Source organism: Trifolium pratense, linkage group LG5, assembly GCF_020283565.1.
Source record: "Trifolium pratense cultivar HEN17-A07 linkage group LG5, ARS_RC_1.1, whole genome shotgun sequence".
NCBI classification, from domain to species: Eukaryota; Viridiplantae; Streptophyta; class Magnoliopsida; order Fabales; family Fabaceae; genus Trifolium; species Trifolium pratense.
This window is the reverse complement of record NC_060063.1, coordinates 55,180,329-55,303,223: the sequence shown is the minus strand read 5'-3', so window position 1 is coordinate 55,303,223 and position 122,895 is coordinate 55,180,329. Positions and strand designations below refer to the sequence as shown.

At 31.3% G+C, this 122,895-nt stretch overlaps 11 protein-coding genes and 1 pseudogene across 12 annotated transcripts; 5 read left to right on the top strand and 7 right to left on the bottom strand.

Annotated features, from left to right (window-relative positions):
• Positions 1–3,408: 3,408 nt before the first annotated feature.
• Positions 3,409–6,188, bottom strand: LOC123883321. Its single transcript, XM_045932078.1, has 2 exons — positions 5,982–6,188; positions 3,409–4,177 (listed from the first exon to the last, which is right to left on the bottom strand). Exons 1-2 carry the CDS (start codon positions 6,064–6,066, stop codon positions 3,591–3,593), a joined length of 672 nt encoding a protein of 223 aa, XP_045788034.1. The 5' UTR covers positions 6,067–6,188; the 3' UTR covers positions 3,409–3,590.
• A 1,786-nt stretch (positions 6,189–7,974) lies between these two features.
• LOC123883320 (10 kDa chaperonin 1, chloroplastic-like) lies at positions 7,975–11,221 on the top strand. The gene is made up of 7 exons (XM_045932077.1): positions 7,975–8,170; positions 8,271–8,329; positions 8,427–8,477; positions 9,334–9,399; positions 9,519–9,566; positions 10,630–10,659; positions 10,963–11,221. Exons 1-7 carry the CDS (start codon positions 8,089–8,091, stop codon positions 11,029–11,031), a joined length of 405 nt encoding a protein of 134 aa, XP_045788033.1. The 5' UTR covers positions 7,975–8,088; the 3' UTR covers positions 11,032–11,221.
• A 1,720-nt stretch (positions 11,222–12,941) lies between these two features.
• LOC123883319 (protein TRIGALACTOSYLDIACYLGLYCEROL 4, chloroplastic-like) lies at positions 12,942–16,845 on the bottom strand. The gene is made up of 5 exons (XM_045932076.1): positions 16,474–16,845; positions 14,552–14,801; positions 14,048–14,405; positions 13,503–13,816; positions 12,942–13,360 (listed from the first exon to the last, which is right to left on the bottom strand). Exons 1-5 carry the CDS (start codon positions 16,740–16,742, stop codon positions 13,163–13,165), a joined length of 1,389 nt encoding a protein of 462 aa, XP_045788032.1. The 5' UTR covers positions 16,743–16,845; the 3' UTR covers positions 12,942–13,162.
• Positions 16,846–18,919: 2,074 nt separating this feature from the next.
• LOC123883317 (putative invertase inhibitor) lies at positions 18,920–19,567 on the top strand. Its single transcript, XM_045932075.1, has one exon. The coding sequence runs from the start codon at positions 18,970–18,972 to the stop codon at positions 19,558–19,560; it is 591 nt and encodes a 196-aa protein (XP_045788031.1). The 5' UTR covers positions 18,920–18,969; the 3' UTR covers positions 19,561–19,567.
• Positions 19,568–38,074: 18,507 nt separating this feature from the next.
• On the bottom strand, positions 38,075–39,336 carry LOC123883316. The gene has a single exon (XM_045932074.1). It carries the CDS (start codon positions 39,093–39,095, stop codon positions 38,280–38,282), a length of 816 nt encoding a protein of 271 aa, XP_045788030.1. The 5' UTR covers positions 39,096–39,336; the 3' UTR covers positions 38,075–38,279.
• Positions 39,337–47,409: 8,073 nt separating this feature from the next.
• Positions 47,410–58,864, bottom strand: LOC123883315 (NAD-dependent malic enzyme 62 kDa isoform, mitochondrial-like). Its single transcript, XM_045932073.1, has 19 exons — positions 58,393–58,864; positions 56,618–56,714; positions 56,065–56,183; positions 55,784–55,951; positions 55,097–55,225; positions 54,739–54,799; positions 54,275–54,378; positions 54,083–54,166; positions 53,383–53,489; positions 51,744–51,855; positions 51,170–51,283; positions 50,365–50,430; positions 49,752–49,824; positions 49,566–49,652; positions 49,289–49,343; positions 49,118–49,189; positions 48,436–48,498; positions 48,228–48,342; positions 47,410–47,724 (listed from the first exon to the last, which is right to left on the bottom strand). Exons 1-19 carry the CDS (start codon positions 58,570–58,572, stop codon positions 47,650–47,652), a joined length of 1,881 nt encoding a protein of 626 aa, XP_045788029.1. The 5' UTR covers positions 58,573–58,864; the 3' UTR covers positions 47,410–47,649.
• A 1,668-nt stretch (positions 58,865–60,532) lies between these two features.
• On the top strand, positions 60,533–66,892 carry LOC123883314 (phragmoplastin DRP1E-like). The gene is made up of 15 exons (XM_045932072.1): positions 60,533–60,887; positions 60,986–61,049; positions 61,287–61,394; positions 62,254–62,355; positions 63,196–63,246; positions 63,367–63,428; positions 64,082–64,172; positions 64,257–64,321; positions 64,409–64,603; positions 64,674–64,793; positions 64,887–64,957; positions 65,432–65,657; positions 65,747–65,797; positions 65,884–66,342; positions 66,547–66,892. Exons 1-15 carry the CDS (start codon positions 60,741–60,743, stop codon positions 66,673–66,675), a joined length of 1,941 nt encoding a protein of 646 aa, XP_045788028.1. The 5' UTR covers positions 60,533–60,740; the 3' UTR covers positions 66,676–66,892.
• An 804-nt stretch (positions 66,893–67,696) lies between these two features.
• On the top strand, positions 67,697–67,876 carry LOC123887741 (annotated as a pseudogene).
• A 686-nt stretch (positions 67,877–68,562) lies between these two features.
• On the bottom strand, positions 68,563–76,039 carry LOC123883313 (UMP-CMP kinase 3-like). 2 transcript variants are annotated; one of them, XM_045932071.1, is made up of 10 exons: positions 75,745–76,039; positions 73,711–73,764; positions 73,235–73,286; positions 72,318–72,435; positions 71,910–72,066; positions 71,701–71,781; positions 71,506–71,613; positions 71,347–71,418; positions 70,024–70,069; positions 68,563–68,870 (listed from the first exon to the last, which is right to left on the bottom strand). In XM_045932071.1, exons 2-9 carry the CDS (start codon positions 73,735–73,737, stop codon positions 70,061–70,063), a joined length of 624 nt encoding a protein of 207 aa, XP_045788027.1. In that variant the 5' UTR covers positions 73,738–73,764; positions 75,745–76,039; the 3' UTR covers positions 68,563–68,870; positions 70,024–70,060. The 2 variants fall into 2 exon arrangements, 1 of the variants encoding a protein (XP_045788027.1); XR_006800158.1 differs by having other exon boundaries at positions 70,024–71,418; positions 75,745–75,990.
• A 2,745-nt stretch (positions 76,040–78,784) lies between these two features.
• Positions 78,785–85,629, top strand: LOC123883312. The gene is made up of 14 exons (XM_045932070.1): positions 78,785–79,045; positions 79,148–79,475; positions 80,329–80,406; positions 80,539–80,696; positions 81,101–81,164; positions 82,517–82,584; positions 83,012–83,255; positions 83,468–83,596; positions 83,721–83,827; positions 83,903–83,956; positions 84,060–84,143; positions 84,248–84,411; positions 84,714–84,863; positions 85,321–85,629. Exons 2-13 carry the CDS (start codon positions 79,193–79,195, stop codon positions 84,859–84,861), a joined length of 1,581 nt encoding a protein of 526 aa, XP_045788026.1. The 5' UTR covers positions 78,785–79,045; positions 79,148–79,192; the 3' UTR covers positions 84,862–84,863; positions 85,321–85,629.
• Positions 85,630–86,997: 1,368 nt separating this feature from the next.
• Positions 86,998–93,449, bottom strand: LOC123883311 (very-long-chain aldehyde decarbonylase CER1-like). The gene is made up of 10 exons (XM_045932069.1): positions 93,143–93,449; positions 92,753–92,976; positions 92,259–92,491; positions 91,231–91,450; positions 89,259–89,634; positions 88,908–89,015; positions 88,630–88,830; positions 88,277–88,375; positions 87,994–88,167; positions 86,998–87,557 (listed from the first exon to the last, which is right to left on the bottom strand). Exons 1-10 carry the CDS (start codon positions 93,200–93,202, stop codon positions 87,384–87,386), a joined length of 1,869 nt encoding a protein of 622 aa, XP_045788025.1. The 5' UTR covers positions 93,203–93,449; the 3' UTR covers positions 86,998–87,383.
• Positions 93,450–106,038: 12,589 nt separating this feature from the next.
• LOC123883310 (very-long-chain aldehyde decarbonylase CER1-like) lies at positions 106,039–116,156 on the bottom strand. Its single transcript, XM_045932067.1, has 9 exons — positions 115,869–116,156; positions 114,327–114,550; positions 112,515–112,747; positions 110,301–110,520; positions 108,792–109,170; positions 107,967–108,275; positions 107,290–107,388; positions 106,611–106,784; positions 106,039–106,401 (listed from the first exon to the last, which is right to left on the bottom strand). The coding sequence occupies exons 1-9, from the start codon at positions 115,968–115,970 to the stop codon at positions 106,225–106,227; spliced, it is 1,917 nt and encodes a 638-aa protein (XP_045788023.1). The 5' UTR covers positions 115,971–116,156; the 3' UTR covers positions 106,039–106,224.
• Positions 116,157–122,895: the final 6,739 nt, after the last annotated feature.

Sequence of the window (122,895 nt, the reverse complement as noted above, 5' to 3'; positions counted from 1 at the left end):
GTCTAGTATGTATAAAACCACGGTCGAGTAGTGAGTATATCTGGTAGTATACTAGAGATCTTGAGCTCGATCATCGGTTTCACTGTAAATAAGAAAAAATCAACTTTTATATATGGGAAAAGCTAAACAACTAGTATATATAAAATAGGTTGGTAATCCTTTGCAGCTACCTATCATTTGCAACACTTTCGAAATATTTATTAAAAAAAGAGAGATAATAGTACAAAGCATTTTGTGAGACTAGACCAAAACTAAAATAAAAAAAACCACGGGAACTCAGTTTCTGCTTCATTAAAAATATTGCCAAGAAAATTCAGAGAAATAAACCTTAACCAAGAAAAAAGAATGCATAGCAGCCAACAACAATAACATGTAGAGACTAGGAAGGAAGATTAGGTAAATTCATGTAGAAGTAGAAGTGTGTGCCTGGAAAAAAAAAACTCTTCTTTCTTACGTTGATGATTAAAGATAATAGTACTTCATTTGGTCTTGTGCCTAAGAAGGAAAAAAATAAAAAAATTTAAAAAAGAGGGCTACATCGACTATTAAATAAATTTTAAAAGTAAAAAATTACTTACATATAAAATCGAAGGAAATTTATGTAAAAGTTGATGCTTAAACTTGGAAAAGGATTGCCTGCAGTTGAATTTTACTGCAGGGTCCTGCTGTAAGGCTTTTAAGCCATTCTCATCCACATTCTTTTTTTAGTTTATAATTTGTTTATATTATTTAAATAATAATTGGGCAAAATTACTCAACTGTGTCATCCTGCAGTTGCACACAACTGCAGGTAATCCAGATCCCTTAAACTTAATTGTTTAAATTTATATCTTAAATAAATATAAGTGATAGTAGAAAGTTCGAACCATTTGAATTAGCTTATTTTTGAGCTTATGCAAACAATTTATTCAATATAAATTAAGTTTTATGTTATTTTATAAGTTTACACTAGTGAAAATTATATTTTTTATAAGGTATTTTATCATAAACTATCTTGACAAACTTATAATAATACATAAAAATTGCATAAGCTATATACATAAAATAAAAAATAAGCTAATTCAAATGGTATCTATGTTGCACATTTTTAAGGTGTACAGTACATGGACCCACGGTGATGGGTGTAGCACCACCCTTGATGTGAATGCTCTAATAAAATAGAAAGGAAGCAAAATCCAAAACAGATATCAATAGTATCTTTTTTTAAGTCGGTATCCTCTCTATTTTCCAAAACAAATCTACTTTTTTTTTTTCGTGCTTCTAATCTTTTTTTTAAGATTATTAGTCTTATTTTACATTCTTTGACATTCTTTAGCCATGGTCACCTGAAAAACAGAGGAAGGAAAAATAAATTTGACATTCTATGAAAAACATCAAATTCACCCTTTCACCACCAATCAAGTCAAAGGGCGTGGAAATGCGACTGATGATCCCAACAGTTGCTCGCACAATAAGGACCAAAAGTTCTACATCTAAGAATATCTCATCATCATTCTCGACAAATCACCGTCGTTCACGCAACGGTTGTTAGAAGTCCCACATTGGCTAGAGATATGACATAGATAGCCTTTATAACTATAAGTATAGTGCAAACCTCAACTCTCAAGCTAGCTTTTGTGGTTGAGTATAAGCCTCTCAAATTCTAATAACAGTAAGATTAGCTCGAAGTAAAGGACGAGGGGAATGTCTAATGCAATCTTCACCATTGCTCACACACACAATGGTATGAGTCCTCGACATATCCTTACAAAGTAGTAACCCAGAAAAACCCAGAAGATGATGAATATGGAGGATTGAAGATGACGAACGGAGCAAAGCCTTAAAATTTGAGAAGATTTTAGAGACTTGAGAGGTTTCACAAACAGGAAATGTTTGAAAAAGTCCCTCCATTTCCCTATTTATAATCATATCACCAACAGGCGCAACCATCATAGAGGAAACAACGCGCCCCAAATCTGATCCGTTATTTTGATTTAAGAGCCAGCCTCAATCAGCTCATACAAACTTAAAAAACTTCAGAAGCTAACTAATAAATATTTTGTTATATGATTCTAATTTTATATTCCAAATAAACACAACCTATAGTTAACTATATAAAAGTCAACTACTCCCTCCATTCATTGCTCTTTCTATTATCATTTTATATTCCATTACTTGATTACTTTAGAGTTCATTATACTTGGAGGTCACGTTTAGCTTGCTTATATCAATCAGACATGAGAGCATCTTTAATTGTCCCAATATCCCAATTCATATTTCAACTAATGGCCAACAAGTCAAATAAAAATGGACAATTGTCTTGGCGGAAGGAGGCCAGAGGCAAGAAGCCATGGCCTAATCTTCCACCACAATTACTCAGTCACATTGGTAGGCATCCAGATGTAATGGATAAAATTAGTTATCCAGGCAGTATCAAGGCGCTCAGGTTGGCATCTAGACGCTGCCAGAGCAATATGAAGAACCCTCAATTGGCAGAGCTGGTAGATGTCGAGATCTCATTCATAATCGTGAGGAGTACTATTGGCCTCATTGTGGTAGTCATCCAGAATTCTGGGAACCTGGATTTATGCCATTGTACTTTGTTGGATGTGGCCACGGTGCAGTTGTTTCCCGACGCAATAGCCCATCGGAGTATATTCTTCACAACATTGCCTCAAGAGATTGTAGGCATGTCCCGAATTGGGATGTTAACGTTCCCCTTAAATTTGTGCTGATCAATGAGTCCCCTATGTCTTCTAAGTTTTGTCTCCCAGTGATATTTACAGGTATCAGCAATCCAGCTTTTGCATTTTGTTGGCTGAACGGCCCTGTGCATGTATGTGAGAATCGGGGCTGCACTATTATCGATCCAAATGATCCGAAGCAACAGTTCATGAAATTCGGAACAGCTATAGCATCTCAAGGGAAAATTTACACGTTGAGTATGCAGGGAACCGTTGCTGTTATTGAAGTCATTGTTGGCACTGATGTTGCAATAACAGCAATCAGCAAATGCAGGGCTGTACCATCCGTTAACGCGAGATATTTCAGGGAATGCCTAATTGAATCAAATGGGGAAATCTTGCTGGTTTTCCTCATTTTCCAGAAAACAATGACTATTGTGGATCATGTGGAGGTCTTTAAGCTTCAAGTTCCTAAGCTTAGATGGGTGAAAATGGAAGAACTTCAAGATAGAACTTTGTTTGTGGAGCCTGAGTCTTGCATTTGGGTTAAAGCAAGTCAATTTGGTTGCAAAAGTAATTGTGTTTCCTTCTCTACAACCATTGATGAATGGTGGACATATGATTTGAAATCTTACACCATATCATCCAGGTGGAGTAAAAATGAGTTGCATGAAGAGCAAGTAATATCAAACAATGAAGGAGCATATAGAAACATGAATTGATAATTAAAAATTGTAAAAATTTGTATAATTCAGCGACTTATCCTCTAAATGTTTAGCAACTTTGAATCAATAGTCACCTGCAATAGGGAGGGAATACATATATCCTAATAGCAGTAAGTGTAAAAGTAAACAAATAACATAAAATATGAACAAAAAAACATCGCAAGAGTTGTCACGTGAAGATCATGAAATCAGTATAAATCGATCACAAAAGTTTAAAAAGCAGAATGAATACATAACACATGAAAAATAAGTTAAAAAATGGAACACCATTTTTCTGCCCTCCACTGCATGGAGTATTGCTCCCACTATAACATCCTTTTTTCTGCTTGATTCCGGCACCGCGATTTTCAAGCACAAATGTAGAGTTAGCTTTTCCATCACTAAACAAAACGCACCAAAAGAAAGGCCCTTTTTTATGATCTCCAACAAGGCCTACTCCAACTTCAGTATGTGATTTATTTCTCAAAAGAGACAAAGATTTCTTATCTTTAATAAGAATTTGAGAAAATGCTAATGATGGTTCGAGATACTTTCTTTGACAGCCAACAATGTGTCCGGTTATGGTGCCGAAAGTTGGTAACTCTACACCGCAATTCGGAGCAAAGACTTCAACGAAATCATCTTCGGGAGGTTTGCAGTTAACAACATTGTTATCGGTGCAGTTTCCTTTGCATAATTCAACATATTGCAAGGCCATGCACCCTAGACCAGGAGTGTCATTCAAATTGTGGAGCTTTTGATCTGTTCTATTCTTGTTTATAATATCGACAATTTCGCTTGCAGGGTTTCCTGTAGGACAAAGAGAACACAAACCAGCTCACATCATATAAGAGATATATTATTGTAAATATGCATCCATATACACATAACTGAAGATTACGTTTATAGTTTATATTTGTCCTGTTCAAGTAAAAATAGATTAATGTGTGCCTTGAAACTGAAGGATTGTCTGCAGTCACAGTATCACACATTCACACAATCAGCACATCGGTGGTCATTAAATTGAGATCGGACAATTCAAATTTTGTTTTTGTTTTTTTTTTAAAAAAAAAAACTAAAATGCAAGGCTTTAAATTTGATGACATTATCATCATGAACACTTGCACTATACTTACATTTTCTGCCAATTTTAATGCACAAAACAAGTTATGCTAAGAACCAAATCATCTAAATTTCAATTCATAAAAGATAATCAATCAGATGATCAGTCAGTAACTAAGTAATAAAACCCAAATACTTTGATCTCTTGTGACTGATTCCTATCAAGACAAACAATGAATTGCTATGAGCCAAAATTTACTTATTGGTCTTAAGTCTTAACTGAAACAAAAGAAAGACCTTTAACTTCTAGGGAATATAACTTTTGAAAATACACAATGTAGTACATATAGACAGTATAATACTATTTCTAGAGACATCTATGTTGGGACAAATCGATTTCTTGAGGTTGAAGAAATATAAAATTGAAGGATATGAATTGAAGAGAGAAAAGTGAGATTGTACTGGAAATAAGATGTGTTGTTATTTCCTTAATAGATCAAGCTTGTATAGCCTATAATCCAAAATTTGTAACAAAAACTCATGAGCTCAAGCTGAGCCTAAGGCCAGCTTTGGCACAGCTCGCGCCTATGAGCTGCCAACCTCTAACTAACTAACACTTCTAACTAACATAGTAGCTCACAGTTGTTAAAGAAGACGAACTTAACTAACATACATGGTCATCCAAGAAGTTCAATTATCTTGAAATGCCAGATGAATGATAGATTGATAGTTACTCAAGACGTTCAATTGGATTTAGTTTTTTAAACACAATAATTATTTCAAAGATAGGGTTGAGGGACAGACAATTTTTAGGCGCAATTTCAGCCAAAATTTATAAATGATTTTGAATGAACTAGGAAGTGCTTCATCATACAAAATCTGTTGTAGGTTAAAAGTATCTTAAGATGGAAATTGTACATAAAAGTGTTGCCTCTTTTGACTATCAAAATATGCTCCTAATTGTGGTCCTTGATCAAGCAATTAAAAAGAGTTAATAGTTTATATTTCTTAAACAAGACTTTGGTATTGGTCCATGCTTCCCATAAATTAAAATAAATAGCTGAAACCACGCCAGAACCGACCCCCAAACGGCCGAACCAGATCATGCGGTTCAGTGGGCTGGATACTCGTGGTGAAAACCAAAAAATAAAAAAAATAAATAGCTGACACATGGGAGAAAAGGACAATGCAGAGTAGTGTTCTAAAAGTTCAATAGGACAAACATAAAAACTTTCAATTTCCAAATACAACCTATTGAGATTTAACAAATTAGGAATTTCATTTTCACTCTTAAAGCTCTTTTCTTTCTGCATACCAACAATTAATTAAAGAAACTAAATGTAACACTGAAAAAGTTTAGAGATCCAGAAAAAGATGCAAACTTTCAAAGCCTTTTCAAGAATAATATAACTCAAGACAATCAAAATTCAGAAAAACTCAAAGAATAATTAACATTAACATAAGCATACATTTCCACCTTATAACAGCAAAATAGTGAGTAAAACACAGAAATGGTAAAAATAAAAAAAAATAAAAAAAAGGGTAAGCTTACCATGTGTGTGGGAGAAAACAAGAGCTGGCAAGAAGAGACAAAGGAAAAAGTACAAGAAACAGCAACTGAGGTTGTTCTTCAACATGTTAACAATAATGAGTTTTGATTTAGTAGGAATGTGATGGAAAGTGAGTGGAGAAAAGGGTTATGGTGTTTTGAAAGAAAGACAAAAACTTTGCTCAAATGGAAAGAAAAAGGGTTGATGGGTGTGAGGTCATGGATATGGGTTTACAGTATAAGAGTGTGGGACTAATGTGGTCCCTATGTAGCCGTTATCATCTCTGTCATTCATTCTAATGCTTTGTTTCTTAACATAAAAGGTTGATTAAGTTAACTAAAACAAACAAATGGGACCAATTTTCCGGGAATATTGTGGGAACACGGATAGAACTTAAAGATTTTCAGCTGGCTTAGACTAAAAAGTCAAGCTTTTTTCAAACCTCGGTATCTTAAAACACAAATTAATGGAAAGCCATTATATATGGTTTAATAGTGAGAAATTCAAATAGTATACTAGAAATGGTAGATTTGATTTTCAACTTCATCATAAATTAAAAAAAAAACTAATAAAAAATTAATAGTTAGTTTACACTCCATCACTTTTTTTTTTGCTTAAATATATAAAAATGTTGGGGATAGAACTCCTTTAAACATCAGTAATCACTAAATAATATATAAGAGTCGTGCTAACATGTACTCATGTGTCCTTATGGCACATGTTTAAGAATGTAAAAGTAGTAAAATTCTCTCAAAATTTGTGCATTTAAAATTCAAATCAAATGCACGAATTTCAATAAAACATTGCTGTATTTCGAATCTTAAGATGTCCTTAGGGCACATGTTAGCTTTTTCCATAACATAAATATCCTCTCTAATTTTTGAAAAACACTCACCTCTCCATAAAAAAATTAACACAATTAACATCTCAATATAAAATTAGAAGTACCTGTGAGCTTAACTCAGTTGGTAGGGACATCGCACTATAAATACAAGTTTCTGTTAGCTTAGCTCGGTTGGTAGGAACATCGCACTATATGCGTAGGAGTCGAGGTTCGAACTCCGGACACTCTACTTATTCACTTTTAAGGTGAAATTTTTAGCACTAGACTAAATAACCTAGTGATAGAAACTAGAATAAATAACCTAGCGATAGAAATTTCACCCTTAAAATAAATAAGTAGGTTATTCGAAATCCGAACTTCAACTTCTTCATATAAAATGTAATATCCTTAACAACTAAGTTAAGTTTACAAAACGATTTAAAAACTTTAGTAATAAAAAAAATTAGAAATAATAATAAAAAACAACCAAGTTAAGTTTACAAGTACATTTAAAAACTTTAATAATAAAAAAATAGAAATAATAAAAATAAAGAGATCCCAACTCTAGTACTAGAGTCTCGAGATGCATGGTTATTAAGTAAGGAAAGAAATACTATTATGGTAGGTTATTTCTTTGTACTACGTAAAGAAAGAATACTCTATCTATCATAGATTCAAAATTTATTTTATCACTACGTCCCAAAATAAGTGACACAGTTGATTGTGTTTTAAGCATGTCGATCCATAAGTTTGACTATTTATATTTGTAATTGTATAATACAGTAATAAAAATTATAAAAAATTAGACATTTTAAGAATACACATTGAAAATGAAACGGATCTAACAACATCTTATATGTTAATATTTACTTTTTAGATTCATTGTAGAATTAATGTATTTAGACTATATTATTGTCTAGATACATCTATTTTACAATGAATCTAAAAAGTCAACTCTTTCTTATATACAGAATTGGAGGGAGTATATGTGAACAATGTACAACAGTCAACTGTGACATTCAATTCGGGACGGATTCAGTATCAAACAAAAACAAAATAGGAGTATATTTTTCTTATTTTTTTTTGCGATTAAATTAACTAATTTAACAATTTCAAAAATCAAATATTGAAATTACCTTCTAGTACCTTCTCCTCACATCGACTCACCCTCTTGTTTGTCTTCATTCTTGACATTTTGTGACATTGTGGATAATAAAACCTAAAATAGGGTTTAACTCATACAATTGTTCTTGTTTCCTTCACTCTCTCATCTCTTATCCATTACCATGGCTTCCACATTTCTCACCATACCAACATCCTTCCTTCACAAAACCACCACAGCTTCTTTCTCCAACCGGAAACTCCCACGTATAATTCTTCTTCTACTCATCAAAAAAATTAATTTTTTGATAACCCATTTCTTCATTTTAACAAATTCTTAATCTTTTTTCATTTGGGTATTTTTCAGTTTTGAAGAGTAACTCTTTGAAGGTTAATGCAATTGCCAATAAATGGGAACCTACTAAGGTTGTTTATAATTCTCCTTTTATTTAATAGTTTTTATGTTTTTTAAAGTTTAATTTTTGTTTTTGTATCTGAATTTTGTTGATTTTTTGGATTTCAGGTTGTGCCTCAGGCTGATAGGGTTCTTATTCGTTTGGAGGAGCTATCACAAGTATGCTACAAACTTATCCAAAAATCAAATTTTTATTTTTTTTAATTTCAATTTGGGATATTGTTTATTCTTAGTCTGTAGGAATTATGAGAAGTAGATTAAAGGACTTAAGAAATTTTTTTCTATAAATTGAGAAAAGTGGAAATTTTTATTAATTCAAGTGACATTGTCCTGACGGGATTCAAACTCAGCAACTTACTTAGTAGATTAAAGAACTTAATTATTGTTTCATTTCATTTGATTAAAGAACTTAATTATATAGTTGTTGTTGTTGTTTCAATGTTTGGTGCCTGCAATCTTGAAATAATTACTATGATAAGTTCAAACTATAGGTCGAGTGTTGGATTAGTTTGCGAGGCTTCTTTGTTTAGATAACTTTCCGTTTAATGTTGTTCCGTAGCATGATTTTGATACGATTAGTGTGCCAATTAAATAATTTGTTGCAACAAAAAACCAAGCTGTATGACATTGGTTGCGTGCCAAATTGATATATCCTCATCGAATGTCATCAACTTGGTTTTCTGTTTTGTCAGAGAAAACAGAATCACCTATGTTCTCTTGTTAGCGAGATAAGTGATAACAGCAATTTAAGTGCATCATTATATATTTCTTGAATTACACATGCATAAGTAATAGCTAGCAGAGTAGAAAAGTTATGTAATGCTGTGTTGCTATATAGATGAGTTATTGTTATCTATGCTTTATGTGTGATTGAACTAGTTGGTGGCTTCATCTGTTTTATTATGCTTAGTTTGATTTTGTTTTACTGTCAGAATCAAGTATTCTGCAATTGTTAATTATAAATTGGATGGTGCATGATTGCGTAGCTGATTTGTGAATATATTTTTTGTTGCAGCAAACAGCTGGTGGAATTTTGCTGCCCAAGTCAGCTGTTAAATTTGAGCGATACCTTGTTGGAGAAGTAAGTATACATATTACATAGTGCTTCATGATGTTTTATATCTGAAGGTTTGTTCTTTATAAAAAAAAAACTTGAGTTTTACGATAATTTGGTCTAATTTTATTTTGTATTTGTTTCAGGTCCTAAATGTTGGTGCTGAGGCTGAAAATGTGAAGGCCGGAGCAAAGGTATGTTGTTAGTTACTGTAATGGAGGTGAAGTTAACAATAAGCCAACAATCTCGAGATTAATAGTATGCTTTGTATAGGTGACACAAAATCTCAAAGGACCCTAAATCTACCATGGCAAACAACCTAAACATGTGACTTAAATCCTAATCCTAAGATCCAAATAACTACTGTAACTATGAACCCTGGAGTTATTTTCGATGAATGCTAAAACCTTCCGATTACAAACTCTAATTCCCAATTTACAATTGCAACAAAAGTTAACGATATTAAGAACCACTGAGCCAATCATCTCAGAACATGAAGCTTGTAAAGCACAGACACAAACATGACACTGACATGTAGACACTGGTAGTAATTATAAAAATGATTTAATCGAATGTAATCACATGTGTCAGTGTCGTGTCGGACACTATACAAACTTCCAATAAGAAGTAATTATAAAAATGAATTAATTGAATGTAATCATATGTGTCAGTGTCGTGCCGGACACTATACAAACTTCCGATTAGAAGTGTCTTTGCTTGCTTCAGAGATTGAAGCACAGGGATAGTTTATTTAACATGGCCTCTCAAATAGAAGCCCCTCGGACTTGAACCTTGGATAGTGGCCACTGTCCCATCTTTTAGGCCGACAAGGGTCAATTTTTGACTACGTTGTTCATATAGCTTTGATACCACACTTTACTATGACTAGAATAGAATGTTACAAATTGCTTGAGAGGTGTAAACCTAAGCATTGTGTTATGAATCCTCAACCAAATCAAACTTTCTGTTTCTTGTAATCAGAAAATGTAGCATGCATAATATATATAGTATTTGCTCATTAGTCAAATGACTGGAGTCTATTCTGGTTTTGTTTGATGTATCTTATTTCGATAAAATGGAGGAAGTTAGAGGTTCACTTCTTTGCCTGCCACGATAGTAGTAGTGTGCAGGGTTAACTTGGGATTACTTTTGGTTCAAATAATGAAATAATAGAATAAAGTTAGCAGTTTTTGAATCATTTGAACTTCCTGGTTTTCATTTCATAGTTTAACTATAATTATCATTATTTTTTTACAGGTTCTATTCAATGATGTAAATGCTTATGAGGTAAAGTGACATTAAAATATTTGCACTTATGTACATATTTACATCCAGGTGTATTTTAAGTCGTAACATTAACATTGAACGCTAATTTTTAAAATGAATTAATCAATGACTAAAGAAATATTTATATCAAAAGAACAACTAGTATTCGAGTAAATTGTTGTGCCGATTGCCAACCATTTTTTGTTATATCTCACACATACTGCTTTATTGAGAAAAGAAATTTGATAGCATTCTAATGACATTATGAATCAGCCGTGCTTTTCATTTCATCATTAATAAATATGTTGGTCTATTGTTTTTCAGGTGGATTTGGGGACTGATGCAAAGCACGTCTTCATTAAATCAAGCGACTTATTGGCCGTGGTTGAGTAGGGTTCGGGGTACTATATGAGACAACGAGGAACGACCTTTTTGATAATAATATATTTATGGCAAATGTATTAGGAGTAGAATGAAAAAATTTCAATGATTGGTGTTAAAATATTCTCTATGTTATTATTATTATATTATTATTATTATAATAACAACATTCCTTCAGAAGTTTTGGATATTGCAGATGCTATGATCACTGCTGTTTTTCAATATTGCAATGCATAATCTCAGTTTGAAATTCATTGGTTGATGACTTGATGTCCAAGGAATCAATTTTGTGGATTCCACATCATAAGGGTTAACAAGGGTCTTCATGGTTTGAGAGACCTTTGTCATGTTGATTACTTTTGCCTGTGGTGAAGATTTTTACAATTGCATGAGAGGATAAATACCTATAAGCATAGAAAGAAAGATAGACATCTTATGCAATTCTGTTAAATTTGAGTTTTAAGAAAATATTATTGAGTAGTTCTTTCTAGAAACTCATTCTCTCTTGTCAGCCTCTAGCTCTTTGTTGATTTTCTTGGATATGGATTTTCTCAAATATATTCGGGGCCTGTTTGTTTCAGCTTTAAAAAAATGGATTTTTTCTTTGTATTTTTGAAAATAGATTTTCTAAAATCGATTTTCAAAATATTACAAGTTTTTTTATATTCGTTTTCTCTAAATTGAAACACTAATTTTGACATCATATAACATAAACACACATTATTGAAGATCAAAACATAGTCAAAATCACAATTTTTTCAAAAGTTGTATTTCAAAAATGATTTTTATGAAAATTTATTTGAAATAGCTTCAAAATTAAATGATTTTTCGAAATTTTGATATCCAAAAAAATCTGTGACCATCCGATCATACTTGCTCATGCTGCACTAATATCTGTGACCATCCGATCTTAATCAAACAACTCAGAATAATAGATTTTAATTTGTAATTTAAAAAACAGTTGCACTAATATCTGTGACCATCCGATCTTAATCAAACAACTCAGAATAATAGATTTTAGTTTGTAATTTAAAAAACAGTCTTTAATTTAAAGTGTCTAATTTTGATTGAATAACTATCAATTTTCCAGTAAGTTACAACAATTCAAACTACAGAACAATAATCTATCGAAACTACAGAAAAACAATTTTATAGTAAACACATACACACAAATACAAATAGTTACAGCAACAAGAGTATGGTACAAAAGAGAAGAATGTTTGATTGACTCCAAAACTTGGTATTATCATAGCGACTAGGGAGCATCAGTTTCCATCATCACCACCCTGTTCTCCAAATCAACCATTCCATTGCAATCTCTGTCAAAACATGTCATACAAGGTAGTGTTTTGCGGCAAGATATAGTGTTTTGCGAATAGCGTTTCTCCTATGGCAGTGAAGTTCAGTGCTACCAAGGATGCCAAAAGAGCGAACAATTTGTAAACTATGTCGCCCAAGTCTTTAATTTTATTCACGTCTCCATTGCCGTGCACACAACATTTTCCACATTTCTTCTTGGGTTACCTTGTGTGCTCGCTCGCTTCTTTTTAAAGGCAACATTGAACTATTTCCCTGCAAATATGCTACCTTCGCCGTTGGACTGAAGGTAGCATTTCTTCTTTCTTTTAAGTCTTCTTTCCCTCAACGCCTTGCGGTCACAATTACTTTGTTCTTGCATTTGGAATATTAATAGTTGTTTGATTAAGATCAGACATCTAGATTGAAACTCACTGACTCACTATTTTTTATTACAAAATAATAAATAAATTTTGAATTTTTTTAAGGATATCCAATTAAGATCAAATGACCACCATGATTTTGGAGATCTCATTTCCCTTTGGAGAGAGAATCCAGTCTTTTGGAAAATGAACAAAATTTTGATTCTTTTTGAACTTGTATGGCAGTTATAAAGAACAATAGTGTAGTTTGGTTTTGAACCTTTGATAACCACCCAACTAAACATAACTCTTAATTGATACAAAAAGAAGCCAACTAACTCTAAAATGAATTATGCATGCAACAACATACATGCAAAGAACAAAGGATAATAAACAAACGCGACTTTAACAACAACCGTGTCGCATTCTTACATTAAAAGGTGTTATTATGCATGACTTACAAAAATGATGAAGACCGACTTCAATTAAAACTCGAATAAGCGCAATTCAACCATCCCTTCTTTCCGTTTTGGTGAATACCAAGCAACGATTTTTCCGGATTCCAGAAACTCCAAAGAGTAATTCAAGCTGCAAATGAAATCTTCTATGTAGATACCATGTTTCCTTGTCAATGACTCAATTGCAATTCGAGAATCTGCTCGAAATACAACCGGTCCTGCAACCTACATATATGTTTGTGTAGCGGTCAATATCAATATTTAGAATCCTCTTACTACTCGATTAAAATTCTTAACAGTTACTTAAAACGTATTCTTGATTAAAGGACATTCAAAGATAGTTGCTCTTATAAAGGAAAATCTGTACCTGCTGTTGAAAGATTAAATTAAGCCGGGGTGAGGCTGATGATTGTTCGTTAAGATCAGCACTAGAACGCTTGAAACCATTCAGAATCTTCTTTGCAAGTCCGGAAGCTGAAGATATATCTAGACGGGCATCTACCCTGGTTAAGTCCCCGAAACGCTTCATGAATCTTCCTTGCTGAAAAGTATAGCAAACTGAACCAAACAAATCGGCATTAAATCGAGATCTCTTTCTTCTCTTTGATACGGCTTGATCTTCTCCTGAATCGATACCAGAAAAGTTCTTCCCGTTCCAAATCCAGGAAGCAAAGGAGCTACCTACATTTATAAGATAATTGCCGTAATGTCTAGTCAGCTAACAACAATCTATTCACCAATGATGAAAAAAATGTTCGTATGAAAATCAAGGGAAATTTATAAAATACACCGAAAGAAATTATTCAACTCATTCATATTGATTCCGTAAGGGAGGGACTTTGTAACTTATAAGAATTCACCTATTGATTCTCAACTCAAACAATGATGACAACATTCATCAAAAGAATTTACCTATAATTCCAGATACTGCTGCATGAGGTTCCTTAAGTCGCACATCATATGGAGTCAATTTTTTGTATTCCTTCTCAATCTCCTTGTTTTTCCAAAAGTACTTGATCTTGTCATAAGTAAAAGCAGCCTTGGCGCATAACCCTGGCAGTAGAGACAGTGGTGTATCGCTATCAGTTGAATTAATTGCCTGAGGATTACCATTGTTCTTATGTATCCCAAAACGGTATCGCAATCCAGAATCAGACACAAAGGATGACAAATCAACTGATATAGACTCGGGAACATCCCAATATCTTCCTTTGTGGTCAACAAACAATTGAGGCCATGCTGCCTCCACCGTAAGATCATGTTCAGGAAGCTGCACAAAACATTGTCTTTTACGGTTATTCATTATGCTATCAGGCATCGTAGTACAAATCTTACTTAACATTTTGAGATTATGAAGAAAGTTTCAACTGACTGCATGAGATTATGAAAAATTAAGAAAAGCAGTTAAGTTCGTGCCTCGTGAAAAACCATCACTTTTTTGCGGCGTCTTTCTTTCTCACCATGGCCCTCTAAAGCAAACAACGCAGACGTTGAAGGAGAAAAAGAAAACTGCGAGGTTAAGCCATATGAATAATGCGACTTGTCAATGAAATGCTTTGCAACACCCTTAACTGTGGAGAGATTGAATTCAGTAGCATTAGAAATCTCATTTTTTAAATCAACTATCATTTTCCTGGGACGGAATTGCCCTGTTGCTGCAAGCCACCTATATCAACCATAATAAAGCTATATATGAGTACATTAAAGAGTTGAGATTCATCATTGATATTTGAATTGAGAAGAACAAAAAAAGGGGCATACAACCATTTTGGTCCCTGAAAGTGTAATTCGTTGTCACATTAATCTCTGAAAGCATCGAAATTGCAAATACATCCTTAGCGTCTCTTTGGTTAGTAATTTTGTGGACTAAATTGACCAACAAAAAACACATTCCACGACTAAATTGACTACCTAAAAACATATTTGATGATCAAAATGGCTAATATAAAAGACATTTGTGGATGAACAAAACCAATATATGAAGCAAGTTATTGAAGCATAAAAAACATAAACTTGTGTTTGAGATAAATTAGTAGAACTAAAACTAATGAGCAAAACTTAGATGTTCTGTAATACAACAATTTAAGAACTCGCTAAATGCATAAAATTAGTTACTCACTTACTGCAACATTTTAATGCCTTCGACTCACTAACAGAAGAGAGAACTAAAAGCTGAAGTATAAAACTACCCAAAAAAAGTATCCAACTGAACTGTTTACACTTAATGGCACTACAACCATATAGTTACTAGTAGGAACAATGAACAATTTGGTTTAAATCCAAATAATGAACATCCTTTTCTTTTATCGGCTACTCTATCCCTACACTCCATGAAAACAACCAATAACTCTTGATTTTTCTTCAAGAATTGGAATTATACAAACAGTGATACACTACCAGCTAGTCAATTTCGGACTAGAAACATGTACAAATTTTGTTTTCTTCTTCTTTTTGGGTTCTCATTCAATAATAAGCATACACCATCAACAACTAAAACAAACCTCATTTTCATTATTTCTTCAAAATAAAAAGAAGCTAAAACAAATAGCTTTCTCAAGTGCTTCAAAATAACCTGTGAAGCACCAACACTTCAAATGATAGGCATGTCCCACACATGTCAGTCTCCGTGTGTGAATCTACACAACACGGACCCGTATGATTATATTCAATTATTTCATTTTCTCAAATTATTATCAAGTCGACATGTCAGTGTCATATATGGAGTCCGTGTTTGTGCATGTGTTTCATAGAAAATAGTTGAACTTCAAAAATAATAAATTTCTTTCTTGAGTGCTTCAAAATAACCTATGAAGCACCGACACTTCAAATTGAAGACACGTCTAACACATGTCAGTCTCAGTGTGTGTATCTACACAACAACGACACATTTGGTTATATTCAATTTTATTAATTTTTGGAAACAACCAATGTTAGTAGTAATTAGTTGTTATATTCAATTATTTCATTTTCTCAAACTATGTCAAACCGTAGTGTCATGTCTGATGTCTATGTTGTGTCATGTCTGCGTTTGTGTCTATGTTTCATAAGAAATAACAACACCCTCACTAGTCACTATGTTTCATAGGAAATCACAAGACCCTCAAAAACAGGCTTGAAACCCCTATTGCCCCCATTTAAGACATTCAACAACCCCAAAATAAAAAATCCAATTTTTAAAGAAGCATAAACAAAAACAGACAATTTAAAGACATACACATTAAAAACACAAACAACCCATTAAAATTCAAGTCTTTGAAATTCAAATTACCATCATATTCAAGTAAATTAAACTAAAATACAACAAAAAAACCAACAAAGAAAGTATAGTGAAACATTACCAACGATTAGTAGTAAGATTAAGGAGAAGTGATTGAAGTGAAAAGGAACCAACTTCCTTAACAGAAGAAGGAGCAAAGGAAGGGATAATGCCAAAACGAGGAGAGAGTTGTTCAGAGAGTTGTTGATGACGAAAGAGTCTACTACCAACTGAAGCATCAAGAGGAAAAGGGTCACCAGGAACAGCTTTGGCCCAACCATCAATGTTTTGAGGAGATGAAATGTTTAAGTCCCAGAATGATGAATCAATGGCTGTTCTTAGCTTAGCCATTGACGATGATGATGTTTTGTGTGAGAGACCAAGAACTATGAATGAAGTGAAGGGGTTTTGTTTTTGTTGAGGTTTTACTTTCTCTGTTGCTTATCCACAAACAAAAACGTGAATTTTTGTTTTCTTGTACTGTATTGTAATTTAACTTTCACTGAATAGATTTTTCAGTAAATGAAGTGAAGAATCATTTTTTTGACAAAAATAAAAATTGCTAGACATTCTTCAAGAAAATAAAAGCATTTCATATTTCTCTAAAAAAAAAAAAATTAAAATTAGATGGTTGAACTTTTTTTTTTTAAAAGTTTTTTTTTTTTTTTACAATGAGCTAAGGATCAAACCTAGGACCTATAACATACTACTTAAACCTCTTACCACTAGACCAAACCTAGTGGCTTTGGTTGAACTTGAATTATAAAGAAAAATAAATAAAATTGGGATAAAATAATTCATGAATTGAACAGCAACAAGTACAAGTGATACTCGATTTTTGTCTCTTGAACAAGTGATTATTGGTCATACATTCGATTTTCGACGCTTGTTTGTGTATGTTATAAAAGTAGTAGAATTTATCTTGTGTGCCCAAAAGGTTGAACTTAGGACCTCACATTGTGTGAGTTTTAATAATATTAAGAAGTTTAAAATAGTGAAGTAAATTTGTATTGAACAAAAAAAATACAATTATTTTATCAAAATATATTTGAAGATTTTGGCTCATTCTTTAAAAAAAATCATATATTTTTTCCAGTAAAGTTGACCATATTAAAGACATATCATACACTAAATATAAATACATCGCTTAATTGAAATTCGAACATTGATTCACCATATTGTGGAAGGATTTTGATTATCTTAGATGAAATTTCCTATCTGATGTTAGATAAAAGACTTCATCTAAGAGTTTGTTTTATGTCTCAAAAAATGTTGGACCAACTCTAATCTCCCCCAATGATAACAACAATATCTCATAAAAGTAACTAGAGAATACTGGCCATTTATAATATAGTTTGAATTCCTCCTCAAGTACCTTAACTATGAATTGTAAGGATGGCAACAAAAATTCATTTTTCTTTTTCACATGACAGGAAATTCCAAAACACAAACATAATCAATAATTAAAATACTAAAAAGGAAAGAAATACTAGATTAGTTACAACAATAATAAATGACCATAACTTTGATGACCATAACCCTAATTAGGGGCATTATCAAGCACATGCAAGGAATGGCATATTTTAGCCAACTTAACCAAAACCTTATTTTCCTCACTGAACACATGAATTTTCTGCACCTCCCACTCCTCTCCTAGCCAAGAATTAATAGTGCTCACAATTGTAGCTATCAATTTATTCAACCCATAAGATTTGGTCTCAAACTACATATTTGAGAGGGCAAAAAACTCTTAAGGCTAAAGAGCCTCACTCAAATAAATCTCCTAAGATCTATGATTAAAGTTGACCCACATGCTCCAACTTTTACCTTTTTCTATAGTAAATCAAATTATTTTTTGAAAACATATATTTTTTTTAAACTTTTTTCATATTTTTTATATACAAATACACTAACCTTCAAACATCATGATTTTTATCAAAAAAAAAAAGTTCACAAAGTCCCTGGCCTTCAACCATTTTAAAGAGTTTTATTAATATTTTCATAAAAAATACTAAAGAGTTTACAAGAGACGAGACATAGAAGTTAGAGATTTTTTTGACAGCTCTACTAAAAAATAATATTTTATTATGCGAACTTGTTAAAAGACAACATTTTCTCAATAAATTGCCTTTCGTTGTACTCAATATTCTTGTGTCTCTTTAAGCTTGATGGAGAAATTTTATTTTACTTGTTATCAAAACACTTAATGGACAATTTTATCAACTTTGTCACGAGGAATTCACTAACCAAAGGGCTTATATCTTTATTTTAATTGGTAGAATTAATTCTTCCAATTTATCCACATAAACAAATTAATATCCTACTCAATTGTTTCTAATAGTTTGCCATATTTCTTCCACCTTTAAATTTAATGATTGCCAAATTAACTTAGCTTCTAATTCCTTCTTGTTTAATTAGACGGCAACTTACATTTATTCTCACAAAAGCATTGCTTCTCAACCCCATAAAAATTGAGAAAAAGTACAATCTTTCCCATCACTACACACTCATTTCTTGCATCTATAAAGTGTTACCTTCACAATTTTCCAAACAAAGAAAACTAAGTCCTAGACACAAAATGTCTAAACAAAGAAAAATGAGTCCTTCTTCATTCCTATTGTTCTTCCTCACAATCATCTTATGTTCTTTCAATCAATTTGTTGATGCCAACCATCTCATCCAACAAACATGCAAGAATTGCTCAAAAAATGATCCCAACATAAGCTACAAATTTTGTACAACATCTTTTCAATCGGACCGTAGGAGCCAATGTGCCCAAAATCTTGAAGAATTAGGTCTCATATCTATAAAGATAACAAGGCACAATGTGACAAATACTTGTGATTACATCAAAGATCTTTTAAAGAAGAAAGATAAAGATCCATTTATCAAAGAATGTTTGAATGATTGTCTTGATGTATATTCTGATGCTATCACAACTTTTAGAGAAGCAATTAGAGATTACAAGGCAAAACGTTATGAAGATTGTAATTTTAAGCTAAGTTCTATTATTGATGCCTCAACAACTTGTGAAGATGGATTCAAGCAAAAGAATGATGTGACTTCACCATTGACAAAGAGAAACAAAAATGTTTTTCAACTTTCTGCCATAGCACTTTCAATTGTTAACATGCTCAATGTGGATAAATTAAACGATGGTACATTATGATTATTAATTTTCATGTTTGCATGGTTTAGGATATAATTATCATTATATAATATTATAATCTCTTGTAAAAAGTATTATAATTAGAGGAGTATATATTTTATTTTTTATATGTATGTGCTTGTATTAAGCACTCGGATAGATTGTATTTGTGTCATGTGTGTCTATATAATGTTAGGTAAGTTTTATTTTTTAGATGTTTTGAATACAAAATCATTTGTTAAATTACTAAAATAATTTCGTTTAATATTATATTTTCAATTAATATCAAATTTCATTTATTTAATTTTTGTTGAGACAATATTAACTCTAGATATAATTTTATTAAATTTGTTTTATCATATGACAACTAGTTAGAAATAATTTTATTAATTTTGAACACTAATATCAACTAATTATCATAGACAACTAATTAGAAATAATTTTATAAATTGATTATCTTTGTGGTCTTACTCTTAGGCCCGTCATGCTGACATGCATGTAGTATAATATGTGACGACACTATAGTGTAAAAAACATTTAAGTTAATTACGATGAAAGAAAAACATTACCATTCATTTTTAAATAAAAGATTGAACCTAAAACGGTGTTAAAATTGAATATAAAATAGTACACGTGTTTAGATGTAATTGGAAAACAGTAAAAACAGTACTGTATTTAAGTTTTGTCCTTCTCTATTTCCTCCTTCTTTTTCTATTTTTTTAAACTTTGTTTATTGCTCTATTTATTTTTATTTTTTTTAACTTTGTTTTTTACCTATTCTCCCTCACTGTTTTCTGGTGTAAGTTTCAAGCCCCCTATTTCCTCGTTCAATTCCTCTATTTATAGTGTGAGAATTAAGCAGCAAGAGATTTTTTCTTGTTGAAGCAAGGTGCAACTTGGGAGATACATTTAATTATGTCTTTTGCAGAGGCATGGGCTAATTGTTAATGTTAGTTTCTTAATAATTAAAAATGAATTGGGTCCAAAACCCATAATAAAAGTGGACTCGCTAGAAGAAACATAATGTTTTGGAATTTTTTTTAAAGGATTAAATATGTGTTTGATTACTATAAATATTTTAAATTTCGTTTTTATAATTGTTTGATTTACTTTTACTAAAATACATGGAACAAGTATGGATATGAGTAACTAGGTATCCGTAGAGCAGGACAGGACATATGTATAAAGATTGTTACTCGCATAAGTATAAGTCTGATTATGAGTATTTTTTTAAACTGTAGATATAAGAATGAGTACTATATAGTACCTTATCTATATTAATACATTGTTTTTTTGGGTACAAGAATACATTGTTTTATCACTACAAGAAAATCAACTTTTATTAGCGGTCAAGAGTAGCCAAGAAGTGCTGAAAACTGCCACCAAATTTAAAGTTATTAGCAGCCAGCTCACAGAAAAAATCCGCCAACAAAACACTCGTCGGTAAGTTTCTTGGCGGCCTTAAGCCCTAAATAAATCCGCCAAAAAAGTGTGAAAGAGAAACTGACAGCAACTTCTTGGCGGCCTTGCCCTCAATAAATTTGTGACACAAGTTTTAACTTCTTGGTGGCCTTAAGCTGCCAATAAAAAAATTTCCCATAAAAAAAAAAAGTTGTCCATGCACGTGAGAGAAGATGTATTAACAATGAAGAAGAAGATGATCATGATGGAGGAAGAAGAAACAACAACAACAATGGCAACCTATGGTTCAACAAAGAGGTCGCATGAATGTTGAGTTTCAAGCAGCTCCACCATCATCTTCAAATGCTTCAATTAGAGAGAAAAAAAGTGAGTTATATTATTTTTATTGTTTTTTCTTCACTTTATATCAAAGTGACATAAAAAAAGATTGATTAAATAAAAACATAAAATAAAATGGGTCGGGTTGGCTCATTAGTCCACGTGGATTGGGTCGGTTTATTAATGTGTAGTCCAATAATAATTGGGTTTGGACCATCAGACTGAACCATGCCAACTCGTTTGATAGCTCTAAATTTGATAACACGAGTAAAGATTTTTAAAAATATTTTTTGAAATGTAACAACTATTTTTTAAAAATGAGTAAAATATAATAACAAAAATTATATATTTAACTGGGTCCACCATATGCCACAACAGTTTTCCATCTAAAAAAACATAAAGACTAAATTTAGTAAGAGTAAATTATAGAGTTTTTAAAAACATATTTAACGATCGTTAGTTGGTTCAGCCCCATAAGTTCCTCATTTTTTTGGTTTAATTAATAAAATGGTCCCTTAAAGACATTTTTGGTTTCAGATTGGTCCCTTAAAGAAAAAAAGGTCCAAATAGGTCCTTTAAAGAAAAAAAAGTCTGAATAGGTCCCTTAAAGACATCTCCGTTAATCAGTTTGGTCCCTAAAAAGATGTCTAAATAGGACTAAACTGATTAACGGATATGTCTTTAAGGGACCTATTCGGACCTTTTTTTCTTTAAAGGACCAATATGAAACCAAAAATGTCTTTAAGGGACCATTTTACTAATTAAGCCCATTTTTTTCTATAGTCCTATTCTCTCTCTCACTTATTTCTTGCGTAAGTTTCCAGCCCCATAAGTTCCTCATTTTTTTCTTGTGGAAACAAATGTGCAACTTGGGAGACAATTTTAATTATGTCTTTTGCAGAGACATTATACAATGGTTAAGGAAAACAAAAAAAGAAAGTTTTGAAAGAAAAAAAAGAACACTTTTTAAACTTTTGAGCAGTTGACTGCACAAACTCCAATGTCAAATTACTATTTTTTCATCCTTTAACCAGACACTGTTTAACATTTTCCATTTTTAAATGTTAGTTTCTTAATAATTATAATTGAATTGGGTCCAAAACCCATGATAATAATGGACCCGTGAGAAGAAGTGTTTGTACTTTTTTTATTATTAATCTTTGAAAATTTCTCTTCGCACCCACCCATTTTCTTTGAAAATTTCCATTTGAAAGTCGTAGTCCCCGAAGTCAACATTGCAGGGGCAATTTTGGAAGTTTGGGGGGTGCGCGAGAAAATGGGTGGGTGCGAAGAGAAATTTTCTTAATCTTTTGGTGCTCATAGGAAGGGATCTCGATAATCCAGAGTTCGGCCGTGAGGTTATGATAGTTTGACCAATAATTATTTCTAAAAAGTCGAATTCAAGTTCTACCAAATAATTCATTTTATAATGGGAGTTAATTAACCACTTGAGCTTAATATCTTGCTAATATTTGGACTCTTTTTAAATAGTGTTTTTATTTACCGATCACGTTTTTTAAGTGTAGTCTTTTTATTAAATTTTAATTCTCCATATAGTTTGGAAAATAGTCTCTATTTTGACAACTTTTTAGAAAATATGGAAATTTCTAGTTCACAAAATAGTTTCATAAAATGTAAATAAGTACAAGACGGATTCTAACATGCACAGGTGACTCAAATGGTTAAATCATGCACCACTTTCAAATATTATTATTAAAAAACCCGAAAAAAGAACCAAAAAAAATCACGAAAAAAAATATGAGTAAGGGAGACATAAATTAAACTCGTTCAACATTATTAAAATTTATGCTTAAATATAACTTCATCACCTTGATCCGTCAATTAAGTTAGTCATTTCCGTTAAATTTGGTAAAAAAAAATTTAATATTCATCATCGCTGTCATCACCTTTATCACTTACTGCCAGAAAAATTCATCATCTTCATCCACAAACTCAGAAAAAATAAATTAAAACTCAAGAAACCTAATAATTCAATTTAAACTTGTTCAAATTTTCCTCACATTCAAAACTGCAACTCTAAAATTCAATGGTTGTTAATGTTGTTGTTGCTGTTTATAAAGTCATGGCTTCCCAGTATTAAATTGACGTTTAAATTTGGGGAAAAATATTGTTGCATAATTTATGGCTGCCCAATAATTCAACATTGTTAATGTTGTTGCCGATTAAATTCAATGAATGGTTGTTAATATTGTATGGCCGTAAATGTTGTTGCATAATCACATAAAGATTACAATCCACGTTGAATGAACAACATGAACATTATGGCAATCAATTAAGCTTATGAATTTGTGCTTCTTTTCGTAGAGTCATAAATTTTACCATGAATTTTGGGGTTAGGATTTTGAATTTGGGGGAAAATTTAATATTGAAGTTTAAAATGGATTATTGATTTTTTTTTCTATTTAATTTTTTTTGGATTGATGAATGATGATGATGGTGATGAAGTTTTTTTTTTGGTTAAAAACAACGATCTTCATTTATTCGAATTTGTAAAGTATATTAATCAAATCATTATTACATATTTAAATTCACTAAAAACTAAAAATATGAATCTGCGAACAAGCTCACAACACTCGAGTTAATAACATTAAACAACCTAATGACAAAACCTACAATTAATATGAAAAATTTTAATTGTCTGGAATAGTCATGCCTACAAATTTGCAATGTTAAATACATTAAAGTTATCGAATCTGCACTGAATTTGAATTGAAACAACTTTGCTAATCTGAACAAAACAAACACCGTATTAAGATGGGAAATCAAAATACACAATACCAAGATGGGAAATCATGAAGGCGAAAACTTAAACGAAACCTAAAAATATGTAAATTTCACTTATTTAAATAAAAATAAATAAAAAACAATCAAGAGACTGGTGATTATAAATCAAAATCGACCATAAATCACCCTCTCTAATGGATGAACAAGAAAGTACTAAAGAAAAATTAGTTATGATGAGAGTGATAGCTAAAAATATTTTTGTATGTGCGTATAAACCACACCTATCATTGATGGTGATGAAGTTATAAATGAAGATTGATGTTTTTCATAAAATTTATCGGAAATAACTTATTTGTCGGACGAAAGTATAATTAGAAAATCAAATGTTAGTTGGTTCAGTGGTGATTGACGCTGAACTTAGTAGGGAGGACCACAATTCGATCCCCCACAACTGCATTTGGAGGAACTAGAATCACTTGATGTCAGAACTTGCCTCGAATTTTGGACTACTAGGACCTCCTTCCCCTAGGAATCAGAGGGTGAAAAAAAGAAGTATAATTAGAGGATTGAAATAAAATAATTATTAAGTATGAGATCAAAATAAAAACCAACAAATAAGTTGGTTTGTCGGGAAAAAAAATTATGAATGTAAAATTTTTCAATCTTTCATTTCATACGTTTCTGGATTTTATAATTGACTTTGCAAGAAACTCATTGTACATTTATTTTTGAGTTTTATTCAAACAATTTTTGTAGTTAACAAAACTCTTTCTTTTAAACTAACCGTTAGTTAATTTAGTGATGATTGAAGCTAAACATGGTAGAAAAGATCATAGTTTGATCCCCATAATTATAATTAAGAGGGACTAAAATCATTTGATGTCAGAACCAGATTAAACTGGTGGTGAAAAAAATAAAAAACCCTGACTTTTAATAATTAATAATAGAGATCCAAACTGTCAAATTTTTTGGGTAGCTAAATATACAATATACCTACCTACACATTAAAGCAAAATAAACAAAAATTTGAGGTAGCCAAAGCTACCCCATCACTGATGGGCATCACCCTTCAAGCCTCTGCACCTACTTCTACCGATGTGACTCTCCATGACATGTTACTCTCCCAATCTTTCTGTTTTGCCTTTTTCGTTAAAATATCAACCTTTTTTTTTTAATATTATTTTATAATGGTAAAATGTCACTTTCCATCTAAAAGCAAGTTATAAATATTTTAGAGAAAATAAGTATAAATAAATTATTCTTAAGCACATTCATATAAGCAAAACAATTTTATTTTTTAAAAAATATTAAAGTTATATTAATTAATGTGATTATTTTATTTTATTTTTTTTATTGACATGTACATTCCTAAATCTTAAGTTTATATTTTTGTGTCTATGTAAGAATATCTCAAGATTTTATCGTAAGTTATAAAGATTTTATTTATTTATTTTTAGTATTAACTCTCTGATTTTTTAAAAAAGTAGATGATTATGTTAATTTATAGTAAGTAAAATTTAATATTTATATGAAGCATCAATTTCAATGTTTTTCACTGAAAGTATTTTAAAATTTGCAACAATTGAACTAAGTATATTATTCTTGCACGTCATGTCTAAGAAGTAAGAAATGACGAAAAATGAACTTCAAGTAAGAAAAACAAAAAATGAAATTTCCATTAAAAAAAAAAAAATCACTATTATAAGTTTGAGCATGGGAAACCCGCAGCTATGGATTCTAGCGATTATCAATTAAAAAAAATTGCCAACATTTTAGTACACATATTATGCAGATATGTATCGTCAAGTGGATGATTATAATTGATCCACAAATAGTATTTAATTAATATAAAAAGATTAATAAATACTATTTGTAAACCAATCAGAATCATCCACCTCAACAAATATACCGGTACATATCAACGTAATCTTTTATATTATAAGCTTGTATACATAAGCAAATTCTAAACCCTAATTTGTTTTTCTCATTTTCCCTCCATTTTATAATGCAATTTTTATTAAAAAATAATACAATTTTGTCTTGACTAGGATTCGAACCCGCAATCCTTCAATGCAAGGCAATATCTCTAGCCACTATGGCAAGTATACCAATTGTGATTAAAATTATGTGCAATAATTGTTAAGCACCATCAATTATAAAAGTATATCATATCAAAATTATTGTTGACTATATTATTCATCACGAAATATTTTTATGTCTTTCCTGATCAATGATTTTTTTTCTACTGGATCATAAATTTAGAGAATAATTATCATGTGAGATTTGGAAAGTTATTATCACGTGTGATTTGAAAAGTTATATATATATTCTCATACTATAACACTTTCAACAATATTTAAATCTATTAAAAAAAAAACCATCTTTCACATTTCAATGTCTCATGTAACCTTACTTATATCACTTTTTAAATTATTTATTATGCAGTTTATTAAATTGGAAAAAGAATTTTGTCAAAAAAGATTAATGGAAAAATAATTGATATTTTTTATAAATACCCTTTATTTTTACGTTAATGTATCCAAACATAAATCAATTCTGTTTAACTCACTTTTAACCAAAATCAAATCTATCAAACTCAATTCTGCTAAATCAATTTTTTTGCAATACAACCAAACACAATCATAGTCATGTCACTAATCACATTCATTATTTTGATTTTAACATTGCAGATTTAATATTAACCGATGATCAATTGATACAATATGCACTAAGAGATATTGAGATGATGTTACGTAGTTGTGGGAAGAGTTTAAAAGATTATCCTCCAATGCCTAGAGCAGACACATCATTAGTTCCTGATATACAAAATAGTTTAATACACGACGAATTGAATTATAACAAACAATCATTAGCTGAGGAACATGTTAGATTGATGTCAACTATGACTTCAAAGCAACATAAAGTATATGACACAATCATGACAAGATTTAACGAAAACAAACATGGTGTGTTTTTTCAAAAGGTGAGATAGTTTTAACAGTTGCCTCAAGTGGGATCTCTACATTGCTTATACCTGGCGGTAGAACAACACATTCAAGATTTTGTATTCCTCTAAATGTTGACGAGTTTTCAACATGTATCATAGTTCCTAAAAGCCCTTTGGCGCTATTAATACCAAAAGCAAACCTCATTATATGGGATGAAGCACCAATGATGCACAAACACTGTTTCGAAGCTGTTGATCGAACTTTAAAAGATATTCTCAAGTTTGTTGATAAAAAACAATAAACACATTCCCTTCGGTTGAAAAGTTGTTTTTGGCAGAGATTTTAGACAAATTCTACCAGTAATACCCAAAGGTGCAAGGCCAGAAGTTGTTCATGCTACTATTAATTCTTCGGTTCTTAAAATTTTTTTGTGAAGTTTTAACATTAAGTAAAAACATGAGGCTTCTCGGTGGTATTTCGAGTGCAGACGTTGAACAAAGAAAATTGTTTTCTGAATGGGTTTTGGGTGTTGGCGATGGGGAAATTGGAGATTAAAACGACGATGATTTAGAACTTGACATTCCATCAGATTTATTGATTCCAAATTCATGTGATCCTCTTGCTTCTATCGTTGAAAGCACATATCCCAAATTTTTACAAAACATGAACGATATAACGTATTTCCAAAATAGAGCTATACTAGCTCCTAAAAATTCAATAGTCGACATAATAAATGATTATATGTTGGATTTAATTTCTGGTGAAGAAAAAACATACTTGAGTTATGATACTACACTCACACAAAATGTAGACGGTCAAACAGTGGATGATGTTCATACTCCCGATTTTTTTAACACGATTTCTACGTCGGGACTTCTAAATCACAAGTTGAGACTTAAAGTTGGAGTTCCAGTTATGTTATTAAGGAATTTGAATTAAAAATTAGGATTATTCAATGGAACAATATTTATTATTACGATATTGGGAAAACGTGCTCTTGAAGGAAAATTTATTTCAAGAAGTAATATTGGTAATCAGGTTTTCATACCTAGATTTTCTCTAACACCATCTGACGTGATAATTCCTTTTAAATTTCAACGGAGACAATTTCCTATAATGATTTCTTTTGCGATGACTATTAATAAGAGTCAGAGGCAATCTTTAAAGCATGTTGGGATATATCTTTCATCGCCAGTGTTTTCACATGGTCAGTTGTATGTTGCAATTTCAAGAGTTACTTCTAGAAAATGATTAAAAATATTGATCATCGATGATGACGGTGAAGATACGACTAAGACTTCGAATGTGGTCTATAAGGAAGTCTTTCGTAATATAACATAATTTTCTTTGTATGAATATTTATCCAAAATTATTATTGAACTATCGTTTAATGTTACTCAACTTTTTTCATATACCTTACATTATTGGAATTATCATATATTATTTAATCATTATATATCTTACAGCTAATTAGACCCGTGCACCGCACGGGTCGATGTTCTAGTAATGTGTACCAAAGAATTCACCTAAAAAAATTCAGTATCCCATCATCTAACCGTACACGTGTTGTGTACCACTTGCAATCCAACGGCTGATGTTCAATTTGCATGTTTAACGAGCACGAATTAAAGAACTCAGCATGAATGAATTTATAAAGTTTTAATATTGTCATTTTTGTCGGTGTGACCCATGCTTCCGTATCAAATATTTTTATTATATTAAGCCTTCAAATTCACTCATACTCTCACACCATTCTTCTTCTCTTCATGGACAATATCGCTTCTTCCTTTTGCAACTTCTTCTCTTTGGTTCATGTGATGTGCAATTGTGATCCGTCCTAGTGTATCATGCAATTCACAGCTCAATATATTTTCATTAATTCTAGTTTAATGATTAATGTTTTTGGGGCTATGTCATTATATATTGTCTACGTTACTTCTTTTGAAATATTTTTACTTATGTTCTTGTTTTTTTTTTCTTCTACAAGTTTTTAATTATGAACAAAAGGTAGACGAGCAATAAGATATGCCACTAAACCTTATTTGAATGTATAAGAAAATATCATGAGCTATCTTCACCATCGGCAATATTCTTTCTATATATCATGTACTTCCTCCGTCCCAAAATATAAGTAAAAGTTGGTCAACAAAAGTAAATGTATTTGGTCCAAATTTTTAACCAAATACATCAAGTTTTTTTGACTCATTTTTGCTTATATTTAATCTTTCGTTGAATAAACAACTTATTTTGTAGTTGATATGACATAGGTTTTTCATATAAACGGTTATGTGTGTAAGATATATATAATAAGTTAAAAACAGTTCATATAAAAATGTTTAGTAATTGTTTTCATAAGTTCGATTTCTTTAAAATATAGTCTTATAAGTTAATAGATATAAACTCAAATAAGTTAATTTAAATAAGCTTTTTAAAGCATGTTTGTATCGACTTTTTTGAGTTTATTTTTTTTAAACAGACAATATTAGTAATTAATATTATTAGTTTTTGTTAGTTCTGATGTTATGAGAACTCATTCACTCTAATTATCAAGTCATTCTTATATATTTTTTGACTTGTTGAGCTTATTATAATTGACATATGTATTTCTAATACTATTGAAGAGAACTTATGAAATCAGTTTATAATATCTGTTTTTAACTTATTTTCATAAGTTCTCGAAAATAACTCATTTTTAGCTTATATATTATACAAAAACAAGGAGAGCAAATCCCCTTCATTGTTTTTCTCACAACCGTTAAAATTTCATTTTTAAATTTTTAATCTAGGGTTAGAATATCACTCTCTTATCATGTGACCGGAGATAATAATTTACTTCCAAAAACAATATCTTACTTCCAAAAACAATACCTTTAATAACAATATTGTTTTTGGAAGTAGATTATTATCTCCGATAGAGTGATATTCTAAAGATATTGTGTTATACAAATATCTTAGCGCTTGCTTATATTACAAGAGTTTGTGCTTAAGTTGCAAAATAAATTGTTTATTTCAACAAAGTCATAGATCTATACATAAAATTAAATATCATGATATAAAATCTCAAATCCATACTCTTTCGTGTTTTTGTCACTAATTTTTATTTTATATACTTCATCCGACCCTAAATATAAGAGATGTATAAATAGAAAACATGTAGTTTAATGGCCAGATTTGTGGCCTATATATGAAACTTCGTATGTCCCTTAAACAAGAAATATTTGAGCTCATACCCAGCAATGCATGATACACTAGCACGGATCACTGTTGTAGGTCATGTCAGAAATAAGTGCGGTTGTGTTGTCATTTTCTTAGAAGGTGGACAAATCAGTTTAGACCATAAAATTTCAGCTTCACAAAAAGGTACAATCGAATTATGGTTAGACAATGGTGACAGGCAAGTGGTGACGATCTTGTAAGAATTCTGAAATATTCCCTACAATAATATAAGTTAAATTTTATTTTTTTAGATTTATTGAAAATCTAAAGTATTCGATTTATATTAAATATATAAATTTTTTTTATAGGTGATTGAAGACGACGAGAGTTATTTTAGTTCACAACTATTATAGTTGGTGGTCTAATCCCTTATTTTATTTGGGCCTTGTATTATTTGTTTATGATTCTCTTTATTTGACTCTTTGTAGTCTATCCCGATAGATCTTGTGCTGAAGAGACTGTTTTTTATTAATATATCTCATTTTGACTTGTTAACTAGCGTTATCCATTTTACCTTAATTGCCCTTTTGATTTTATTCTCCTCATTCAGTCAACAAGCGTTATCCATGTTTTGTGCTCATACAACTTGTTATTGCACACTAAAGACTGAGATTTATAATTGATATATGCAGTGGCAAAATTTGGTGCTTCTTGAGTTGATTGTGTTTGGTAAGTTATGGTTTCACGAAGAAGATGGAAGCCCCTCTTTTATGCAATTTATCTTTCTTTTTCATGGTTGAAATGTTTCTTTTTCATGGTTATTTATTTTTATTAATAAAACATTAATATTAAATCAAATTGGCAAAAAAGTAAAAATAAAAATGAGACTTTGACCGTGGCATGTGGCTTATATTGGTTGGGCCACATGACACTTCGTTAATTTCAACAATTTTTGTAAGGTTTGAGTAACAGCAGGGACTAAAAATAAACCGTTTAGAAACTACAAGGACTTAGACCCAACCAAAAAAAATGCAGGGACTAATACCAAAAGACAATGAAACTGCAGGGATTAGTTACATATTTAAGTCAATCTAAAAAAAATGAAAGAGTACAAAATTTTATGTCATATTCTTCTGTAAACTTTGAGGTTAAGTTTGTTAGAAGACAAACGAATTTGATTGCTCATACTCTTGCTAGGGCGGCCAATGTTTGGGCTAGTTTCCATAGATTTGAGATTATTCCCTTATGTATTGAACATTTATTAGTTAATGATATGAATTAAGTTTGTTTGGTTAAAAAAAATAAAAATGAAAGAGTATATTCTACTCTCTTTGTCTTAAAAAGTATGTTGTTTAAGATTTTTAATAACGTAAATTAACTTTAGATTAATAATATTTTTGTTAATTTAAATTGAAAATGTTAAAAAATTACTACCTAATAAATTACTTGAAAATTAAATTAATTTTGATTGAAGTTTCTCCTATTAGGGGCATTTTGCTACTTTTAAATATAATCAACTTTTTTCTCTTCTCTCTTTCTCTTCTACCAATCAATACATCACATCATCTGTATTTATTACATATTTGTCTCTTCTTATACTCCATCTCACATATTTCTCTCCATTTATTTTCTTTTCACAACCAAACACACCCTTATAGTGCAGTAGTATTATTTGATTTTTTTTCTTTCTCTTGTTGCACAGTGTGCATTTGATTTTGATTATCAACAGCTTCAATCCATTACATGTTCAATGCAATAACCTTGCAAGTTGGAGTTAACGTATACGGATCTAAAATCATAATTAGTGTATTTCAGACCCTTTAATATCTCACATTTGTAGGTGTTTTTGTCATTTTATACTATACAAAATTTAGAAGAAAGTGTTTCTCTTTTTGATAAATACTCCCTCCGATCTTTATTACAAGAAGAAGTTTATTTTTTAAATTTATAGAATGTTGAATGTATCTGGCCTATATTATTGACTAGATACACTCAACATTCTATGAATATAAAAGTAAATTTTTTCTTATAATAAGAATCGGAGGGAGTAATGAGATACTATACTTTATTCTCTCATGTGTAAATTACAAATGAGCCGACCTCTTTCCATAGTTGAGCCCATGTAATGTACTGATTGTATGGCCTAATTAGGCGATGGTCTTGATCGCTTAGCCGCCTTCAAGTTTGTAGGATTTATTCAAGATATGGTAAATTTAAAATTATACGACGAAATCAAATTTTATTCAAAATTTATTGGATGTTTGCTATAAGTAACCGTTAACAAATGAGATATGAGATGAGCAACTTTTCTACTATCTCTTTCTCTTGGTTTATTAATTAGAGTGGGGTTGTTTATGATCAATTTTGATTCGGAATCACCCTTCTTGATAGTTTTTTTATTTCTTTTTATTTAAATAAGTGATATTCACAATTTTTTTAAGGTTTTATTTGAGTTTTCTCTCTTATCATTTCTTCATCTTGTGTTGTTTTAATCCCGCCTTAGTGCGGAGTATTTGTTTTTTATTTCCCGTCTTAGTACGGAGTTTGTCCCGTCTTGGTACGATATTTGTTTTTTTGGTTCAAATTTGCAGGTTTTTTTTTTTTTTAAGGTTTGTTTCAATCCAAATTCAGTGCAGATTCAATGATTTTAGCATCATCAGTGTTGCATGTCCGAATATATGATTATTCCAGACATTTGAAGTTTGTCATACTAATTGTAGGCTTTCTCATAGACATTAGGCCATTTTATGCTATTAACTCGGATGTTGTGAGCCTGTTTACAGATTCATCCTTATTAGTTTTTAGCGAATTAAAAATGTAATGATTTCGATTGATGTATTCCTTATGAGTTTGAATGAATAAATATTATTGTTTTTGGGTAAAATAAAGGATGAGCATATGTTTCTATAATAATGAATTAAGGATAAGGTAAAGTTCATAGAGTGTTGATAATTCAGGCCAGTAACTAGAGTTGAACTCACATTTTAGGGAGTATGAGAAGTTATAAAGTTTGTGGGCCAATTGTGGCAACAAAAGTTTATAGAGAGATTGAGGAGAATATAAAATAAAGATTTATGTTATTTGGAGGTGTATTTGAGTGAAAATTGATTTTGAATTAAAGAAAAATATGATGAGGAAGATGAAGATATGAAGGTTCTATTGAATATCTTCATACATTTTGCCGGATTTTTTTAAAAATTTCAATAAAACAATATTTTAGAAAAAGATTATCTATGTGGAATGTCATCTCAGCATTTTTTTAATAAAAAATGAAAAAAAGATGTATATGTGCGCCGTATAAAAGATAAAGGACCAAAATGTTACAAAAAAAAGATAAAAGACTAAAGTGTTACAAATAAATAAGATAAAGGATGTCCGGTGTAATTTGACCTATTTTTTCTTATTTTTCTTAATCTAAGAGTTGGTAGATTACAAAGAATAAAAAGGAAAGAAAATCAATTCTTAAATTAAGAAAAAGGAGGGAGTATAAGCTAAAGTTACCAAAATTAACAAAAAAAATTGAAATTATAGAGTTACGAAACTCAACTAACTAACTAACAACTTTTATGTCAAAATTAATTATCAAATCAATTGCATCAACATGCACTTTCCCAAGCTAGCATTTCACTACTTATTCTGAGTCCACTTCAACTACAACTCACAAGTTCACAACATTGCTCATATTCTATTATTTTAACCATTAGATGCACTTACGAAATCCTAATGCCTCTGCCATAATACTCCCTCCGGTCTTTTTTATAAGGAACACTTAGGGCAAATAATTTGGTCCTTTTTATAAGAAACTTTGACCAATTTTCAAATGTTTTAAATGTTCAATTTCACTTATGCCCTTATTTATTATGTGAGAGAATTTAAAAATAAGTAAATTAGTTGAATAAAGAGTAATTAAATAAGGGTATATATGGAATAAATTTAAATTTATAAAAGTATTAAATGAAAATAATTATGTTAAATATGATTCCTTGGTCTGTGTGGTTTTTTCAAATTGTTCCTTATAAAAAGGACCGGAGGGAGTAACTGACAATCTAGTTTATAACCTCCGATCTTCACCTTGTTATGTTGTATCGTTGTCAGCTGTCCGTTGTCGGCGCCACGATGTTTCCTTTTCAATCGCGTTTTGTGGCTCACGCTTCGTGATGGTTGCTCTACATCAGATGGTGTTGTTGTTGTTGTTGTTTGCGTTTTGGTTTCAGTTTGGATTTGGTGCTCTGCCGTGGCTGCTTTTGCGCTGCAGGCGGATGGTGGTTCTCTTTTGAGCAGGTTTGAGTTTGATACCCGATTGAGTTTGGCTTGTGGTTCTCATCGGTCTCCACTGTGCCTATTGTTTTGGTTGTGTTTTCTGGTTAGCATTGGTGTGCTAGGATTGGTGTGTTTTTGTCTTGCTTTTGATGGTTTTATTACGAAGACAATTGTTCGATTTAGGTCCTTCAGAGATGCAAGTTGTGGCGTATGGTGCAGTGGCTTTTGTTTGGCTTAGGGGCTGCTGTTTTGGTTGTGGCTGATGCAACGTGGTTTAATGTCTGAGCAAGATTGATTGTTATTGACGTGATGATGTTTGAGTTGGATGGACGGGGTTGATGGTATTTGGGGTGAGTGCCCGCTATGGGTGTCGGTGGATTTAGGTGTTGTACATGTTTTAGTTTATTTTCTTTCTTGTGATGTGATCGTATATGTTTGTTTTGCGCATTGTACTCGTCTTGCGCTCAGTTACATTATTAATAAAATTTAGCCATTTAAAAAAAGGCAAAGCTAGTTTATTTCCTTTTTGCTAAGCACCACAAAGAATAGAGAAATGTGAAAACAAGATGTAATTAATTATAGTAAAGAAAAATGGTTAATAAATGAAAAGTCCAGTCCTATATTCTTGTTTTATAGTTTGATGCTCTAATTTCTGAACTTTTTGATAGACAAGACTAAATTATATATCTTGATTTCTGCAGCAGAGAGGAAGTGTTGTTGATGGTGAAGATTTCAGGTTTTGGGAGGGACTCATTTGATAAAAGTCAAGCAAATTTAAGGACAATTTGACTATTTCAAAAACTTCAAAGACAAAATTGACCAAAGGTCACAAATTTAGGACAATACCATCTATTCATTCGATAAAAATGTAATCAAATTTCGGGCAGTAGCCTCTTTATCTTTATCTACAAAGAAAAAGGAGAATTATCATCATTATATACCTTTAGATCAAATAAATTCAGTGAATTTTTTCAACCTCTTTCTACACTAAATATCAATCTTCTAACAACATGGTATTAAGAGAGTTTCTAACATGGCTCTCTTCCTGAGAAACAAACATGAGTTTGATTCTTGAAGTCTAACTAGTAATAGACCCGTGTTACAACGATATTTTTTTAAGTTATAGTTTTGTAATCAAAGTTTTAGTTGTAATTCTAAATATTTAAATTGAAAGAAATAATTACATAGAATATATTTATATATTAGTTAGAATTTATCCCGTGTAATATAGTTTTTTTAAATTTTTATTTTAGTAAGAACTTATCTCACATATGATAATTATTTTGAATTTTTTATCAGTGATAATTTATCCCGTATATGATAGTTAAAACTTATATATCAGTTTGTACCAAAAAATAATAATTATATATCAGTTAGAATTTACCCCGTGTAAAATAGTTTTTTTTTGAAATTTTTATTAGTAAGAACTTGTATCACATATGATAATTATTTTAAATTTTTTATCAGTGATAATTTGTCCTGTATATGATAGTTAAAATTTATATCAGTTAGAATTTATCCGGTGTAAAATATAGATTTTATTTTTTACTTTTGAAATTTGAATATCATAGTTTGCCTCCAAAAGATAACTCATGACAACTTGCAAAACAAAGGACATTGTCACATGCATTTGTTTTCAAATGTAACTAAGTGACTTGTGGCTTGTTAAAATGCAACTATGTCTTTCAATAAAGTAACATTTGCAATCACAAGATGAAATATGGCTTAGATGACTTGGTTACTTGACAAATGGTGTGTACTTTTAGTTCGGTTATCAAATTTTTGGACATCAATTATCCTCATTTGGGACACATGACAGCAAATTAAGTAAAAGTGTTTTGGACTTAACAAGAACAATCAACTTTCTTATATAGATTAGATATTTGAGAAGAAGTCGAACTCTGTCCCCGGGAAGTCATTGCTATTGCTATGACAAACTCTTGACGAGTCCACAACCTCACTCATTGAAGCCGTCTTAGGGGCGAATATTGAATCAATCATAGCTTTCTAAATTGACCAAAATAAGAATTCAACTTGGACCTACATAACTATTTTGATAATGATGATTGATGATCGATCATCACTATTTTGATGATGATTGATTGATGATTTATCATAACTATTTTGCCCAAACATGAATGAAATGGCAATGGTTTAATGTTCTCTATAAAATTCAAAATGCAACAATTTTGGTTGCAGTACTCAACTCCATAGAATTTTTTAAGAGGAAATACTCATTGTATTTCATCACGAATCAAAGGTTTCCAGAATCTCAGGAACATCATAAACAAAATGGAAAATAGCATCAGATAAGAGCACTACAACAAAACAATGAACAACCTTATTATTGGCTTGCCTACTAATAAAAACTAGCTTATTGGCTCCACACCTAGATAAAATGTTTTCTAACTCAGTTATATTCTGAGCAAAATTTGAACCAATTATAAAGATTCAAGTAGTCCAATAGCTTCTCCTTCCTGAACTTTGAGTGAACATAAAGACCAACTTGATTTTTTCTATGACAAATTCACCATTTGAGTACCTGACTGAAACATATGCCAAATCCCATAATGATTTTATCATGGGAAAAAAGCACAATCTACATCGCATTTGATTGTTCCTGTTTGAGGCTTTTCCCAACAGATTTGAGGAACAGCAATATTATCAGTCAAAATTTTATTTTCACAATTATTTTGCATCCTCAACATCATGGCAATTTGTTCCAATCTAGTATTATCTGTTACAATTTCACAATGTGAATAAAAACAGAGCTGCAAAATCATGCAGGTGAAGCATCAAGCTTTCAATAACATTCCACAGTGCTGATTCTTTATTCCAACAATTAACAGAATGATGACAAGAAAAAGAATAGATGGAAAGCTGATTCAAGAACAACATTGCACAGTGGACACAATGTAGGTCATGACTCATGACACTCCTCGCCGAGCAAGATTTACTCTTGTTGGGAGATAATCCCTTGCTGCCTTCCATATAAAGTATCTAATAGGTAAATAAACTCAATGCTATCAATTGGAATCCAACTTTAATAGTTAGAAAAGTTCCACCTCTGGATTTTAATGAAATCATTGCACAACGCGCGGCTACATAAAAACTTCAATTTGTAGCTTCGTGAAATTTGCGACCAACTTAGATCGGAAGGCAAGATTTTCTACCCAACCTGGCTTAGAGCTTAGTCACTTGCCCCTAGTGATTACTATTAGTCAATATGTCTATTAATTGAACTTTAAATTATGAAGTTATGTTTGTGACTAAGCTATCAACTCATCCAAGGTTAGTAATTAACCGTTAGATTAATATTTTTTTCCTCCTTCATCGGAGTTTGAATCCAGACCTTTCATTTTTTATAACCCTTAATTCAAACTAGCTATCAGTTGAACTATCCAACCCGCTCAACCCATCTTTGTTTATTTTATTAGTTTTTAAATTACTTAATTTTTTATATTGATATTTTTTTTGGGTTATAATCATGAGTAATTATGTTTGATGTTAAAAGTATTGTTCTTTGTATTATATAAATTAGTCTAGTCTATTAGTCAAATTTGCATATGTTCCATGAATTATGACCAGCAAAATATAGGAGTTTAAATAGCAACAATTTAGATTAAAGAGAAGACACTTCTAACACTAAAAAAGAAAAAAAAATTACAAAATCTAAAAAATGAGTATAAAAATATATAAGAATTGATTATTATCATAATACAATTAATTGACCTCAATATCAACAATATTTATACAAATTCAATTTCTTTATAAAAATAAAATTTACCACCGTGGTAAAGAGTATACACTAATGTACAATACAAGGTAAAAATTCAGACAAACAAATAAAAAAGAATTACCACCGTTCATCGAATTCAATGGTCTGTAAAATCAACGGTTAGCAACTCTTCCAAGATCAACAAGCTTCCTTGATCTATTGGCACAATATGAAGCCGCACTGGAAATATGGTGTACTCCACCCACACCCAATTCCGGCGCCATTCCCTTATGACTATTCCATTGCCGAGTCGGACTCGCCCGAACCAACGGACTCAAACACAGCGCCATACTCGTTAAGCTTTTTCCCGCGTAACCTAATTTCGACCGCCGCGCCGTAACCGCCGCCGCCGTCGTCTTATTCCTCTGCCGCGGCGAAGATTCCGATCCTGAATCAAATCCATCGTTTTCTTCAAAATTATCCACCGGTGTAGCTCCACGATCCAATTGGCGAGATCTTTTTTGATCGCTAACGCGGTTGTTGTTTTTCCGACGAGCAGGAACGACGTTCGTTGATATCCACGACGGAGGAGAAACCGAAGAAGACGGTTCGTAAGATTCTGCTGATGAATTCTCCGTTTTGTTAGATCTCGGACGGAAAAAATTCGATAAGATCCAGAATCTTCTTATCCTCCGCTTCGACGGTGCTATTACCGGTGCCGTTTCCGTTCCGCCGGAAAATCCAAATCCCCGATCAATCTGTGGAGTAGTTTGAAACAAAACCTCCCGTCGCCGGTCATCGGATTTCCGGTGAGCTACGAACGGAGAAACTGACCGCTGCGATGGAGAAAGATCGTTCTCAGAGACAGAGATACGCGACGGTTGGGCTTGGGCTTGGGCCTCGAGGATGGGCTGGAGGCGCTCACGGAGGCAAGAAGCGCAAACACCGACGGTGCTTGTAACGTCCGGTAAATGTTTCTTACACCTCATTTCTCTGTTATGCTTTCTCTATACGACACCGTTTTGGTTTTATATTGTGGTTCTTGATTGGGTTGTGTTACCAAACTGAGAGGATCTTAATTTGATGGAGAATTCTAAGGGAAGGTTTTGTCTTATTATGGGATTAGTGTTAATTTCAATAATTAGGAATGAATAAAAAAGATGGGATTTAAGGAGAGAAAAAGATTAACAAAAGGTCAATATTAGTTAATTGGGTTTTAGGGGATAAAGATGGAGAATTAGTTTTGGTAACAAGTTGGATATACAGAATTTAGAAGATTTGTTGGATTACAACATCCTTTGTTTATTGTGAACCAGTCATTTTGTAAAATCAGTTAATTAATTTACCTAAAATACACATAGTACTATATTAGTCATTTTTTTTAAAAGAAAAACAATAATTAGTTTTTTGAGACAAAACAATAATTAGTTCTTGACCAAGAAAACAATAATCAGTTAATTAATGTGAAAAAAGCAGTACCAAAAAAATGAAATAAAAACTAAAATAATAAAATCAGTTCATTATTATATGCAGGGATCAAGACATCGTATTATAAGTGTTCAGACTCGAACTCTGAACGCTCCTAACAATATACAAACAAACAAGTTTAAGTATTATGAGCATAAAATTGGACTTATTATATGTATTATTTTTTCAAGAACATTGCCAATTTTTATATATTTTCTTATGGATGGAGGAGTAATCTAAGAAGAAAAAAAAAAATACCAGCTATTACCATGGAGTATGTTATTTTTCTTTTGCTTTTTTGACAAGATCACCGGTTAATTAATGAAAACAGAAAAAGTACAAAAAATAAACCTTTTAATAAGATTTAAAATAACTAGTGGAAGAAGTAATGATTTGTGGGGGTGTTGACTTTTAATTATATACTAGTGGTCTAGTGGATAGTATGAGATAAGATGATTATAATGATTAATTGATGTTAATGTTTTTTCTTGCCGTGTGTCTTGCTTTATCAGAAGTTGTTCTTAACTTATAATAACTGTAGTGATTTTTTAAATAATTTTTTATAAAGAAGATTTTCCGTCACAATTTTTTAAATTTTTTGATTTTCTGCCATTGAATGAATCCACACATTTATGCAGTCAGGAGAATTTGTGGGAACTGAATTTGCCACAAATATAGTAGGACACTCTAATTAATTTAGGCCGTCTGATTTCAAATCGACGGTTGATGAAACTGTTTTACTCCTAAAATTGAATTTGAAATCAATGACTGATATTAACGATAACGTGATTATTTTGTTGCAGCAAATCTCAATCTAAATCTAAATTTATTATGATCAGAAGATGCATAGAATAAGCAAATTTTAATCTTCTTCAAGATATAAATTTCCGAGCTTGAGACGAGGATTGTCCCGATCATGATTGATCTGTCAAAGGACGCAGTCAAGGACTACATGATTCTTATAAATATGCAAGAGCAAGTAAAAACATGTATCTAGCTAAAGTGGAGACAAAAAAATGCTTATTAAGTATCAAACATTAATTATCAATAAATAAGACATATGAAAAGAAGAGGGGGTTCTGAAAACAGCACAAGACATGAAAAAACCAGATACCTGAAAACATGCACAAAATAGGAAGCATTTCATTCTTTATAATGCCATTCAAAAAAATAAATTTCATTCTTTATAATACTGTAATATCAATAAATAAATGCTGTCTCTACTGAGATTAAACAAAATTCCAAACTGGTCTATATAGAAGAAAACAAAATTATGTCTTCTTATTGTACACTAACACCATGCATTTAATAGTGCTAAATACTTGTGCTTCAACACTAACCATAATATGTGTTTGAGAGATTAGATGCTTACATAAAAATATTAAGGGTTTTAACCATAAAGTTTAATAGCTGGAAGGAAGGTAAACGAAACGGATTGAGTACCTTAGGTTTATTTAGATCAAAGAACTTAGGCGATTCTTCGTTCGCAATCACTTTATCTTCCATTCTTTCTTCACTAACACTATAATATAATGTATATGTTCATGAGATACATACATTTGTATATAGCTCTCTTGAGTTATGATAAATAAAAAGCTAAAAAGAATAGCACGATGAGGTAAATTAAAGAGATAATTAAAGTACCTTTGATCAGTTGAATCGGAGGACTTAAATTCTTTCATTTGTATCGCTACTTCTTCTTCTTCTTGTCATGCTTCAGTTGAGTAGAAAGAGCTTCAAGTCACTACACCAAATATAGTGACTTACGAAGATATTATCTTAGTGCTCGATTGTAATGAATGATTACTTACATAGCACACAGGATTAAAAGCACCACACTAATATCATTAGAATAAAACGCTAACTAATGAAAAAAAGTTCTAAAACGAATTTTAAATTATTTATTTAATATAATTGCATCCTCTAACATACACCATTTGGGAGTTGTAATATTATGATGCATAGAAAGAAATTCATAAATTTTGGGCTTTAGTGTTCTACTTAATCAAAGAAATAAATAAAGAAATTCATAAATCTTAAATATTCATTAAAAAGATGTCAAACTCTTAAATAGATCATAGCTAAGAATCTCGAGTAGAGATTCTAGCATGCTAAAATACCTTTGAATTAAAAAGGCAACTCTAAAGTAACTAGACTCATAAATCCAAAAGACTACATTGAGTGTATGTTTCAAAGCTATCATCACTAAATTCTCGTTGAGTTTAGTACCTGACATCTTTAGTACAGGCAATATATATATAATCAATGGCACAAATAATATTATTGATAATTTCACTACTTTCGCAAGCCTCTGTTCGTTGATGTACACACATATATTTATGATCACGAGATTAGATACATATCAATTTTTTTTTTTGCTATAAATTGCAGTTTTTCTTCTTTAACTTTTACAAATTTGCGATGTTGGTCACTTATTTTCATAATAATAGCACTTTTAACCGCCAATCCCTTTTGCAAAAGGTTTATTATCCACTTATTTTGACTAAGTCAATGTACACGTGGACAATCACATGTCACATCAGCATGTCATGTGAATCAATGTTGACGTGTGTGTTGGCTTGCTAACGTGGCATACGAGTCACTGTCCACGTGGACGTTGACTTTGTCAATATCAATGAGGTGTCTTTGCAAAAGAGGCTAACATTAGGGGGTCAAAAATATTATTATGAAAGATACCAAGCTTAATATGATTGAGGTCTCGATTGCTCGTTCTTCTTCAGTCGTCACTGGTCAAAGTTTTGCATTGACATATGTAAAGTAGTCGGATGTTATGGATCATGAGGAGAAAAACCTTTTCATCAACTGTATCACTTATTTTGAGACGGGGGAAATATAAAGAAAGGATTGAGTATCTTGTTTGGTCGTTGCCATCAATGTAAAAAAGTGGTTCTTCTGTCGCAATAACTTGATCTTTCATGTTTTTTTCACTAACACTATAATAATATGTAGATATGTTAATGAGATACATACATTATTTAAATTTGTATATATAGCTTGCTTGATTTATGACAAATAAAAAGTGAAAAACATAGCATGATTTGCTAAATTAAAGAGATAATATGTACCTTTGATTAATTAGATCAGAAGACTTAGATTCATCCATTACAATCACTTGTTCTTCTTTCATTATTTTCATTGTAACACTAGATTGAGTATAGAAAGAGCTTTAAGTAAATATTGCTTGGTTAATACTAATATAGTAAAAATATAAAGTCATTACTGCGCCAAAAAAAAAAACATATAAATTCATTACAAAGGCTAATTGTTAGTTAATTACACATAAAAGATAGTGGAGAAAATGAAAGGTAGAAAACAAAATGCTGCCATAAACTAACATTACCTAGAAAACTTAACACGAAGAATTTGCGTATAATTAAGATAATTGAGGTAGTTAATATGATTACACACCATCTCATAACAAAAATCACTAAACTAACCGGTAATACATAGGTTAGGTCAAGTTTATGACATGTTGCATTATTTAGTACATCAATATGTTTTATCAATAAACTTAAAATTTTGTTTATATTTAAAAACCGGAGAGAGCATCACGTTTACCATACTCTTCAGATTTGGCAACACCATCCATGAAAACATCAATATTTTACATCTTTCAGACACATTGGTTCTCTAGTTCCGAGTATGGAATTGGGACAGGATCGAAAACTTGAACTTGGACTCAAAATCGAGTTTTAGGTCCAAATTATCGAACCTTCTCCCACTCCTTACTAGTGAGCATTCTCTCAATATTGCCTTGACCGTTTCGAGCATTCTTTGTCATGGACTTCAAGAATGCATCAAGCTCCATCATGAGGTCAAAAATGAAAATCAATACCGTTAAGAAGCCCCAAAAGATCAAAGTGATGGTAGCGGCGATCCACGAAACAAGACTCACTTCTATAAATGATATTACACTTGTTATCAAAATGATGAAATATATGATCCCAGGAATACAATTGTTATTGTTAAAAAGAGGATATGCAGCAAGAACAAATATAATTATTTGAAAAAGTAAAACAAATAGTAGGATCAAGATGGTGACAACAATCTCATGAAGTTCACCACCACTTAGTGACATCTTTAGTGTGGGGAAGATAATCAATACCAAGCATAATAATGTTGAGGTGGAAATTAATAAAATGTGCCTCTCTTCTTCATCAAACTTGTACCTATATATTTAAATGTATTTATGAAATTAATACTCTCTTCATCTCAAAATATAAATAAAAATTTATTAACAAAAGTAAATATATTTGATCTAAATTTTAAATTTTAGGTCAAGTTATTCACATGGAATATCAAAGACTTTAGGAAGAGTTGGTTGATGACCTATATTTCTTAGATTGAGTGACTGGTGCCCCAACAATATATCAAATTTTTAATTTTTACTTATATTTTAAGACGGATAGAATGCATACATATATTAATTATATCAAATCTTATGAACATTTACACATTCAATTGTATATAGTTTTCTTGAATTATGAGAAATAAAAAATGAAAATCAAAACATGATGGGACAAATTAAAGAAATAAAGTACCTTTGATTAATTGGATCAGAGGACTTAGATTCAACCATTAGAATCATTTGTTCTTCTTTCTTCATTCTTTTCATTGTAACACTAGATTGATTATATAGAGCTTTAAGTAAAATATTACTACCTGATTAATACTAATTGATTGAGTATATAGACCTAAAAAGTTATAACTAACATCACAATTTGTTTGATCCTTGCACTAAATCCGCCTAAGACTTTTTCTTAGCTTGAATATCTTCATGTTTGACTAACTTACACTCTTCTAGAGATACCACAAACCTTTAATTTAAGATGCTCATATACTATCTAACCCATATATGTTTCAACCTTGAACTCAAAAAAAAAACAGTTTTCTGTTATTTTTTTCCTCTACCAAATATTTAATTTTGGTGTAATTTTTTTAATTCTAATTATAGTACCTTTTTTTTATAACTTCTATTTTTTTTTATAAGCTAAGAGGATCTAGGCATCATGGAGTGAGTAGATACTCAACTCAACTAAGTTGGTACATTTAAACACTTTCATCTTATACATATAGCTCATACTAATATAAATAAAAATAGAAAGAAAAAATGAATATGAAAGGGCTAAATCTTACACCAAAATAAACGTAGTACAAAATAATCATCCCTACAAAAAAAAATTTTTCCTCCCATTTTATAGGGACATGTGAGATGTCACACCCTGTAACGAGTGTTATATGGCTACCTTCGCTCCTAGCCAATTTTTATAATTTCTAATTATATTTTTCATGTAAACTTTTGGGGCAGCCCTAATATGGTCCCCCAATTTTTGAGTCCACCGGTGGACCTCTTAATTTGACCTGCTATAGCAGGTTTCACTATTTTATTGGTTGTGGGTCCCATAAAAGCAGAAGAATAATTCAAAAAAAACATATTTTTAAGTGAGAGTGGATGTTACAATTTTGTCCTTATAACTAAATTTTAGATCTAAAATCAAATTCATCTCCATCATTTGAAGAAAGGACCGTATGATTCTGAAACGGTGAAGTGGCAGTGATTTCGAGTTTCTTCTTCTTCTTCTTGTTCCGATTCTGCCTCTTACAGTTTTTATTTTGGTTGTTTTGGGTAGTGATGGTGAAGGATTGTGGTGTTGTTTTTGCAAGAACATGTATATTTTGATTTATTTTTTTCATTTAATCTCTTCTCCTTCATCCAGCCACTGGATCTAAGAACAATTTTTTTCTTCTTCTTCAACAACTTAAGAAAGCTTTTGTTTCAAATATTTGCTGATCTTATTGAGAAAACATTTGATTTGGCTTATTTTACTAATCTGAGTTCAAATTAAAAACCTAAACCCCCAAATTTCTATGTCTATCAAAGAATAAAAAAGCCGGCGATTTGGAAATTGGCGAGAAGAAGCGGAGCGTTGATTGAGCACGATAAAGACTATGACCGGTGGTTTCAAGATGAAGATGAAGCATTTTTTGTTATTTTTTTTTTCTTTTGTACAAATTTTTAATTTGTTTTCCCTTTAAATATGCGACAGGAAGCTTGTCATGATAGTTGGGGTTAATTAAATATTTGTGATATATTGATATGTAATTCTCAATGATAAAAAGGGTGCATATTAAAGGGAAAAAACAAATGAAATCAAAATATACATGTTCTTGCCTTGTTTGATTTAAATATGCTAGATTGCAAAAAGAATTAAATTAATAAGTACAATTGATTATTCAATAGCAAAATTGAAAAAAAAAAGAAGAAATAAAAATTTCCAGTTGAGAAGCATACGGTGGTGGTTCTTCAAAGGATGGAGATGAATTGGATTTAAGACTCAGTTACAAGGACATAATTGTAACATCCACTCTCACTTAAAAACTATGTTTTTTTTAAAAAAAATTCAGCTTTTGTAGGACCCACAAACCAATAAAATAGTAAAACCTGTTATAGCAGGTCAAGTTAAGAGGTCCACCGGTGGACCTAAAAATTTGAGGACCATAATAGGGCTGCCCAAACTTTTGTATTTATACTTTTATTCTTTTTATAATATTATTTATTTTTTAATTAAAAAACAATTAAATGTCACTGTAGGAACAATATATCGATTGAGTTTGTGTTTGTCAAAACTATTTGACTATTTGATTGTGGTATATGTTAAAATAAATGTTTTATTCTTTGAATGAAAATATTTATTTTTTATTTTAAATCCTTGAACACAAATCACTTATTTTTTTTTTTTTTTTTTTTTTTTTGGTCAGGTAGCCTAGTGGCTTGAAATTCCACCTTTAAAGATGGATAAGTGGAGTGTCCAGGGTTCGAACCCTGGCTCCTGCATATAAAATGCTGATGTCCCAACCAATTGAGCTAAGCTCATGGGGACAAACACAAATCACTTATTACTTTGTTTTTAACCCATCAAATATTTGTTTATGTTTTTTTTTTTGAAGGAAAATATTTGTTTATGTTGAAATACGATCATTGTAATATCTACCACAATTGATTTTAGTCTGAAATATGCATAAAATTAAAATAGTGATTAGATAAGATAACGTAAGTTTCTTTTAATTTATCAAGGTTTGGGATTCAGTCCTTTTTTGGACATGCAACAACGCTAGAACTCTTAAAGAAAAACTTGCCAACTACTTAGATTCCACAAAACTCAAAAAATTAATCTCTACGGTTGCATGCCGAAAATATTCAATTTACACCAAAAATAATTAAAATGAGATTACCAACTAAAACAAATAAGTGGGATCAAGAGGCGTCTCCCATAGATCAACATGTTTCAATACAATTTTGGTTGGTCTTAAAAAATTGCGATTTTGGTTGAACTATGTCCCACAACGAAAATTGTAAAACTAAAATCGTGAATTATTGTATCAATGTGAGTTGAAATTCTCTCCATTTTAAGAATCTTGACACTTGCAGTTCATTAAAAATGAAGGGGTACGTGTTTTTGTACCCAGAAAAATGAAGTGGTATTTTACCTTTTTTAGCATTTTCTCTTTATTTATTTGTTGCAATTTTGTTTTTTTTTTAAATAAAAAATTGAATAAAAACAAAAACAGTAGTAAATTCATATATCCTCAAAAAGTGGATTCCCAAAAAAAAATTAAGTTAATGTGTCCAAGGGTGTCTTTGACTTTATTTTTTGGTAAGATAGGGTGTCTTTGATTTTACAAGTAACATGAGTCAAAAAATACGATTTTGGTTGGACTATGGTCCACGAAGAAATTCACATGCCTTCAATCCTCTGTAAAACAAAAATTGTGAATTATTGGTCATCAGATTCATTGTAGTGTTGACACTTACAGTGGGTTAAAAATGAATTTACCAGTACACCATTTAAAAATTGGTGCAAGTGTAACGATGCACCATACATGTCCTTCAATATGATGCTACAACCAACCTCATGTTACTATCAACTTCATTTACATGGAACTATGCCTCATAAGATTTGCTTTTCTTTGTTAAACTCAAAATAAGCTATGAGATGAGATTTTAGAATTTCATATAATTTAAGTATGTAAGGTTTATTCCATCCTGCAGGTTGTTCACTCTTTCCTGTATACTAATGTTGGGTACTCTGGATTCCACATGTTATTCACCACATATTCCTTAATTTCATCCTGCAAGTCCACAAAGCATGGATAATGTTAAAGAAAAATGTAAGCGATAGAAATAGACAGTTAAAAAACCAGTTAAGCCTATGGAAAGTTCACAAACTTTCCAGTTAATGTGTGTATTTACTTGGTAAAAAAGATCTGCAACTTTTTTCTTTCAGCAATAAAGGGACAAAAATGTATATCTTTTTGCAAAAAGGAGTTTATAATTTAAAAAGATGAACTTTATATCATTCATAAAAATTTGTAAGTAAATTATGATCAGAGACATTTTATACATAAGACTTGTTAAAACTTCACGTTGGTTTGGTATGTGGATAATTAGTTGTCATTTCTCATAAATCTAAAAAGAAAAGGCTGTGGAGTAAACCACAATCCAGCCAAATCAATCTTACACGTGTATTTTCAAGCAAAATTGTTACCAACCACATTATAGTAGAGATTACAGTGATATATAGTCCAAAAGTTACAAAAATAATCTCTAATATTTCAAAGCAAACAAAACTTACCGGGCTAAGTTTGCGGAGTTCTCGAGCATCCATTTCGTGATATCCTTCTGCTAGATCCTCTTCCACAGCTTCTTGTATAACAGCTGCAGCAACCTCCTTTGTAATATCTCGAATCCTGAAAATATGGTTTTGTTTTGAGAAAGATGAAATTTCATTTGAGCTGCCTCTTATAAACTATACAGAGTGACGACGAAAAGCTCATTTTTACCTGGATATTGAAGGGAAAATAATCCCTTTGAGGACCTCCTCTTCACTCATATACGCAGCCAAACTTCAGTTTCCGATGATCAGGGAGACAAGAAAAATAAAAATGGATATTAAGGTACATTTCAAAGTTAGACAGCAATTCAGCAAGAAGAATCCAATGTATAAATCAAGTGTTATGTACGAAACGAAAATAGTTCTGTTATTGTAATAATTAATACAAAAAGTATTCCGTGCTACTTTGATTATATCTTATTCTTAGAGTAATTTAGAGTATCCAAGATTATCTTTTATGATGTCTTTAAAGGGATTATTTTCGGAATTGTGTACTTTAGATTATCTTTTAGAGTATCTAAGATTATCCGATTCCTCCAGAAGAAGGAAGGGATGCACTTTAGAGAATAGACTACAATGATAATGATAACCACTACTTGAAAATCAATAGTTAACGTTGCGATAAAATACATGCACAAGTCCAGTAAATCATGAAGTTATTAAATATCAACACTTGACATTTTAATCTACAGTAATAGCAGTATTAATTAGTTCACAATAGTGGTATTTTTCACAATGCTTGTGGACTGAAAAATAGATGCATAAGTCCAGCAAATCATGAACTTATGCAAATAATTCACTAATTCACAATAGCAGTATTTTCATAAATTACTGAATCTTCAAAAACATACCGCTCAGCAGCAGCCTGTAACATGCCGTCGGATACAATCCTAGAGCCAGACAAAAGAGTTCCAAGACCAATGCTGAAATAAAAAGACACGGTGAAAAGCAAATGAACTATATGATATACAATAGCGCGGTTTGGATTAAATTTGGGTTCATGTGTGAAACAGCAAACCTACCCTGGAAATAGGTACATGTTGTTTCCCTGGTTGCAGTGTCCAATATGACCATTTCCTGCAAATTATTAACACCCTTGAGTAAAACACAGAAAACGATAATAAAATAGAATTTTTGTAGAGAACTAAAAGTTTACCAAGGTAAAGAAGATTTATATATTTCAAAACACATGGTAGAAAAAATATCTATTTTAGCAAGCTAAAGTATAAGACTTGCTTTATACTGCAAAAACTGGATTATAAAATTGAAAGATTAGTCTGGGGATTTGTAAACTTTTACCGAGATCCACATTACTAAACGGACTTCCACTTGCAAATATCATGTTCTCGCCCAAAATGGAGAATGCTTCTTCAGGGGTGCATTCAGCTGTCAAAGAATGAAGGCAGTGGTACCCAAACTATTAAAAATCCATGTTGCCCGCAGCCACAACACATGCTAAAAAGAAAGAAGCAAAATAAGTTATACCATTCTTTGTTGGATTTGACATGGCAAATATGGCTGGTCTTGTTGACGTTGAACCCTTGAGGGCCTCCAATACCTAGATAATAGGATGTTGTCATCCGTATATCAAAGGAAAGAAAGTCAGCCAAATGTTATATATATTAAGCATAAAATAACATGGGATATTTTCTTTGAATTGTCCTTTTCATTTATATAGAGAACATGTGTGGTGGTGCTGGTAAAGTCAAAAAGTAAATCTATAACTTGTTTTTTGAGCTCAAACCATTGCCATATTATCTTTCATATAGTGGTTGTAACTAAAGATATGGTTCATACTACATGGGATTTTTCCTCTTGTTATAGTAAATTTTGGATATAAAATCATCTCAGTCTTTTAATAATTTTTGGGTCCTATTAGAACAGAAAAAACAGAGCACTGCCAGAAAGTATTAGATTCTTCAAGAAAACCAAAACCCCTAAATTTAACATGGCCTACTACCCACTGAGAATTTTGAAAATTTGTAACATTACATAACTCCTTCCAATGAGAAATAGATGGAAGCGATGCTGATTTCAAAGTCTTACTCAGCCAAATCTGTGTGCAATGTAAATCAAACCAAAGCATCAGAATCTATACCTCAGTTGAGAACAATCCTCCAACAGCAGATAGTCCAAGGAGGACATCAGGCTTCACTTGCTTGACCTGTTACCAAAGTTCACCAACGATATATAAAGGAAGCATCTCAAAAGTTAATTACTAAAAAAAATGGATGAAATATAGAGAACATAAAGTGTATCACGAATTATTAAAATGGGTGGGATTTCCCTAATAGATGTGACGAGAAATTGGAGAGGCTCATTATGTTGATGTTTTTCCCATATGTTTTTCCTTCATATCATAAAGGACCCCCTACCCTCGACACTGCTTGCAAAAAAATTCTCTCATTTTATAGAAGGAAACTAGACAGTCACTATAAAAGGTACTACTAACTAATATGCATGTCTGTGTAATTATAGTGAAGAAAGAAGCCAGAGAAACTATTTTTTCTAAGTTTAGGATAGTGAAGAAAGTAGAGAGAAAAAAGTTGAAGTTAATAAACAGAAAATACTGTAGGATGATATAGAAATCTCTTAATATTTTATTTTGTAACAAGGCATATCAATGTCTATTTTCATGAGAATTTGTCTTAGACATATTATATGATATGATATATATTATATACTTTTTTAATAAAAACATGCTTCAAATGATAATAAGCCCAATTCTTTATTCGTCAATTCTCAGAGGCATTGAAGGTTGTTAAGTTTATCATATCCAAAAGCTAAGAACCTTTCTAAAATCGGGTAATATTAACCGAAGATCAAGGTCAATAAAATAATTATCTATCTCATTATGGCATTTCATAATTCATATTTGCATCTAAAGTGATATTTTAACGAACCACTTCCGCAAGACTTGCTCCTTCCTTTAGTCCTTGGCGATCCATTTCTTTCAAACTTCTTGCAAAAGGAAGGGCATCTGGATCAATGTTTTCACGTCCTTCTGTGATTAACCCCTGCATTTCCAAAGATAATAGTAAACTTGCATATCGAATGGTGATCAAAAGATTCAAAAGATTCAAAACATTTGAAAATAATCATAAATATGGCACAAATTTACTAATCCTCATTATGATGAGTTTGTATGGCTCACCAAGAACTTATATTATAAATAAAATTAAAGCCAACACAAATATAACTTCGATTCAAATGCTGAGGCTCACTCTTTTGAGATCTTCAACAATGCTAAAGAGGGGGTATGTGTATAATACTTGGTGATTTTCAAGATTCACAAATTCACCACATAATTAAGTATAGTAAGCCACTAAGTAAAATTGAATATTTAAGCAGGTTCATTAGCATTCAATTGAATATAAAGCATGTAAAAAAAAATGTTTACATCAAAAACAAAATTTAACTTCTATAAGTACGAAGAACTGAACCGTGGTTAATATGGACATCAAGCTAATACAATACCTTTGCATCAACAACCCAAAATTGACTCTTTGCACTCTGAAAAGCTACTTCATTATTACCCAGCATCCTTGCCATTGTTTTTCTTGCCGCATTAAGAACGCCAATTCCGGCACTGCAGTAGTACAAATATAACTAAAGAACTAAAAACCCTGAATGTGAATATCCTTAGCAACTATGAACTCAACAAAGACTTTCACTTGCAACAACCATTCCATTCAAAGCTTTCATTAAAACCAAATTTATTCTAGACATAACCAATGACACTTTAACCACAATTTCTTCAACAACAAATAATTTCCAAAGATAATAATAAAGTGCAGAAGGCATATTCTTAGATCTGGAGCTATTTTTATTTAGATGCCCAATAAACTTGATAAGAGACATTAAATAAAATATTCAGTTTGGATTTGGAATCTTGTACCCGAACTATTGCTTTTGCAAAAAAAAAAAAATAGATATAGACCAGGCTAAATAATTCCTTTCCTAAAATAAGTCTTGTTTTTCTATAAAATAATTATAAACAGATCTGTTGTGGGACAGTTATAACAGTTTATATGTAAATGGGTGGATTGCAAACCCGGGTTAGTTGGTATTCATGCAAGTGCCGAGAAATCTATTTCCCATGGTTTATTCTTCGACTGGTATGGGAGTGTCAAACATCTTTAGGTTCAAATTTAGGAGGATTGTAAGTGGGAGAAGTTCTGCTTCATGAGGCCTATCATTGATTGTATGTTAGGAGGGGACCAATTCGGAAATAGGAGTGGAATGTGTATGCTAGGATAGGAGGAAGAAAAATAGACAGGCTATCATTAGGCATATTAATATAATATAGGCTGTTAGGAAAACTACGGTATATATATATATATATATATATATATATATATATATAATTAGGGTTACTCTTATTGGTTAATTGAATTACTCAGTTTTAAGGAGACATTTTCCTTAGACATACGCGATGTGATAATGACTCTTGGGGTTTTTCCTTATTTTCTCTTTTGTGCTGCATAATTGTTCTGTGTCCTACCATAATCATCAAAAGTGTTTATTCTATTTAGGGTTCTAATCACTTCTGAGATGTTAGATTCAGAAATAACTTGAATGATAGGTAGTAATAAACTTTAATTCCTATATACTTCTGCTCACTAGCCTTCCTATCATTATAGGAGAATTTGAACTGTTGAGATGTTGCAAATATTGCAGGCCACACTTTTTATAATTTGAGTTGTTCACTTCTTTTATTCAATCTCAGAAACAATGTCCCATTTGGTTTTATAGTATACAGCATGTATTTTACTTTGGTATTTTTTTTTTCATGTGACAAATAAATAGTGGGTTGTTCCTCCACTTTTCCAGCAGTTTTTCTAGGCATAAAGATTTTGGTAGGACAAGGAGGCCAAAATTTTGTGGAACTGTACAGTTTTTGCGGTTCTCTTGTTAATTTCGTTGGATCCTAAAGCCCCCATTTTCCCATTTTTTTCAGTATATCTATGTCTCCAATGATACAATAAAGATATTATGACATATTCTCAAGAGATTCCGACATAAGTTGTGTTTGGGATAACTAGTTCTCTCAGCTAAAAAACTTCACATAAAATCATAAAAGTATGGTCATCCTATCACAAGATAACAACCTAACCTTCCAGCACCGGCAACAACTATCCTCTGCCTTGGGAAGTCAATCATTGGCCTTCCTTGAGCTCTTACAGCACCTAGAAGTCCAGCAATTGCAACACCAGCTGTCCCCTGGGTAAAGAGTTTCAAATGCATTAAACAATAAAATGCCATGACAAGATCTATACATTGAATTCAGTCCTCAGGAGCACGAGGTGATAACTCAGAGGCTATAGAGCAAACTCCCAATTTAATCCTCAAAAGTTTAGTGAGAACAAATGGTATTAATTTGGTCCCAATACTAGTTGATGTCAAAAACTTATTACTATTAGACAAGCAAATCAATATAACAATATTTTGCAGGCCAAATCTATGTTCTGTAAATCTTTTGATAATCATATTACTCTAATAATAATAATAACGTGATCATGTTTTCAAAAAATGAGGAACGTGAAAGCATCACTGCAAAATTGTCAATTGAACTCTGCATGTAATAGTTTATGCATTACAAATTTACAATCTCCAATTTACAGCCATAATAAATAAGCAAAACATTTCCTAGGAAACCAAGTTTCCAATGCTGCTTGGAACTAGTTACTTATTGAACAATGTGTTAATTCCATCACCTAAGTTTCCAAAGCCATTAATTCCTAAATCCTCTCCTTTACTACAACTACACAGTGTGAAAAATGTCATGATACAATATTATATAAAAGAAATTTTACCTGCACATCATCATTAAACATTCGGTAGGTAGTTCTGTACCTTTGTAATAACTTAAAAGCCCATTTGCTTTGAAAATCTTCAAACTGTGAGAGGACAAGATTATTTATAGTCGTATAATAGAAAAATATGGACCTTGTGAATAAAACACAAATGCAAGCTACAATTTTTATTTTAAACGTCAGTTTCAATACCTGTACAATCACATTTGGCCAGCGAGTAAAGACAGCTTCCATGAATTCATCTATAACAGCAAGATAGTCATCCCCATCAAGGCGATGCTGCTGCAATCCTAAATCTGACAGGAAAGGAATTATGTTTCGTAGAGTGAATTCAACTAAGTTATGCTGAAACAAGCATAAATGTAATTGAAGCAACAATAGGTATAACAAACATATGAGTGAACTGCACAGCACGAGTTGTACTTAAGAGATATCAAACCACGCATAGGCTTCAACCAAGCATTTGTGAAGTTGATCTTTTAGCCCAAGTGATTAAAATTCAATCCTGGGACTCACATTCATTTAGACTAGGAATTTTAGCACAAGGTAAAGGTTTGATGAAAATTTAGATATGGGCGCTCATTGTGGTGCAGTCATGTCACCCTATATAGGTCCTGCTACAAGATCTTTAACAGAATAGATATAGAAGCACTTACATAAGGGATCTTCGAGTAACTTTTTGTTGTTAGTACCAACGTCAATCATCACAGGAAGTACCTATTACAAGAAGGGAAAAGAATTCTTAGAATCGTAAATACAGCTTACAATAGAAGAACCATAAAATACATAATGATGACGATGACGATGATGATGTAAAGGGGGAAAACAGCATAGCTATAAAGGTCAATGGCACCACATTTATTATCATTTCTTACGGTCCAATAGACAAAACCTTAAATGGTAGTCGCAACTATATCATATCATTTTTACGTTACCAAGTCTTACAAATATTAACTAAATCATAAACTTTAATAGTCTGAAGGAACAATAACAAAACATTGAGCAACTCCATACCCTTTGAGGATTTATCCCAGCAGCAGCAACATATAGATCAAGCTTCCCAATGGCAATGCCAATTCCTTGTACTCCAAGATCTCCAAGTCCCAGAATTCTGCTCCCATCAGTAACCACAATCATATCGACCTGAAAAGCATCAAATGAGATGTCCCCATTTGACACTTCAATAAGTTAGTATGTATCAAAATATTATCCAATCATATAGGTCATAGCTACTTTAGAACAATAAAATGCTAGTGTTTAATCTTCAAAATACGGGTTAATGAACATAGAGAGAGTGTTTCGGAGAAAGGAAATAGGCAGTTTAATATTGATTTGACTGAGAGAGAGAGAGAGAGAGAGAGAGAGAGAGAGAGAACTTAAGATACAAGTTTGGTAGCAACCAAGCTATTTACAAAGGATTTGATATCTGTTTCACAATGGTTAAGTGTCAAAAGAATAGTCATCCTACAAGGGATGCCCCCTTCTCCCTAACTGAGAAAGTCTAGGCTTTAGTTATTTTATCCAAAAGTTCCGTTCCAAATATGTTTTCTCCTATTTAACTACTGAGGAAAATCAATTGTTGATTGAAAGAATAAGGACCGTATTAATCGGTAAACCACAAATAAGAAAAGTATAATACTTTCTAGGATACCTAAAAAAGTACTAGCTAAAAATTTGTAAAGGAAATGGATTGTTAAAGACCTGCTCAGCTGGCCAGTTATAGACCATGGACATCATTTCCCCACGATCCTGAGCACTGAAATACATTCCTCTTGGCCTTCTAAAAAGTCCACTATAGTTCTGACATACAAGACCCACTGTTGGAGTATATACTATTGGTGCATATTCCTCAATATTAGCAATCAAAACCTGACATTATACAATATGTCATTGAAGTTAAAATCATTCTTTTGATAAAGTGGGATTTTTAAGACTAGAATTGTTTGTTATCAAAATAGTGCAATAAAAAACACTGGACATACTTTATAGTACATAGTCTCATTTCTGTCATGCAAGCGGTTTAATATCCGCCACATGGCCAGTGCATTAGGATCGGAAGGTCCATCTCTTGCATGAACTTCAAGCCTTTTCAAATCAACCACTATAAACAAAAAATTTAGGAATAATTAATAAATAAAAACAGAACAGTGCACAGTTCAAAAATTATTGACGAAAATAGTAAATATGCATATCAGAAAAGGAAAAACAGAATCCTTACTCCCCATCACGAAAGCACCAATTGGGGATTAAGCAATAAAAAAAAATGTCTGTTACTTTTCTAAAAACTACTCAAACACCTTAAACGGAAGATATCCTAGAATAGAGTTACTTTAACATGCAAAGTTCTATAAGCAGATAACTAATGATGGAAAAAAACCTTGATTTGAAATTTGAATGGCCTAATTCCCATTTAAAGGCCATATGGACCTCAATCATTAACACCACAAGAAAAAGAAAAAAAAAAACTACTACCAAACAAACCCACATTCATTATGGTTAACATTGCATGAGACCAAAGAAAATAGAAAAACATACTGAAGCGCTCAATTTGTACATCAGGAGACACAACATTTGGAGGAAGCAGTCCTCTTAGATCAAGGCGGTCTCGTTCGGTCATGGAAAAGGCTGTTCCCTAAATTCAAAAAACCAGAGTATATATATTACTAAATCAGAACGGAAGTTTATAGAAATGAAAAATATATCTACAATTGAGTAAGTGACTTTAAAACTTGGCAGCAAAAGCACACAGTCATCTTCTGAATATTACTGAAAAGAAGCCTGGGCGAAATATCAGAATGAAAAAAAGGGAAGTTGCACAATATTTCATGTGTACTTTCTAGCATCGTGTAAAATAAGCAGAAGATTAACGGAGTTGTTTTATGGATTGCAGTTTATAAAGAAGAGTATCAAACTATTAGGAATTGAGTGAAAACATTATTTACAAAGTAACATATCAGCTTTATATATACATCACAATCTGATATTGACAAGAAGAATGATAAATAAGTTTTAAACATTTCCTAGTCACTCATTTGGTAATGTGCTAATTCCAATATCTATGGAGAACATCATCAAGCTGGCATCAAGTTTACTGGCTTTGAAATGAAAGGATGTGTTGAATAATTATTGCCTTTTTTAGGACAAATTATTTCCTCTATTTCTGTTTTAATCTATACAGATTTATTTCCTTAATTCTTGTCGGCAGATTTACTTCATATAGTGTAGCAATATTCTATGCAAGAAGTTGTCAACGTCAATCTATATAATGTATTCCCTATATAACAATAAAAAAACTCAAGTAACAATATTCGATATATTATTCTTTCAATTTGGTATTACTACTAGGGCTTCCATTTTAAAAGACTCTTCTTCTACAAATCAACCATAGTCTGCTTCACTGTTGGCATTATAGCAGCCGCCTTCATTACAATTGGTCTGACTACTCATTACACCTTAATTCTGCTCAAATCTGCCATAACTAAGCAACCCAGCCAAAAGCTGTTTGCTGTTGACTACGATCACTCCTCTAAACAACAACCCTGCCAAAAGTCTCACTATCCTCAATTTGTCAAACCTCTATAAACCCATAGCTAATGAGCCTCTCATGTACCCTCTGTTTTACATAAGACTCATTCAACCGGTGCATGGCAGCATGCTATGAAGCACGACATAGACACGGACACCGGACACGAACACTAACATGTCAACACCAATAATAATTTGAAAAAAATGACATAATTCAATGTAATCGTATGCTTCCTGTCAGTGTCCGACACTGACACGTGTCTGACACCGAGACACACCTAATCCGACGAGTGTAATCGTATGCTTCCTGTTTGTGCTTCATAGGCCGCAGGTCAAGCCTCAATTTAGACTGTTTCTTATCCTATTCAATTCATCCTAGTCTTCTCTAGGCATTGCTCGGTTAATACCGATCTACCAGTCCTTCCATACAGCACGCCATATCCTTTCCTAGTGACCTTTGTGAATTGTAACTACTTCAAACTCTCAAACACCTTGTTTTCAATTCTAGTTTCCTTGAACTAAGTCATTATCAAAATTAAAAATGCCTACACTTATTTTTCATCTATTAATCCAATCATATTCACCATAATCAAAACTATCCGAATAAAAACATACCTTAAAATAAAATTAATTAACAGTTGACTTTCAAATTATTCATCTATCTATTCAAGCATGCTTTATTTTCAATTCAACCTCAAAATTGAATATATCATAAAACTGAAAACAGTAAAATCAATTGAAAGCGATAGTGTGAAGTAGAATAGAATGAAGAAGAGTATATATACTTTATTGAACCAAGGATCGTGAAGAATATCGAGACTACGTTTATGGACGATTGTAGGACGATGACCTTCCAACGTCGTGAAAATTCGCGACTGTAAGAAGTGGCCGCCGGTGACATGGCGTTTGAGGCGTTGAAGTAACGGAGATGATGATGATTTCATGTGGTTCCAGAAGATCGGCATTTTTAACGATCGCTTGTGAAAGATCGATCTAAGAGATATTTATATCGTTTGTTTTTGAAGTTGAGAAGAGTGAGTGTGAGAAAAATCAATGGTAATAGCGTTTGTTTGGTGTTGTATTGATTTGCGGGGGTTTTGAGTTTTGAGAGTGGGGTTGTAGTATTATTCTGGTTTATCTCTGTTTGAATGAGTGCAGATGAAGGTAATTGAGAGTGTGGATTTGGAATGTTGCCATTTGGCTGTGTGGAATTGGGCTCAAATACCTAAATTTGGGGTAATTTAGTTGTTGATTCACATGGAAGAATACAAAAAAGAAAAATATATATATTTTTTATAAAAATATTTTTTGGCAATATTTAGGTCACCCAATATTTATAGTATTGGAAAATATCTTTGGATGATTTATATTGGAAGATATATTTTGTTGAGCAGATGATACTAAATTTCTAATCAATTCATAGAGAGAATATGGTCTAGGGTACAGTTTTTCTCTCAAGTAGTTTTTTATTTTTTAATTAAAAAGAAAAAAAGAAAATTGTTTTTAAATAATAATATGGTCTAGGGTAAAAATTGTGTATAAGGCATTGTACATAAGTTTGGTCCATATGATTTATCAATTTCTTTTCGGTGCAGACGTTTCTCAAAGCTTTTGATTTCTTTTCACCGCACACATTAGAATCGATGTGTAAAAAATTATTAAAATTACTTCATCTGTTTCATGTATGTCAATGCATAATTTTGACGATTAATATCTTTAATTATATAATAATAAAAATTATAAAAAATATGATCAAACCAATATGTATAAATGATGTACAAGAATCAACTTACTCATTCATTGTGAGCGGAGGAAGTACATCATCTTTGTAATAATGATAGTCACATTAACATATGATATTTTTTAACTAAAACTGAAAAAATGTCAATCTCGATAATATGAAGTTAAAGTGTTAAACAATCAATTTGAAAAGAAATTTAAAAAATACTTTAATTTGTTACAATAAATAAAATAATGTAACAGGCCGCATGAACAATTTTGACAATTTATAAACTATTTTCAGTAATAGTTATAAAAAAAGTAGATAAAAATATGATCGTGACATCTATGATAGTGCCTGTTAAAAAAACGAAATTCTATGGTAGTAATTTATTATACCTTACGATTTTATTTTATTGACTAAATTATCATTTTATTTTTTGTTGGGTACATTATTTGTACCTTATCATTTATCAATCAGAATTCACAATTCAGTATTCAGCACTATTTTTAGTAATGTTTTAGAAACCAAAAGTATGATTTTACTGTCCTTTTTCTTTAACAACTATGGCAACGGAAGTACAAAAAAGAACAATGGAGTGGGTTTTGGGGCCGCCTTTTGCTTTCCATCTTTAAACAAACAAACGTCCATCTTTCAACGTTCAAAACAATGACCATCACACCACTCCCTTCCTAACTTTTTTCTTTACAAGCTTTTCTTAACTTTTTTCTTAATCACCACTCTCTTTTGCTTTTCTTTTTTTCAATTGGTTAAAAATGTATCTAGTGAATAAATGAGAAATTTTAGATTCGTTTGTCTCTTTTTTTTTTGTCAATTCGCTCGATTTCATTTTTTATTTCTTTCATTTATTCGATCTTTTTTTATGTCTTTTTGATGTATTAGTTTCTCATAATTATGAGACAGCATCAGATGAAGTTCCGAACTTTGCTAAGAAATCAATTTGGGTTACCCTGACATAGTTTTGAGGATGCTCGCGGTGCGGTGTGGTTTGGTTTGGTTCGTTTTTATGAAATAAAAATTGCAAATCAAACCAAACCATGCGGTTTAGAAGAAAAATGATTTTGCGGTTTCAGTTTGGATTAGTTCGATTTGCGATTTTACTTTAGGATTGGTTCGGATACGATCACCCTAGTTAACATTGAGGGAGGGATATATAAGTAATTTAAAGTTTAAACCAATGTTTCAAAGACCCCGTCCAGTCCACGCTTCTATCATCTTCGTTTCTTCTTCCGCCTTTCTTTGAAACGTGACTTGACTTTCTTCTCCAAAAAACACCTTAATCTCTCTTTTTTCTCTCTTCTGCAATTCTCTCTCTTCTTCAAAACTCCACACTAGTTTTCACCTGAAAATCATCATCATCATCATCTTTTTCTTCTTCTTGTTTTGTTCAAGATGACGACTATGGGAAGTTTAATCGGATTAGTGAACAGAATCCAACAAGCTTGTACTAAGCTTGGTGACTATGGCGGTTCCGATAACAACAACACCTTCTCTTCTTTATGGGAAGCTCTTCCTTCCGTCGCCGTCCTCGGTGGTCAGGTAACGTTTCTAGAACCTTCCAAACACTCAATTTCAATTTCAACTTCATTTTATTTAATTTCTAATTTTGTTTTATTTATTTTTGGAAATGAAAACAGAGTTCAGGTAAATCTTCGGTTTTGGAAAGTATCGTTGGACGTGACTTTCTTCCTAGAGGATCAGGTTCTTTCTTTTTCCTTTTTTTTGTTTGTTTAGATTTTTCAATTTTTTTTAGATTTTTTTTTTTTTTTTGTGATATTTTTTGTTATAGGAATTAAGTATAGTTTAATAGTTTTTTTTGTTTGTTTTGTTTGTGATTTGTAAGTTGATGTTGATGTGTGTGTGTGCGTGTGTGTATGTTTGTGAATTGAATTTGAAGTGGAATTTGAAATTGATTTTGATTTTGATTTTGAATTGCAGGGATTGTGACAAGGCGTCCATTGGTGTTGCAGCTTCATAAGATAGATGATGGTGAAAAGGAGTATGCTGAGTTTCTTCATAGACCGGGGAGAAAGATAACCGATTATGGTAATGTTGTACTCTAGTTAATTATTATCTATATATTCTGTTTTCTTTCTTCTTTTGTATTTGTATTGTTTTTCACATTTCATTAATAACTGTTTTGTACTTTATAAATTGATAAAATAAATAAAATTGAAAACTTGTATCCGGCCCTAGGACCGACTAATCCAAGGGGACCAATTCCACCGCCCACTTGCGGGGCCCCTATTTAAAGCCAGAGTTTTTTTACTCTGTATGGACTTATAAATTGATAAATTGATACTTTTGATTATTTAGTTGAGACTTGATTGTAAGCTTGTAACCTATGAAGCTGTGACAGTGATATAGACACGGACACCAAACATCATACTGAGAAAATGAAATATTTTAATGTAATCACATGTGTCGAGCCTTTGATATGAAGTGTCGGTGCTCCATAGATTGTAACGCCTGATTGCATATTGTCTAATTATGGGAATAAGAAACCCTTGTTTTTGTTTCCTCTATTAATTGATCGGTTGCTTGTAACTAAAGTTATGTTTGTTACTCGTTGGGGAGCCTGTTGAACCTGTTTGGTTTTATATATGTATATTATATTTATCTGCCTCTATCATGTTTTAATTGTTTGCATGTGTGTTTCTCCTATAATTTTGGTGGCAGATTGTATACTTTACTCTATTAGACTCGTTTACATTGTTTACTTAATCATAGCATTAATCTTTCAAGTGATTTGTTTCTCATCATTAATCATTAATATTCATGGACTAATAATCAAGCTTAATGGTACAATAATTTGCATGCTATCCCTCGATCTTTTTTTTAGTGTAGTTTATAAATATGAATAATATTTATGCCTTTATTCTTAAATTTGGTTTTCCTTTTGCAGCCATAGTACGCCAGGAAATTCAGGACGAAACTGATAGAATTACGGGAAAAACAAAGCAAATATCTCCTATTCCAATTCATCTTAGCATTTATTCTCCAAAAGGTCCGCTTCAATTGTTGTCCTTTTCCGAAAATTTTATTAGATGGTTTGCTATAAACTCGTGGTCTACACTTCCATGTTTACTTTTGAAATTTTGAATTATAGGAAATTTTAGTATATGTTGAAATAAAGAAAACAGAGGTAATGGTCTTTCCCTACCTTTTTGAAAGAAAACAAAATGCAATAGCCCAAGTAGTGTATTAGTCGATCAATATAACTGTTCCTTACACTGTGTGCTTGCTGGCAATGTACGCTCCGTCACAACCATCATTGCCTGAACACTATAAGGAATCAAGAATCCAATTCTTTAAAATGAAAGATGCAAAATCTTCTGCTTCAAACAAATCCCTTGCATCATTTTCCATCCAAATCTTGGAATCTGCTTCACAAAATTCCCTCCTGTTTTGCTCAGCCAAGTTGTGAATGTACAAGAGAAAGAATTTTCCTTGTTTGTTGGACAAGCACAATGATATAGAAAATTGCTATGTCTCATAATTGTTGCTTCCATTTTAGCAGGCAGGAGGATTAGCACTTTAGTAGGATTTACGTAATCACTTGCTCTCTTGCTAGTGGCATCCACCTCTTTTGCAATTTACTCTTGAATTGAAAGTGATGTTCCTTAGTTTTTGTGTTTCAGGTTATAAGAACTGCACTTAAAAGAGTTTTTGAATTATTACTTCTTAATTTAGCATATATATTTCTTCCATTTTATAAAGGTCTAAGTGTATATTTGTGTGTTTGTGGATGTGGATTGAAAGTGACTAGTAATTCAATTGTTATTTGAAGTGTACCTATCACATTTGGTTTAGTTCCTAATTCAATTTCTTTGTTTATTTTGAGCAGTTGTCAACCTAACTTTGATTGATTTACCGGGGTTGACTAAAGTCGCTGTAGGTATAATTTGCATTCTACTGTTATAATTATTAGTATAAAGTTTTACTGTGAATTTTGTTAAAAAAATATTTTGCATAATATGATAAACTTAGTTAAAATGTTTACAACTGTCATTTTCAGACGGACAGCCTGAGAGTACTGTTCAAGAAATTGAAGACATGGTTCGATCTTATGTTGAGAAGGTAAAACGAAGTTTTTCCCATTTTGTCTTAATTTATCCTCATTCTTCTGGTTGAATGATTTGATTGGATGTTGCTCCACAATATCAATATAAGGAAAAGGTTTATGCTAAATGGGAATGAATGTTTGATGGTGAAGAATCAGTAAGAAAGTAGAAAGTAAGCATTGTTGCCATCTTGGATAGATGAAAATGACATGTTGGATGAGTTGCCAGACAAGACAAGATAATATTATGAATGAAAATATAGGAGAGTCTCATTTTCGATGGTTTGTGTATGTGTGGAGAAGACCCATAGTTCATAGAAGCACTAGTATTGAGGGTAAATTAAATAGAGAATCATTCAATTGCTAGAGATAAAGAGACCAAAGAAAGTTATAGGCGAAACCATTAAGAGAGATTGGGGATTTAATATAATGGTCAATCATTAGAGTTAGACATGGTTCACAACAGTACATTATTGTGTTAATGCTCTTTTCATTTATTGCATTGGAGCTGCAATTCTAAACTGTTTATTTCCAAACAAAATTCCTTACTATGTTTCTTTGGTGTGGGTACCACTTTATTACCTTGTTGAAGTTCTTAACGGTGATGAATTAACAAGGGATGCCATCGATATGCATATTTGCTTTAACCAACAGTTTATGCTTTTGGCAGCCTAATTGTATCATACTGGCTATATCTCCAGCCAACCAGGACATAGCAACTTCCGATGCTATCAAACTTTCTAGGGAAGTGGATCCCTCAGGTATTTTTAATGTTCCATGTATTGATTGCTTCTTACCTTTGTCTGAGTAATTGTCACTAAAATCCTTGTTTGTAAACTGTCCAGGTGAGAGGACATTTGGAGTGTTGACAAAGCTGGATTTGATGGACAAAGGAACTAATGCATTGGATGTAATCTCTCTCACTCACACTCTGGCATGATTCCTTGTACAATTGGTTTGTCCTTTCAGAGTTTCACCTGTTTTTATTCGCTTTTAGGTCCTTGAAGGGAGATCTTATCGTCTGCAACATCCTTGGGTTGGTATAGTAAATCGATCTCAAGCAGATATCAACAAAAATGTTGATATGATTGTTGCTAGACGCAAGGAGGTCGAGTATTTTGAAACCAGTCCGGACTATGGCCACTTAGCCAGTAAAATGGGTTCAGAGTACCTTGCAAAACTTCTCTCAGAGGTTTGTATTATGGAAAGTTTTTTGCCTTTAGTGAAATATGGTATAGTAATACCGTTTGATTATTTTGCAGCACTTGGAGAAAGTAATTAAGGCACGTATACCTAGTATAACATCTTTGATAAACAAAAGCATCGAAGAACTTGAATCAGAGATGGATCATCTTGGGAGACCAATTGCTGTTGATGCGGGGGTGAGCAGTTTGCATTTGTAATTATTTCAAAAAGAGTGTAGGCTTTATATACATCCATCAAAATAATGTTTTAACTGTGCCTTTCTCTTTTAGGCGCAACTATACACCATCCTTGAACTTTGCCGCAAATTTGAGCGGGTATTCAAAGAGCATTTAGATGGAGGGTAAATATATACTATCATGCTCTACTTTTGCTCTATTATATTATATATGAATTTTCTGTGTGTTGGACTACTGTTTGTAACTTGATGTTTTTGGTCCATACTTTGGTAAAACAATGTTTTTTAGTCCCAGCTTCTAAAAATGGGAAAAAAGAAAAAAAATTGATCTAAAAGTGCACTTATTTCTAACTTCATATTTGATTCTTTTTACTATAACCATCAGGCAAAGATTCAATTTGATGTCTCAACTCAACATGCACTATTTGTTGAGTTATTCTCATTTTTGTTTTCACTGCTGGTTCTTTTTGAGAAAAACTACTGCACACTACTATGCAAGGCATGACAAAGATTTAATTAATATACCAACTGAATATTTAACCAATTTCGAATGATAGTTATGAAGTTAGCTTGTTATCTGATGGACAAATTGATATGTCTCTTTGGTTACACACTCATCTCTCGTGTTTATTGTCATAGACGGTCAGGAGGAGATAGAATATATAATGTCTTTGACAATCAGCTTCCTGCTGCTTTACGGAAGCTTCCAATTGACAAACATCTGTCTCTTCAAAATGTGAAGAAAGTGGTGTCAGAGGCAGATGGTTACCAGCCTCACTTAATTGCCCCAGAGCAAGGTTACCGGCGACTGATTGAGGGGACTCTCAGTTTCTTTAGAGGCCCAGCCGAAGCTTCAGTCGATGCTGTAAGCTGTCATAGTTCTTTTCTTTTATGTATGTGTTAAAGCTAACTTGAATAAAAGTATTAAGCTGTATCTCTATGATTTGGATGTAGGTTCACTTCGTTTTAAAAGAACTTGTGAGAAAATCAATTGGTGAAACTGAGGTAAAAATTTCTGGATTCATTTTGTAGTAACCCTGTTTTAAATGTTCGAGAATAGCCGGTAAAGGATAAATTTTGTCTCTGAACAGGAACTTAGACGTTTCCCTACTTTTCAAGCCGAACTAGCTGCAGCTTCAAATGAGGCTCTAGAGAGGTTCCGCGACGAGAGTAAGAAGACAACTATTCGGCTTGTGGATATGGAGTCTACGTATCTTACTGTGGATTTCTTCCGGAAACTTCCTCAAGAAATGGAGAGAGCTGGACCAGCTGGTAATCCAGCTCAACCTACTAAATCAGCTCCACCTACTAATCCATCTCAACCTACTAAATCAGCTCAACCTACTGATCCATCTAATCGTGCCGGCTCAAATGAGGATCGATATGGTGATGGGCATTTTAGAAGGATTGGATCAAATGTGTTATCCTACATAGGTATGGTGTCGGAAACACTCAGGATCACTATTCCAAAGGCTGTGGTTTATTGTCAGGTCAGAGAAGCAAAACAATCATTGCTAAACTATTTCTACACACAAATAGGGAAGAAAGAGGTACTCTCTCTCTCTCTCTCTCTCTCTCTCTCTCTCTCTCTCTCTCTCTCCCCCTCTCTGATATCTTCTCTTCCATATCTATGCATTTCAATTTCGTTTATCTTTAACCTCGACTTTTTTTGTCATATATACCATTATGCACATAATTCCTGTTTTTCGTGTTTTCATATCCCTGAGATTTTGTTTGCTATAATGTCGGCGCAGGCTAAACAGTTAGCAGAGTTGTTAGACGAAGATCCTACCGTGATGGAGAGAAGACAACAATGTTTTCAAAGGCTTGAACTATATAAAGCAGCAAGGGATGAAATTGATTCGGTTTCTTGGGTACGATGAGCTTGGTTTCTATTTGACTGTCTTCAGTGTGTTGTATTATATGTAGCCTACAGTTAATGATGGTGGTTTGATACACCTAAATTTGATTTTTACAGTTTGTAAGTATTATTTTTCTCGATTTTTGTATGACCACATTATTAGTTGATTAATATTTGATCAGCAACACAGACCACAAACTATTCAATTTTGATCAAAATTGAAAACCACATTAATTCTATTTTTGGTCTCTCTTATTTTACCATTTTAACAAAATTGGTTCCCATATTTTAAAATTGAACGTTTTATCCCCTCTATTCTTGGCACAAAAATTTGTGATGTAGCTGGTTATTTTTTTTAAAAAAAATGAGGTAGCATAAAAAATGATGATTCGACAAAGTCCAAGTGAAACTATCTTTATTACCATAAGTAAATAATTAAGAGTCATGTTAATATATGCTGTTAGACTATGATTGGATTGATGGGACATAATGGAGCGGAAAGGAACGCAATGTAATCAAATTGAGCGGAATGGAATGAAGTAGATATCTCATTCTATTGTTTGGCTACTTTACAATGTAACGAAGCAAGAAGTTTTTACATATTTTTTAAAATAATCACTGTTGAGAAAGACTTGCTTGGGCACAAACCCAAGAAAAAAATATTTAGGCACATATACATAAGCCAAATAAAATAAAAAAGGAAATATTAAGTGATGTGACAATATTATTTTTGCTTTACATTTTTTCTTTTCATGAGTGTGTGCCTAACCAGTTTTCTCTTGGGTATATGCCCAACCTCCCCACATGAACCACCATTCCCAGGAAGGGAATGTTGACATTTTATTTTTGGCTTAATTACACATTTGGTCATTTATCTTTATTTTAGACTTTAAGTTAGTCGCTTGTTTTTTAAAAGTTTTAAGTTGGTCCCTTATCTTTTATGTCGTTCAATTAGTTAGTCCCTCCCGTCAAATTTTTTACTATTACCGTTAAATTCACGTGTAGCTATAATAACTCTCTTGACATAGAAAAAACTATAATAAATAACTCTTCCTCTGATATGTTCTTATCAGTTTAATATCTGATATGTGATCCAATGGATCACATGATATTAAATTATTTTTTTTAGGGGGATAAGTCACTACAGTAGCTACAGTAGCAAGCTACTGAGCTTCTCGTGTGTCACACATGCGTTGCACTACTGCATAGGCGGGGAACCCAAAAAAAAGTAGTATCAATTATTGGAGTAAGCAAATATGGCGTATAAATGGTGATTAGTATCGATTATTGGAGTTAGCAAGTATGCCGTGCAAAATGGTGATGGATTATATATGAGCAATGTGCTGCTCAAGCTAGTGCTTGTTTTTTAGTTGATGTTATTGGAGTTAGTACTCCCCAAATAGTGACTTCGGCCCTCTTGTAAACCAAAAAAAAAGAAATTTTTTCATTCCGTCCACTCACTTTCTCCCCTACTTCCTAGCAATTTGAAAAATGTTTTCCGAATTTTTTATAGTGTAAATTTTACAATAGAAAAACAATTCGGAACGTATTTTCCGAATTTTTTTCCGCGCTAGGAGAATAGGCGAGAAAGTGAATGGATGGAATGAGAAAATTTCCAAAAAAAAATAGCATCAATTATTTTTAGCCCAAAATTATACTCCTATTTAAAATCTATGTATAAATGCATGCCTATTTGACAATGCCGATAAACGACAATTAAAAATTCATAGTAAGTAGATAAAAATATTCAATGTGATTCTTAAACCATAAAATCCTCTCATCTAATAGATTAGTGTTTTGAGTATGAATCTTCTCATGTGCTAAAATCTTAACAATTATGCTCTCTTTGAAAGCTGAGTCACAAAAAGGCAACTAATAGGCTAGACTAAGGTGAATGAAGTCAAAAATATAAAGAACAGTCATCGAGTGTGTTCATAGAGCAAAAATCGAGTGTGTTCATAGACATTATGATATACAGAACTAGTCTTTCAATTTCACCGGTAATGATTTACCACCAACGTTATACATAACTCAAACATTTCACCTAAAATAAGTAAATAATAAGCCAAACAAAATTCGTTATTTGTAATAAATGAATGAGTCCACAGGGTACAAACAATAGAATATAGAGGCAAAAACCTCAGGTATAAAAATACATTTTTCTATATCTAGAACAAAATGTGGGGCAAAAGAACAAGCAGCCAACACTAATGTGACCTGAAAAAACAATAATGGGACAAATAATAAATCAGCATCAACAAAAACAAATGAAACTCACACTACGTTGAAGTCAATGTATGAAATATGAGTAAATAAATAGTTTTAAAGAGTAATTTCATTCACCATATAACACATATAACAAAGAGAAATCTTTATGCACTGATCATGTAAATATTTATTTTGCATGCATCTAATCTAATTAAATCACACCATAATACTACTTAATAGTGAGACGTGAATTGTAGAAATTTCATATACAACAAACACAGTATAATAAATTTTTGGATAAACAATCATTTTGATCCTTGAGTGCGAGACAGTCATTATATTCCCTAAATATATCAAAATTGCAAATGCATTGTTTCTAATTTTATAGACTACATTGACTAACAAAAAACACATTTGACGAACAAAATAATTAATAAAAAATACATTTGATGACCAAATTGACCAACAAATAAACACTTGAAGATGCATTTACAATTTTGACGATAATGACAATGGCTCATCACATCACTGAATAAGTAACAATTTTAGAATATATAAAATGTTATTTTATAGACCTAGTTGTAAAGAAAATAATAGACCAAAGAAATTAAGCACAAATATGATCAAACCAAATAATATAGACCAAAGTTATAGTCGCAACATGGATGGTTCAAGATGCAGGAGTAAGCACCAGCCATGTGCCTTTCTTTTCTTATCAATTTCATCAGAATATTCTTTACTTTCAGCACTAACCACATAGACTAGGAAAATATCTATTCTGAAGTTATTACACAAGATGATTGATCGTGTCATCTTATCCAGACAGGGTGCCTAGACATAAATATGAAAGGTACACCCAAAAGAGAATCAATGCCTTGCTTTTAGGAGTATATATCTAGATCTAATAATATTTTCAGATGATATGAACTTTCATGCAGAATTGGGAAATAAGAGATTCCCATTGTTCCACGTCCTAACCATAATTCTCTCGTACTTTACAAAGAATCTATTTTTTCCCAACACCTACTCGATACATTATTTATCCCACTAGTTAGATGATTATAAAAGGTTTCAAGAACAAAATACAGCAAGCAAAATGCATCCATCATATGCAAAAAATGAAATATATGCAATCTTTTACCATTCATGATGCAACTTTTACCTCTTAAATATCCAGCATGAAATCAATGGTGATAAACTCAATTAGCCTGCAAATACCATAGATAAACATCAATTCCTGGAAAATATAGCAGTTTGAATGACACAAACTAAATTTTATATTTCATCGTCATTTCTATCGTGAAAATTCCATCATTTATAATTTCAAGGTGCTCTAGCATGTACTTATAAGGAAGTTCTCATTTGTAAGAGAAGTGAAAAAGTGAAAATGATGCCATGGCATTGGTGCGGAAGAAGTTTTGGAATTTATTGAAATGGAGTTGCAACTTTTTGAACTTCCCAAAATTTCAAAATTCTGTACCTTCCTTAGTGGCAGCATGTTCATATACTCCATTAATTATTTTTTTTCATTTGTCTTTTCTCAAACGCACAAGTTGTGCGCGAACAATTAGTTTTCTGACTTTGTCTAATGTGCAGTGTGCACAAACAAAATTGTCTTTTACCATGCACAAGTGTGTTTTTTACCATTGAATTAGTCGCATCATATATCATTTAATCCAACGCTGTGATTTATTGATCCAATGGTAGAAACCAACTTGTGCATGATGCAAGACATGTCTCACTTGTGCACCATAGAATTGAACTTAGTTTTTTATTGGAAAATTCTAATGAAATTGTTATGTCTATATCTCTATTTAAATTTAAATGCCACGTAGAATTTCTTTAAATAAAAATATGGCTTAAATGCAGTTTTAGTCCTCTATTTCGTCCAAATCGCAATTTTAGTCTCCATTTAAGAAATTTTGAACACCCAATTTGATGACATGGCAATAATTTAAGTGACCTGGTATTGAAAACAAGACAAGTGAAAGTCATGACATTAAAATAGGTCACCTAATTTATTGTCACATCATCAAAATCGTGGATGGGTCAAAAGTTTTGACATGGAGGACTTAAATTGTGCAATTAACAATTGGGAGATCAAAATTACAGTGGGTCAAAATAGGAGAACTAAAATTGCACTTCAGACTAAATTCTTTGAACATTCTCTTACCCATCTTTTTTTAGTCTTGCTCTAATAGTTATTTTCTTAAAAAAAAAAAAAAAGAAGTGAATTGATCCAAAATGCAAGGTAAAACACAAAATATGATAATTAATATTAATAGTGTACATAAAATTAAATTTCTTTTAAAACCCATGCAAGGCATGAGTTACTTTATAGTTTAGTATACATACAACATATTTCAATATCACATAAATACATTCCATATTAACAATAATGACATTGATTTCCAAATTTTCTCTTTGACAAAAAATGGAACTTGTACATATAAAGTTTTGACATAAAGCGAACATAGTGATTTACCTTTTCAGTTTTTGGACCAAAAACTGCTTTGACAGACTCAAATACCTCTTCAACGGGCCTTGCAGCATCAATCTAAAACAGATAATATGCTATGTCCTTTAGTATATGAGGCAAACAATAAACTTACCAAAACATTGAAAAAGTACAACTATCAATTACCTTGCGAACTTTTCCCTTTGCATCATAATAATTAATCACAGGGAGGCTAGACTCCAAGAAAACCTTGAACCGTTTCCTTATTGTTTCAATGTTGTCGTCTTCTCTACCCTTTTATAATTAACATCCAATATCAAGTACTGAAAAGCATAATGAAATGGATACATATTTTTTAGTATACGTCGTATGTTGTCTAACCTGGTTCCTACTAAGAAGTCGTCTCTCCATCTCTTCCTCAGGGCAATCAAAATATAAGACAAATGTTGGCTCTATTCCTGTCTGCAAAGCCATAATGCATTTTGGAAATTAAAAGTTAGAATATGTTCTACAGTGAAGTACATGTATCTGTTTTGAAGACAACTATAAATGAAAAAGTTCTATTGGGGACAATAGCAATTAGGAATTACCACTTTCTCAAATGCTGCACGGTTTTCCTCATTGCGAGGAAAACCATCAATAAGAAATTTATCATTGCCACTTTCCTGAATTGCTCGTTGTAGAAGCTTAATTGTTACCTCGGAGGGAACAATTTTTCCTTCTTTAATCATATTCTGGATCATTGTGCTGTTAAACATCAGAAATAAATGTGTTAATTCGTAAAGATATGGACAACTTAAACTCAATGCTCAGAATCATATCATAGTACCCAATTTCTCACGGGATTTACAGGAATTGATTTTTTCATAAAAAGTGATCGTCGGTGAAATTATATATTAAACTAGCCATTTACTAATTTTAATAGAGCAAAAGGGACTACAATAAACAGTCAGTGAAACGGGACTATGAATTTATCACTATCTTCATATAATCTTTACCCATTTTCAGAGCCGGATTTTATCTCTGCTCTCAGAAGATCACCAGCACTGAGGTGAGTATACCCAAAATGTTCGACAACATTTGCACATTGGGTACCCTTTCCACTGCCAGGGCCACCTGTACCATTAACGTTATTAGAACAATAATCAACTTATATAAGAAAAAAAGTAATCTGTAACTTCAACAATGAACACAATAGAGAAAAATGGATAAATAAATAAATACATGTGTTTGAAAGGAAAAAGAACACTAAAAATGATGTAAACAATAAGTGTTGCACCTTAAGTTAAGTTAGTAATAGCTGGTAATTGGTAAAAACTGATGCACATTTCAACTATGGATTCATTTGGAAGAGCTTAATTGCAGTTTATTTAGGTTAATCTTAAGGCATTAGCAATTGTTTATGTTTTGAAAGGCTTATGAAATGACCAGAAGCTGTTTTAAACTTATTTCAATAAGCTCACATAAGAGCTTACAGAAATAGCTACGCGGAGTTAAATCTCATACACGATTGCCTATTATATATAAGTGCGTAATTTAGTGGTTTATCCAAACACACTAATATCAGAACCACCAAGAAACTACCACAACTCTAGGGTAATTATTATTTTTATTTTTTGAAAACTCGGTATCAGGCCTAGGACCGACTAACCCGAGAGGTCCAATCCAACCGTCCACTTGCGGGGGGCCCCATTTAAAGCCAGAAGAAAGGATTTATCGGTAGCAAAACTCAACAATTAATTGAAGATCCGTGTATTAGCCGCAAAACTGCTATGTTGTAGATAAACTGGAGCAATGAAGAAAGTATATGTGTTCAACAGAAATAATCAAATACAGCAGGATTTTATTAACAGCTCATTTAGAAGGAAATGACTATGAAGATCTGTTAAATTGAATGCAATTAATCATTGCTCACCTAACACAAACACAATTGTAGGATTTTTGTTTAGCAGGCTTCCATTTGTATCCTGCAAACAAATGAAGGATTAACAAATCAGCTGACATTATCACGCATCAAAATTGATAACTTTTGCATCCTCAAATAAAGGATTGAAAAAACAGTTGAAATCAATACTGCATTGAAAATGACACGCTAGAATTGAACAAAGTATTGAAAAAATAGTTGGAATCCTTACTGCATTAAAATTGACACAATCTCACTAATAGGAATCCAAACCATATTATTTAAATTTAAAAAATATATAGTTGTATGTATGTACAGCATATTCTATCATGGAAAAGTATATTTTCAAAGTTCGATTCTACAAATTATGTACAACTGTATAATAAGCATGAGAAATACATAGTCCAATCAGATTTTCAAAAGAACCGGTTAATATGTAAAAAAGCTAAGAGCAAAAGCAAGTCCATGTGTGACACAACAATGAATACCTTGTTTGAGGTTTCAACACTTCCCATGGGTAGTAGCAACTAAACTGTCTTTATCTGCAAATAAAAAAATCCAAGCAAATATTATGACGAGTCCAAGACAAATTATTTATTTTGAAAATACAAGTATGTCTATATGTGTATCCCGTCACACCACTGATTGAAATATTCCACAAAATCATCAAATTGATAAGGAAAAATGCTATATGGTAAAACAACCATTCCAGTAATGGCAAATCACACACTTAATGAAGAAATAATAAAAAATTGAACAATCATAGAAGCGGATCCTCTCAATCCGCTTGTCTCTCAATCTCTGTCAACCATAAATCTCAGCCATTAGAATTAATTAAATTAATCTAACGTACTATAATAAAAGCACCATGCTGAAATGAAATACACCATAAAAATATTTTTTCTGCAAAATGTTGGCGGTGGTGACAGCACAACAGATCTACAGGTGGCGACAGTGCAACAGATCTAGTATGTGGCAACTGTGCTGCCTCCGCTGATTTTTTTAGAGGTGATACGACCGTTTGATTTTATCGTCGTTACGTACATAGTAGCAGTGGTTTGGCATCGGCACAGCGGCAGCGACCAAACATGACGTACTGTTTGGATGAAAGATATAATTGTTTGCGTCTCTCATACAATCATTCTTTATTCCATGGTTGGTTTCATATTTTATATAGTTATTCTTTAGCATACAATCTAAGAATTGATCTGATCTTCTGTAATTTCACACTAATGTAAGCTTTGTAAATCAATAAAAATTAAATGGAAGTAAAACATAATGGATGAGGATTGAAGAGGAAGATACACGCAGTCGGAGGGTACAAATGAAATGACAGCTGTGTGTTGTTGAAGAAGCAACACAATTTTGGGGTAATGATTCTGAGGGTTTTTTGTTGTTGTTGTACAAACTCTGTTTTTCACATATTAGTTTTGTTACGGTGTATTTCTTTCAATATGTGGAATTTGGTCTTTCCGCTCTTAGATTACTCAAACGGATAAAATATATTGTTCAGAGAGATTGAGATAAAACTGGATTGAGAGGATCCAGGTCTGAACAATCGGAAATACTTCATTTAGATAAGATTATGGTTTCACTTAGGCTACCGACAAAAGAACGGAAAATGTATTCGATCTTATACATCCATGTATGTAACCTATCATATTAAAATCTACATACAGTTGCTTATATCTACACTTGCTTATACAATAGACATGTTTCACCAAACTCACCTAATTCAGAAATGTGAATCAACAGATCAAGCAGATACATAAATTCTCATTAAATTTTCCCACGCAAGGCAATACCATTAATCAAAATTTCAGATCTAAAGGCAGAACAATATCACATACACTAAAACCAGTACAATCTCATCAAAACAAAAATCAAAACTAGAATAACAGCATTATTTCATCAATCAGAAACCATAGAGATGAAAAACAAAATTAAAATCACAAAACTGAGAGCAAGATCACAAATCCAATCCCTAAATCAATGTTACATTCAGTTAAATTAATTTCGTATTCTTCGCATGCGGCAACATCAAACACATGAATTTCAAAAAATCACACAAGATCACAAATCCACTACCTAATCAATGTTAAAAAAATCAGCTAAATTTCTTAATCTTCACAAACTACAACATCAAATCAAACATGTGAATTTCAAAAATAACAAAACTATGAGCAGGATCACAAATCCGCTAACTAATCAATGTTAAAAAATTCAGCAAAAATTCTTATTCAACTCAGCAAAATCAAAACACGAATTTCAAAAAAATCACAAAACTATAAGCAAGATCACGAATCCATCTCTAATCAATGTTAAAAATTCAGTCAAATTCAATTTCGTATTCATCAAACAAATGAATATTCAAAATCAAACAATGCGCGCGGAACATAGAATATCGCAACGAATAATAACAGAGAGAAAACATGGATCGGAGATAAATTCAATTAGATCTAAGCGAAATTGAAATTGAAAACGCGAAAGCGCGAATTGAAGATGAATTTGAGAAGCGTTACCTTTGGGAGAAAGAGGAGAGAGAGAAAAAAAAAAGTGAATCTGAGAAATGTTGTGATATTGGAAAATATGGTTAGGTTCGTTGATGGTATTTATACAGATGTAAGAAAGTTGAAGGAGTTCGTTTTTTTTAGTCGGTAGGGGTAAAATTGGAAATATAAGTTGATGGAGTAATGGAAGGGGAAGGAGTTTGTTGCGTGATAATAACGGCTACAATAACGCTTTTTTTCTCTCAGTATCATTGTGAGGATGATTCAACTACAAGAGAAGAAGGTGCGAAGATTCTTGTGTTAGTGTGATTAAATTTGTTATTCCATTTTTAAATATAAATAAAATAGTTTTGATTTTTCTACCAAAAAAATAAAATAGTTTTGATTAATAACAATGTTAAATCGGGCAAAGTCTATGTTGCAGAAGTCTTTCAAGTTGCGTATCATGCACAAGTCACCGAAAACACTATAACAAATACAAATTTTATACCGTTGAATTGAAAATTTATATCGTATAGATCATTCATAAATTTTTTAAAAAAAATTGAAAATCATTTGATATGTTATCGGGACCCATCAAAATTAACGGTTTATGGATTTTTATTAAATACCGTTAATTTTGATAGGTCTCAATAACATATCAAATGATTTTCAAAAAAATTTAAAAAATTTATACATGGTCTAAACGATATAAACTTTTCATCCAGCTGTGAATTTTGTAAAATTCATATTAATTATAAAAATATCGAAGACTTGTGCGGCATCATGCACCAATGTTATGTTAGACAAAGCTGTTAAACCAAATGATTGAATTTAATGGGAAGAAACTAAACTCTCATAATAGAATTGAATTCTAATTAAAAAGTATTCAAATTTAGTGATTAGTACACATGCAATAAAATTTATTACAAACTATAGAAAAAGAGAAATGTTATTTATACAACAAAAAATACAATTTATTGACACCAGTCTATATCAATGTCGGTGGACCATCTGGAAACAAAAAGTCAATGTTGGTGGACCATGTATATCTTTTCTATCTAGGCACGCATACCAAGGTGCATAAAAAAGCTGAAAGATTCCGCCAATCGTATGTATATGTTTTTAGGTAAAAGTTCTGGTAGTCCTTACTTCTTCTACGGATGGGAGATGCACCATCTCTTGTGTTAGTTCAGTAAGGCGATGTAAGGATGTGGTGATTGAATTTTTCAAGTTGTGTGGTTCCTCTTAGGGTGTCTGGATTCTCCTTCCCTCTTATTGGTGGTTGCGCTGAGTGGTTGTGGTGGTGACTAGTTTTTGCGAGTGAAGTGGATGTACAAGACGAAATACAACTTCAATGGTGAGATTGATTGTTTCAAAGTGAGGTTGATAGCTAAGCCTACAAACAAAAACCTGATATTAATTAATTATTTTGAGGTATTTGCTCATGTTGCAAGGCTAAATCCAATTCGCATGCTTATTTCTTTTTCAGCTTAAAATAATTAGAAAATACATAAAATAAATATTAAATCTGCATTTATTAAATTTGTGGGATATGTGGCTAAAGTAAAATAAAGTCTATAGGTTGGAGAAATTATTGTATGGCTTGAAGCGAACACCAAGAGGATGATACAAGAAGATTAAGTCTTACTTTTTTTTACAGATTAATTTATAAAAACTAAAAATAAAATTTGAGATGTGTAAAAGTACAAACAACTCATTTAACCCTTGTTTATTTTACACTTTAAATATCATCATCATAATTTTTTAGTAAACTTTAAAGATAAACATTGTAAAAGAGATATAACACTTTGTTCTAAAAGTAAGTAAACATTAGTTTAGTTAATATTTCTTTCTCAATATTAAGTAAGATGATTGTGTCAAAAAGGATAAATTTGTCATTTTTCCATTTTTATTAATTTATCTCTTCTTACTTTTCTATTCATCAAAGCTATATAAAATTTCTACTCAAATTCTCTTCTATCTTTCTTCTCTCTTATTTCTCTCTTTGCGGTCACTTCAACATTCAAATATAGTGTAAAGTTTTTCTTTATAATTTTAAAGGATAAAATTCAAATCTTGACATGTGGTCCTAAAATGATGATTAGTAGTACCATTTTATTTTAATAAAAATTCATACTTTTCTTTTTTTTTTTTTGATGAAATTTTTTTATAGAAGGATGATACTTTTTTTTTGAACAAGCCAAAATGAGATATATATATATATATATATATATATATATATATATATAGTCTATTAGCACAAGACGTGCCAAAAAGACTAAACAAGGTTACAACTGAAGTCCAAAAAACAGGAACCAAAAGAAACTAAACAAGGCCCAAGCAGAGCAAAGGACTAGACCACCACCTATGGCAGTTCAAAGCTAAAGTACTACTCGTCACTTTCAACCACCTATACTAATAAGTAATTTAGAGATTCTATAGTATGAAATTTTATCTTCAGATATACGGGTTAAATTAACGTGAAAATAATTTTTTTATGTAAAAATCATTTCTTTTGTCTTTTTTTTTTTTGGTAGAAAAAGAAAGCTAAAGCCCGTAAAAATAATTTCTTTTCTCTTTTTTTTTTGGTAGAAAAAGAGGGCTAAAGCCCGTAAAAATCATTTCTTTGAGTTCATTAAACAATGACATATCTTTAACGCAAAATCATTTCTTTGGTCTTTCACTTGGCGTAGGTCCCTTTTTCAATGGGAAGCCGCACTTGTTACCTCTTTGAAGAATTTGTTGGCGTCGGTTACTTTGTCTTCAAAGGATGATGTTTGGTTTTGGAAGCCGATTCCAGGGAGTTTTTTGGGTTAAGTTTGGTTTTGGTATAATTGTCACTTTTTCTATTGAATTTTTTTTTTTAGCTTTCACCATAAGTTGAATCTGGTTCGGAGGTCGGTTCTGGCATCAAGTGGTTCCAGTCCCCTCCCGATCGCAGTTGTGGGGATCGAACCGTGGTCCTCCCTACCAAGTTCAACGCCAATCATCACTGAACCAAGTAACGATCGATAAAAAAATATTCTTTTTAAAAAACATATAAATTGTGTAAGGAAAAAAAAAGCCAAATACATCAAATTTTTTTTACAGCAAAATACCTCCATTTTTATTTTATTTATTTATTTATTTTGGTAGAGTATTTTATTTATTTTCTATCTCAAAATTTATTGAATTTTTTTTTTGACAAACAAAATTTATTGAAATTGAAATATTCAATACCAATGTATTCAATAAATCTAACTATATCGATAATTGATTTTTTTCTGCGACTCAGATCAGATCCCGTCTGAGAAGAAGAAACAACACTCTGCAGCTCAGATCATTATTGCTGGTAACTCCTTCAATTCCATTCCTTCAATTTCCCTTTCAAATCAAATTCTCATTACAATTTCATATATTCATCAATTGCAAAAATTGATCGCTTATTTTGCAGGGAAAATCCACAATTTTTTTCTTCAAAATTTGAAGCAAAAAAGCAATGTTAAAAGGTAGGTTATTGTTTTTTGGAGGTGGAGATTCACGTTCAGAAGATAAGAATTCATCGAAGAAAGAAGTGGTTGTTCCTACATTGAAGGTTGATACTGATAAACAAGTTTATAGACCTGGTGATCCAGTTATTGTTACTATTCAGATCTCAAATCCTTCAAATGAGTATTCATTTTTGATGGAAAGACTTGGTTTTGAGATCAGAGGGATTGAGAAATTGGATACTCAATGGTTTGTTACTCAGAAGCCTTTGCATGATTCAAGGCAAAGAAGAGGTTGGTTGTTATACACAATTGAATTTGAATAATTGCATTGCATTCTATGAAGCACTAACAAACATACCTGGCATAGACGTGTCGACACCAGTAATTATTTGAGAAAATGATATAATTGAATGTAATCACAATGTGTCCGTGTCGGACACTGATACACCTTTAATCAGAAGTGTCGGTGCTACGGTGATTGCACTTAATGTCTTAGAGTATGAATATGAATCACGCAAGAGACCCCTTAACTATTAAGGGATCTATAGAACGAATCACACTTTTACCACTAAACTATACCTTTGTTCCGGAATATAGAATCCTGTTAACTGAATCGCAAGAATTAAGAAAATTGGCCATAGTATTAAATTTATTGACAATTGATATTGATTTAAAGTTTAATCTTCATCAGAGAGAATTAGTTTATGATTATAATCATAGTGTTTATTACAGACTCTAGGAAAAGATTTATCATAATTAGGGGTATGTTGATAAATAAATGATTAATGTAGTTGAAATTTTGAAAGGGGGTCCTATAAAAAGGAACAAGAATTAATCTCAAGAGAGTGCTATATTTAGGGGAGGGATGTAGTAGTTATTTGCTATGAAGCACAAATGTTCCTCGGATTAGGCGTGTCCTGGTTTCTGACTCATGTTGGTGTCCGACATCGACGCATGTGATTACATTGAATTATGTCATTTTCTCAAATTATTATTGGCGTCATCGTGTCAGTGTCGTGTCTGGTTTTTGTGCTTCATAGGTTATTTGGGTGATGGTTGTTTTGCTTTAATTATTAAAGCCCTGATGAGAATTTATAGTTTCATTCCTGTATTGTTGTTGTTGAAATCTGCATTTTTGTTTCAGGTGAACATGTTTTTATTGACTCTTCAACACCAGTCCTAGTAGCAAACCAGATTATTAATGCCAGAGCAAGCAAATCATGTATGTCAAGTTCTACACTAAATGATTAATGCTCTAAAACAAAAGACAGCAAGACAACATGAAATTTTTTTTAGTTGCTAATTTACTGGCTTTTCGATAACTCACGAGATTGTCTTTGAATATTAATTGCAGATGTTGTGAGAACAATGCTGCCTAGCATTATTCCACCATCATACAAGGGTTCAAACATTCGCTATTTGTATTATGTTAGAAGTTCAGTGACCGGAGGGTGGCTAATACTAGAAAATGGGCAATCTCGCACAGAGCCAACAAACGATGTCACTGATTTGGTTGGTTTTGCAATGCCTTGCTACGATTATACCGGAATGTATTTTGCATCGTGTTATTTTCATGCTGAATTTTCTGGAGATATTATATGAAAACCATCACGGGCCTTTAGCTTAGCTTAAAATTTTAGGAGAGTTGGTTCACGTCTTCGTGACATAGTATCAAAGCTTCTATTACCACGTGGTCTATAGTTCAATTCCTGCTGTTCCTATTCTTTTAATTTAACAAAAAGTGGAATTACAGAATAAAGTTCAATTCTTGCTCAATGGTATAATTCCTAGGCTTTGTTTTTTATGTTCAGTAAAGGTTACATACTTACAACTATTAATAGCTGTTATTTTTGCACCAAGTCTCGTAATAATATGCCTATTTTCCGATTTTTAACATGTAACTTTTAATTATGCAGGAAGTTCGGGTTCCATTACAAATATGGGTAAACCAGAAAAGCAGTGGCTCTCCAATGGATGATGGTTAGTTTGGCTGCTGACTTTCATTTTTTTTTTTTAGTTCTTCCATAAACCTATTAAGATAGATTCTGACTTCGCTCTAGAGATTACTTGATTTTTTTCTAATTAGGAATAGTATTAATTAATTTTATAAAGGATTAAGTTTGAAGATATACTCCTGTATAAACTTTTAACTATGAGTGCTTTGTAATAGCAAAAGAAAAAAATCACCCCATTTGATGAAAAAGGTTTATCATGAATTTTCAATGTTAATGCAGAACAAATATAGTTTCTGCTAGATGCGTACGTGGCAGATTTATATTTACTCGTAGGCATTTTAGTTCTTGTTTGCCGCTGTTTACTTTACCCTGATACTGTCATGCTTTGTTGCTACCAATTGTTTCATGTTTAATATTTTTCACAGAGCCATTTGATAGCCTAATCCTTCATTGTCATGTTCATTGACTTGCAATTAGTTAATCATTTGTTCAATTGTTTGTTTTCTTGTATAGTTATAACTTGATAAGTTTTTTCTAGTATTTAAGACTCTAATTGTTGTAAGAGGACCTTGTGAACATGTTTGAGTTCTGGGTTTCTAGTACATAAGACTGATGAAATTTTTTTGAAAGATCAATTAATTATATCAGACTTTCTTTGGTCGGGTGTGGGGGAGAGATATTTGTTGTTAGTTGGGACTTGGGAGGCTTGTTGCTTGTTTAAGAATGAAGGGGAATTGCTTGTTTTGGTGGCTAAATGTCTGTGCTATCAAACCAGCGAAAAAAGTGGATCAAATTGTCAGTACACATTAGTCCCATTAAGATGGACACGTGAAGACCTAAGAAAGAAGACATTATTTAAAGCCATTATAATTATAAATATTTTTTTGTCATGTTACACACATGATGACTTGGTGCTATTGGCATTTTATAAACCCTATTTATATCTTTAGGATACACTCTTATATCATTAGATTTTGGGTCTTCAATGCACCATTCATGCGCCTGGCTATTGGCCTAGTGTGTGAACAATACATCCAGATATAGGATATAATCTTGTATCAATAAATTTTGAGTCTAATTCAACTGCACACAACCAGCTTTAAGGTGTGGATTGTCCATGCTTTTTAAGCTCTGTTTAGGTAATGTCTCTAGATTCTAGGAGATGCGAAACTTGACAAACTTTGATGTTACCCGTTATCATTGATCGGATAATATGTTAATTGTTTATAAAAATGTAATGCAGATAATCAGATACTATCAATGATAAGTTTGTTGTTCTTTTACACCTATACATTCTTTATGTGATGAGGCTTCAGAAAGTGTTAGGCATCTTAATCTGCATTTGTAAGTAAAATATCCACATGTTTATGTTTTCAGATATTGTTCCCTCAACTACTGTACAACTGGATATATTTTGGAAAGAGATGGATGGAGATGCCGATTGGGTATGCTATTGGTGATATTTTTTATTCGGTAAACTAAACTTATCTGTGGTTTAGCCTAACTTTGTTTGCCACCTATTGTTTTAAGAATGCCTTTTATTTGTTTTTCATTATAAAACTTTCAGTTCCTTTTATTCGGTAAATTAAGCTTCGCATTTGTAGTGGCTTGTTTCATTTTGTTCCACTTGTGTTTTGATAATGTTATTCTTTTCCCTGTTTTGTTTGATTTGGTTTCATCCTTAGTTATTCTCCGTTTTCCCCCTTTTGAGTCTAAACCTCTTTCCCAATTTAGTTCTGGTTATCGATTATCTGTACTGTACTATATTTCAAATTCTTTTATGGGACTTATGCATTTCTCTAATTTCTGGTTGCAGTGCATGCTGTCCATTTTTCTTGACTGTTGTTGTAAAATATAATAATTTCTTTACAGGTTAGAGCAAATGATATTGATGATGGTGTTGAGGAGGGTTATGACAGCTCAAGGGATGATATCTCATCTGTTTCTTCATATAACCCAAATATGGTCAGAGGCTTTGGGAGTTCTCTATCATTGCGATCTTCTTCTGCTAGATCATTGAACAGGGATGCTTTAGAAGGTCACCGGACAAGTTTATCTTCAAATATAGCACTTCCCCGGTTGTCTGTTGCTGAAGTATTATCTGACTCGGGTGCTGGTAAGTTAAAAATCTAAGCTTATATATTTATGTAGTTTATTTTTGAAAATGCATATTTTTCATGTAGGAACTTAGTTCTGAAATTGTGATTGTCAAAAAACTTAGTTCTGAAATTGTGTCAAGTTAGTTAATTGGTGTCTGTTTAATAGTAGTCATCTTTTGATTTTAATCAAGGACATACTTTGCCAAATAATAATTCATTTAGCAAACAGATGTCCTATCAACCCAGAAGTCATTTACCATGGTCACCCCACGCTCACAACAGAAGTTCGGAAAGCCTGCAGAAGATGACGCAGGAGTCTCCTCTTCACCGGAAGCTGGAGCCGTTGAACCTTTATCATGTAAATTGATACACATTTTATTCACTTCTAAAACGTTTTAGTCTGGTTTGGATACAAATTGATAATGTTCTTCATTTATTTTTAGATTCTGCATTAGTTAATTTTGTACAGACATTTTCTGCAGCAGAAGGCTTTGTTAGAGGAAGGTCTTATAACATCAGACTTGATGATCAAGTTTTGCTGAAATTTTCCCCTAAAAATTCCGATTCAACTTATTACTTCAGCGACATGGTAAATATATTCATGCATAGTTGGATAATGTGCACAAGTTAAGAAATCAATAAAATGACAACTTTATGGTTACAGATAGGTGGAACTCTAACTTTCTTTCACAAGGAAGGAGCTAGGAGATGCCTTGAGGTGAGCGGACTTTAATTAGCAGTGGAGATTTAAATGAGTAATTGGAAAATGGTTTATTGTGATTGATGCATTGGAGTTTATTTTTATAATTATCATTTTACAGATATCAGTAACATTGGAAACTTCAGAAACTATAAATAGACGCTTTGTCCATCCTTCTCGAAGGAATTCCCCAACAATCACAAAGGTAGTTGCTGCTGTTCCTTTATGAAAAACCAGGAGAATATATATACGTTTCAATATAATATTGGCTTCTGATTCTGAAATATATAATCTCAATTGTGTTTTTAGGTTCAGAGTGATCATCACGAGGTTGTTGCAGATCTGGTCCAGACAAGTTTCCTTTTTTCTGTCCCCATGGATGGTCCAATGACCTTCTCCACTCCACACGTATCTGTACAATGGGTTCTGCGCTTCGAGTTTTACACAACTCCAAAATATTTGGATTGGACAAAGTATGAGTCTCACTCTTAACCTCTTCCTCTCATATTCACCCATGTGTGCATTTTGGTCTGTCTTAAAGCAACTCATTCAATTCGATAATTCATAGCCCACAAATATTCTATCTTTGGCTTAACTCTACATTTTTTTTTTGTCAATTTCATACTTAATGTACATGTACTATAAAGGCTTCCTAATCCATAGTTTTTAAAATTTGAACCATATATTTCTTTAGTTTTCATTGTTGAAGAAATTGTGTTTAGTATGATTCTTACAGGAATTTGTCATTTAAATTTAAACGGCTTCTGAATCGTAGGTACGAGCATCCACTTCTGATTGAAGGAAGGGAAAAAACTGAATGGGTTCTTCCAATTACTGTACATGCTCCACCACCTAGAACTCCTACTTCTGGCTCAAGAAATGAGAAACTTTTCTCTCTGGATCCTATGTGGGTGAACACTTGAAGGTATTATACATCTTTGATTTACATGGAACTGGTTGGCATCAATTGATCCATGTATTCACTTAGTGGGAAAAAACTTGGTTGTTGTTGGTTAACGCTCCGCCCATTACAAACTTCATATGGTAATGACAATTGGGCAAAGTTGGTGTGGTGTTAGGCATCCCATGTTCCTTGAATTTGAAGCCCTTCTTGGTTGTTATATCTATCCCTAGTTCAAGATTTTCTGTTTTATGTGTTGTTAAAGAAAACCCAAAAGGGAGTTTTCAATCATTGCAATTGTCTTCCTATTGCACTATTCCAAGTCCCCAATTTCCATTAAACATCATCCTATGATTGTACACCTTAATTTTATTTATGAAACGGTGTACCTTAATTTTATTGTTTTGTTATCACTTGATCACCGTTATGATTATTATTAACACAGCATAACCTGTTTTAATATTTGATTTGTTTTCTGCAGTTCAAATAAACCGAAGCTAAAGTGTTTGCAGTCCAACCACCATAGCAAATCTCAAACTTCATCCTTCATGTACAAAACTTTTGCATAATAGCAGCCAGTGAAATGTCAGAATGATTCATTTGTAGCATACATAATTCAGGCAATTTGTTGACCCTCATTTTCTATATAGGTCTTAGCATTTCTTCATGTTTCCGGGTTTTCTTATTTGCCTTTGTTACTGGGGTGATTTATGTCCCATAGTTCATGATTTTGTTCCTACATTTTTATAATGTTTAATTTATAGTAGATTTTATGGATGTTTGTTTTAGTTATTAAATCTTCAATTAAAGGTCGAAGTGTATTCTCACTGGTCACATAAGCAAAGTAACAATATTAACCAAAAGCAGCACAAAGTCAAAATTTCTTTATTATGTACTCTCTTTTCCAGTTACCATTTTCATCTATTCAACAGTCAACACAGTGGTGTAACAACCACATAATTGTTTTGCAGGCATGCCTCTGTACAACAAATAGTACAAGTCACAAAAACAAATTTATAGTACAAAAATATTTAAAAAATGGAGATTCAATTTCAAACCATAAAAGGGTGAGGGAGGAATAGAGAACTCTCACAAGTCACAAAGAAGATCGAAAAAGAAATATTTCTAGCTTCAAAATACTCTGAGAGCCACCATTTCTTTCAGAATCAAACCAGCAACCAATAACAACCTCAAAATTTTCATCATATCCCATCACTAATTTCCACCAACAATAGCATAGCTTCATTCATCCCTTAGAATTTTTATTCTTTTTACCTCCTTCCATTCAAAACACCACTTCACAAAATTTGTTCCCAATATGCTTTTATAGCTGTTAGCGTGACTTTGCTCGTAGCTACAAAATAAAGCTGGATGTTGAAAGGATATTCAATTTCTCAATGTCTTTTGTCTTCTTAAAAGTCTCAAATCAGAAACATCTTAAGACAAGTAACAAAATTGAACATAAGATATTTGTTCAACATCCAGGTTTTTTTGTAGCTGTGAGTGGACTCACCAGTTGTTTGGTCTCGGGCTGAATCAAAGGTATGTCTCTACTATCTATTGCAACTTTGTGTGTGGATATTTTGAGAAAATGATATATGTATTGGTGGTAACTATGACAAACATTTAACAAAATATCGAGATCTCTTATTTTGCTTGGTACACAGTTGACACTACTTGTTCATGCCCTTCACATGAACATTTGTCTAAGCCAAAATTAACCTTAATTTTTGGTTATAACTCTAATCACCAAATACATCTTTAATGATGATACATATATATGTATTGGTAACTATGATTAAATAACATTTTCGTACTTTGTCAAAAAGAAACATTTTTGTCCCCCTCCAACTTTTATATTGTCCGTGTATATGAATTAAATTTTTAGTTAATTTTGATACAATCATCAAAATCTTTCCCTTTCATTTTTCATCTTTAGTTGATATGTGGGAAGTGATCAATTGTCTCTTTAATCTCCCGTGTAATAACATTTTTCGAATTCTAACACTATATTTGATTTTCATTTACATTCTTTCACGACCAATAAGAAATGTTGACTTTGACATAAGTACCACCTTATAATTATTAATTATGCCTTGCACATATATTATATCAAAATCAAATAATTTCAAAATAACCACTTAGCAATCTGTACTAATTAATTAAACATATTTTTTATTATATGTATTATACGCCACAATGGCTAGTACATAGGCAATGTCTTAATTGGAGCAATCTAATTTCATCACAATAGCTATATATTGTAAACCTTGCTAATAATACCACTTAGGTGGTCACAAGAATTAAAAGAGAAAGACTTAGGTGATCACAAATTTGAACTCTTTATATTTGGTCACACACATATACTTAGAAAAAGATAAAAAAAAATAATTAAATAATATGTATTTTCAAAATAATTAAACGATATGCATTTTGGTGTGTGTGACTAAATAGTGTGTCTAAAAAATTGTGACCACATTAGTATTTTTCTTACTAAAATATATATTTTATATACTATTTAAGATATGCATAATAACTTATAATTCAAGCAAGGTGATTATTAATCTTCAATGGCCTAAACCCATGATGAAGACTTGCTTGCCATGCTTTCTCAACGCTAAACATGACTTCTCCACATTCATGAACGTCCCAACCTTCTAAAGCGTGCAATATTCCAGCGATACGCCATGCACTCATGACTCTTCTCGGCAGCCAATTCTGTTGCATATTCAAAATATTTAATTTTACATGATATAAAAATTCATTAAGATTTCGATATTTTGTTTAATGCAATTATGGTCTCAAGGCCACATTTTGCAACATCGAAGATCATGATGTTTCGTGACCGCATGCCCCTACTCCCAACAAGTTGCTGGCCGGGATCGTTAAACAAATATGTTCGTAAGAAATGTCGTCGGAAAATGCTACATTTTCTACGAAAATAGGCACTATTCCCACAAAATATTTTGTAGGAAATACGAAGGATTCTTGTAGTGATAGTTCTTATTGAGACCTCGATTTAAAACATTGCAATATGTACAAGGTTTTTTCTTATATTGTCTTCATTTATCCAATTCTTAACTAATTTAGAAATTCATTATTCCAACCTTTAGATTTCTAAGAGAGTATAGTGGAAGTGTATCTTTCTACTAACCTCACATGAGTGGACATTGACTAAAGAAGAGGGAGCTATCATGGCTGGTGTGCTAAGATAGAAGCAATCTTTACGCAATTTCTTTGGAGGAAATTGGGAAAATGGTATAAACAATGATCCTTTTGGTGCCTTTTTTTGTTCTACCTCATCACATTGGTCTCCTACAAGCCATATCTGCAAAATTCAAGTGAACCCTTCAACTTTGATAATATGATCTTTTGAGTAAAACTAAAATGAAGATATATATGATTTTGAAATTGTCAGAACTTCGAAAAAGATTTACCTTTGCAGAGTTTGATCTAGGGAAAACCAAATTATTTTTTGATTCAGATGAGAGTCTTAACTGAAGATTCTCATAATCATCTCTGTACATTGTGGTAACCTGAAAAAAAAATGCGATTTTATTTTAATTAATATAGATTGTTAATTAATTTTAAAAAATTGTTCCACAAAATTAATTATCTAACCGTTTTATTGAAATTCTACATTTTAAAAAATGAGTAAGAAGAAATTATAATTAATATATAGCCCCGACACTAATGACTATTATACAATTATCTTATATATAATTTGATCAACTATCCTTGAAGTTACTATTGAAATTTTACATTTTATAAATAATAAAATTAAACATACCTTGGTACCCCTTTCACATAAAGCATTGACAATGGCATATGAAACCTTGTCAAGTCTACCACAAAGAAACACATGATTTGTTTCTTTCGGAATGCTGTTAAGAACAATAGCCACAACCAAGCTACTTCCATCAACAATTTTTGTCTTAAGTTGGGGATACCTTTTGATGTATAGTTCACCATGTCCATTGAGCAAGTCTCCCTGCATCCATTGAACACATATATTATTTTACTCTGTTAGTGTATACAAATTAAATCTTATGAAAAATCGAAACTCACCTGATTTGAAAGACCTAAACTTAGAACCTTAACTTTGCTCAACTCTGCTTGAAGAATTGCTTCTTCTATAAGTTTATTCAATGTTTCTCTTTGCCATTTAAAAAGATACTACAAAACAATATCATTCATAGTCATTAATTAATTTCGCTCCTTAAAAATAAAAATAAGAAATATTTTCTTCGGTCCTTTTTATAAGAGACATTTCACCTTTTTAGATTCATTGAAAAACTAATGTATCTGGTTTATAATATAGGTCAGATACATTAATTATTCAATGAACCTAAAAAAATGATTTTTCTTTTACAAAAAGGACATAAGAGAGTAAATAATATCATAGTCTTTAAATCTTACTTGTACATGGAATCTTGGTATAACCCATGATTGCAAATTGAGCATATTAAAAGAGTTCCTCTCCAAAACAAATGTTTTACCATAAAACCAAGTGACAAGAACAGACCAAAAAGTGAATGGCCACATGAAATAGAGGTACCATTGAGAAGATTGTGGTGAGGATGCTAAGGAAGAAAATCCCAACCTTAGATGATAAATTGATTCAGGAGTTGTTAGATGTGTTAAATGTACCACATCTAATGTACCTTCTTCTTTCTTCAATGAAATTTCATATAATGTGTCTGAAGCTTTGTCAACAGTTCCATAAATGTAATCATAAATTGGCATGAAGAGTGAATAGTTAGTCCGAAATTGTGTATGATGTAGTGAGTGGAACCTGTCACATAGCATATATTTTGTTATTTGGAATTCAAAACACAATTTTCACTACCACTCCGCTAGTTACTTTAGCATTTTTACAACGAGAATAACTTAAAGGGTAACAGTGTAATAAATTTAAAACGTAAATAACCTATTTATTATAAAAAAAAAACCTAAAAAAAATTTATCTATTACAAACACAAAATTTAAAAGACCTCTAAATACATTACAACTTTTTTTTATTTTCCGTATATTTTCCGTATAGGTGGGGGAATCCGGGAATCCATTATCCTTATTCCTTTATTTGAACGAACCATGTGGCATGCATGTGCCCCATTTTTTTAATAAATTAACAAAAATAATTATGTGTGTGTACTATATACTATCTTTTATTTAATAGTTTGACATAAAGGAAAAAAAAATAAAGATAAAGAATAGTATAAACATGAATATGTGCACAAAAAATAGAAGTATTTCCTACTAGTGATTTTATTTGGATACAATGTGTTTAACTAACTATTATGCTTGTTTAAAAAAAAACTACTATTATGCTAATTTAGTATTTTATTGTCAATTTTACCAAAAAATAAATAAAGCAGAAAATTAATTAATCTACATAAAGTACTTATAAAAATATACACATGTTGAAACCTGTTTTGATAAGCAATTTTGACTAAAAAAAAAGTACTCCTACATCCTACATCCTACTATGATTCTTAATCAATGGTTAATATGAAACAGACGTCTTTCATAAAATACAAAAAAAATTCTCCATCAACTAATTCCTCACAGTTTATTTTACCAAAAAAAATTATTCCTTATATAGTTTGCAAATGATTTGGAGCTTTTGCTTCTCCATGATGCAAACTTGAAAGCAATACTTACCAAAGTTTCTACCTTCAATATGCCTTTATTAATATGCAAACTTGAAAGCAATACTTACCAAATTAATATGTCGGGCCTTTAATATCACAAGATACTACGTACTATGCCTTTATTACATAGTGACCGCTGCCAAAAATATTAATGTATGCAGCAGAATTAGCGGCTTAATCAAATGTATCGTATTAAAGAAAGCTACGTTTCGATGTTGATATTTAGACACCTCATCAATTCATTTTACTCTTGGGTTGGACCTTCATCCTAATCGTAAATAAGCCACTAGATTTGAATAGTATTTAGAGATCACGAATTCGATCTTCAGTTTCATTATTAAAAAAAAAAAAAAAAAACTGGTAGAAGGTATAGATTTGACGGATGAGTGTCTATGAATCTTTTGTTTATAAGTATTTACTGTTGCCAACAATGATTGTATTCGGTCAAAGAACTTGAAAACGTAACGGTCTAATAAAAAAAATCTTAATTTGATCTCTTGTGAATTATGATTAAAATAAAGAAATGAGAGGTCAATAAACAAAAGGTAGAAATTTCACACTTAAATGGTTAAGTGTGATGTCCGGGGTTCGAACCTCAGCCCCTGCATATAAAATGTGATGTCCCTTACCAACTGAGCTAAATTCATTTAAAACTAATTTTATAATACAGTAAAATAGTAAAAATGTCATAACAAAAAAAAATTACTATAAAGGAGTTATTAGAATTAGATACTTACGATGGTGTATACATGATATACTTGAGGAAAGGAAATATGGAGAAGATGGTCTTTGGAATGAACTCAAAATTACAATGACCCAAATTGTTCATAAAATCAATGTAAGCAAGATAACCAGCAAATGATGCTATTGAGGCTGTTTTTGTAAATGCTGTTGTTAATAATGGAATGGAAAATAGCACAAAGTATGATATATGTTCTGCAAAGGGATGTATCACAGCTGCAAAATTTAATTCAAGACGTTAATATGATTGCAACATGCAATTTAATCTTGACCCATAAAAGGAAAAAAAAAACATATTTCAAGGATGTATAGAAAACAATGTAAAATTCTAAAAGTTGCACGTATTCCTATGTTAGATAGTTAATTATTAAGTAGCCGTCTCTACTTAAGGAAAGAACGATGTTTATTCTAATTTTTTCATTTTTATAATATACGCTACCTAAGTATCGAACAAGTAAAATATTGTTAAAATTTATTATCAAAAAAAAAAATTGTTAAAATTCTCGATAATTTTTAAATATTGGTATACAACCTACTATAAAGGTGATTCACCATAAAACTCAAATGTTAAAGAAGCAAATTTAATTAAACCAAAAACAACTTTTTAAATTCATTAAATAAAACATATATTAGAATCATTATATTGTCAAAATACATATTTTATTTTATTCAATGAACTTAAATATTTTTTTTTTACTTTGTATTCAAAATCAGAGATTGTACATTTATGCATGATGTTTTATTAAAGTACACCTATAACCGGCGGGGACCAGCCGTTTCTCCTTTTTCATCAATTGTTGATATTCACATTAATTTCTCACCAACTCACATGTACTTGTTAGGAGGTGATAAACAATTTTTTTTAAGTAGTCTAGTGGGTAAAAAATATACCGGTAAATAAGTAAAGTGTCTGGAGTTCAAATGCCGACTTTTACATATATAGTGTGATGTCCATGTCAACTGAGCTACGCTCATGAGAACTAAACAATTTTAATTTTAAATAAAAAAAAGAAGGAAAACTCACAAGTGATTGGTTCTGTAACAATGGAAGAATGATGATGAGAATGGTATCTAGAATAGAGAAAATGATGATGAAGTGCTCTATGTAACCAATAGTAAAGAAATTCTACTGGTCCAGCATGTAGAAGAATTGTTACAATAACACCATCTGTTCTCCATATGGGTAATTTACAAGCATCCGGTATCAACATTTGACCAATATAAAACAAAAATGCATTGAACAATATTTGATCATCCCTACAAAAAAAAAATTATATATTAATTGGAGTATTAATTCATTCACATTAATGTATGTATATATTTATGTCTTTAGTTTGAAAATTTTATTTATATATTATGGTGATTATTGAAAAAAATGAAAATCCTCGTAAAAACAGTTGTAAAACTATACACTACATATGTACCAAAAAAAAAAAAAACTATACACTACGTAATTAAATATGAGTTTGAATTTGCTAACATGACTAATATTTATCGTGAAGAAAAAATAATATGTACCAATTGCTTTCTCGATCAACTTGTTCGAACTCAATTCCCTTGTCGACGATTCTGTTTTTGCCTTTGGCGGTTCGATGACGAGAAAGAGTGATCCATATTTGGTCATGTAGCATTCTCACCATCATATATGGGAAGATGAGGAAGTTACTTAGGTCCTTTTCCTTTGGATCATTCACTATGAAAGAGTATGTGCTTTTTGCTACAAATGGTGTCAAAATCACCCACTGCAAATGTGTCATCCATTTTTTTTTCAAACAAACAATTAAGAATAATAATACAAGTTATGCATGTACCACTATTTTAATATCTATATTAATTCATAATAAGGAATTAAATCATGCATGAATACTGTTCAAGTTACATATGATATGAGAATAACTTTGAATTAACCTTGAAACGCCCAAGAGGTGTCCATGGCCAATCAGTAAGTATGCCAGGTTTGGAAGCCATTTTTATGCCAAGAAATTAAAGGGTAGGAAGAGAATAATCAAAGGATTGTGTGTATGATCTTTTGAACCTAAGTCTATATCTATTTATAAGCTTGTTTTGCTACCACCGGTGCCTTTAAGATAACTGTTGAGATATTTTAATGTTTATTCTTTCATATGTATTTTTCACTTAATATATTGAATTTTGGTTTCTTAAAAAAACAAAAAATTTGGAACGGATGAAGTATTTATTAGGCATTGATGTTATTAAGGGGCATAAATTTTTCAACTCGTTTAATAATGATTATAATCTCCGCGAAAAATCTGACAAATATATAAAATGGATTATCCTCTTTTAACGAATTTTTAAACCTATTACCGTCACTTGCTTAAAGGCCTAAATTTATTTTCTTTAACCAATTTATTATTGGTAATTAAAACTTAAAAGTATATTAATTGTGTGGTAAGTATTCGTATTCTGAGACATTATTTAATAATATTTTCCTAAAACTTATTTTACATGTATATATCTATATTTCTACCAACAAATGTCGACAAGAATAAAGATGAGAATCAAATCACTGGATAAATGATATATTTTGAGATAGAAATGAAGTATTTGTTCTGCAAAGAATGGGAAAGAGTAACCTATACGAGCTAGAATGGTTGGGGTTGAAGAATTTATGCAAGAGTATGGAGAGTATCTTGATCGGCTTTAAAATGAGTATTTCTTCCGTTCTAAAATAAATGTCGCAGTTGATCGATGCATAACTTTAACACCATTAATTTATATTTAGTTATATATTATTACAAATTATAAAAAGTTGATATTTAAAATTATTTATCAAAATAAATCCAACATCTTATATGTTAACATTTGTTTTTACATATTCGAAAGAAAAAATATCAAAATAAGTTATATGAATAATATACATGATTAAACTGACATTTATTTTTATTTTTTTGAACAACTGTGACATTTATTTTAGAACAGAAGAAATATTGTTAAAAATAAAGGTGTAATTTAGATTCAAAGCCTCATACTTATATTGCTACAAACATGATAAGGATAGAATAAAAGGGTCAAAATCCCCTCTTGAGTTAATCTAATCACAATATGTTGAAATGGAAAGTTATTGTGTTAGTCAGATTGCGAGTAATCTTTTCTTTAAGGATTAAAATAACAAAGGAGTAATAAGATATGATTAATAATAGGTTAGATTTATCCTTTCCTCTTGGTGCACCAAACAAGAGATTTAAACAGGATAGGATAATTTTATCATATCCTGTCATCTTATCCTACGCACCAAACGGACCCTAAAGGAAAATTATCGTGTCATCTTGGTTGTATCTCAAATTTCTTGCTCGGTCTGCATCGGTATAAGAAGAAGATGTTTCACATTTTCTTCAAAATTCCGATGCATGTTTGTGACTTGGTCTAAGATTCCATTTCGACAGGATTTTTTTCCTATGATTATTTTAGGATAGATTGGTGAAGTTATATCATGTTATTTATTGTGGGCTAGCTCATAATTGTGATGCTTCTCTATCTGGTTTCATTGGCTGCCTCCTTCAATTTGGTTAAGAAATGATAAATTGGTTTCCTCCTAAAAAAAATAAAAATGTCGAGAATATGACAATGAGAATATGTTGAGAGGAGAACATTTTTTTTCTTTTATGAATCACTAATGAACCTTCAAATTTAGATTGGATCTTTTAACTTTTTTTGTGTTTAATAAAGACTGATTAAAAAATAACACTGGATTTTTTTAAAATGAACCTTTTCATTTTTTTTGGAAGCCTCCTACCACATAATAAATATTTTAGGCCCCAAAAATGAAGGTTCAGCTCCATAGAGCTGTTTGCACATGGTAAAGGTTTAGCTCCACAGGCCACAATAATTCATATTTCGATCGCAAGATAATTATACTTTGAAAAAAATTGTTACTCCAAAAAGAATCAATTAAAAATAATTTATTTCAGTTGATTCTGATGTTGTACTAATAGTTTTTCACTATATTTTTTCCATTTCACAATGAACAAGACATTTTATTAAATAATTCTTATCAAAATAATTGTATTTTTCACTTTTTAATTTAATACTCTATTTTTTTTAATTGTATCTCTAGTTTTTTTTTTTTTGACAATTTTTTTCAAATATCACCCTGAATTCAACATTTTTCAAATTTGTATTTAATTAAGATAATGATGAATACATTTAATAAAGTTAATTTGGTAAAATTATACTCCCTCTGTCCCTTATTATAAGCACCTCTTGGTGTTTTTCACGCATATTAAGAAAAGTAGGTAGTGTAATTAATGTGTACTTTTTAGATGTTATAATTACTAAATTGTCCTTGGTGAAAAGATGTATTTGTAGTTGACTTTACAGATTCCAATGCAAAGTAGCGTTATGTTTGGAAAAGTAATAATAAATGTATATAAGGAATTGAAAAAGAGCTTATATTTAGAGACAAATTTTATGTTTAAAAAAGTGTTTATAATTAGGGACGGAGAGAGTAGTATTTATTTTCATAAAGTTAATTAATTTGATATAACTATAGTACAATACTATTCATTTTCATGACATTTCTTCAAAATATCCAAAAATGGTAAAATTAGCAAATTTTGTCATCTTGGACTGGACGGATGGAGAATGCTTTTGCTGCCATTTGGGTGGGGGGCTAGTATATGAGTTTATTGCTAAATAAGCAGCTTTCGTAATCTGATTGGACAAGGAACAAATACTCTATAGCTTTCATTTATTGTTCTCTAACTTACAACCGCTTTTAAATACTGTCTTTATATCAAGTGTGATGTGATGAACAAACACTTTTACCCTTGAATATTCATCATGATATAAGCTATAACACTTTCTTACAAGACCGACTTATAAAGTTAAAATTGTATTTACTTTATAAATATATATTTAGGTCATCTCACAATTCATGTGAGACTTCTTAACGCACCTCCTCACTCCTAATGCTATTGGACTTTAAGTGCGAATATAAATAGTGGATGACCCGATCAGAAATCTGATAGCAGGAGGTCCAACAAATCGTGAAGAAGCTCTAATACCATATTATAATTGAGAGTTGGGCTTAACCCATCCGTACAAAATTGACATGTAAGATGAGGATTGTCTCTATATTATATACATATATTTATGTCATCTCACGATCAATGTGAAACTTCTTTAACAATATACAACAACACTACTTCATCATTTCTTTTAGTGTCGTTTTAATAGTTTAAGGTACAATTTCTCAACTATACCCATGCTTTCTCAATAACCCCACTTCACATTTTTCTTCATGCTAAATTTGGGTAAAACTTTATTTGTGAAAAAAATAAATAAATGGTGGATTTAAATAAGGGTAGAATTTAAAAAAAAAAAAACAACAATCTACTATCTTAGTTGGAAAACTTTGCTAAACAGTTAAAAAGAAACGGGAGAGTATTATTTTTTCTTCATCTACCTTTCCAACTTTTCATCTTCCCTTCTTTCATGAATAAATTTTGATTCTTTTTAGGTTTAATTAGTAAAATAGTCCCTTAAAGATACTTTTGGTTTCACATCGGTCCTTTAAAGAAAAAAAGGTTCGAATAGGTCCCTTAAAGACAAATCCGTTAATCAGTTTGGTCTTTTTCGTCCATTTGTTCGAGGACCAAACTGATTAATGGAGATGTCTTTAAGGGACCAAACTGATTAACAGAGATGTCTTTAAAAAACCTATATATTTGGACATTTTTTTTTCTTTAAGGGACCTATTCGGTCTTTTTTTTTTCTTTAAGGAACCAATATGAAACCAAAGATCTCTTTAAGGGACCATTTTATTAATTAAGCCTTCTTTTTATTGATTTTTCATAGGAATTGCAATATTTATTATTTCTTAATCCATTCGTAAAATTCTAAAAGCACAAAAATTGGAAAGTATGTATGAAGTAATTTTATCGCTATTTAGTTTTTACTGCTATTTATTATAGTCTTAAATTTTTTTCATTCGCATAGTTCAAAATCAAGCTCTTTACCATAGAGTATTTAAGAGACTAAAGCTCCGTTTAACTCTATCTATTTTCTACTTTTTTACTTCTACTTAAAAGAAATAGAGAAGTAGAAAATTGTATTTGACCTTATATATATATAACTTGTTTTGTTACCTCCCCAACAATTTCTCCATTAGGTAGGATTTTTTTTGCCCAAGCACTTATTTATTCAGGAGAAACTGATCCAATTCGAAGGTGTTGATGTTTATACTGATCAATCATAGAATTCCATTTCTTTCTGATTCAGTCCAATTAAACTTCCTTCCTTTGCATCTGGAAGTCTTTCTCAGATACAAGGAAATGATTCAGTTCCAGAGCCAAAGATCGTAGTTCTCGAGAGCCAATCAGTTACTGATTGCATGTTCTTGTAAGTTGTATTAGCCATATGAATCGATCCATCATATCACGTAGACACTATCAGATACAAATCTTCCAATGCATGTTTTTTTAAGCAAGACTGATTTACAAAGCATCAAAATTCTTTTAGTTGGCCCCAAATAAAACTAGTTATCCTATGCCGCAAATCTAACATATTTTAATAAAAAGAAAAACAATGATGACATGAAGATGTAAGCCAAAACTCGTGAAAAAAAAAAAAGTTAAATGAAAGAAGAGTAGAGAACAATGAATAAAATATGGGACAACAAATTAAATAACAACAAATTAAATTGCATTTCAGAGAACAATTGCAAAGCATCGCCCAATCTATTTTTTAATCTCCACGTAATAAAATGAGGATTCTTTAAAGTCTTCACTACGTAAGAAATTACATTCCAACCAAATATGACGTTTACTTTTGTCAAAAACATTTTTTTTATGAGAGGGGGCAAAACCCAAGAAACAAAAAAACTACAAAGATAAATGAAGATTACAAGGTATAGAAATGTAAGATATGTCATCAAAGAAAAGTCCCCGAAGATTTCTAGGAGGAGCATCCAAGACTTGTAATTGATAGGAATTCAAAGTAAGACTGACCACTAGCACTTTTGAGTCGGTGTCCACTTGAAGATGAGTAATCACTTGTCTCCAAGTCCATAACTAAATACATAACATACTCCACATCTTTGCATGGAGCTCATCACAGTTTTCAATTTTGCGAGCATAGCTGACCAAACAATTTCCACTGCTATCGTGAAGAAGCACAACTCAAAAGATTTATTGATTTTTTTAATCGCCCCATAATAATAGTTTTTAATGCAGATTGAAAATATATGGTAAAAAAAAAACTCAGTTAAAAATAGTTGCATTGCCCATGAAAAAAGAAAATTAACCAACAATTGAAGCTCTAGAATTCCTAAAAATACTACCACTAAGAGGATAGACCCAAAGAACATTTAGAAGCACCATATACATTACATTTAAATCAACCACAAAGAGGAGTTTTCCATCCCATATGAAACTTAAAGGTGCTTTTCTAGGACAACCGTCACTCTAAAAAATTTAAGAATTGAAAATTATTTGATAATTGTACATATTACTAGAGCAAAATGATCCAAAAAGAGAAATATTATTTTACTAGATGATATGGTAAATAAGTTTTTCATTTCTAAAAATTACTCACTCTCTCTCAAAATGAATGCTTTTTTGAAAAAAAGAAAAAAGTCCTAAAATAACTGGCATATTTTTTTTTGTTTTGTTTTCACCCTCTGGTTCCCAGAGGAATGGAGCCCTAGTAGTCCAGAGTTTAGGGCGAGTTCTGACATCAAGTGGTTCAAATCTCCTCCCAAATACAATTGTGGGGGATCGAATCGTGGTCCTCTCTATCAAGTTCAGCGTCAATCACCACTCAACCAACTAACATTTGGTATAACTGGCATTTTCAATACAACAATAATTATTTTTTTGCAATTCTGCCACTAATTAATATTAATGTACTACTTACATCATTCTTAATTCAACATCTTCCACTTCGTATTGTATTGATGATAATTATAAATACATGATACTTATTAATGTTACCCGTAAAAACATATTGAAGCATACGGGTCGATGTGAGTTTTTAAAATTCTACTATTTATCATAACCGAAACCGTCCATACAACCAAGATGAAAATTATTTTTTTACCTCTTCACTTTGTTATTTTTATTCATCTTTGATATATGAGAGAAATGTTATATTTTACAAACTTATGATGCATTGATGAAAGAGGTGTGAAATATATTTTAATATATATTCTATATCTATTTTAATTTCTACTTCTCCTTTACTTGATTTATTATTGTCGTTAGATTTACAAATTTGAAAAAAGTATCTGCATCTCACCCTCTTGTTTTTTTTCCATTCTTTTTGTTGCATTATGTGTTAGCGGCCAACACTCGGTGGGATTTAGTCCCACATCGGATAGATAGGACTCTTGAGAAGAGCTTATAAAGAGGAGGCGATCCTAACCTTACAAGCCGGTTTTGTAAGGATGAGTTAGGCCTCGATATTCGTGACATGGTATCAGAGCCTATCGGGTCTATCGTTGGGCTTCCGACATCGTTCACGCTTCAGGCCCATTGGGCCGGGCTGAAGCGTGAGGGGGTGTGTTAGCGGCCAACACTCGGTGGGATTTAGTCCCACATCGGATAGATATGACTCTTGAGAAGAGTTTATAAAGAGGAGACAATCCTCACCTTAGGCCTCGATATTCGTGACATTATGTACAAAGTATTAAATTATTTGAAAATTGGAAATTTTTGGATAATAAAATTTTAGAAGTATGTGAACAAAATTTCAATCTAACACGTGTAATAATCAACCGGATCTATCTGTCACCTGTATGGCCTGACACCCGAACAAACCGAAAATGTAGTTGGTCAAAATTGGGTCCAAATTAAATAGTTGTGATTTTTATCGATTTTGTGATTTTCGCCCGAACTCAACCGATGTTGAGGCCTCCTTATATAGTAATTACATTACCTTTTTTTCAATAAAAAAAGGGCCTAGACCCAAAAATTCAAAAGATAAAAAGTCGATGTTTTGAGAGTTTCTACAATTTTTTTTTAGTATGCGTAAAAATTTCGCATGATCTTTTAAATGAGCAATTCTTGTGTAGACAATGACTTTTGGTACACACTAAAAAAAAAAAATACATGTAATATATATACTCCCACCACTCCCTCATCTCTTTTGATAAAACTCTTTTATAAAAAAAAAGTTTGTCTCTCAATATAAAATTTTATAAAAAAATTTAGATTCATCTATTACTCTTTTTCAATTTTAGATTCTTCTGAATCACTAATGAACCAAATTCAGATTGGATCTTTTAATTTTTTTTTTGTGTTTAAAAAGAAAGATTTGTTTAACACTGAACTTTTTTCAAATAAACCTTTTCATTTTTTTTTGAAGCCTCCTACCACATAATAAATTTTTTTAGGCCCAAAAAATGGAGGTTCAGCTCCAGATAATTTCTCTTCAGGTCCCCCTTATTTCTTTTTCACTCCTTGAATTTCATTTTTTTGCTCTTTAATAAAAACTTCATATTTTTGCTCTTCAATAAAAACTTCGATTTCTGTTTATCGAATATATTTTTGCCTTAAATTGGTTTCTATTTACCGAATTTTTCCTGAATTTAAACTAGGAAATATTTGATTTCTAAATTTTTTTCCAAGGGTAAAATTGGATTTTCGGAGGGTAAAATAGAACCACGGAAGGCCTAATGAGAAATTATCACAGCTCCATGGAGCTGGAGCTGATTTCACAAGGTAAAGATTGTGTCTGTTATTAACACAAAGATGCAAGTCATTATAACCCTTCTCCGGCCAACCTGATCAAGTACTTCCATTTAAATGGAGAAATGAATAAGTTTTATTTGATTTTTTAAAGAGAAAAAACCCAAATCAATTAAAAATCATTTATTTCAGTTGATTCTGGTTTTGTACTAATAGTTTTTCACTATATCAAAGAGCAAGATATTTTATTAAAGAAATCTTGTCAAAATAAGTGTATTTTTCAATTTTTAATTTAATATTGTATATTTTGTTTTAATTGTATCTCTAATTAATTAATTTAGATTACCTGCAGTAGCTTTTCACACTATTTTAATTCCAGACCGTTGATTGTAGATTAAAAGGTCGAAATCAATGCAGTTGTAATATCATTTAAAACAATCTTAATCGTACAATTTTGATTAGACGGTTGTAATATAAAACAGTGCGAAAACCTATGAAGCACGGACTCCGACACGGACACCGCGACACGACACAGACACGGACACCACGACACCGCTAATGTAAAAAATATAGGACACCGACACCGCTACATATTTATAAAACATATAAATTGAGAATCAAAATATATACATGTAAATCTAATTTGAGCAAGTTATTTTTTAAAAAAAGTTTTAAAACAAGATATGATAGTATTTTACCTTTATTTATCCATCTACGATCGAAAAAACTAAAAATATCGTAATCAAAATGTAATGTCTTCAATCCCTAATTGATCAATATTGTTGTTTCTACACATCTGTAAGTGTAACTCTTGTAGATATGTCTAATATGTGCCTAAGGAGAGTATAAGCAAATAAAAATTATTTTTTTTAGGACACTTGTCCGACACGTGTCATACGAGTGTCTTACAGGTGTCGGACACCGATCAAAGAGTGTCAAACTAAAGGAAAAATTGAATTTTTTTCCGACACCGATATGAGCTATCCGACACGTGTCGGACAAGTGTCATAAGAGTGTCGGACACCGACATATGTCGGACACCGCGACACACCTAATCATAGAGGTGTCGGTGCTTCCTAGGCGAAAACTGTGAAAAAATAAACGACAGGAAATGTTAGTATGAGATTGTAAGCTAAATAACCATCTTTCGTAATCTGATTAGACAAACAACAAATTCTCTATAGCTTTCTTTTATTGTTCTTCAATTCCTAACTTGCAACCGCTTTTAAATAGAGTCTTTATATCAAGTGTGATGAACAAACACTTTTACTCTTTTGGATATATTCATCATGATATACAACAACACTATTATTTTTTCTTCATCTACCTTTCTAACTTTTCATTTTTCCTCTTCCATGAATCAAACTTTTCAATATGGCATTTTCAGAATTCAAAAGTTTTAATAGAGCACCCAAAATATCATGGACGGTAGTGATTGCATGTTCTTTGTATTAATTAGCCATATGAATGGATCCATCATATCGTGTAGACACTATCACATGCAAATCCTTCAATACATTTTTTTTAAGCAAAACTGATTTATAAAGCAACAAAATTCTTTAGTTGGCCCCAAATAAAACTAGTTATTCTATATACCACGTAAAATCAAGCATAGTTTAATAAAAATAAAAAAACAATGATGACAAGATGTAAACCAAAACCGTCCAAAATAAATGTAGCTCGAAGAAGCCTTACTAATGTTATCTTTGAAACCGATTTAAAAAATGTTGTGAATGCTATCTATCATAGTTGTATATTGTTGTGGATGCCCATACACTTGCTATATGTTTTTCATATGTCCTAGTGGCGGAGCCAAAAATCTTTTAAAGTTCGGACAAAATTTCAGTTTTGCACTGAAAATATTCAGTTTTGAACAAAATATCTCAATTTTACTCTAAATTAATTCATAAGAATTTTAATTTTGCTCTAAAATAACTTTTAAAATACCAAAAATTTTGGGTTGAGCCTGGGCACGTGCCCGGACTGGCTGAGCCCTGGCTCCGCCCCTGTGTTTACTAATATTATTTTTTAGTCTAGTCGCTGTATGTTTGAACTAATAACTGCATGTATTGAATTTCGTTTGCTTGATAAAATGAGTTGATTTTGTGATTGTCAAAAGAAAAACCTGGCCAAAAGAGACCAGCAAGTATAATTTCTAAATGAAAAAGACCTTTTAATATCCATGATTTCTTATAGAGACTTCTATAACACGTGACAAATAGAGTAATTATTTAAAAATTGCATATTATTTAATTATTATTTTCTTAATTTTTTTCCTTTTTTTTACATGACCAAAAAAAAATCCAAATCTTTCATGTCCACCAACATAAGAATGATTTCTTTAAAATAGGAATAGGAATGCATAGAGTATATGAAGCCTTATTTCTACTATTCAATTCCTTAAGAATTGAAAGATGTTAAGATATTGATTCCTTCACACAATAATTTGCTTCTCGTATCGACGAATGTAAACACAGATTTTCAAATAAAAATAAAACATCGGCTCGATTATCGCACTTTTTTACTTTCTTTTGGATGCCTTGATATGCATACATAAAGAAGACTACCTCCTTTTAAAACTACGGTGTCAATTTTTTGTCTACAAAATTGTGTTCAAATAGCAGAGTTGTTAAAAAATTATGCATAAAATAAAAAACAGAGGAATATGCTGTGAGTTGTGAGTTGTGACCAAGCATTAATTTATTAATCCATTACCATACAACTACCAAAGTACAAATTCATTGATGAACAAACTACTTTGAAGGAGATAGTTATGAATTAATATCATCTGTCTGAATCTCAATCGACCACACTACACAGCATAACTGGTAAAGAGTTATCAATGCATGCTTCTTGTAATAACGTGGCATCGTTCCTCCTTTAGAAAATGAATTGCATGAACTCATTCAATATTCATGCCATGAGCCACATTCCTCTAATTTCAAATCTGCATGGTACTAATTTTATTTAGACAGCTCATATATTTTTTATTATCTCTCTCGTTTTTAGAAAAAAAATCTGATAATTTAGAGTTCAGCCGCAAAATAAGCAAAATTTGACCAAAAATTATTTCTACCAAGAATCAAATTCGAATTCCACCCAAACGATTTATTAACCACTTAATCCTGATGTTTAGGTTAGATAGCTCATGTTTTAATTGTATATACTTTGCAAAGTTAGTTAGTACGAGAGTTACTATAAGTCTACATCATGCAGTTGAGTATAAGCCATAAGGTAGTTGTCTCATTGGTTATTTTAATTTATTTTCATTCCTTAATCATAGCTAAAAGAATGTACTAATAATAAGTTTGGGTATAATTTTTGTATAGTCACACAAACTACAAAGACAAACTATTTTAGGTTGTTTTGCTACTATTTTTTATCAGACATTATTTATATTTTGGATAAATTTTAGATTATCATGGGTCTATTTGGTTGGATACTAATTAGATGTATTATATATGCAGAGATCGGGGTTCAGATTCCGGTCATCCTATTTATCCATCTTAAGCATAATTTCTAGCCACTAAGCTACTTGACCAAAGAAAAAATAAAAATTAGTGTCTAACAACTTATATTTAGAAACATAAAATTTCATCAAAAAGGCTTGTAGAAAAATATAGTAAACTATTATTAAAAGCTCAGTATATCTAACAACATTGTTGCATGCATAATATGTCGGGTGGTATTAATGTTAGTGTCATACTAGAACATTGTTGAAAAGTGATGTATACAGCTGATGGTATGCATGTACTATAATGTTGCGGAGTGACCTACGTTGGAAATTGGGTTGGAGTGTTATTGTCAAATAGTATACACGTGTCTCTTTTATGTAAGATCTTTTCTTTTTGATTGCTACGTTGAGTAGAGAGTGAATGTATTATTATGTACTCCCATGTATTTTGCTGGTTAAAGCAGTTAGTAGTTAGTCTATAAATCTCCACTATTGATTTTAGATAAAATGGCTCAAATTATACTAATAATTTCGCACAATTAAATAATATCATCCTTTAATTTAGATTAGACGGTCGAAAGTTGTAACTACGTCATTCATTTGTAACACGAAATTCATTTTCTTAGGAATGGAAATAGCATAGGACCGACCGATAAGAGCATATAACACGATACATACTTGGTACACGGTGATATATCATTCATTGAAATACGATATGTTTAACACAATACACAATTTTTAATATTTTTTTGTTTACGGATCGAGTCTACCATTTTTTAACAGACTTATAAACATCCAAACAAAAGCATTGAAGTAGTAGATGAGTGCATAACAATTTTGAAAATTTTAATTGATTAAGGTAAAATTGAATGGACAATTGGTAATGGAATCATGAGAAGAAAAAAAATCAATCTTGAAAATAGTCAATTGGTAACCATGAAATCGAATGAATCCGTTACTGTTCTAGTAAAACTCAAAGGGGTTGTATTATTGATTAAATGGTGTGATTACACTTGGTTTAATCCCAACAACCCTGAGAATTTTATAAGTCAGATGATGATCCTCCTTTACAAATGAAAATGTGGAACTATTTATAGACCGCTAAGTCTTCTTCTCCAAGCTAAGGTTCCTAGAAATTCGGTCTTCAGCACCTCCTTCGGTGGTACAGCGTGAAAGTAGGGATGGGGGTCTCCAAGCTATGGCGGTTGCGGGAAGTTGGTTTCTTCCTTCCCAAGTCAGTTGCTAACGCAGGGAAGAAGAAGATATTTATAATAACACAGAATCTAACTTCCGGGCGCTGTCACGTGATTGTAGGTCGCGCCTTGGCTGCGTGTCGCCTAGTGGGTGTTTAGGGCTTACTGGATTTGGGCCTATCATCCTTTTTATATTAATTGGGCTTGCTGGATATGTTTCTAAGCCCATTGCCCGGTCCAGTTACAAAAAGTTAGAGAGAAGAAGATAATAAAATGAAAGAGGAACGGAAGATAAAAATAAAGTTTGATTTATATACTAAAAAGTTAAACAACTATGAGATGGACCATGAATTCAATAGGACGTATCGGCGGTGTATCTGAATAGAATATCAGTCTATCGAATACGTATCAGATATGATACGTAAGCCATTTTAGATCAAATCTATGCAAAACTTTTGTTTTTAATAGGAAACACTTAGACGTTATTAAAAGTATATTTAGCTAAAAAAATAAACATAAACATATAATTAACTTCATATATAATAAAATACCAACCATAGACATATTACAAATTTTATATAAAAGTGCAGTACCTAACATACTTATTTTAGAACCATAACTAAGGACTTATTTTATACCTTGAGAGCTACAAGATAACAAACAAACACATTTATCCGGTGCTTAATTAGTAATTAATTAGCTAATTTTTTTAAGTGGAATAGTGAGAGGTTGGAATCCTTGTTTAAGAGCTGAATCCCAAACTTTTTCTATGTTATGCATTTTGTATCCACATTCATGTTCATTCCATCCTTCTAAAGAGTGTACTATTCCAGCAATGCGCCATGCACTCATTACCCTCCTTGGCAACCAATCCTGCAATTTATTATTTTTTCAAAATCTTTTCGTCAACTAGTAAAGATCTCGTGCAAGAGTACGAACATAGATAAAAATAAAAAATGTTTGAATTGTGAAAACAATTTATTATTATTTTATCTTTTGTTATAAAAATTATTTATATGATAAACACTTATGCTATAAGCCTATAAGTGTTTAGGTGAAAATAAGATTAAAAAAAAATTTACCTCACAAGAATGGACATTTTCAATAGAAGTTGGAGTTTGCATTGCTGGTGTGAAATGATATGAGCAGTCCTTACGATGTTTCTTTGGTGGGAATTGTGAGTATGGAATAAATAATGCTCCTTTTGGTGCCTTCATTTGTTCTTCTTCAGTCAGTCCATCTCCCACTAACCAAATCTATGCACCAAACACATGAAATTAGGAACAAAAAATTAGAACATAGTGAAATACTCCTTCCGTCCTAAAATGCAAGTAAAAATTGGTCAACAAAAATTAATATATCATATATAAGGTGTAAGATATAGGCTGGATACATTAATTTTTTTTTTATTTTATGGAAGATACAATATAAACTTTTTTGATCTATTTTTATTAGTATTTTAAGAACGAAGGAGTATATGTAAAAAAGTAGTATCAAGAAAACCAATACTCTTATTGACAATTATTTATCAAAGGTTTCATAGTGAAAAATTATTTATTGACAATTTTTTTAAAAAACTCGGTATTTCGTTTAAGGACCAACTTTATCGGTACCAATGCAATAAATCAAAGGTTTGAAATTTTGATCAATTGTATTGATAGTAAAACTCTGCCTCACAAGAATTACTAGGAAACAAGTGGGTTGAGATTTGAAGTTGTCAAATTCTAAAAAAATAATACTAGCATGTTTTTGCTATATTACCATCTGAGTGCAACTTTTTGTATGGACCAAATTTGTTTCAGAGCTATTGATCAATGACTTTTTGAGCTTCACATAATCATCATCATGCATTATAGCTACCTGCATTGTACATATAATTAAAACATGTGTATGTGATCAACTAAGAAGAAACAATGTTTAAAATAAACTCTTCTTCTTTGTATATATACATCTAACCCTAATTATAAGTCTCGTTCGAAAGAAAGGCGTCTTTAAATATTAGGCAAATGGAAAGCGAAGAAATGGTAATTCTAGGGATTTTTCCAAGAAAAAATAAAACCGTCTCCTATGTTACCCGTATTACAAGTTTGTCTTGAAAGATGAAAACCGATTTCGGAGATCTCAATACACACATTAATTACACTATAAATTTTCTTAATACTCTTATTTTCTTGTTTAGTTGCCCCTTTCATGTTATTTACATATAAAATATAACTAATAAATTATGTTATTTTTTAAAATTGTTTTCACTAAAATATAAGGTTAACTATAATTAATGTTGCATTGAATTTAAAAACAAATAAAAATAAGAACAAATTTTTTTATAAAAGTGACGAGTAAAAACGAACAGAGTCTATGTGAAAAATAATCAAAGTGCTTATAAAAAAGAACGAAGATAGAAATTATGAAAAAAAATAAAATTACGAAAAAAAGTTGACCTGAACTCCTTGTTGGCACAATGTGAAGGCAATAGCATAAGCAACTTTGGTGAGTTTTCCTCTAAGTAATACTTGAGTTGTTCCTTTTGGAATGCTATTAAGAACAGAAGCAACAGCAAGGCTACTACCATCAACAACCTTAACATTAAGCTTTGGATGCCTACTAACATATAACCCTCCATACATGTTAAGCTCTTCTCCTTGATTCATTAGACCTAGACTCACCACTTTTATTCCCTTTTTGTCAGCATCAAGTATTGCTTCCTCAATCATTTTGTTTATAGGAACTTTTTGCCATTGCAATAGGTACTGAAAAAATAAATTACTCTTAGATGTTAATCATATCAAATAATATTCTTGTTAGCAAATTTTAATACATGAGAAAAAAAAATTAACCATTGATAAAAATAAAAGTAATTTTTGGTATAACTGCGTCCGAGTTCATGAGGCTCCTATCATGAGATCGGGAAAAAGTAGATGCATGCAATCTTAATCCCGTAAGCGAGAGATTTTTGAAAGTGTGACCCCAAGTCAAAAGGTAGCAAACCAATCGTTGCGCCAAGGTTTACGCTCTTAATTACAAATAAAGATATTCCTAAAATAAAATAATAAATCAATATATGCAATCAAGCATAATCAATGTAAAACTTTTATACCGTCAAGAAATAACAACTAATAATATACACGACTTTTAAAATATTATTTTTAATAATATATACAACTATATAACTGATTGGCACCGTAAAATAATTTTACTCTGACGATACATATAATTAAATTGTAAAACTATATAAGAAAGAAAGTTTTGATGATATTTATGTTTACCTGTAGAGTGTACTTAGGTATTGCCCAAGTTTGGAGGTTGAGTTTATGATCAAAACGATTTCTTTCCACAATGAATGTGCGACCATAGACCCATGTGAGCAACATGGACCAAGATGTGATAGGCCACATCAACCAAAGGTACCATTTTGATGTGTATGGCTTAGAAGCCAAGTAAGCAAAACCAAATCTAAGATGATAGATTGATTCAGGGGTTGTTAAATGTGTTAAATGGACCACATTTGGGGTCTCTTCTTTTCTCTTTAATGTTGATTCATGCAATTCATCTGAAGCTTTGTCCATTGTCCCATAAATGTAGTCATAAAGTGGCATAAAAAGTGAGTAGTTTGTTCTAAATTGAGTATGGTGCAAAGAGTGATACCTGCAGTAATAATAATATTAACAAAGTGCACTTATTAATTAGTAGAAACTCAAAAGGGCCAAAAGATTTAGGCCCGAATTTTCGGGCCTACAAAAATTGAATTTGGATGCAAAATTAAATTATACAACGTATTGCATTCAAATTCAACAGCTATGTAATTTTTTACTTATAAAAAAAAAAAAAAAACGGCTATGTAATTGTTGCATAGTTGAGGATGATTCAATACTCGATGCAATATTAAAATGTAAATATATTTTTACTACTAAATAGTTACTATTTAGATTATATTGTTAAGTTATAAATTTACATTTATTTTAATCAAGTAATAAATTTACATTGTTGTTATTTGATTTGAGAACCTTGTTGGTATGGTATTGGTAATAATGGAAATTGATTTTTAAGTTGTATTTAATTTATATCATGTAATATATCTCTAACTTTTTGTTACTTTATAAGATGTTCAAAGAATATAAATATATAAAAAGAAGTGTCTCACCTCACCTTAAATAGAATGAGAATAAACACAATTTCTTTATTTTATTTTATTTTTTATTTTCTATTTTTGATGTGTGCATTTTTCATTCACTTATATTTTTTCTTAGTTTTAAAGAGTCTAACCAAAAAACTTGCATTGTCATTCTCTACTATAATGGTAGTTGGTGAAGAAAAAACATAACATAAAGACAATGTTTGTGACCCCATGCATTTCAACTAATATTAAAGCAACTGGCTTATACCCCAAGAAAATAGAAGTTGGTTGGCATTAGTAATGTTTAGAAATATTGTATTTACTCAACACCAAAAATCCATGGACAAATATCACATGCATGTGTTTGTGTCATATATTTTTCTTGCTTATATGAAAAACAATTCTCTACTTTTGAAATTACATGTTAATCCTTGAAATTTCAAGTTAAATGAACACAAGCTAAATATTTTTAATTTTTTTTACTATATGTATGTGTGTCTAGGAAAAGTTTTTAAAATGAGTTGGTTATCAAGACTCACAAAGATCGGCGGCTAAGATTGTTTTACTTTATAAAATTGTATTATAAATATCAACCACTCGATCTCAAATCAACAGTCATGATCAATTATAACAGCCATTTTATAATTGTAAATATACTTACGAGGGGGTGTACATGAGATACTTGAGAGGTGGGAAAATATCAAAGAGCCACTTAGGAACAATCTCAAAGTTGCAATGACCCAAATTATTCATAAAATCAATGTAAGTGACATATCCAACCATGGCCCCAATAGAAGCTCTATTTGTGAAGACAAGGGTCAACTTGGGTATTGCAAATAGAACAAAATATGATATGTGTTCTGCAAATGGATGGATGACAGCTGCAAATAAGACAATATTATGGTTATTAGATAATAATAAGTCAATTATAAATGCTCAACATTGATTTGCCAACTCATGATTATTTTACCAATTTATAAAAAAAATGATTATTGTATCAAATCAACATAAATATTACACCTGGCTAATGTTGAAAAGATTTGCATTAAACATGGAAACATAAAAGAACAAAAGTTGAAGTCAAAAAAAGAACAAAAGTTAATCATATATAGACAATATAGTCCCTCAACTTTATGATTTAAATGTATGATGTCATCTTTGTCTCTAAATACAGAATTCTCTCCATCCCACAATGAGTGAGTCAGTTGACTGCGTCACGAATGTCAATGCATAACTTTGACGACTAATATTTTTAATCGTATAATAGTAAAATTTATCAAAATATGATATTTTAAAAATACTCATCGAGATGAATCCAACATCTTATATGCTAATATTTGTTTTTATTTATTATTAGAAAAATAGAGTCAAGGTATGATATGTGAATATTGTATATAGTCAAAATGACTCACTCATTTTGGGACGGAGGGAGTATAAGCTTTCTTAAAAAAAATAGATCTATCAATGTTAGTTTCATTTTAAATTATTATTTTTTTAAAAATATATTTAATTAATACAACTAATGTGTTTTGAAATATGAGAAATTCACACTTTTACTTATCCATGTAAAAGATGATTTTAGAAAGTCTTAAACAACACCCCTATAGTTTGTTATTATGTATTTTTTTTATTTATTTTGTTAAGTAGTTTAATTATTAGAATTTTATCTTTAAAGTGAATAAATAGAGTGTTATTGAATCGCAGTTGTGAGAGATCGAACCGCAACCCTCCCTACCAAGTTCAACGTCAATTTAATTCATTTTCTTATTAAAAGTTTTAAGTCCATCACAACATAATACAAGGCCTAAATGTAAGGCCCAAAATAAAACATACTAAAGCCCTATTTTCTTAAAGTGGGCCTTTCAAAGGTGGCCTATACAGCCTCTATGATACAAAAAAATTTGAGAGCTTCATACTATTTAAGTAGTAAATTGTGTTTGTGTTTGCTAATTAACTAGCGGATATGTAAAATCTTAAAAATTTCATTTTTTGGGTATTTTTTCTCTTAAATTTCTCATTTTTATAATGTTCATTACTTAAATAACGAACTTGTAAAATCTTGAAAATTTCATGTCAGGGGTTTTTTTCCCTATCAAATTCTCATTTTAACTCTTAGAATTAAGAGATAAATCTAACTCAACCCTACAATATCGACATGTAAGGTGATACTTGTCTCTTACTTATAAACTCATGTTCAGGCCAACTCACATCCGATATGAGACTTCTTAGCACACCCCCCTCACGCCCAACACTATTAGGTTTGATGCGTAAATATAAATGGTAGGTGGTCCCATAGCGGGTGGCCAAACAAATATTGAAGAGGTTTTGATATCATCTTTAAATTAGGAGTTGAGTCTAACTCAAGCCTACAAAACTGTCTTGTAAGGTGAAGACGAAAATTGTCTCTTACTTATAACCTTATACTCAAATCAACTTACATCCGATGTAAAATTTGTTAACCAATACTAGTAGTATAATTTAAATTTTTGTTTTTTTTAAGGGTATAATGTTTGGGTAATATTATTATTTGAGAATAGGGTAGTACTGTATAAAGTTAGACAACATACAATGTGTGTAATTATGAAGTGAGCCCAAAATAACTAAAAATCTGTTTGATGTAAGTTACTAATTAATATTCAATTATCAATATTTTTGAGCAAGTTTGAACCAATTAATTAATTTCCACCTCCCATAATAATGACAATATCAAGTACCCAATATATTAAAGATCCATTGCATCATTGCAGTACTACTCTATTATCAATTGTACGATTTTACCACTGTATGAAAAGTAGTTTCCCCTAACATTAGGGGTCAATTTAATGCAAAAATACCAAAGTGGTTACCATACTTTAATGAAAAAAATATTACTCACAAGTGATTGGTTCAGTGACAATGGAAGAATGGTGATGAGAATGATATCTTGAATAGAGAAAATGATGATGAAGTGCTCTATGTAACCAATAATATAGAAACTCCACTGGTCCCAAATGAAGTAATGTGGTAATTATAGCTCCATCAGTTCTCCATAGTGGAAGACGTGATGCCCCTTGCAAGGTATAGCATGCCAAATAATATAGTAACCCATTGAACAATATTTGGTCATCCCTATATAAAAATCAATAAATAAAAAGTTCATAAGGTAACATATTTTTGTATTCAAATAAACATATATACATAGATTAAAATGGTTAACAAATTTCAGTCAATGATAAATAATCATAGACCACATTATATTTATTTTTTGACTTACTATGAGTTATCAAACTCTTATTGTTCTACGAATAAATATTAGTAGTATTAATTTTTTTTGACTAAATATTATTACTTTTCTTTTTTAACTAATTGGCTAAATATTACTAGTATTACTATTGTTGTTTCATTTGTTCAAATATTTCAGATTTTTCCACATGCACATGTTACCAAGAAATGGAACATCAATTAGGGTACTCTCTTTGTTGAAAAAAGCTTGGTTATATACAATTATTAGTTGGCAATTTTGTGTGTGTAAAATGAACATGTTAATTGAACCTAATTGATTTGGATCCTAACGTGCTAAACTAACTCTTCAAAGAAATCTCTTTATTTAAGATGATCCTAACTCAACTTGGCACAACAATGGCAAGAAGGGACAAAAACCAAATGTTTGATATTTGACAGAAACATATAACAAACTTTTTCTACTTTTTTTAGTGGTTCTTTTAAATTCTATTTGAGAGTGTCGATCACTAAATTTAGAATATCTCTTTTAAATCGGAACTTAAACTTGTCCATTTGTTTACATGTGTTATAGTCTGTTGGTCTAACAGACTACTTATGATATCTTTTATATTCTAATTATTCTATTATACTTTTGTCGTTTTTATATAATATTATATTGTCATTCGAAAAAATAATGAAATTTAAATTTTGATTTATCATATTGTGTAAGTATAGCATCTTCCATTAGACTTAAAACTCGATCCGTCGATATATATATTTTTATGAAATTGTTTTGGTTTGTTATACTTGATTATTGTAAGGAAATAGTTTATAATAATTTGTATAATGAGACTAAAAAAGAAAATACTAATGAGTATTCTAAGGATAATTCGGGATATTAGTTGCTTCTATACGTGTATGCTATGTAAATGAGAGTCTGAATCAGTTGATCACTTATTTGATTCTTGTAACCAAATAGTCTCACCAATTTGATATGAGGTGTTTTGGTGGTTGGGTGCGGAGTTAATGCATCCTCGTGGTGTTTTATGGTTTTTTTAGGCTTTCCTGGACATTGGTAGAAAAGATAGATCAGGTGACTCTTAATTTGATATATTATTGTGTGAACTATTTGGAAATCTCAAAATCACATATTCTTTTCTGAAGGACCTTTTATGTCGAACGTTTGATCGATTGGGTGAAACTTTTATTTTGAAAGTGGTAACTAGATAAAAACCATGACACCCCTTATTCTTTTTACGCGTTGAGTATCCACATTACTTTATGCTGGAACCGATAAAGTCAGTTGGGTATCATGTTGAGCTATGTTAATAAAACAAATATTAGAAAGAAAAAAAAATGGAACATATAAAACATACTTAATGAAATGACTAAATGGAGCTGGTTAAAGTTATGGTAGGTAGATGCTGATGCATATGATATGGAGAATGAATGATGCATATATAAATTTAAGAATTTAAATACATACCAATCTTTTTCTCTATCAACTTGGTCAAATTCAATTCCTTTGTCAAGAATTCTATTATTCCCTTTAGAAGTTCGATAACGAGAGAGACTGATCCATAATTGATTATGAATAACACGCCATAACAAAAATGGAAATATAAGAAAAGTTGATACATCCCTTTCACTCTTATCCTTCACCAACACTGAATATGTGCTATGAATGATCCATGGAGCTAGCACTACATACTGCAAAACTAAATAAGGAGTATTAATTGCTTACACCAAAAACAAATATATTTTGAGTGATGTTTTGATTTTTTATAATTGTTTAAGTGATCAAAATTATTAAAAGAAGACAAAATATATCTATTAAATAAGTGCATATCTTTAGCTTTCTTATTCTACCAGCTTTTGATAAATAAACTAACTCATTTGTTATAGTTAAATATATTTTATTAGGATAGCTAATTAACTACACAATATACTAATTAACCTATGCATGCAATTGTTTAACAGATGTTTTTTTGTTGCAGTGCACATCTATAGTCATTCAAGTATATATTCACTCAAATTTTTATTCTTTGACAAAATATATCCACTCAAGTTGAAATTACAATATTGCATTTTAAATTAAATTATACACTGTATAATGGCGATCTTGTCATTTTATGTCATTCCCTCTTCCACCTTTATCATTTCTTTATCAATTTCTCCTTTTTTTATTAATGAAATGACAAAATTGTCCTTTAGTGTTATATTTTTGTCTAAAAAATTGTGTCAAAATAATATTTCTCTATTTTTAATTCGATGAAGAAAAAAAAAAGAACACGTTCATGCTCTAGTTTTATTTATTTATTTTTTTTAAGAAAAAGAGTGCATATCTATAGTTATGCATGGGGAACGGATCCTCTCGCGTGTAGTTTTCATGAAAGGGAGTAAAATTTTCATATTCACCGTTCAATATTATTTTAATAGCATTACTACTTTGCAACAAAAAAGATTATGTGGCTGAGTGCTGAGATTTAACTGGAGCTACTGTACACAGAAGAGGATCTGCGTTCACTATGCAAGTATATATTCACTCAAGTTGAAATTACAATATTGTATTTTAAGTTAAAGTATGGTCCATAACTTTTACGCCATACACTTTTATTTTTCTTTGACAAGCTAACACCTTTGTAACTAGAATTTCATTTTTTCAAAGTGAATAAATAAATATTTCAAAGTTTGAAAATCTCAATTTCTACGTATTACATGCAAAATGGAGCTATGCTTATGAACATATACACCTTAGCAAACATGACTTTCTCATCTTATTGAATTATTCATATTATTATTTTTGTAAAAAAATAAAAAAATTCGGTTCAAGCTCTAGTTTAACTTTTTTATATAAATAAATAAATAAAAATATAATGTTGCAAGTTAGTATACATATTCATGCAATGACTAGTGTAAAGGTGGGTGTAGGGTTCAGTGAGAGAGAATTTCACACCAAAAAAGGAAAGAAAAACCAGCTAAAGAGAGAGAATATTTTACTAAAAAAGGAAAGAAGAGAGAGTGTAACCTTAAAGCTTCCAAGAGGCTTCCATGGCCAATCAGTGAGGATTCCAGGTCTTGAAGCCATATCTAGATGTTTGTTTGTGTGTGTGTTTTGGAGTGCATACATACAAAATAAACGTGAGTACTTATAGACAACACTCTAACTTAGAAACAATTAATTCACATCACTTTGAATTCCCAACAATAATCAAGCTAACATCAATCACATTCACATGGGCAAATAGCCACGTAATATTCCTTTCTCTTTTTTAATAATTATTTTTTTTTTACTTTACTATATTATTAGTTTCACAACATAACCAAATTTAGATTTCATAATTATTTATCGAGGATATCGCTAACATGTGTTATAAGGACATACCGTATGTTATTAAGAATTAAAAAGTAAATTGTTAATTAGTCTAGTGGTGATTAGTATTTGACTTAATAGGAAAAATTACAGTTTGATCTTTTCGATCTTCTACAACTGCGATCAGGAGGAGATTTGAACTACTTAATGTTAAAATTGACTCCCGAACTACACCGTCAAGTGGATTGAATAGTGGTGGTAAAAAAAAATAAATAAATAAAAACATTCTCTTTTGTGCAATTAATTTGGATGCAAAATTAATTTAAAAAATGAATTAGATGCTTCGTATGTTGCAATTAATTTATAAAAAAATTAATTTAAAAAATGAATCAGATGCATGGTATGTTAGTTTTTCCCTTATTTCATTTCATATATTCAATTCAACAAATATTTATAGCATCATTGGTCTGCTATCCGGGCAGAGAGGGCTGGCACTGAGCATAGACCTTGGGGACAATGGCCTAAGAGTCATTGAAAACTAATACAGTAATATTAAGAAAATTAATATTTTCTTGAAAAGAATATTACTTGATTTAACACTATTCAACCTAATAATTTATTGGATTAACCTAGTTAGTAGGAATGTCGCATTATATATAGGAGTCTGTATTCGAACTTCGAAATGAAGGTCAAACTAGAATCTTATATTATGCTATCCAAATCTCTCGACACCAGATCAAATTAAAAGCACTCTATTTATTTGTTTTAAGGGTGAAATTATAGCCACTAATAACTAGACTACTTAAAAAATAATTATTATAAAAAGGAAAATGCTAAACAGTGCCCTCGGGCACTAGTTAAGGATACAAATATAGAAATTTTATCTCGTAAATTGTGCATTCAATGTTTTAATAATGTGAAAAGTTATTCTCTCTCATCATTAACTTTATCATTTATTTCCTTTTTTAGTATGTTTAACTAGTGCCCAGGAACACTGTTTAACATGACCCTTATCAAAATACATGTAAATTTGGCCCCTACATATATGTTCTAAGTTTGGGTCCGACCCTGCCTACTATGTTTTGCACTATTAATGGATCACTGACTATATATGTTACCATCATTTATTGGTCTCACCAAATTTCAGTATGGGGTTGGAAGATCATTCATATCAAAACATTATTGGTTTTCAGTCATTTTATTAATCATACTCTTCAAATTCAATAAAACCGGCTCAGCTTTCATATGTGTACTTTGCTTTCCATTGAAGTCATCAACCCATGTACAAAAATACTCCTATGTATTACTAGTATTTGTTAAAGCACTAATTATAGTTAATTCTTTCGAGCACTAAAAAGAAAAATTATATCATGTGACTTTCTTTTACTAGTAAGTCTTAATGCAATGCGATATAAACAAAAAATTCACAAATACATTAACAGTGGTGAATTCAGTAATTCTCTTGGTAGGGGCTGAAAATTAAAATAATGTACATATTTTGACAAAAATATATATTGCGAGCATTTACAACATTTGTCAAAAAAATATATCAAATGTATTTGTAGTTTTTTTTTTTTTTTTACAAAAATAAACTTAGTGCATTTCATTCATAATAATAGTTTCAATATAAGGTGGACAATAATTAAAATGTGATGGATAGATTTTTACTGGACAAAATTGCGCCAATAATCTTGTTACTTCATATTAAAATATATCTGCTAAGGACCTCACATTAAATTAAAGATGACTGACATATGTTTATAAGGGAGAACAATTTTTACAATACACACTATTTTGTAAAATTGACTTAGACCCAACCCAAAATTTTAAGGTGGTATAAGATTCTTCTATGATTTGTTGTGCCATATGTTAGCATATTTCCACTATCTGACCACTCGTCACGCTTTAAATGTTCAATCCTAAGCATGAGACAGAGGTGATGAGAGATGACTTGTACATGAGCATTGTCCATATTGATGAAAATCACGTCAATGAAGTCAATTCATGATTGAATTGTTAAATAATTGCACACTTGTTGGAATTGTTCATATGTTTTTTCTCTAGGTCTCCCGTCTATCTTTTATATCCCCAAATATTCCAATTTTGCCCTTGCTAAAAACTTCGGTTCGAAGAAACCAAAATTTTTTCTAGTTCAAATTCAGGAAAAATTCGGTTAACAGAAACCGAATTTTTTTTAGCAACCGAAGTTTTTTTGAAGGGCAAAAAAGTAAATTTCAGGGAGGAAGGAAAACCATGGAGGGCCTAAAAGGAAAACATCAATTATTCAGGGTGGATACGGCTGTAAGGCCCAAGGACAAGTAGCGGAGTTTTTAGAGATGACTCGGGTGCTTGGTTGTGCGGTTTCTCGCGTAAAATCGGAAGTTGTTCAGCACTAATGGTGGAACTATGGGGTATACTATCAGCCCTCCAAGTTGCTATGGAAAAGGGATACAGGAGAATTTGTGTGGAGGCTATCGCTATCAATCTTATTGATAAGGGTTGTCCTCCAAATCATCATTGTGCGTCTATTATTTATATCATTATTCTTTAAACTTCTAATATGGTTGAAACATGGAATTAGATAAAGATTAATGCACATGCACCGACAATGCATTACTCCCAATCAAGTCAATAAGATCTTAAATACTTAGACAACATCGACAAACGATCATGCTCCTTTTGTTTTTTTTTGGTTACTACCTAATTAAAGATATTTTTTTATAAAAAAATTAACAAAATATATCTTCAGATAAAATATATACTATTGAAATATATTTTTCAGTAAAATTGAAGGGGGATTAATGATCAATGCAGGAGGAGAGCAATTGTATTATATGATCTTAAATGTAAAAACAAACAACAACCAAAATAACACTATGTCTCACCAATTTGTAACATTTTATATTTATTTCTGGACCAAAGATACAACAACCATTTTTATTTTCAATAAATATAACATTATTTTGGATATACTTGAGTCTAAATAGATTATTTTTTATTTATATGTAAGTAGGACTAGAGATATTTAAGTGAAAATTGCATCAAAATATGGTTGGATGTGTGAAGAAATCTGTGTGGGTGAAAGTGTGGGTAGCAATTATCACAAAACGTATCAACAATAAGCCCAAAAACAGAAGACATAAAAATTGGACCCAAAAAAATAATAAGCCCAGAGAAAGATAGAAGATAGGGCCAATTAAACAAAAAAAAAAAAGATAAAAACAATTAATGCTTTTTTCTTTTTAACCAAGTATTCTCTAATCTTTTGATCAGGATTTGACCGCAATGAGTGACAAAACTATCTCTCAAGCAGCGGCGAAGTAAGAAAAATTATAGAGCCTGAGCAAAATTTCATAGATAATATAAAAATAGTTCAACAAAAAATTTCAATTTTATCCTAAATTAACTGCTAAAAATCTCAACTTTGCTTTAAACTAACCGATAAAAAAACCAAAAATTTTAGCCAAAGCCCAAGCAACTTCCCAAGCTTGCTGGGCCTTGGCTCCGCCAATGCCCTCAAGAGATTTACTATACATTTGTTTGTGGTACTTTTTTTTTTGTCAGGTAGACTAGTGACTAGAACTTTCATCCTCTAAGTGGATAAATGGAGTGTCCGTGGTTCGAACATTGACCCTTACATATATAAAATATGATATTCTTACCAAATGAGCTAAGCTCACTGAGATATGTGGTACCTCTTTCTGTTACTATTATAAGTAAATAATATTTTTTCAATTTAAAAAATAATTAATAGATTTGATCTATTATATAAAAATCAAATATATCAAAGTGGAAACTCTGGTACCTAACTTATATTGTTGATTACTGATACACTAGAGGAGATCTTCTCCTGTCCCTTTTTCCTTCCGTTGAATCTCAGCTTTTCAAATCTTTATTGTTGTCTACTGTTCATTCAATTAAAAAAAAATTGAAAGGTGTGGATTAAAATTAATTTATATCATACTTTTATATTAATTTATATTTAAAAAGTTTATAGTTAAAATTAATTTTGCATATAAATATACTAATATCCATCAATGTAAGTTGAATATCACCGAATTCATCATAAAAACAAATATCAAAGAATTCACTATATATCAATTATTCAATTAATTTAAAATGTTTGTTTACTTATAATAGTGAATAGAGATGGTAGATTTTTTTATTTATTTATTTTTTGTTTTTGTAAAATTCATTAAAATTTTAAACTACATGTTTTGTTTTTTCATTTGAATGGTAATAAACTTACATGTGCTGTCATGTGCTTGAAGACTGAAACAAAATGTTAGATAAATGTCTCTATCATATTGACTGACTGCCACTTTTTTACTATTATTGAATGAAATTTACTGATCAATTTTTTTTTTTTCAATGATCAAATCAAATTATTATTTTTTCAATGAATTTACTGATCAATAAAAAAAAATTCAATGAATTTACTAATAGTTAATTACATTTAATCTCAACAAAAGAGAAATTAGTTACTCATTATCATAGTAACTTTACAAAGATAAGAAGAAGATTTCTCGACGATTGTGCGAATCCACCTTCACTTCCCCTTGGTTCTGGTCGTGCTATGTTTTTCTCCTTAAAGTGTTTAGAAGTGTAAGAATGTCTATGTTGTTTCTGATGGCTATTTATACAAGTCCTTAAAATATATGCTTGTTTAACGAGGTATGGCTCGCTTAGCGAGCTGCCCTTTCTTCATCAGAGGGTTTCTGCCATGTTAGCTCTTTGACCGCCTATGCTCACTTAGCGAAGATTTGTGCTCGCTTTGACCTCGCCGACTGTCGCTACAGCGAGAGAGACTATTGAAATGTGGGATTCATAACATTATGACTTGCTGTGCTTTGACCTCTCTAAGCGAGCAAGCTGATTTTGAGAGATCTCGACATTCTGACTTGCCACGCTTTGGTCTTGCTTTGAGGCTGACTTTGACCTCAGTAAGCGAGCAAGCTGAAAGCATGAAACTCCAATTCTTGCTCTCTTGGTTAGAATTGATTTCTTGTACAAATACCTACAAAAATGGTTGGGATTAGACCCATAACTAAAATACTTTTTAAACATAAAAAAATACTAAATTAAAATATAAAATAAATGTAAAAGAACAAACATACGATTAAGCATATACTATCTCAAACCGGTAATATATATACGAACATAAACAATAATGATGAGTCCATGTAGTATCTGATGATGATCCAGTTGTAAATATATCAATCTGATTTCCCAACTGGCAATCTAAACTCAAAATTTTAGAGCTTTTCGGATGCAAATTATTTTATAAGATAATAATATGCAAGTGCTAGTTATTATTAGTTTATCACCATTCACACAGTCACACTATGGCATTGCATTGCATCAACATAAAATAATGTTTTTAATATTCTTCTATAAAGGATTCAGGAATCGACTTTTATTTTTTTTTTTCTTTAAATTATAGTTGCATTCAGAATCTCATACAAACTTAAGAAAAGTAATAGTATTCTATAAATATTATAAGTATATCTACATCCTTTTCTCCTTTACCTTTTAGTTTGTTGTGGCACGTTAACTTTTTGAAGGGCTTCTTCATTGATTTTTTTTTACTTTCCACTTGCATAGAATGTTTAAAATAAAACAAAAATTAACAAATGTTGGTCACTTTTAATTATATTTCATATAATATATTGTGTATATATAAAGGATTCTTATAAGTTATACCTTAAAATAAACTATACATGAAATAAATGATTGTCACTTATAAACTTCAGACATAATTTTTTTTTTTTTTTAATCAATTCATGCAAATTACACTGAGATTAGCAATTACGAGCTAAGTGGTGTTTTACTCATTTTGCAATTTAGCATCCTAGAATCATCATTCAACCAAGATAACTTCACATTTATGCCAACCAATAAGCTTATGTGAAAATTTACTTTATTGTTAGTGATTATCTCAAAAAAATAATAGAATGACCTTAATTGCACAAATATTTAACCAACTCTTTTGTGCACAATTAAAGTTTCATCTGCAAATTGCAAATGTGAAATCTAAAAATTTGGATAATTTCCAACCTAAAAACCATGGAACAAATCCATTTGAACAAAAGAAGAGAATAAACAATTCTACCCTCCGAAACTATAAAAACAAAAATGGTGATAATGAGTCGTCTTTACAAAGACCTCTATCAAACGAGAACTCTTTAGTTGGACTACCGTTAACCAAAACAAAAGTAGTGTGCTACAACATTCAAGCATCCATTAAATTACTTTTGTTGTTTAATTTCAATTATATCAATTAAATATTATATCATGTTTTCTTTAACTACTCAAATATATTATTCATTCCATATTGCTAATATTCTTCTTCATGATTGGAGTAGATTATTTTTTTTGTTTTGTGGAAGAGTAGAATTTTTTTTTTGGTAAACTCCAATTTATTTGTTATTATCTTTTATTTTTATAGGTCCTCTCCAAGTCGGGAGAGTCTAGTAAATCAACCACTTATTTTTGTACTCCTTTTTTTTTTTTATACACATAGTTATTTTTGTACTCCTATTTATTAACTACTCACTTTAGTTTATTTTATTTTTAACCCTAGTAAAACGGAATTTCTCTATCATTCCAGCAATTTACTAAAAAAAAAAACAAACAAATAACTCCTTGAGAAATTTAAAGAGCCAAAACCCAAATCAAACTTAAGCTTTTCAGCATCACGTTACTTTGCATATACATACTATATACTATATTACCTGTATAT

What these genes read in the sequence shown, in the direction of transcription:
- LOC123883321 (XM_045932078.1), bottom strand. Translation starts at nt 6,066, where the DNA reads ATGTTGAAGAACAACCTCAGTTGCTGTTTCTTGTACTTTTTCCTTTGT. An exon ending in TGTTTTCTCCCACACACATG is followed by an intron (nt 4,178 to 5,981) that starts GTAAGCTTACCC and finishes TTTGTCCTACAG; the next exon opens with GAAACCCTGCAAGCGAAATT.
- LOC123883320 (XM_045932077.1), top strand. Translation starts at nt 8,089, where the DNA reads ATGGCTTCCACATTTCTCACCATACCAACATCCTTCCTTCACAAAACC. An exon ending in GTTTGGAGGAGCTATCACAA is followed by an intron (nt 8,478 to 9,333) that starts GTATGCTACAAA and finishes TTTTTGTTGCAG; the next exon opens with CAAACAGCTGGTGGAATTTT. An exon ending in AGCGATACCTTGTTGGAGAA is followed by an intron (nt 9,400 to 9,518) that starts GTAAGTATACAT and finishes TATTTGTTTCAG; the next exon opens with GTCCTAAATGTTGGTGCTGA.
- LOC123883319 (XM_045932076.1), bottom strand. Translation starts at nt 16,742, where the DNA reads ATGGCTAAGCTAAGAACAGCCATTGATTCATCATTCTGGGACTTAAAC. An exon ending in AATCTTACTACTAATCGTTG is followed by an intron (nt 14,802 to 16,473) that starts GTAATGTTTCAC and finishes TGGTTGATATAG; the next exon opens with GTGGCTTGCAGCAACAGGGC. An exon ending in AAGTGATGGTTTTTCACGAG is followed by an intron (nt 14,406 to 14,551) that starts GCACGAACTTAA and finishes TGTTTTGTGCAG; the next exon opens with CTTCCTGAACATGATCTTAC.
- LOC123883317 (XM_045932075.1), top strand. Translation starts at nt 18,970, where the DNA reads ATGTCTAAACAAAGAAAAATGAGTCCTTCTTCATTCCTATTGTTCTTC.
- LOC123883316 (XM_045932074.1), bottom strand. Translation starts at nt 39,095, where the DNA reads ATGAGGTGTAAGAAACATTTACCGGACGTTACAAGCACCGTCGGTGTT.
- LOC123883315 (XM_045932073.1), bottom strand. Translation starts at nt 58,572, where the DNA reads ATGCCGATCTTCTGGAACCACATGAAATCATCATCATCTCCGTTACTT. An exon ending in ACGATCCTTGGTTCAATAAA is followed by an intron (nt 56,715 to 58,392) that starts GTATATATACTC and finishes TTTTGAATTTAG; the next exon opens with GGAACAGCCTTTTCCATGAC. An exon ending in GTTTAGTAATGTGGATCTCG is followed by an intron (nt 49,344 to 49,565) that starts GTAAAAGTTTAC and finishes AATAATTTGCAG; the next exon opens with GAAATGGTCATATTGGACAC.
- LOC123883314 (XM_045932072.1), top strand. Translation starts at nt 60,741, where the DNA reads ATGACGACTATGGGAAGTTTAATCGGATTAGTGAACAGAATCCAACAA. An exon ending in GTTGACTAAAGTCGCTGTAG is followed by an intron (nt 63,247 to 63,366) that starts GTATAATTTGCA and finishes TGTCATTTTCAG; the next exon opens with ACGGACAGCCTGAGAGTACT. An exon ending in CAATTGCTGTTGATGCGGGG is followed by an intron (nt 64,794 to 64,886) that starts GTGAGCAGTTTG and finishes TTTCTCTTTTAG; the next exon opens with GCGCAACTATACACCATCCT.
- LOC123883313 (XM_045932071.1), bottom strand. Translation starts at nt 73,737, where the DNA reads ATGGGAAGTGTTGAAACCTCAAACAAG. An exon ending in GTGTTGAAACCTCAAACAAG is followed by an intron (nt 73,287 to 73,710) that starts GTATTCATTGTT and finishes ATTTGTTTGCAG; the next exon opens with GATACAAATGGAAGCCTGCT. An exon ending in GTGCAGCATTTGAGAAAGTG is followed by an intron (nt 71,782 to 71,909) that starts GTAATTCCTAAT and finishes ATGGCTTTGCAG; the next exon opens with ACAGGAATAGAGCCAACATT.
- LOC123883312 (XM_045932070.1), top strand. Translation starts at nt 79,193, where the DNA reads ATGTTAAAAGGTAGGTTATTGTTTTTTGGAGGTGGAGATTCACGTTCA. An exon ending in ATTCCCCAACAATCACAAAG is followed by an intron (nt 84,144 to 84,247) that starts GTAGTTGCTGCT and finishes TTGTGTTTTTAG; the next exon opens with GTTCAGAGTGATCATCACGA. An exon ending in AAATATTTGGATTGGACAAA is followed by an intron (nt 84,412 to 84,713) that starts GTATGAGTCTCA and finishes TCTGAATCGTAG; the next exon opens with GTACGAGCATCCACTTCTGA.
- LOC123883311 (XM_045932069.1), bottom strand. Translation starts at nt 93,202, where the DNA reads ATGGCTTCCAAACCTGGCATACTTACTGATTGGCCATGGACACCTCTT. An exon ending in TATATCATGTATACACCATC is followed by an intron (nt 89,635 to 91,230) that starts GTAAGTATCTAA and finishes GCTATGTGACAG; the next exon opens with GTTCCACTCACTACATCATA. An exon ending in TCAATGTCCACTCATGTGAG is followed by an intron (nt 87,558 to 87,993) that starts GTTAGTAGAAAG and finishes AATATGCAACAG; the next exon opens with AATTGGCTGCCGAGAAGAGT.
- LOC123883310 (XM_045932067.1), bottom strand. Translation starts at nt 115,970, where the DNA reads ATGTATGCACTCCAAAACACACACACAAACAAACATCTAGATATGGCT. An exon ending in AGCCTCTTGGAAGCTTTAAG is followed by an intron (nt 114,551 to 115,868) that starts GTTACACTCTCT and finishes TTAGTTTTGCAG; the next exon opens with TATGTAGTGCTAGCTCCATG. An exon ending in TGTGCCAACAAGGAGTTCAG is followed by an intron (nt 107,389 to 107,966) that starts GTCAACTTTTTT and finishes TGTACAATGCAG; the next exon opens with GTAGCTATAATGCATGATGA.